This window comes from Zootoca vivipara, chromosome 10 (genome assembly GCF_963506605.1).
Source record: "Zootoca vivipara chromosome 10, rZooViv1.1, whole genome shotgun sequence".
Lineage (NCBI taxonomy): Eukaryota > Metazoa > Chordata > Lepidosauria > Squamata > Lacertidae > Zootoca > Zootoca vivipara.
Window position 1 is genome coordinate 9,336,894 of NC_083285.1, and position 144,179 is coordinate 9,481,072.

Genomic DNA, 144,179 nt, shown 5'->3' on the forward strand with positions numbered 1-144,179 from the left:
AGCCTCTCTGACTGGTTCCAGTGTCATCACGCTACCCTTTCTTGGATTTTGCCCCAATGGGAAAGAGGCTCTCAGTTTGCCTCGGTGGGTGAGAGGGTGATAGTCAAACAGCACCTGAGAGGCTACCATCTGTTTGGAAAGATTTGTTTTAAATACATCAGTAGAAACCAAATTAATACATTCCAGCTCATGAAAGATATGGAATCAAAGGGAAACCAATAGCATTTTATATGCAAATGAATGTTGGGAGGTGGAGAAATAAGGAACAGTGTGTGCAAGTAATAATTACACATAAGAACAAAATAGAATATGAATTTGCAACATAGCTAATTATAATGCACATACATAGTAAATTCCAACACAGCTGTGAAACAGGGACATCCTTAAGATATCATATCAAAATAGATAGAACTGTCATATATGGTTGTGCATTTCCTGATTTCTGAAGTGTTTTTATGAATGCTAGTTAAATTTTGCTCAGGCCTGAACTTTTATCAGATAGTTGATGACCCAGCTTCCTTTTCCAGACCCAAATTCCACAATCTTAAAAAGTAGTTTCATAGTAGAAAAGGATTTCCTTGTATTATTCTCTTCCCCATGCTTTTCAAAAAGCAAAACAGCCCTCCCTGATTTGTTGAATTAAATGATAAGAACATGTTCTCTTGGGGGAAAACAGGATGTGACTAAGGCTATTCCGTTAACAATGGGCAAATTGTGTGTGCCTGTCTTTTAATTTTAATTAAGCTGACTTTATGCCAACTCTGACAGCAAAATATATTACAGCAAAGCATGCTGCATGTATTTGCTACAAGTGATACTACCTGGCCATATTCAGGTCAGGCATGTATTTAAAGCACATGCCTTGTAGCAAAAGCTAGCAAGGAATTCCAGAGAGGTGAGTGAGCAGGGTGGCAGAGGAGAGGTGGAGTTTATCACCCTTCCTTGGTGCCAAGCATGCAAACCAAGTTGGCTAAAGGAGGGAAGCCCTTTCAACCATATGCTGCAGAAATATAATAGGAAAAGGAGAGTTCTCTGCCCTTCCTCTGCCAGTCCCTAGAAATCTACCAGTAGTATCACTTTCTGCAGACTAGCGATTTTGTGGCCTTGTTTGCAAAGATGTAATAACGTGTTGTAATAATGAAACGTTCTAAGTAATGTGCCAAGGGTCACCTACTCTACAGAGGATCAGGCTTTCTGAAAGCATCTGGAGCTGGAAGCACCTTTCTTTACACAGCCATTTCACTTTTGAACAACTTCCCCCTGTCCTAAAAATGCCATATCCAAGTAGGAGCAATCTGTTTTATATTCAACCTCGCTTAGAATTGCAGCATTCACAATAAAAGGGAGTAGACCTACCAAGCAAGAGCTGCTTTGCCAAGAAATTAACTGCAAAGCTGTGACTGCCCAGCGCTGGCCAAAAATTTAAGCAAAACCCGTTGTGCCTTAGGTTTCATTACCCAATAATGGGTATGGAGATCAGCCTGTACCTTCTCCTCTGAGAAAGCCGTCTGAGAGCCTTTTAAGCCAGCGATGAGAAGTTCCTGCTCTTTCCCCCCCAAAATCTTCCAACGCTTGCAGCTTTCATATTCTTACACGCCATCCCAATCTCCAGAAGCAGTGCGAGATTTCAGAGGTTGCAGGCGTACTTACTGGGATCTGTCTTCCCTTTGGGGGCAATGAGGCACAACAGAGACAGTGGTGCCTTTATGATATATGGTTTTATTTACACCGACATACGACCTGCCCCTAGATGGAGACATTGCAGAGTATTCACACCCTATGAGGCTCTGGCTCTTAGCATTGAACGGACTGCCAAAAGCCATCCTCTGTGTTTCTTGGTTCCAGCCTGCTCACATGGAGTTCTGCCCCTCTTTCTCATTCTTGCTGCTAACCGACGCCCCTCAGCCTTCCACATTCAAAGTTTATTTATTTATTTCATTTATTATTACATTCACACACCACTTTTCCTCCGAAGAGTTCACACACTTCTTCCTCTGCTCCATTTTTTTATCCTCTCAACAACCCGGCAAGGTAGGCAGGGGTTGGCAAAGTTTTTGTGGCTTGGACCGGTTCACGGTCCTGCAAATGCCGCGGTGGGCCGGAGTGTGCAAGTGCGTGTGCACACAAGCGCAAACGCTATTTCTGGCGCTCCTTCCGGCGTGGAGGTGTGTGCAGCTTCCCATTGGCTGCAGGAGCTTCCTGCAGCCAATGAGAACCTGGCTAGCATCATGGAAGGCGGTCCCCACTCTGCTCCGCCCTGGATTAGCACGGCGCACGGGAGCTGACCAAGGGGGTGGCGAGGGTCCCCGAGCAGGCGGCGGGGGGCCATGGAGGTAGGCTTAGGCCAGGCATCCCCAAACCTCGGCCCTCCAGATGTTTTGGACTACAATTCCCATCTTCCCTTACCACTGGTCCTGTTAGCTAGGGATCATGGGAGTTGTAGGCCAAAACATCTGGAGGGCCGCAGTTTGGGGATGCCTGGCTTAGGCTGAGAGTGAGTGACTCAAGGTCAACCAGTGAGCTTCATGGCAGAGTGGGGATTTGAACCCTGGTTTCCCAGGTCCTAGTCCACTGCTCTAACCACTGGCTCTCAAAAGTGAAACCCTTTGCCCACTAGCACCCAGCAATGAAGGGGGCCCACTCCCCCTTGCCTGTCAGTCTGCTCTCTGAGGGTTTCCTTGATGGGCCATCACTGGCATTTGTTCCCTAATGGCCCATCCAGCTAGCTCTGCTCAACTGACTTGGCTCTTTGCGTAACTAAATCCAGGTGGTTTACATGGATGTGGGCAGGGGGGCGGCAGCTGCCCCCCAATTCAAGTAAATAAATAAAAATACTTACAGTAACTGACCAATCGTGTCACAGATAACTCGGTTCTGCCCCCCCCCCAACATAAAGCATGCCCCTAACATAAATCATGGCTAGACCCATGTGGGTTTCCACATTTGACAAAGTTTGATCAAGCCTTCATTAAGCCTGACTTTTACTAAATCCAGGAATTATGGGGAGTCTGCTCCAAACCCTGCCCCAAATTCATAACATTATACCAGACTCTCCAAGTGTTCCTGTTTTCCAGGGTCAGTCCTGCATTTACAGATGTTTTTGTGGTTTCTGATTTGATCCCAGAATTCCCTGCTTTTCCTTAGGATGTCCCTCATTTCATCGGAGAAATGTTGGAGGGCACGGGAATAATATACCGGTAATAATAATTTATTATTTGTACCCCGCCCATCTGACTGGGTTGCCCCACTCTGGGCGTCTTCCATCCTATATAAAAACATAGTAAAACATCAAACCTTACAAAGCTTCCCTATACAATCAATCACACCCAAAACAAGAAAGAGGTTTAATAATAATAATAATAGTTTGGTTGATCTGATTTACATCCTATGCCCTTTTAAAATGTGGTTTTTTTGGGGGGGAAATTGGATTGTTGTTTTTATTTTCATTATGTATTTTGTGATTTTATATATTGATTTTATTCTGTAAACTGCCCTGATTCCCCCGGGTATAGGACGGTATATAAATTCAATAAACAAAAACAACAACACTAATAATAATAATAATATGAGCCAACTCTTTGGCTGATTAGCATCCTGTACCATTTTAATCTGATCAGAAGGTCGGCAGTTCGAATCCCCGCAACGGGGTGAGCTCCCGTTGCTTGGTCTCAGCTCCTGCCAACCTAGCAGTTCGAAAGCACGTCAAAATGCAAGTAGATAAATAGGAACCGCTATAGCGGGAAGGTAAACGGCGTTTCCATGTGCTGCTCTGGTTCGCCAGAAGCGCCTTTGTCATGCTGGCCACATGACCTGGAAGCTGTACGTCGGCTCCCTCGGCCAATAATGCGAGATGAGCGCCGCAACCCCAGAGTCGGTCACGACTGGACTAATGGTCAGGGGTCCCTTTACCTTTACCATTTTAATATGTCGGTAGGATTTATTGTTCTCTTCTTGTTTTTATTATGAGTTTTGTGATTTTATCTTGCCTTTTTATGCTGTGAACTGCTCCGAGATCTCCAGAGGAAGGGCGTCATACAAATACAAGAAATAACAAAACAATAATAATTTTTAAAATGCACGTTTAAGTAGCTCTTGGAAACCAGAGAAAAGAATCAAGGCATGAAGGAAGTGCATATCAGATGTTTGCGGGTGGCACAAGCCGAACCCTTTGAAACTTGACTATGTATAAGGGATGTTTTTGAGTCCTAGCGTCTAATTGACTCCAATTCATCATCGCTCAGCTGTAAAGACGCCAAGCGCCTCCAGGCAAATTATAGCCACTTCAGAGTAGGCGGGGTCAAGCGGCGCGAGGGAGTTCCTCGAGAGCCAATGAACAGCCGAGAAACAGCGAAGGCCATAACACTGGGGCTTCCATTGGCCAAAATTCCAGCTCCTCCTCAGATCTGATTCGAGGATTTTGATTGGGCAAAAACAAAAAAAACCCACACGCCGGGCAGTACGCTCACTCGCGACTGGGCGTAGTCGACAGCTGTTCCCCGGCAGCCAATGGGGAGAAGGGTTGTTGCAGGGTGCCAAGATGGCGGCGCGCTGCTCTCTGTCAGGGAGAAGAGGGGCAGGGATGGAGTGAGGGCCGCGGCGCTCGGCTTTGGGGGGAGGGGGCGATATAACGTTCGGGGCCCCCGGTCTGGCTCTGTGCGTACCTGCGCTCGAGGCCGCGGCGGCGGCGGCTCTCGCTTTCCGGGTGAAAAAAGGCTATGAGGTGACGGGAAGATGGCGAGCGACGCGGGTAGGAAGCAGTTCTGGAAGCGGAATGCGTCCCGGGTGCCGGGCAGGTGAGCGAGGGCGCGGGTGGAAAAGTTTCTCCCGGGTGGCGGGAGGCTTTTGCTGAGGCGGAAATCTCGAAATGTTATCAGCTTGCCCCTGTTTTCTTGGTTCTCGGTGGGGCTTTGCGCGAAGTAAACATGCCCGCCGGTGTGGCGCTCGCTGTGGGACGGCACAAATTCGCGGGGGGGAAACGGTTGGGGGTTGCTGCTAGTATTGATTGTGGTACAGAGCACGGGCAGGTTTTATGTTAGGAGTGGGGGCAGGCAGCCAGAATTTATGTCGGGGAGGTGGTCCAGGAGTCCCAGTGCCGGATTTACGTATAAGCTAAACAAGCTATAGCTTAGGGTCCCACTCTCTTGCCCCCCCCCCCCAAATTATGGGTCTTTGTAAATTGTGTTTCTAAAGGAACTTTTGTTATTGCCAAATGCCAATGTGTTTGCGTTACATTATTAAGCTGGTTATGTATAAAACATCAGTTTAAGTTAGAGCTTAATTATTATTTCCCTATCAATATACTTCTTCTTAATTGTATTTCACTATTAATATACTTCTTCTTAATTGTATCTCAGTTTAACAATTACAGTACTTTGATAAAATACATATTTTGTTATGTGCAAATGGCTTTAGATACCTATTAGGTCCTTAAATTACTATATAGCACATATCCAACACAAAATACAGTGACAATTTGTTGTTGACAAAGGACACTGGACATATAACGGGCCCATTACCTTCGATAGCTTAGGGCCTCATAAAACCTAAATCCGGCCCTGTCCAGGACACCTGCTTGTTCTCATCTTCTGTCAGGCAGATTAAGAATGAAATGCCTCAGGATTTTAATTTCACTTCTAGTGTATCAAACACCACGGGCAATATGGATTGATATAAAAGTTAAGAGAATGGAAGAATATGCAGTTGTAAATGTTCAAATTGGGACCCCATGGAGGGGGTGGGGGGAAGTCGCGAGATTTTGAGGAATCTCTGTATATGGATATATATTTGGATATTTATAACTTTGTATTTGTAAAACCAAATAAAAATGATTTCTAAAAGAAAAAGAAGGAATGCAATGTCCCTGCAACAGTTGTTTCAGCTTACTTTCTTTCAACCTCAAGGGTTCATTAAAGATCTGTCAGAATCTTTCGACAATTTCTACTCTGGCTTAAGTGTTTATTTACTTGATTCAGGTAGCTGCCCCCCACCCCGCAGCTACGCCCATGGTGCAGAGACAGGGTGGGAGGTGGACTAGCTGACCTCCAGGCGCCTTAGAATAAGGTTGCCAAGAACTCCTGACCCCCAATTAAGAGTGGGATATTAGCTTGGGACACAGGTGGTGCTGTGGTCTAAAACCACTGATCCTCTTGGGCTTGCCGATCCGAAGGTCAGTGGCTCCTGTTGCTCTGTCCCAGCTCCTTCCAACCTAGCAGTTCAAAAGCATGCCAGTGCAAGTAGGTACTGCTGCGGTGGGAAGGTAAGTGCCAGAAGTGGTTTAGTCATGCTGGTCACATGACCCGAGAAACTGTGGACAAACGCCGGCTCCCTCAGCCTGAAAGCGAGATGAGCACTGTACTCCATGGTCATCTTTTGACTGGAACTAACCATCCAGGGGTCCTTTACCATTACCATTACCATTACCTTATTAGCTTGGTGCAGCATTGGCCCAGTATACCTGAAGGAGTGTCTCGTCCCCCATTGTGGAGGCCAGACATTGAGGTTCAGCTCCGAGGGCCTTCTGCTGATTCCCTCACTGAGAGAAGTGAACTTGCACGGAACCAAGCAGAGGGCCTTCTCGGTAGTGGTGCCCACCCTGTGCAATGCTCTCATATCACATGTCAAGGAAATAAACAGCTATTTGACTTTTCAAAGACATCTGAAGGCAGCCCTGTTTAGGGAAGTTTTTTATGTTTGATGTTTTAGCGTGTTTTTAGTTTTGTTGGAAACTGCCCAGAGTGGCTGGGGAAATCCAACCAGATGGGCGAGGTATAAATACAATAAAATCATCATCAACAACAACATATCCCTGTACTTAGTAGCTGATCAGAGGCACCATGTCATTTTCCTTATGGCTCCAGTTAGTATCTTTCTTTTGAGGGGAGGGTCTCCTAAATTTATATCTGGCCTGGAATCATTTCTCACTGTTAGGAGAGATGCTGAAACAGATGGTTCTTGCTCAGATCTGCTCATATGGCCTCATGCATATGATCAGGTCACCCAAAGCCTGTGGAAGGAGAGGTAAATAGCAGTGTCCACTGAAGAACAAAGTATTTCACCCAATTTTGGTAGGGAAATATAATTTTATCTTTTTTGCTTAGAGTTACTTATAGCATTAAATGCTCGGGTCTCTCTTCTGATATGGTTCCTAGCTGGACGAGGTGAAACTCTTTACAATGGTTCGCCTTTATGCTAGTGAGAAGGAAACTGTATCTGTTGAGTTTGTGTGTGTCATGTAGCTGTTAAAGATATGTGGACTCTGCCATAAAAAAAAGTGTGAGTTCAACAATGGGAGTATGTTTATAACAAGAAAATCTGTTAAGGTGCCTATGTGCATTTCATTGACAGTGGAGAATGTGATGCCAGAATAGGACAACAAATACCCATTGGAGAAATTGAGGCGGTGAGTTTGCTTTGAACAATATGAATTACAGAATCAAGGCTGTTGAGTTGGTCTCTCTACCTCTTAAAAGTAGCATAGTTAGTAGAATGTCCACCATTTATGGAATCCCTTTCCTTCCAGGTCTTGGCGCTGGCTATTATCTTATTTCAGCTCAACCTTAAAACATGTTTATTTGCCCAGGCATTTGTGGGGTGCTATTTTTTCCAGCCTAAGGGATGTTTTATGGATATTTTATGATCCTACATATTGTAGACTGTTTCTCTGTGGTTTCATGAACTGTTTTGTTTGAACTTGTTTTATCTTTGTTGCAACCTGCCTTGGGATTGTTGAGATTGTTAGATGAAGGGTTGGCTAGAAACATTTCAAATAAACACATGTGTTATAGTGTTGCAGACAGCAGATGTTGATTACTACAACAGAAAACAATGTTCAGATTGCTAGGGTGGGGGAGCACATCTCATTACCTTTTGTGATGGCCTGTTGACAACTGCCTTCAGAAGGTCATGGGAGCCTTTATTTGGCTAAAATTGAGGAGACAGAGCTTGTGGATTTCATTAATAATTAATAATAATAATTTGAGTATCGAGAAAAAAACCCATAGCTACTGGAACTTTTGTTCCTACAGTGAAGCCCTCTGTACTTATCTAGAGCAGGGTGAGAATATTTGGCTGAGGTAGTTTCAAAGGCTAGGTTAAAATGGTGGGGATTTTTGAAGGGTTCGTGGGGTTCATGCTCCTTCTGAGGTAGTTTGTCCACTTTTGGTCCCCACCCTGCTCAGCTCTCATCTGTGACTCCTAGAAAAACAACTTTGACTGGTCCGCTAGGCTAAACCAGGTGAAGGTAGCCGATGGGTCACATACCATTGGTGAGTTAGGGACTTCCTTTGCATGCGAAGCCAGAGTCTGATGGATGGAGCAGACAAGACCAATAGTGGGTCCAACAGTCAAGAAGGCAGTTTCCGCATGTGCTGTCGAGGGAAGTGAGGAGCATGGAAGAATACCCCCCTAAATCAGGCATTTACTGGAGTGTAGAACTGTTCTTCAGGTCCTCTCCTGGGGCCAGTGCCTGGCCTCATCTTCAGATGAATAACCAATGAGGTTAATCTGAGACACGATTATTTACTAATAGGTGCTGCCAGGTAGTGTGATCCTGTCCCTCGGTAATCACATGGTGTCCTGTTTATGTAAGTAATGTTTGAAGGATTCTAGTGTTGGGCTAGGAACTTTGTGGATTCCTGACACATGGGATGCACTAGAATGTTTTTCACCAGCAGGCTGTGTCCATAGCATAGGAAGATGTCCATTTTCCTCAGCAGATAAAGAGTCACTTGTAACAGCACTTAATAGTCTACAGTTGTGACACCTCTGGCTTGGCTTCTCCACTCACATCTCCCAGTCATTGACTTTCTTGCACAACCTCTCCCTGGCATCATCTGCTGGATCAGGTTATGGTATTATGGTATAAGTGATATATTAAAATTCTCTATAGTTACTTACATAGTTTTTCTACAGCCAATCCTGAAGAATGTGGTATGGTGTGTGATATTAGAGAAGGAAATGTGGACAGTACCACATGTAGGAAGTTCTACACTACAATATATGCAATACTTGTAAAACTGTAGACTTATTTGTTTCACAATTAGCCTACTAATATGCAATTTCTTAGTACTGTAATGCACTAATCAAGATTATTGAGCGCTTATGACTTCTAAGATTGTATATCAGGCATAGGCAAACTTGTTCCTCCAGATGTTTTGGGACTTCAACTCCCATCATCCCTAGCTAACAGGACCAGTGGTCAGGGATGATGGGAACTGTAGTCTCAAAACATCTGGAGGGCTGAGTTTGCCTATGCCTGTTTTATATAAATCCAGCATTTAAAACTTGGATGAAAAGGGGTGTGATGGGGATAAGTCATTGAAGTAGTCTACATTAGTAAGTTGCTTTCAAGTATTTTGAGTTGAATGCTTTCTATTTAAGTTCTACTTTAAGCAAGGCACTTAAAACATCACAAAGATGAAACTAAGGCATATTGAAATTGACTTGTGTTTCTTTATATATATAATGGCCGTGCATGATTTTTCAGGAGAGTTCTTCTGGAAACATCACAGATGTGTAAAATGTACAGTGACCAAACGTGGCTTTTGACTATTATTAGGCTAGTTGGGTTTGTTTCACTTGGTCCTGGTCCACCTAGTTATTTAATAAAAACTAATCCATTGAATTTTGCAAGTAAAGCATTAGTGTGGTACATTGTGGAATATTCCCTATAGTTGAAAGAAATAAGTCCAAGTGAAGTGATGATTTGGGCTGGAGCGGTAGCAAATTTCAGTTTGGTAGGTCCTCGTCTTGTTAAACAATACTGTAATTTAAACAGCGTTCAAGCAGCAGTAGGTGAATCTCTACCTATTGTGGGATCATCAGCTCAAAGGTCTATCTAGTGCTTTTCAGTACAGAATAGTTTAACAAGCTTGTTGTTGCTGAAAGCATTTTAATGTGGAGAGGGCTGACATTGTTGTCTTGCTTATCTGATAATGTTAGGCTTTTGCCTGCAATCCGACACCTACTACACCACTTCTATTGGCCATGCTGACTGGGGCTGATTGGAGATGGAGTCTTAACAACCTATAAAGGGTCTTGGCTTCCCTGTCTCTGATGAGTGCTTGCAGGTGCTTTCAGTATAGCTATGATCCAAATCTTAAAATGATGTACAGAAGGTGACCATTTTACGCATGTCCAATTGACACTGTTCCCGTTTTGGCAAACGGAGGCAGGGGAAACTTATATGCGCACAAGGGCCAGGAATGGAAACTCTGCATGTAATGGTTGCCCCCTGTATGTTTATTGTCTTAAGCTGGATGGGCTCATCTGTTTATATAAAATACATTTTTGTTAAAGAGTGCAGCATATCCCTTCCTGCCAATGTATGGTTTAGTTTAACTGGAGTACTGTTTATAAATATTATAAATAAATAGTATAAGACTTCTTATAGTATAAGAAAAGTCTTGAGTTATTTTTGAAGCCTTCTAAACACACTTATTAGGGAGTCAGCTTCAATGAAATTCCATGTAAATAGGCGTTGGATTATGCTGTAATTGTACTAAACTTTCTTTCTTCCTTTTTAGTATTCAACATGTATACGGAGCTCAGCATCCTCCTTTTGATCCACTATTGCATGGAACGTAAGTTTTTTTAAAAAAGCAAATAAAGGACTTAAATCTTCTCAGTATCTAATCTTTTGTTGAAGTCAATGCTTTAGTCATCTTCTCTTTCTGCTTCTGACCATATTGCTCTCTTCATTCCTGTTTTCCACTGGCTTTTTGAATTTTATTGCTAAACATTATTTTGGCTTAGCTTGAAAGTCCCTTCACTTTATGGAATATGCTAATCAGTTTGTAATGCTGCATTAAGTAATTTTAATATAAGCAACTGTGTTTCTTTACTATTGACAACTGTTGCCAAAATTAGGGTAACTTATTTTCATGTTTCAAAGCATTTGACTCCGTTTCAGCTGGCTTGTATTACCATAATTAATTGTGTTCATATTACAGATTTGCAAACAATGTTTTAACATTTCTTGGGCCAAGGCCATATTATATTTGGGAGTGGTAATTATTTTTCCTTATGTCAAACTAATATTTTAAGCTTTGTGCTATGTCGATGTTTCATCAAGGGCTGCTCATTATTGATTTGTTTAATTTAAAAATATTTTTATAGTGCTTTTATATCCCAATTTAGCCTGGAAGGCTGTGCCCCCCCCCAAAAGCCCCACCCAGCTGACATCATATATGATGTAAGGTTTGAGGCAGGGAAATATGTGGATGCAAGGAAATGAGTAAGAGTTTAAAGTGTGCTCCTATTGTTGGCAAGTGAGCTGTGCTGTCAGCTCTGATCAGTGCTGACAGTGAGCCCCTTTGAAGGTGCTGGTTTACAGGTGTGGTTTGGATTCGAAACTGTGCTTGAAAACATACATCTCATATTTGTGGACTTGCTTTGCTAGTCGGCAAAGGAAAGCTATCCTTTTGCAGGCCTGGTTTGAATCCAAACTGTGGCTGCAAGTTGTCAAAGTGGGTTGTGTCAGCACCTTTGACGTTGTTATTTGACAGCTTAATGATGTCGGAGGACAGACAGATGAGTTGCCCCACACACCTGTCAAAATGGTTTAGGGAGGGTGGGTCAGTTCTTGATCCAGCCCTCAAGCTGAAAAAGGTTCCCTATCCCTCACTTAAACCAAGAAATGTCTTCTATATTGTGCATTCATTAACAATGAGCAAGCATAATGTTTCCCATTGTTGTATGGACCTATTAAAGAAGCTCTGGCCATTTGGGAGCGCGCTAGCTGTCTTCTCAGTTTCCTTTGCGCAAGGGTCTCTTGTACTACGAGTTCACTGGAAATACATGAAGCAATATAAATACAGATCCATCTGTATTTACATTGCAGTCTTAATTCCTACACAGCAGTTTCACTGTGACATATTGATTGGTGATGTTAATAGGAAATAGTTTTCCCCCCAGTCCTGCTTGCAAGAAATACCATGTATGGTCTCAACAGTGGTAGGAGACAGGTTTTTCCTCCTGTAGAGCTAATACAACAAAATAATTTTGTTTCAATGATAATGCTACTCAGCCTTGGATTGTCTACCAGATTTTTAAATTGGTCCATTTTGCTCCTCCGATCTTTCGTATCACTACGGCTTTCCTTCTTGCACAGGCAAACTAGCTTAAGCAGATATAAACTGAGAAATAGCAGGAGGTGAATTATTTGAGAGGCTTGCTTTCTGTCAGCTGGAGGAGAACCAATTTATGAGCTGGCAAAAAGATGCAAACTGTAAATGTCAAGTCTGGAGGAACTGAACTAGAGTATGGATTTTATCGCTCCCTGTTCATACTATTATTATTTCTGGAATTGGAGTAGTTTGGCAGTGCAGCTGTAATGTTGCTGATCTCTTAACCATTTTCAATACATTGGGATTAGTTCCTTTCCTCCCCGCCTCCCATGGTGTGAATTCTCCCTTTTTCCTCTGCCCAGTTTAACAGGAATCACTGTCACGTATATCTACACTTGCTATGGTTGATGGTTACCAAGCTTTGAGACCAGTTTGTACACCCTAGTTAGATAAATCATACTTGTGGACATACTGATGGTAAGTCATAGTTGAGACTGGGAAGGTTGGTGAAATCTCCCAAGGAGCTAAGAGAGTGGCAATATTATTTTGACACAACGTCAGGCAATCTCTTGAGACTACTCTGTGAATATAATACCGTTTATCAACCTTGCTGGGTAGTGACCTGGATGGTCAAGATTTTTACATGTTGCAGCAGGTCTGTGAGTGATCAAAAAATTGCAAGTATTATATTGGGTTTGTAAATGACCACTTGGCTAGTGATGAGGAAAACAAGCTTTATAAAAGTTCTTTTGAATTAGGTAACTTTCTGACAAAGTTCTGGTTACAGGTAGGTAGCCGTGTTGGTCTGGGTCGAAGTAAAATAAAAAAATTCATTCAGTAGCACCTTAAAGACCAACTAAGTTTTTATTTTGGTATAAGCTTTCGTGTGCATGCATCTGAAGAAGTGTGCATGCACACGAAAGCTTATACCAAAATAAAAACTTAGTTGGTCTTTAAGGTGCTACTGAAGGATTTTTTTAATTTTATTTCTGACAAAGGTATCTCTGGCAGGTTACCTAAAAAAATTTACAGACTTGTTTGTGGATCTGAAACACACCATCTTTAACCATTTGTGAAACGTGTAATGTGGTTCCTACCTCTTTATTTTAGTACTCTGTAATTAATAAGTTGTCATACAGGACAATGAAGAATCTGAACAAGCTAGGAATTGTATATTGTTGTATAAACTTGCTCTCTCCCCACTGTCATGATGCTACAATTTTACATTGTCTCCTTGATTCAGTGTCTGTAGTAAAAGCATATAAAAGGTGCATGGTAACCTCCTGTGTAACAATAGTTTGCACCTCATGGAAAGTCTTTCCTTCACTGGGTTATTTTCTTAAACAGATAAACTGTGGTTCTGCCTTCCCATACCCAAACGTCAGTGTGCCTTATACTACTTGAAGAAGAAAATGTTTCCTGGCAAACAGCAATAATAATTTGTATGTCTATCAAACATGACAACACAGTGTAAAAGAGAAATTATTCTTTAAACCCACTTGTTTCAGTGCTGCTTAAAATTTGTATTTTAAGGCAATTAAATTAAGCAGGTTCCCTAGACTTGACAGTGAAGTTTTCTTCAGCTTGATAAAAGCTAGGAAGATCTTGGAGGCTAAAATAGTCAGGACCATTGTGCACACTATATTCTGTATACAACCCCACATGGAATTGTAGCTAACCACAGCTTCCTCACAAGTGTCTTTATGATGTCTGCCATTCCCACTTTACTTGTTTAGACTTCTATTTACAGTACAGTTGTACCTTGGAAGTCAAACAGAATCCGTTCCGGAAGTCTGTTCGACTTCCAAAATGTTCGGAAACCAAAGTGCGGCTTCTGATTGGCTGCAGGAAGCTCCTGCAACCAATTGGAAGCCCCAGAAGCCCCATCAGACGTTCAGCTTTCAAAAATAGTTCGCAAACCGGAACAGTCACTTCCAGGTTTATGGTGCTCGGGAGCCAAAACGTTTGAGAACTAAGCTGTTCGAAAACCAAGGTACGACTGTATTGTGTATATGTATGCCAGAGTTGAAGTAGACCTCACTTATGACTCCTTCCCTTTGTGTAAAACAGCAGCTTTGCCCAGTGATTCCTATGACATGCAAACTGAAATCTGAAATAGTTGCCTTTAAAACATTACTTGCTAGGCTTTTTTTTTTTTAAAAGCATTGCTGCTATGCAGTAGATGACATGGCCCAAATGCACTTTGAATTCAAAAGGGAAGGAGGAATATGTTTACATGTCTGGAGAAAAATAATCCCTCTTTGTACTAAATCATTTTTTTAGCCTTGTGCTACTGTCATGTGCACATTTGGGACATGGTGAGGTTTACTTTGGAGAGAATATGTATGAAAATGGGCTGGTGAATAGTCTGGAATAAAATTCAACCAGTAGCTAAATTTTAACAGGATTGCACTTGGTTCTTTGTACTGAGCTAAAGGTGTTTCAAGATAAGCAAGCTAATTCTCTCCTGCAATCTCTGAGGTTCGGACAGTTTCTATGATATTTAAAGGGAATAGCTCATGAGGTCCTTTACCTATCAAAGTAAGCACACACAGTGCAAATATGTCACTTAGTGTTTAAGACAATGAAACAATATCTTTGACAGGCTGTATGAAACAATAGGTTTGTGAATGCAGAAGAAAATAAAGGAGTAACAAACACCTTTTGACCTACATACCTTTCTTGGTTTACTTCATAGAACCTGTCTCTCCCTCTTTTTTTATTAAACTAGCAAAACTTTGTCATTTATAAGCCTTAAACATAAAATTACAAATAACTCTGGGAAGCTTTCCTGTGCGAGTCCCATTGAAATGGACTTGCTCAGCTCAATTAAAATTAATGGGGCTTGCACAGAATTTACCAGAGGATTGTGCTTGAAATAAGCAGCAAGTAGCATAATGGGGAGAGGGAGGAGAACTGGATGGAAAAGAGGGACTGGAGCAACTCTGAGTTAATGTAGAAGATGATCCAGAAAATGAATCAAAATGGATTTCAGTCCTACTCTTGTGTGGCTAGCAGTACTGAGCAGTATTTTGCTCAATCCCTCTTGGATCTGTTGAGCTGTAATGACAGGCTATTCTGCCCACATTTACTGTCTGTGATTAGTGCAATAGAAAATTTTGGAGGTTTCATTAAAAGTTTGTTTTGCAGGAAAATATTCAGAAGCCCCTCAAGTTTTTTTTGGTGATAATTTTCTCATAAAAATTGTTCAAGTTAAATGAATTCTTTGGGAAGTGAAGAGTAGTTTATTTTGAGTATTTTTTTAGGCATGAAAGAATGTGGAGCAGGAAAGGTCCAGGGTTCGAAATTAGCATGGTGCCAGGCGCATTTTGCGCCTAAAGATTCTCCATTTGTGAGCACCTAAAAATATCTGGGTGTCATTTTTTGCACCTGGCTGATACTCAAGGATTACTGAAATGTATGTGCTTTAAAGCCTCAAAGTGTATGTTAAGGAAAGACAATGTGTTAAGACATTTAACAATAAAGAGTAGAATGTTTTGAAAACTGAAGTGGAGTACAGTACCAATATTTTTTATTGTAAACACCAAATTAAACATGTATTAACAATTTCTGCTAAAAATGTGATATAACAATGTGTCACTTATGTGAATTGCATATTAGATCATGCTTATCAAAATAATAAAAAGCGGTGCGCCCACAACCCAGGTTCCAGAAGCCATTTGGCTGCTAACTTTTCTATTCTACTTTCTAACCCTAGAGAGGGCAGTACCACAAATTAAAAGAAATGGATAAGTGAAGGGAGAAGCAGGCTGTGCTTGAAAGTAGCACTTAATTTGTGAAAGATGGAAAGTATTTTGTGCGAAGTATCTTCTTGAACAAGCTATTATTTATGAACTGGAAAAATACATACAGAGATCCCTTGTCCAAGACCCTTGTCCAAAATATGCCAGGCATTCTTCACAGTTTCACTGCTTCTGAGCACCAGCTTGAGACCAGCCTCTTCCATTGCTCTTCTAATTAAAATGCAGAAATATCCTTATAGTTGGAGCTGAAATGGGGTTGTAGCCAGCAAAATCATCCCCTTAGTGCAAGGACTTCATCTGCCTGAAAGCCCCTGGTGGTCCTCCAATCTGCTCTGGGGGGTTGGGGGAACCCCCAGAAGAGATTTGAGTGGGTGTAGGGCACATGAGGGAGAGGAAGCCATGTTGTGCTGATGGAGGGCCTTGCAGTAACATACAAACCACAGTAACTAGGTATGCCAAATGCTATGGAAAACTGAAAAAGCTGCACATCTAACTAATTTTTGGTTAGCTGCACATTGTTTGCTGATTAGCAGCTCACTTCTTACCAAGTCTTCTCAGAAATATGTCCCGTCCCGTTGAATTTGGGCCAGCCTTAGTGTAACTTTTTGCTTTAGTTGGAATGAACTATTTACTTTGTCAGGTAGTATAATAAGCACAAAAGTGCTTGTGTAAAGTGCTGTTTTTTTTCTTTTAAACAGCTTAAAACCTGGAGCCAAGCCACCAACAACTCCAGTGAAACTGAAGAAAATCAGCACGTTTCAAGAATTTGAAAGCAACACGAGCGATGCTTGGGATGTTGGGGATGACGACGACGAACTCCTAGCGATGGCTGCAGAAAGCCTTAACACAGATGTAGTCATGGAAACGGCTAACAGAGTAATTCAGAACCACAGCAAATTACAAGAACAGCACAAATTGCAGGAGGAACAGGTGGAAAAGGAGCAACCACAGCAGCTTTCAGAACTGCCCTCAGCTGCGTGTGGTGACAGCAGACTGGTTAAATCTGTCAGTGAAAGCAACACATCAAGTTCTGCAGGTATATTAAACCTCAAACTCCATTGCCATTCATTGTTTCTCTAGGTTGAAAGCTGTAGTGTATACCTTGTTCCAGGATTTCTTGAGGGCTTGGAAGCTTTCACTTCCCTCTTAAGCCAGACAGTAATTGAAAGGGTTGTGTTATCCATTCAAAAATCCATTCAAAAATAAAAAATAATGAGAAGTTGGGAAAATGTGCTAGTAGTTCTTGTAGTTTATACCCTAAATCTACCCCACTAATGTTTATGGGACTAATCCAAATAGTGGCATTTAAGGACCATAACTCAGAAGGGCCATTTAATTGAGGTCCCCTTTCCAGTCACCACATGTGATGTTCATTCGTAGGGGCTTCTCCATGATTATCTATATGTGTGGGCAAGTTGATGAAGGAGTAGGAGTTCAGACACCAAGCCATGTAGGGCCAAAGCTCAATGCTGCTACAAGTCAGTGTAGACAATGTCTTGGACAAATATCTTGCTGTGGTATAAGGCAGCTTCCTGCATATACTACTTTAAACTAAGCGCCAGCACTTGGTTTGGAGTTCACAATGCGACTAGAAATCAGTGGAGCTATCAAGCACTGATGACACGATGCAGTCCCAACGCCCAGTTCTCTTTCATAACCTCATAACTGTAATCTTCTTTTTCAAGGCTGTCTTCAAAGGTAGCCCCACAAAGAGCACATTGTGACAGTCCTAATTTTGAGGTTATATGACCATAGATAAGAAAGTGGACAAACTAAGCTTTTCTACTTTGAACTGCGAACAAGGCCCACTTGACACAAATACTTGGTAGCAGACTGCATGTCATGCAAAAAATGTCATGCATGACTATATTTATGGAGGCGTTTTTAGCATTTTCATGTAATCCTGAACAAATGAGTCCCAAGTTGTTTTTAAGACACACAAATCACTGTTTCCTCTTTGTCTTGGAAGGAAAAAATGGGAAACCCTGCTACATCACTGTGAAAGTGTTTAATAAAAGAAAATATTGTAGGAACCTTTTAAAACATTACTACTTGAAGTGTGTGTGTTTATGCCGTTCTATATGAATAACCCATCAGTTGTTCTCAGCTGTTTCTTCACAAACGTGAGATTCTTGGTATTGACATGATGACAGGGAGTTCTATTTTTATAACTGTTTTGAAGCCACAGTGGATATAACATTTTCTGTCTCTAGCCAAACAGCTGTTACAAATGCTTGTGTCCCAATATTTTTCTGTTTTAAATGAAAGTTTTACCTTTGCATTAAAAAAAAATGGATCACTTTATGTCTGTTTGCTCCTTTATATACTCTACAGATGGTGCTGATGAGGTTATTTCTGTGCCAAGATCTCAGTCCCTTCCGCAAGCCTCCATTCTGGTGGGTGGAGTGTCAGACCACAGTAGCTCAGGTATCCCTATGCTATCGGAAAGAGAGGCATCACGTTTAGATAAATTCAAGCAAATTCTGGCTGGCCCCAACACAAACCTTGGTGAGTACTCCTTAACCATTGGTCTTCAACTGGTGGGTTAGGGCAGAGTACTGGGTTGCGACTTGATCTGAGGTGGGCCACAACAGCAGTGCTGCCACCTTACAAATATATGGCAAAAAGTAGTGGGTTCTTCAATGCGTGTTTTAAGTTGAAGTTGGGTCTTTTGTAGCAAGGCTATCTCTGGCAGTTTGATCCCTGCTAAAATGTGATATGTACTTCTCTAGGGATTTAGTTATTTCGTAAGGAACAAAAGTTTTTAGCTTACCTATTTCAGACTTTCAAGGATTTTAAATTGTGATTCTGTTTTATGGCAGGTCTTAATTGGTGTTACAGGGAAATTCCCTTTTTACGTGTTTGGTACTGAACATTGATTTATTCTCTGGTTTCAACTGCACTATTCATGAATGTCCATTTTTATACCACTTCAGCATACATTGTTTTCCCCAAAGAATCCTGGGAACTGTAGTTTTTAAGGGTGCTGGGAATTGTTAGGATACTCCTTTCCTCCTCGCAGAACTACAGTTTACAGCAGGCATCCCCAAACTTCGGCCCTCCAGATGTGTGGACTACAATTCCCATCTTCCCCGACTACTGGTCCTGTTAGCTAGGGATCATGGGAGTTGTAGGCCAAAACATCTGGGGGCCGCAGTTTGGGGATGCCTGTTTTACAGAGTACTCTGAGAGAGAGGGATTGTTGTTAAAGTTAAAGTTTGTTTGAATTGTGTTTGATTTGAAATCAAATATTCTAGTTTTATAAAGTAGCACTTGATTTCATAACCTGATAAGGACTTTGTGCACGTAAATAAAGGTTTATATTGTACCATCTGTATATAAATTGTATAAACTACATAAACTTGTATGCATTGACTGTTTTGTATAACATCCGCTTCTGTTAGGCAAGGGGAGCAGCAGAGAACTGAAATGGCATTCCTTCCTATTCATTTTATATTTATTCTGGAAAGTGAAAATGTTCATTTTCTGAGTTGTTCTTTTTCACCCCCCCCTCACCCCCCCGGTCATTCCTTTGTTCTGTCACCTTCGATCCTTTTGAAAGCCTGGCAGCTTATCTGTTGGCAACAATTTGAAATCCATGTTCACTTTACAACATCAGTTTCATTTCAGCGTTTGATTCGGTTACCCACATTTTGTAGCAGCCCCTCTCAAATTCCCCAAGTGATGCCTAGTATTTCCCCCTGATTTCCTTCCCCAGCTCTTTATAGATCAAATGTAAAGCTGATCACCACTCATGAACATTTTTGAAAATGCAGAGCTGAAGGAAAAGAAAGCCAGTATTTGGCAGCACTAGGACCTTGGAGGAACTGGGATACACAGTGCTGCCCGAGCTCTAGGAACGGAAACTCTAGTTATCTAACAAAAGATATTTAAAAAGCCCTGAGGTCAGTTTGCTATAATAGAGCAAATGGTAAAGACTAGATGAGCTCCTGCTCTGATTTGGGACAGCATGATGGATGGCATCAAAAGCTGCAGAGGGGTGCAGGAGAACCAGTAGGATTGCAGTCTCCCATCAGTTCCCTAGAGCAAGTCATCCACCAGAGCAGGCATAGGCAACCTTGGCTCTCCAGATGTTTTGGAACTACAACTCCCACGATGCCTGACCACTGGCCCTGTTAGCTAGGGATCATGGGATCTGTAGTTCCAAAACATCTGGAGAGCCAATGTTGCCTATGCCTGCACCAAAGTGACTAAGGCTGTTTTCTGGCACAAATCCAGATAATCAGTATCTCTCCTGTGGAAATTGGACTGGAATTTCACCTCCCAGGACACACAGGCTTGGTGGAGGGGCAGAATCTTGTTTCACTTTCCAGATGCTTCTAAGAAGGCAAGAGGTGGATGCAATTCCTTGTACTTTATGCTGAATTCTGAAAGTTCCCCCTCCAAGAGGAGGAAAAGATGAAAATTACACGACAAAAAAGGAAGAGCAGCTTGCTGCCTTTCTCCATCCAATGTTTATCTCTCCCTAATGACTAGATCTTTTAGTGTCTGAGATTTCTGCTCTTTCTTGCTTTTTCTGTGCCTTGTTGGTCAGAGAACCATAAGTTTCAATAGCGTGTGCTCAGATGGTGAGTGTCAGGCTTGGTGGGCTGTCTCTAAAATGCAGCAGATACCATTAAGCCAGCTCTAATATGCTGTCACCTTTCCTACCTCACTCCTGAATGACAGATACTTTGTAAAGCCATTAGGCACCTTATGTACAAGAAGTGTGATCACGGGATTTGCAACAGTGAAATGTCTTTATACCTCTCAGTAATGGGACTTGATTGTTGAGAGATATGGCCAGGTTACAGACAAATTTGGAGCTTGCTTAATTTTTAGAATTAAATTATTATTTTTTCCAAGGATGTGGCATTAGGCTTTCCGGGCATTATGTATTTGTTGGGGACTTGTCTCATCAATTGAGTGAAAGCCAGATTTTTCAAATTTTGGCTAGCCCTGGTCACCAAACACAACTTTTTGGTTACTATGGGCTTACCTTTCCTGTTCCGTGCAACTGTGTGTATGTGGAAATTCAAGTCCTGCTATGTTCAGTTGGGTTACTCCCAGGATGGTATACAGTACATAGGATTAATGTCTTGGTTCCTGATGTGCTACAAATAATGGTTTGACTTCACCCCCAGAGGTGCACTCCATTGTCTCTCGAGACAGATGGATGCCAACCAACCAACATGAGGGCAATCATCTGATGTAGTCTCTTTTTAAGCTTCAGAACTTTGGAGCTGGGGGAGAGAAGGTGGGGTGTCATTTTGGCAGTGGTTAGCTGAGAAGCATCTTGGTTGGTTGCTTGCCTGCTGCCAAAACAGCTAGCACCCTCTTTCCTCTTTGGCAAGGGGGATGAGTAAAAACGTTAGTGAAAAACACTGCATTTTTAAAATACTCTGTATGAGCTGGTACTAAAGGAGCTATAAATGTTTCCAGAGGAAAAACCCTGTATAGGAAGGAAGTTTTATGAAGTACAATTGCTATGCAGATCAACACATATTTCTACAGCTCTCATTTGCCCTTTTGACCATCCACATTAAAATTCTCTCTTAATGATCTTCTAAACATTCTGTGCCTCCTTTCACTTAAGCTCTTATGCAGTTATTTTCTGTTTCTTTCACATCTCCACCTCATCTATTTCGCTATTAAATTTTCCAACTTTCTGCCCTAGTTAGCTAATCTAGCTTGCTTTTTTGTCTAGATTTCTTTCTGAACAGGTTAACTCCTTCAGCACACTTGTATTTGACTTATCAGTTTCTGTATGCATTCAACTGACACTTTTGCTTCATTGAAGATTAAGGGCTTTATTTGCTAGGATTTTTTTTTTAATGAAGCACCTAACAGAGCTATTACTCTAAAAAAAATGCTTGCAGTGGTTTCCATAGTGATATCAAGCCTTTTTAATAAAAGCCATTTTCTGTATGTGCTGTTTGACTTCCCAGATGCTGTTGGGGGAGCTGGAGTTCCATGAATCTATTGTCTTGGAAGAATATTCTAGTTCTTTATAGTTAAATTATGCTAGGATTCTTTTTAATAAGGATGTGAAGCTTATAAATCTAGTTTATCATGTCTATCATTTAATTGTTCATGCAAACCGTTACTTCATGTAGCGATTTACATTCATCTTGCTGAATTAACTGTTTGATGTCGCAGGATGGATAATGCATGTGCAGGAATTGTGGGTACCCTTAAAATTATGATTCTAGAAATATGATACTTAAAGGAAAGTGATAGAAGAATGGATATTGGTTTTGAACACAATACTGCATTGAGTTATGTGTGTGATTTCAAGGAGACCCATAATCTGGCAGTACTCATTAGTTTGAAGCTGGGTGGCCCTATAATTTATAATAGAGAGAGATGTTCTGCCATGTAACTGTGTGGTATAGTTCTATGAATCAAATTGCTGTTAGGTAATATGGTATTTGTTTCAACATAAATCTGCCACAGACTAAATGAGGATTGTGTTGTAGAAACACATAATTGACATATCTGGTTCAGCCATTTTTAGCAAGATATGCAAGCCCCAATGAATTCAGTTGAACTTCAGGAATGTGTAGGTTTATCCCCCTTTCCTGAAAATCTGTTGGAGCCTACCTAGTTAATCTATTAGCTCCGACTGTTGAATATTCCTACGGTCTGTTTCCTACAGCTCCCCCAATAAGGAGAGGTTGGAGAAGCTTAAAGTATTGACTGACTTGTCATCTTTCCTTGCCCTTCCAGGAAAAATAGGGATTCCTGTGTAAGAGGAGCAGGATTAGGTTCTTGGCTGGGAGAAGGAGTTAAACTATTTGCTTCCACAAGAGGTAGTGATGGCCACCAGCTTGGATTTCTTTAAAAGATGATTAGACAAATTCATGGAGGACAAGCCTAATGGCTATGCTGTACCGCCACTATTGGAGCAAGTATGCTTCTGAACCCAATTTGTTTGGAACTTCAGGTGTGGAGAATGCCGTTGTGGTCAGATTGTGTTTCTCATAGGCATTTGGTTGGTAACAGTGAGAACAGGATGCTGGACTAGATGGGACTTTGGGTTGATCCAGCAGGGCTCTTATGGCTTGCGTTGAGGCTTGTAGTGCTAGGGCAAAATTGACTGCCATATCTAATTACCGATTTTAGCAGGGCGACCTAAAATAGCCTATTGAGGACAGAAAAATGCTCAGTGGGCACTGAATGCTTGGCTGATGGTTGGTGGAAATTGGGGCAAGGGAAATTGAGTAGAGTATTCCTGGAAGAAGACATCGGTGGGTGGGTGGCAGCCTAAATGGGAACAGTTGCACAGCAACATTTATGTTTCGGGTCCAACTTGATGACTAATAGCCATTGTTATACAAACTCATAGAAGACATGTCTAAATGCCTCTTTGTAGCTATTCAAGGTAGTGGTCATCACAACATTGATTGTGTGAAGCTATTTTCCTGTGTGAATTTGCTTCATCTGTCAGCCACAAATCTCTTCCATCATCAGTTTTATGGAATGACCCTTAGTATTATGGGACAGAGTAAAATGTTTCTCTCCATCTGCTTTAGCAGCACTGTGCATTGCTTTTGTTAAAACACTTGGTTAAAGACATTTCAGTCTGATGGCTACATCAGGATAGAGATTCTTTGTGATACCTTAATGTTCCCCATCCCTACACTCAAAGTAATTTATCTTCCACCCCCTTGATGTTGCTTAGAGACCCTGGGCTCATTAAATTTGTTGGGTCTAAAGCAAAAAAAGGGAGAGGGGGAAAAGCATTGGTCACTGCTGTTGTCTTCCTTTTAAGAGGAAAAACAGAGTGTGGATGAAGTCTGGGCTTTTAGTTAAAACAACTGGAGTACTTCGCTCCCTGGCAGCTGGAAGAGGAGTTACTCCTACCAATGGAATTTTTCTCGCAAAAGAAAATGAGCTGCTACATACCAGTACCTCACAAGTGCCTTTATTGTCAGAGAACATCCCTGTAAGATTTCTTGACATTGTCCATCATCACTTTCATCATTATATATTTTTCTCCATTAGTTGTTGTTGTTGTTTTTTAAAAATGGTGCCTCTCAAACTAACATCCTAGCTGTCCTGTTACTTTTACGGCTATCACTTGGTTTTCTAGCTTTTCTGGTTTGTTTCTGTATGGTAAAATAAATCTACTTGGTTCGAGAATGGACCTGTAGGACAGCCCACTTCTGCAAAGACCAATTAAATCCCCATCACATAAAAGAGCCAGGGCTCTTTCATTTCAAGGTTGTGATGACATGGCTCAGAGAGCCCTCTGATTTTCAAGCTTTTTCGAAAAGGTTTGTTGTAGGAGAGATGGCAGACTGCTGTTGTATCCATGTGCATATTAGTCCCAGAACAAAGGACCAGGGCACTTATTGAGTGGCCAGCCATTTCCAACTGGAAAGTCTCTTGAATTTCTGTCCTTTTTAATAGACAATGTCTGGCTGGGAGAATGAATTCCACCTTTGGAATACAGGAAGCCTGTATTGGATCTCAATATGCAATGCAAGGCCAACTGGAGAAGATGACATATTATGGGGGTTTTCATTGCTCATTCAAAAGAGAGGAGTTTGAAACAAATGCTGAACGATTACAGTGGTACCTCGGTTTATGAACTTAATCCGTTCCGGAAGTCTGTTCTTAAACCAAAACTGTTCTTAAACCGAGGTACCACTGTTATTGGAACCTAAAGATTGGGGGCATGCCACTCCTTACACGACATAATAATAAGAATGAGGAAATCCTACTTAAAGTACATACAGAATGTTCAGAATTGACTTAACAACACTTAACAGGATGGGGGTGGGTAAGATTTGACATTTCTGCTGTTTAACACCATGCTGCTCAGCAAAGGAAATTGAATACTCAGATGTACCAGCCGCTAAACTGTTGAACTTTTTTGTGTGTGCCTTAGGAAACTTGAGTATTAAATGGATCATATTAAATGGATCAGATTCTAGACCAAGGGTTCTCAACCATTTGGGTTTTATGGACACATTGGGAATTTTGAGAGTGTTGTGGGTACCATCACAAAATGGGCAGTGGGGTGTGTGGCCTGTCCAAAAGTGGCTGCTGTGGGGTGTTGCCAGGCTATTTATTCTAAATATGAGAGCAAACTCACTCAACCAGTGGTTGAAACACATTTCCCCAGCCTTTTGTGATGCTTGATACATTTCAAAGAAGGCAAACTGGAGAGGATGAGGTTTTACTCCATTTCTTGGGCAGGTTACTTTGGAGTACAATGCAATATACCTTATCCACCCAGGTCACCCCAATTTAACTTCAAATAATTTGCACTGCATCCAAAATTAATATCCCACTGGCAGGCAGTTTTGGGAGGGGTGGTTGCTGAGCATCTTATGTGATCTGTGCCATTTGGCTGCCATCTTGGATCCTCCCCATTTGTAATGCAATCACTGTTGCCTGTCAGATTAGCACATCTGAGGGAATGGGTTGCCTTTCTGGAAGTGACCACAACCAGCATGCATTGGCAGGACCCACGTCCTCTTAACCATTAGGACGTGTGACAAAATGGATTTCTGAGGTAATGGGTGTCAGATTATTCGCTTTGAGCAATATCCTTTCTCATTTCATTTTCATTTTATAGGATCTTTCTAATTTTTTACCTCATTTAAAAACCCAGCATTTGAAATACTTGCAGCCAACCTGTTGCAGGGATAAATGATGTGTTGGATTTGCACCTGCTTATAGTCTTCTGTAGTATTGTGAAAGTAACCTTGCTGTGGCATAATCAAAGTAGTGGTGAACGAGGGGTTTGCAGTTGTTTACTAAGAAGCAACCAGCTTCTCTTTTTAAAATGTCTTGCCTATGATCAATGTAAACCTGTATAGACTTTTGCTATTTTAGTCATGGGAAGCTAGAAAAAGAGGGTCCGTATGATGCCATACAATATTAACCTTTTCCTAATTAAATCCTGTAGAACATTGGCTGTGAAATCAGCAGTATTGAGAGAGTAGTGAATGTAATTAGACTTTTTGGAAGTGTTTGTTTACAGTTGATTTCAGACAGAACTGTTTTTATATGCACAAAGCAGATGGTAATATTTGACACTAGATCCTTATTGGAATATGTTAAAGTCTCAATTTAAACCTTTTAAACACTTACTGTGAAATGCAGTCTTTGTCTTTTTCATTTAAAATGAGGGAGAGTAAAGTGCTTAATTTCTGGGATTGGGATTATACACACACATACCTCGCCCATCTGGCTGGGTTGTCAACAGTATGCAATCTGCACCCCCTGGGTTGCTTTTGACCCACTCCTAATCTTTTGTGGCTCACAACATACCACTAAGCAGGGAGAAGGAATAATCTTTTCTGCAGTCCATCTTCTTTTCAACTGTTCCCTTGTCACATGGATTGCGGAGAGAAGAGAATTTTAAACCTTTCTCCCTCTCCCTCCTAAAAAAAACCCACTCCTCTCACCATCCTGATGAAAATTGTCACCCTCTGTTGTTATTAAATTTAGGAAAAAACTTAGTAGTAACATGGCCAGTAGTAATTGGGGTTGTTGGGGAGGGAAGAGTGTGCCAGCTGAGGTAGGATTACCTAGCAGGAAAATCAAAGACGGATAAGAGAGGGAGTATAAAGTATTCCTGGTCCCATCTGCTGCCATTTCTGACCCTGCATATTGCTGACAGATTCCTTCCAAGAGAATTCAGCTTTTTCATGGGAAAAGGTTGTCCACTCCTAATCTCATTGATGTAGTCTTTTTAAAGGGGAAGGAAACCCACAACACCCTTCTCTGCATTTATGAAGGGATCAACTGCCAGGCAAACAGGTTTCTTTCACTTACGGCATCTGGTAATGATAGAGCTTGCATTAATTATCTCTTGGCTGAGACAAGGCTGTCAAGTAGCCAAACCTCAGGAGAAAATGGGTGATATCCAGTGATGTGTCTGCCTGCATGTGCAATGAAGATCCACTTGCACAGTGGGACTTATGATTTCTCTTCCCCCATCTGCATGCCTCCAAATTCTGCCCTAGATCATTCTTCAGTCATCTGGAGCATATTTGGGTTAGCAGGCCACACCAGGGGAACTGCAGGGTGCAAGGAGAAGCTTAATCTTGAGCTCCTTGTCCCTATATACAAATGGATTTCTTGCAAATCCAGTACCTTTTTCATTCTTGGGCTTGGCAAAATGCCAGTTCTGTGTGCTTATTGCCCACTATCCCTGTCTCTGGCTGTTTACCAATCTCGCCCAACTTTTTAAAAAATGAGTGGGACCGGTGAACTAAAAAAGGAAGAAAAATCCCGAATGCTAATGCAACCTTTTTTTACTGCATCTTTTGGATTACGGCCATGTGCATCCAGAAGTCACAAGTGGGCAGACTATGACTAGCCTTGCAGGGATGAGGGCATAGGTTCCTGGTCTTTCTAACAGATGGCTCCATGACACTTCTGAAAGGTGAACCTTTTTTCTAATTCAAATACAAGATGGCCTGCTGAGGAATTGGCTTGCTGCCTTACTGTTCAAGTATGTTTTGAGACTTGCTTCTATAGCTTTATTTTCTTGGCTTGTAACTATAGCTCTCTCAGCTATAGTTGACAGTGTGGATCTATGAGCCTTATTCAGGTTCCTCAGCACTGCTGGCCAGCCAGACACTTTTTAAGAATGTTTGAATGATCAGAAGCAGCCTGCATTTGTAGTGAGCAGTTATGTAGCTGCTGCTGTGTCATAAACTTCAATATTATCTACCTACCACGACTACTGGTGTTTGGGATAGTCTCAGGAATGTGTTGTGCCTAAGAAGATATAATTGAATTAATCTGCTGCTTGCTAAAATGATGTTTAAAATTGCAAGTAATGCTTAAATGCTTCTTGAAATGGATAAAATAAGGTGTAATTAACCAAATGTGCTGAAATATTTCTATTAATATATCTTGTGCTGTAGTAGGACTAGACAACTTGATTTTCGAATTGGGCTTTGAGGGAGAATTTAGAAAGTGACATTGAAGATAACTCCCTCTTTTATATTAAATGGCATTATACTAAATTATATTAAAATCTGTTTCTCTCCAAGTTGCCAAGTGTTACAACAGGGTGTGATCAAAGAGAGCCAGCCATTTGTGCTGGACTGGGAGTTGGGAGACCAGGGTTCAAATCCCCACTCAACCACGAAGGCCCATTGGGTGAGCTTGGGCCAGTCACTGTCTCTATCTAGCTTACTTCACAGGGTGGCCGTGAGGGTAAAATGGGTGAGGGGAGGAGTGTGTATGTCACCTTGAGCTGCTTAGAGAAAAAGGTGAGATATAAAATACTACTACTACTGTTGTTGTTGTTTAGTCGTTTAGTCGTGTCCGACTCTTCGTGATCCCATGGAGCAAACTACGCCAGGCACTCCTTTCTTCCACTGCCTCCTGCAGTTTGGTCAAACTCATGTTCGTAGCTTCGAGAACACTGCCCAACCATCTCGTCCTCTGTCATCCCCTTCTCCTTGTGCCCTCAATCTTTCCCAGAATCAGGGTCTTTTCCAGGGAGTCTTCTCTTCTCATGAGGTGGCCAAAGTATTGGAGCCTCAGCTTCAGGATCTGTCCTTCCAGTGAGCACTCAGGGCTGATTTCCTTCAGGATGGATAGGTTTGATCTTCTTGCAGTCCATGGGACTCTCAAGAGTCTCCTCCAGCACCATAATTCAAAAGCATCAATTCTTCAGCGATCAGCCTTCTTTATGGTCCAGCTCTCACTTCCATACATCATTTTGGGAAAACCATAGCTTTAATTATACGGACCTTTGTTGGCAGGGTGATGTCTCTGCTTTTTAAGATGTTGACTAGGTTTGTCATTGCTTTTCTCCCAATAAGCAAGCGTCTTTTAATTTCGTGACTGCTGTCACAATCTGCAGTGATCATGGAACCCAAGAAAGTAAAATCTCTCACTGCCTCCATTTCTTCCCCTTCTATTTGCCAGGAGGTGATGGGACCAGTGGCCATGATCTTGGTTTTTTTGATGTTGAGCTTCAGACCATATTTTGCTCTCTCCTCTTTCACCCTCATTAAAAGGTTCTTTAATTCCTCCTCACTTTCTGCCATCAAAGTTTGACTTCACTCTCCAGGATGTCTGGCTAAAGGTCAGCAACCACACTACCTGAGGTGTATGATACCTCCATATCTTTCTGGTATAATGCCTCTGTATTCTTGCCACCTCTTCTTGATGTCTTCTGCTTCTGTTAGGTCCTTTCCACTTTTGTCCTTTATTGTAATCTTTGTACGAAATGTTCCTTTCATATCTCCAATTTTCCTGAACAAATTTCTGGATTTCCCCATTCACCAACGTTTGCCCCATCCCCAGCTATAGAAAGATGGGTGGCAACCAGGCAGGTAAGCCCACCTACCCTGTGGTGGTGGGGGAGTGGAAATTTTTGGGATTCTGCAAGGGATTTTGGGATTTGTTTACATGAGTCTGCCTTGTGCTTTTGTTTACGTGAGTCTGCCCTGTGCCTTTGACTCAGGGGTTCAGGAGCTAATCAAGAAGGAAGCTGCGGTACAATAGGCTGAGATAAGACAAGTGAGCCTGACCGAGGCCCCCTTTGGAATCGGAGGCCCGGGCCAAATGGCCTATATGGCCCACCCTCTGTTTGGGCCTACCGATACTGGAGAGATGCCTTTCATCTGAATCTGCCATGGTTGGCCATTTTATTCTGCCTGTTCTGTGTACAGGATTTATATAGGTGGTGTTTTAAAACATTTTTTAATAATAATAATAATAATAATAATAATAATAATAATAATATGTAAGAAAGCTCAAACAACACCACAGCTGGCTCTTCAAGACAATCCACTTCAACTTGCTTCATGATAGGGTGCCTTTTATAAGTGCCACACAAGCTAAGAAATTCTCAGTTCCATTCCAGATTGTATAGTCTTCACTGGTCAGTTGTTAGCAAACTGAAAGAGACAGCATGGTTTCAGTAACAACAGTGAAATTCCTTATATTTCTTTCTGAGTTGCAACACCTGTATGATCTATGCTTTATGAAGGCAGCTTTATCTTGCAGGTGACTAGTGGATGCAATGTGCCATATAATTCCAGTCCAGATTGCATATGTGCCAGTAAATTGCAGTATGCGTGTTTTTATTTCCAAAGATAAAAGGATGTGACCAGCCCTGTGGCTTTGGAAGTAGCCCTGAAGTAGGTCTGGGGGAACCTGCCAATCTTGAAATGTTTTTTTAACTACTACTATGGCTCCCTGACTATTGGCTCTGCTGCCTAGGGTTGATGGGAGTTGTACTTCCACAGTGTCTGTAGGATGGCCACAGCCTTCCTTATTGCTGCGAAGTTTCCAAAGTGCAGTGCAACTGTACTGTGATACAGGTTTTTCTCCCTCTGCTGGGGTGCTGTAAGATCAAACTGTTAATTTCGTTGCAGACCACTGAAGCTCCTTATTCTTGTTCTTTAGGATTATGTGACACAAGATACATGTTATTATTTTTTTCTATTCGGTGATGATGTTTAGAGCCCAAAGTTGTGGTCAACTGTTCTTATGCTTCATGTACAGTGCCTTGTATGATATATACCGTATTTTTCCGTGTATAAGACTAGGTCCCCCCCCCAAATGTCAAAAATTAAGGGGCATCTTATACACGGGGCCATCTCGCCCCCCCCCCCAATTTTCTTATATCTGAATCCCCCAAAATAGGGGAATCGTATAGACAGAAAAATACGGCAACTTGTTAATGTTGTATAGCTTTATATGTAACTTGGTATTTTTCTATTCAAGTGACCTTAATTTGAATGCTTTTTGGTGCCGGTTTCTTACTGAAGTTTGCTCTTTCTTTTTTGTTGGGAGAGTAGAAGAATTACGGAAGTTGAGCTGGTCAGGAATCCCAAAAGCAGTTCGGCCAATTACATGGAAGCTCCTTTCAGTAAGTACTTCAGTATTTTGTGATGATAGTGTTATTTTTCTCGCCACATATAATTTTGCTTGAGTCATAGCTAATCAGTAGCGCTCCAAAATAGTGTGACAAAAAGGACGTTGTTCTGTTCTCAATTTCAAGCTTGGTTTGTCATAAGAGAATAGAGTAGTAAATCATGACAAGTGCTGTATTTTTCTTTGTTGCCCCACCCCCGCTCCTAAACGCCTTGTAGTGTTAAATAAAAAAATAGTTTCAGACAATAAAGTTAAGTATATTCCAACTATGTGCATATGTGTGTTTCTTACAGTATTGGTGTAAATTAGAAATTGGTGTTTATTGATACTGGTGTTAAGTAGAATTGTTTCCTTGCTTAGTGGCAAAATGTTTTGAGGAAGGTGTATATATCTATGGTATCTTGCACCCAAGTGAACATGAATGCTGCTTCATCAGCGAATATTCATGTTGGCTTTTTAACATTCCAAGTTACACATCCCACAGTTTAGCACTGTTGAATTTTTTAGAGAAGACTTAAAACAGTGTTCATTTTTACCCCCTTTTTTGAGGAAGATCAATCTGTGGGGAATGTGAAGTGTTCACTTCAGAAGAGGTCTGATTTCCAGTGTTTAAAAAGATTCTTTCTTGCTAATGAGTCTCAATAAATTTCCAGGCTTAGTGCTTTCTAATCCAAAATTCAGATGCAGCTCTTAACAGTGAATATTTAATAAGTAGTCTCTTGCAATTAAAATTAAGTACACAGAATGCATTAGCTGTTTTTTTCTCCTACCCCTGGTAAAGTATACCTTTAAAATGCTGACTCTTCATCCTGAAGTTCAAGCTGAGTTAGGCCATCTATTTGCCCTATGCTGCTGGCTTGATAGAAGAATGGGAAAAGCTATAAGCCATGTTGGCTGTAAGGTTATTACTTTGATTAGATTGGGAATTTTTAAAAAGAAGCATGGCAGAAATTGTATAATGTTCCACACTCCTTCCTTGTCCCTGCTTCCTTGAATCCATGCCTCCCACCCAAAGTCAGTGTCCCTAAGATGGATTTCTTATTGAGCACTTCTCTACCATTTGAAATGATGGTGTTTTGTCCCCTGGTCTCTGAATATTTGATATGGTAGTGATCTTATGTAGTAGAAGAAATGCTTTATTTCATGCTGTATTGAGATGTTTGTAACCTGCCCTGGGACTGCATGGTGAAGGGTGAGCTTTAAATATAAGTAAATAAGTGTTTTTTAAACAATTGGCAGTAAAAAGAAAACATATTAGAATTAGAAGAAAGAACAAAGGTTCTCTGAATAGCCATTAATTTGACATAAACATCCCCATTTTGTCTGAATGTCTTCTAATTTGTCCACATGCACAGATGAGCCCTTGAAGTATAATTTTAAATAAGGCTGTAAGATCTCCTAAAGCCAGAAGGAGAAGTAAATGATTTGAACTAGTGGCTAATGTGTGCTTTCTTAGCTGCAAAAATAAAACATGGCTTGCAAGGGAACAGGATATTGAACTTTTCTAACAGAGAGGGTGTGTTGATTAATCTTTGAAACTGATTAGCAGCAAATGTCTGTTCTAAGGAAAATATTGGTGTATTTAGTCATAAATTAAATTGCTTTCTAATGGGACAAATAATGTATTCTGAAGAGTACAGACTCCTGAAAAAGAAATGCAGTCTTGACATCTTAATATCCTAGCTCACTACTTTGCATAAGGTTAAATATTGAATTCTAGAGATTGCATCTGAAGCTGATACAATATATGGGAAACTTTGTCTTTCTCCAACTTACTGTTTCAACAGAAATATTTAGCTGCTGTCAGGGCTGGTCCAAGACATTTTGTAGTCTGAAGTAAACAAAAGGATGGCGCCACCTATTCAAAATGCAGAAGTTGTTTGGACTAGCTGTTGGGTCTGTTGTCAATAATGCCATGGAAACAGTGTCCTGTGCTACACTTGAGGGTAGCAGGCTAGCTAGGGATCACACAGCTATCTTCCGAAACCTCACTGCCACTTTCTGCCCCCAACATCTGGTTCTTGAGGCTGCTGCCTAATGGTTGGCTCTGATTGGTGCTGAAAATGAAATGCCCATAGAAACGTTCCAATAATGTATATTGGCATGGAAACTTTTATTCATGTCCTTGGCACCAGTGTAATAGATAAAAAGTTGGATCTCTGCGAGAGAGACATGAGCCCAGAGCCCAGATGAACCATGAAGCTTGCTGGCCGCCTTTGGACAAGTCACTGACCAAGTTCAGACATAGTGATCTTTCTAATTATGACTCCACCCCCCCCCCCTGCACACTAGCTCTTCCCTTTGGTTGTGTGCCATAATGCAAATCTTCCAGGTTTTGTTAAACCACAGCCACCCATTGAATTTGGATAGCAACACTGATATATTCTCTACTTACAAACCAGAATATGAAATTGATATGAAATCAGTTTCCTGATTTGGTTGTAATTGGAAGTTTAACAAACCCTGAAAGATTCCCCTTACAACAGATGAGATTCCATTTAAAACCCTTGTTTGAATAAACCTTGGTTTATTAGACCGAGTTGGTTACGTTTGAAATTAGCCATTGTCGCCAGGCCTATGACACCTGTGGATTCTTCCTTTTTAGGTCTGAGGTGTGACTTCTTCCTATTCTCAGACTGACATTATAGGGTGGCTTATGAAAGATAAAATGGGGCTGTTAAGTGCTTATCTGGATAATAAGTGTATCTTTTCTTTTTGACTTTGACTTCAGATGAAAGATTTGAGAAAGTGGTAGCTAACTGCTTGAGTCCATTCCTTGGCTGTATTTATGTGAAAGACTTAATAGAACAGGAAACATGAGGATCCAGTAAATTGAGGAAATAGCTATCTTTTGATTTAGCTTTTAAGATAAGCAGTTTTAACGTTGATAGCTTCATTTTCCCAGACTTTTTATAACTTGTGTGCAATGTTTATAAACTAGTTGAGTTCTCATACTACCAGCATAGTCTGTAACACTTTATACAAATGGCTTTACAGAAACACTTCCTGCATTGTATACACCAAGCACATAGGCTTGATTACTTAAATCCAGATGAGCTTATTGATTTGCATCAAAGCTTTTTATTACTTGTTGAATTGTTTTGTACACAACACTTCCCCTACTTCATAGACTGTAGCCTTGTTCTTTTGAAGGTTGTAAAAGTTTTTCAATACTGTAGATCCCTGAATCATTTCACTTAATAGTATTGGTACTTTGCCATGCATACACAAATACTTGCTTAATTTACATTAAGTTTCTTTTATCTTGTCTTCTGGGGTGTGATATATTAATCTTGTCCAAACTTTGTCAGAAGTGCTCTGGTGTGCAACATATGGTTTGATTGCTCTGAAGCTTTTCATTTTTCATCAACAGCTATTTCTCACTTTCATTTTCTTTTCAGAATGTTTTAAGCACTCAATCCAAAATCCAAAATGTTTAATCTACTGAGTAATAGGACTGCAGGGGGAAAAAACCCCTCTTCTACAAAGACAAATACATTCCCTTTTAAAAATACTGTTGATTCCCATAGGGATGTGATTGGAGAAAGCATTTTCTGGTTGCAAGCCATAACTGTGGGTCATAATTTTTTAGCTCCTCTCCCACCAACTCACCCATCACCCTAGCTGACATTTTCCTTTCATGGGAGGAGATGCATACATTTTAAAGACTGCTCTTTGTGTGTCTCCAAAGTGTTGGGGACAGACTAAATTTATTCTGGAGAAGCACCACTTCTTGATTCTGACCAAGTCTGAAGTGGCACACTTCACTTTGGACTGTGAAGCGAATGTGCACACAGTGACCCAGTATAATTCCTCAGTGCGATTTAGAAAATATAAGTACAGTAGCCACAGCTAGTTTGCTCAAGCTTCCCTACCTATGGTTTGGGTTACACATTCTTTTTGTTAGGCTGTATATGGTCTCTGTTGTAGCCTGTTATATGAAGTGGAGAAACTATTTACAGGCATCTTAGACTGGGAACTTTTTGGAGCTATCACCTCTTAGAGTAGGCAATATTGGGTTAGATGAGGGTTTCTTAAACTTGGGTCTCCAGCTGTTTTTGGACTACAATCCCCCTCATCCCTGACCCACTGGCCCAGCTGGCTAGGGATTATGGGAGTTGTAGTCCAACAACAGCTGGGGACCCAAGTTTGGGGAACCCTAGTCTCGATAAACCAGTGGAACGACTTTGAATAATACACCACATAAATGGAAGAGAGATGCAATCCTATATTGAAGTGAATGCTTTCTTTAAATGAGGAACAAAATGGATGGGGTTTTTTCATTGAATGCAAGGCCCGCTTTGAACGTACACCCCTGGTTCATAAAATATGGATTATGAACTCCAAAAAGAGTTGGAGGTCAAGTGATCTGTGCAAGTGGGAGAGGTTCTGGTTTGTTTTAAGTCAGAGATCCCCAGTTTGGATGTAATGAGGAACCTTGGCTTAAAACCAGGATACCTGCCCCAAGGCCAGTGCAAGATGAAAGATGTAGCCATGGTTTGTGAAACTCTTAATTTGCACCGTAAATGGGCCATAGAACCATTTTCAAGGGAAGGAGAGTTTTTAATGAACAATTGGTAAACAAGTTTTCTACAATTTCAAATGTGTGTCACTTTTTAGGGTTACCTGCCTGCAAATATAGATCGGAGAGAAGGCACTTTACAAAGGAAGCGGAAAGAGTATTTTGCTTTTGTGGAACAATATTATGATTCAAGAAATGAAGAAACTCATCAGGATACATACAGACAGGTGAAGGAACTGAAAAATGTCTCCAGTTAAACGAAATTTCACATGCATTCCAATGCCTTTTTCAATATTACATCACATTATTTCTGAGAGTGCTCCTGGCTTTCTGAGAGAGCTTCTCATTGGCAGGAACACCCTTCCAGGCACACAAAGAGCAATGGAACCAGGCTGTCCAGATTTTCCTTTCTGTGGCTAACTTCCTTTTTCGTTCATTTTCTTAATTTATAGTTAACCTTGGATACAGAGATGGCCTTTGCATGTTTAGCGCACTGGTTTCCAAATCTTCTGTCTTCATAGAATACTTTGCTCATTGACTTTGGGAATAGGGTTGCCAGACTCAATATAGGACAGGACTTCTGTGCCTTTAATTGCCCTGCTCTCTCTTGAGTCTAGAAACCTTAAAGAGAAACCGGCAGACCCTTTGTTTAATTTCCAAGCAAAGGGTCTGTTGGTTTCTCTTTAAGGTTTCCAGACTCAAAAGAGAGCAGGGCAATCAAAGTCACAGAAGTCCTGTCCTCTATTGAGTCTGGCAACCCTATTTGGGAACGCCTGGGCAGTTGCCAGTGTGAATTTTGCACATTTAAAATACTGGCGCAGCCTTTCGTAGAGGTCAATTTGCACGGAGCACTCACTGGCTAAGGCAGCTGGGCTTCTCCATTGCCACACCTGAATAGAGTCTGCATCTTGGAATGCACCTGACATTCTACTGCATCTTAACCTTGTTTAGAAAGTGTAGTGAGGAAACTGTCTTTCAGGGAAGTCTGTTGGCCATTATTGGTATTCTCCCTGTGAAATCCCTGATAGGTGTCCAAGATATTCTAAGATTCCTAGGAACAAAGTTTAAAAACCATGAAAGCAATGGAAGGGAAGGGATAACCCAGACCTTCAGGAAGCCTTTCTTGAGGGGCTAATAGAAGGAACACTGGAGAGCTAATGCAACTTGTAAAATATTACAAAATCGATCCTCTCAGCCAGATGTTTCCCTGTAGCCTTGTACCATTTACCTTGTGGATATGTCTTTAATATTTGTGTTGTGCTTTGTCTGCATTTTGAAGGAGTTTGTGCAGGCAGCAACTTTTATTCCTTGTACACTAATAGTTTTGTTTTTAAAGCAGCTTGAAAGCGTTATTCTCTTTCTTCAGTTCTTGGGGAGTGAGAACAAACCACCGTTCATGAATTGTAAAAAGCAGCACTAGATAAATAGTGGCTCCATAGCTTTGTTTCTGCCTGTGCAGTACTTTCCTGCATAAAAAGGATGAAACATGTACAAAAGGGAAATGTTAACCTATGTACTCCCCATATTCAGAATTACCATTGAATTCCCCCCCTTTATGTGTTAATTCACTGTCTATCAAATCCTCAAATTACTGAGTCCTGTGTAATGCATATGCACTTCAAATCCTTTTTAAAGGCTAACAGGGAAGGCCTGTAAAGAATAAGGAAAATTGAAAACCTGCGTTCCTTCACTAGCCTTTTTTTTAATAACCAAGTTCAACAGTAGCATTATAAACTTAGTTATCATTTTAAGGTTTCTGAAAATTAAAAGATTTCTTTTTCAGATTCATATAGATATTCCTCGTATGAGTCCGGAAGCTTTAATTCTTCAACCCAAAGCAACAGAGGCAAGTAATACTGCAAGATAATAAATCCAACTGGCCCATCTGTGTGATTTGCTTGTTTGTGTATTGTCGGAGTACACATTTCACTTTCTCTGGAGATGCCATACTGAAAAGTTCTTCTTCTTGGCAAGCAATCTTACACCCATACAAGACAGCCATTTCTGCATTCTTGAGGAAATTCCCTGGGATATTTAATGCCCTCAACAAGGGCTGAACAATGCTTATTGTCCTTCAGGAGCCCTAATGTTGACAACTGAAGTTCAGTTGGGGCAAGCAGGGGAAGGCAAATGAGGCAGAAGATGAAAACTGGTGGACTCAAGCCACAGTTCATAGCCTACTGGAAAGAGGGATACACTCTCCTAAAGCTTGCATTACCCACATCTAATTTTCTCCCCCAATTTCTGATGCTGCAAACTTTTAGGGGCTTTGACCCTTATGATGTGGAAATAATTTGGGGGGCATTTATTAGGATAAGAGTAAATATCCCCTTAAAATTATAATTAATCACTCAACCCATGAACTCTCTTAATTAGTCTTGAAATGGCAATAAAAGTAAGTTGGGGAGGCATATTTTCCATGAGGTATCCATCAGTTTAGTTGAACTTGCCCATACAGCACTGTGCTATAAAGCAATTGTACTATAGTGCTGAGGCTCAGGGTTAGTTGAGCAAGAAGCTAATCTTCCAGACCCAGATCTTGTCACTGCTGGGGAGATAAGTTTCCCACTTGTCTTTTTTACTGGCTCTCATTTTTTTGCAAGTCACAGTCTACTTGATTTCAGTTCTTTGACTTTACAGCAGCGAGAGTTACAAATGTCAACCATAAATAGAAGTGATGCTTCTAATGATTGGTGATCTTATTCTATGATCTCCTGTATTATCATGACAATATAGCTTCGTAGATGCATCCCCCTCCAGTGTAATGTCTGTGGTGTTTAGGATATATATGTAGAATAGAGGTATTTTTTTGGAAGTATGCATAACTCTTCATTGTAGAAAATCAGCTTTCTACAACATGGGAGGAGGTGAAAGAGTATCCAAGGTCCTAAAGGGCTCGAGTAGCATTCTTGGCCCACTTCCAAATGGCAAACTGCTTTTGAAGCTGATAGGTGTTTCAAAATATGTTTGTTATGGTGTGAGAGGCTGCTTTAAAAGAGAAATAGTCCGAAAGCCGCCTGGGCGTGTGCAGGACTCTCAATGCATCTAAAGAAGCTCTTTGAATTTTGGCTATGAAATGTAGGAAGGAGAACAAACCTTGTTAAAAATGGTACATTTGTAACAATTTAAATTTTCTATAAAGGCTTAATTTTTACATAGTGCTAGAAATCTTTAAACGTTTTCCTTGAATAATCAAGAAACTGAATTTATGCTAATTATGTATGCTGATACTCACTTGCATTTTATTATGCCTACATTTTGTGCCTTCTGATTTCATTGCTTTACAGCTCTTTACATTTCTTCCCCAGATCTTTGAAAGAATTTTGTTTATCTGGGCAATACGTCATCCAGCCAGTGGATACGTTCAGGGCATAAATGATCTGGTTACTCCTTTTTTTGTTGTCTTCACATGTGAATATACTGGTAAGAAAAGTTACATCAACATTGTATATTCTTGTAATCTGAAATTTTAAGAGTGTCAGTGTATAGTATCTTTGTAGAGTTTTAGGGGTTAAGTTATTAAAAATGTGCTTATGTATGCAGAATTGCCTGTCAGTTAAATTTTTATTTGAATTTGTTTCAAAATATTACACCCCCCCCCCCAATGAAAGCCATGCATTTCAAGAATAGTTTTTGTGGATTCTTACGGCCGTGGTCATACAGACATAATTTTATTTGTATGCCACCCTTCAGTAGTTAAACCATGCTAAGGTGGCTTAAAACGTGAAGAAAAATGCATAATTCCAAAACTAACAAAAGTTGTTGGCATCCATCTTTCTCAAGAGACAATGGAGTGCCAGGGGTGAAGTCAAACGGCCCAGGGTGCAAAAGCCTGGGCAGTGTGTATGGAGGTCCTGGGCCGTCCAGATGACAAGACCCTTCTCTTGGCCTCACTGATGTGGTCCAAAGGAAAGCAGAGCAATATGTTTGGCACCACCGCTGTTGCAGGAGTTGCCAGAAGGAGGCAAATAAATCACAATACATTCTAAAATAAAGATACTAAAATTTGTATCAATAACAGCAACAACCTCCCCGCCCCCAAATACTCCAGTCCAAGAGTCTGTTCAGTAGCCTCAGCTTTTGTAGTTGGAGTCAGTCAGGACCCCGCCCTCCCACGCCAGGTGGAAAAAGGCCTGCAAGGCAGGGATCAGGTCTTCCAGGACTCAGCCAAGATGGTCAATGTTCCATCCCCCTTCTCTCCCTCCATCCCTTCCCAGTTGGTTGTGCTTCACACGCCTCATCAATATAATAAACTAGATTGATTTTGTTTTTAATAGAGGGCAGATTACCCTTGAAGAGTTGAACGGCTGTCCACTTATTTGACAGGAAGGCTTCTCTTTTGCTGTGCTTCAGTTCATAGGAAGTCCTTTCCCCCCATACTGAGCAGTTAATGAGAATTGCTGTAGCTTGCTCCCCTAATAATCTATTAAGTAGAGTAGGGGGCTACTCTAGAGAGTGTTTACAGTTTCTGCCTCTTACTCCCTCATTTGACAGATAATGAAAATGTTCCTAATGAGCCTAGAACAGTAGGATCTGTGCTGGTATACTTTAGAGTTGTTAATTGAAATAAGTTTAAATGAGATGTGATTAGAGGATTGATATTCCATGTTAAATAGACCATTTAATTAATATAGTAAAAACGTTTGTCTTAAGTACTTTACCATCAGTTTACATTTCAAGTATATTGACTGTGTTTTTTTCTGAAATTTGCTATCAACAGACCAGGGTCTGTCTAATGGCCATTTGTGGTAATTGGGGACAATGCCATTGAAACATGGTTGCTGAACTACCCTTGGCATTAAACTTATTGCTGTGTTTGACTGGTAGAAAAGTGTATATCAGGGCACAAGTGTGTATACTGTAACTATAATCCCTGCTCCTAGAACACCTGCCCAGCTGTGGACCACTGGTGCTCTGAGTGCTCTGAGCACTTTTTTGGCAGCACTTTTGTGTAAAGGGAGGAGACATTACCTCTGACCAGCAACACCTGAGCCAGTTCTGGGCACCTTTAAATAAAAAGAGTGGAAGTATTATTGGTTCTCTAGTATTGGGTGGATGTACATGACATCTGCTTTTGAGAGGGAGATTGCTGGGCTACAGATCTCTGTAAATATGCAGTCCTAGTTGGCAAGTTCAATCTGCACAAGAGTATTTGTATTCTGTTGCTATCATAAATCTTCAATGTCGAGGTGGTGCAGTTTAGGGAATCTCCAGAATAATGACAGTTTTAGCAATGCCTTCTCCTGTAGTCATGAGAAAACAGTATGCAAACAGCGGACTGTTGTAAAAAGCCAATCTTTAGCTTGATTTAAAAAATATTTATATAAAAATTGTAATAGCAGCTTATGAGGATCTGCAAGAGCCTCTTTGGGATAAAAGAGATTAACTTTTGAATGACTGAAACATTGCAGTAAGGAGAGACATTCAGCTCATTCAGAAGAACAGCAAAATAGAGAGAGGAAGCTCAGCTAAGAACCAAGCAGTCTGTTGTCACATTGACTGCATTCAAACAATAATTCAAACCTTCATGAAATGAACCGTGGACAGACACTGTGCTGTGTGCTTGTCCCTCACCCTTCCTATCATGTACCAGCTTCATCACAAAGATCCTAGCTTGCACTGATTCACAGCTCCCCATTGTGCATACAGTACAGGGGAATTTTGGCTTGATGGTGGTTACCAAATCAGGGAAATAAAACACAATCTCATCCTGCTTTGGTCACTGACATTAAACTAGAATTTCACAGTTTGTATACAGTGGCCTGGCTTGCATGTCACAGAAAGCCAAAACAAACTATGGCTTACTGGGACCATCCCAATGTACTGGCTCCCAGAGAGGAACTCGCGCTTGCGGTCCTCCCTGACAGCTAAGCCAAGGTTTGACTTAGCATATTGTCTGAACCTAGGATCATAGTTAAGGCCTCTTCTCTGATAACCACAAATTGTAACCGTAGGACACACCTTACTACAGATTGTGATTAAGGAGGAGAAACCTGAATCAGGATCCCAGGTTGGAACAACATGCAAAGGCTTTGCTGCTGCATTGTGCTATGAGGCCTGGGGAGGAAGAAAGTAGGTGTGAGTTCCTCTGTTTGTGTAGCCTGGGTAAGCCAAAGTTTGGTTTACTGTGACATGCAAACAAAACCAATGAGGAACGCAGTTTAAAGCAAGCCAGGATATTCACATGGAAGTCTAGGACCTGGGGAAAGACAAGGGAGGAGTGCAGCCACGTGGTTTATAAACCATATAGTTTCATGAAGTATAACTTATTAAACTTGGCTCATTGTGCAAATGAGGCCATAGTCCTGTTCTAATGAACTTTCAGATTCCCTCATTTAAATGGCAACTCCAGTGTATGTTTCAGAACAGAGCCCATGAAGGCTCAATTGTTAACAATTACTCTGTTAATAATAATTAGAGTATCCTTGTGACAAGATAAGTAGATTTACACTGGCCCATAGGGATGTAGCAAGGCACTAATGCACAGAATTTGCCATAAGATGCATTTCAGTGATATAGGCATTTTTTCACATATTCCAATTATGAATTAAAATTGGATGACATTTACGGGAAGAAAAGCTATCATAGTTACGATGTTGATACAATAGATTATTATGAAGCTGACCTTGTAACTATTTGCATTTAATTTGCATTTGATTGCATTCCATTTCATGTGTCAAGTTGACTGGTCTGCTAAACCCTTATAGAATTTTTCATAATTGTTTGATTTCATAATTTCTGAAGCCAAGTGTTTAAGGTGTTTGTCTAGTTAAACAACATAAACCATCCTAAACTTAGATTTCATAGGTTTGGAAACTTTATAACATGTGAATTGGACATTGGACGCGAAAGGGTTTTAACAACGTTTTTGAGAGCAAGATCAATGCAGCACAACTTAAAAACGTTCATTGATGTGATAAATTAGCTTTCAGTGTTGAGAATACTTAATTGTAGCATGTTATGTGTTATGTTGTGTCCTGCTACTTTATCCATGGGTTATACCGTATTAAATTTAAGGATTCTTGTTATGATGATACATGGTACATGATCATGGGTGCAATGACGGCGAAGAAAAAGGAGCATATTGTTTTTCTGCTGAGAAAAGCAGTTACATCTGTCTAGGTTTGCTGTCTAGGTTTGCTGTGTCTTTATATTTAGTTTGAAGCATCCAGAAATTTGTTGTTCCACTGGATGATCTTTCAGGGCATCAAAACTTTAATGAGTGTATAATTCTCATACATATAACAGGCAATGTGTCCACATTTTTAAAAATCCAACACATCTTCTGGCAAGACCCTGCTTCCTGAGGGTACAGGGAATTGAGCCTTGGCAGTAGTTGCTCCCATCTAGTCCTTTAGAGCCAATCCTTTCCCAGTCAACACAAGGAGTTTTAATCAGTTTGTTTGGTCTTCTGTTGTAAGACTAAACTTTAAATTTCGTATTTTGAAATATATAACACGAAACTCGCAACATCAAATAACCCAACTCCCCACCACATGTAACCAGTCACCAGCACTTCATTTTGTTGTTGTTGTTACTTATTCATTTTGTTTTGTTTTAGTTGTTGTTAACATTCTTATGAAATCATGGACCTCTTTGAGTCTCAGAGTCTAAAATCTACATACCTTCCAATATTTGCTGGTACTTTTTCTATTGGTATAATTAACTCTTGTTACTGATAGTAGCTTTTACTGTAGGTGTCCTTACGTAATAGTCTCAGTGATCAAGTAACAACCAGGATGGCTTCTTAATGGGATGCTTTAAATCCATGTTCATTTTCCCAGGGCAGTAATAGAAAAAGTAGACTCGTATCTCATTCTCTGATACAACCCTATCTGCTAGCAAAGGGCTTAACCCATTTGCTAATGTTCCATTAGACGCTGAAGCCAATAGATGACTGATGAGACTTTAGCCTACCACGTTAATAGCTACTTCAAAAGGCTGCACTTGGCTGAGTGCAGGTTATATTTATAGCTTGGTAAGTTGTTGCTGTTCAGCACTGTGTCCTCCTGCGTTGCTCTGTTTGCTTAGCCTTGCTGGTGTAGTTGTCCTGTCGGTCTTTCCAGATGTGTAGTGACCATAGTTTCAGTTTATTTAACCTTCTCAGCCTCATCTGTAGGGATATATTCATGTAGTTACTATGTGACTTGACCTGTTCTGTGGACACAGGTTTAATTTTCTACACCTTCAGGAGTCTGGGAATAGAAATTTGCAGTAAGAATTTCCTTTTGTTTTCCACGGTCATGGTGACATGCTTTCCCCATGGCTGTAGCTTGTGTGACACGGGCCTTTCATGAACACATTCTCCCATTCTGCATCCTTGGTGATGGCAGAGCTGCATCACGTGAGGAAAGTTTCTAAAACATCTGAACCAGCCCATAGAGTTGGCGGCAGAAATCCAAGGAGCCAAAATAGCTGGTTTATGTTCTGAAACAATGCACTCCAAGGTGCAGTGTCCAAATTGGGTTTCTGCTGCCAATGGGAGTCATTTCCAAAGCTGCAGCAACATGTTTTGCTTTCCAGTGGCTCTGATCTATAGCATGCAGGAGGCTTGCTGCAGAACATAGCTCTTTTGGGGAAGCAGCTTTTTTTCTGTGGCAGTTCTATCAGCCGCATGAAAATGTTGAGGGATAATTTGAACTGGGAGCACGTCCATTGTCACCCAGAAGAGAAACCTGGACCCAGAGTTTACCGAACTTAGCTGATGCATTGTGTTTAAATGATTTGAATACACAACTATACTAAACTGTTCCATCTGAACTCTGGCTTTATAATTACCTTTGCTGAAATATCACAATGTGGCTTTTGCAAATGCAGTTGCTTCCAAATGCCACTCTTTATCAGTCAGCCTCCTTATGTTTGATGTATTCTTCTCATGCTTTCATTGAAATGGTGTTTGATAGGCCTATTGTGAGCATGATGCATGAGAGGTTATGGAAGGACAGTGCATTGTTGCTAATAAAAAAGATGCTGACAAAAGGGATCTAGCATAGCTGCCGTCTTTAAAGGATGGTTTATTGCACTGGTGTCAAAATGGAGAAGTGAGAGAGCACTTGGAGTAACTCCTTTGTCATCTTTAAAATAGATTTCATGAGCGTGGTAGGCTTAGTAAGCATCTCCAAGGGAATTGTGGATGTGAATAACAGAAGTTCTTCAAGTGCTCTCACTTCATTTTAGTGCCTAGTTTGTTTGCGCCCTGGGTGAAGCTCCATGGCAGCTGTATGCAAAGAGGAGCCCCATTACAACTTGCTCATGTATAATGGCTTGAAAAGCAAAGTGCATTGGAAACCTCTACAGACAGACAGAGCTGATGAAAGCTTTAGTTTCTAAAAATAGAATTTTTACACATTGTAGGATTCTGACGTTGGCTACTTCTTTTTTTAATGAAGTCAAGGTTTGGGAAGATAATTAGTTAGGTCTTTTTGATATGGTTATTGTGGTTGCCTACAACTCTAGACATTTGTTTTCCATTCTTGCAGTCAATCAAATGTCATAGTTATTACCTAATATGTGTAATTAGTGCTCCGTGCTAATCATAAGTTAAAATAAGGCTTAGTTTTGGAGTTTCCTGTAGGTTTACTCTCCATATTTCATAGTAAAGCACAGAGGATTTAAGTTATGGATAGTTTTATATTAGAAAGCATTTTTTCATGATTATAGAAGGCATCTTCTTTTTTTTTACCTTGAACTCTTATACTATATAGGGTACATTTGAGACAACAACTAAAAATCTTGTGTGGCGATGGGAGAACCATACCTCTGTACAATTTCTCACTACTGTTGTTCTTGAAATGGCCAGAGTCCACAAATGTGCTCCCTAGGTTACCATATTATCTAACCAGTGCCAGCTGGGCTTAAGAAGTACTTGAAAGCAGTAGGACACTTTGCATCTTAACAATATCTCTTAAGTTGCGTGCATGGTAGAGATGAGCCTCTGTTTTCTTTGGAGCCTGGAATTCAAAGATGAAGCAAGACTTCCTCTCCCCAAGGTGCGGGAGGAACAGATAGTACCGTAATTACCGTACAACAACTTCCTGACATTTAGAAAACACCTAAAGGCAGCCCTGTTTAGGGAAGTTTTTAATCTGTGATATTTTAATGTATTTTGTTACTTGTTGGAAGCCACCCAGAGTGGCCGGGGAAACCCAGCCAGATGGGCGGGGTATAAATAATAAATAATAATAACTTTAAGGTAGTTAGCACCACCACAATAAAGACATATTAGCAGAGAAGGAAGCAGCTGGGAAGGAAATGACGGGATTGGCCACTGGAGAGCAGTCAGAAGGACGGCCCTTTCCCCCAACGCCTGAATTGAGGTGCATGGCACCCCGTAGAGCGAGAGGGAGGCGCATTGGGATTCCCAAGCTGTTACGTTGGGTGCGAAACAGGAAGAAGCCATTGCGAGGTTCTGACTCAGACTAAGCAGGCATGTTTTCCAGACTCTTTGCACTGTAAATAATATGCACAATAAAAACACCTTAAAGACAAGGAGGTGTGGAGCGTTATTACTCAAGAGTAGCCACAATAACCTCCGACAAGTACCTTTTCTTCAATTCAAAGCCTATCCAGGAGTACATTTTTGAGCAGCATATATATATATATATATGTGTGTGTGTGTGTGTGTGTGTGTGTGTGTGTGTTTTCTTTCCGTTCAGGGGCAATTGCCGACTGCTATGTCAGTGTAATATGGGATTGCTAATTAAGTTGGTCTCGAAGAACTCTGAATTGTCCAAAATCATATAAACAAATTACTTATTTGCCTATATTCTGCTGATTGTATATTCCAGTGCTACTAGAGATGGTTTATATTGTATGTCTGCAGCATCTTAATCAGTGCTAGAAACATCTCATTGATGAAAAATCAGACGTGTCTTTATTGCAGCAATATCATTTTCCTTATTACTGCCAAAATCTCCTCCTCTTCAGGAAATCCAATTAACAAAATTATGATAAATTGGGCTGTTGCTACTCATGTCTGTGGGTTTGTTTACTGCTTTTTTGCACATTATGTACAATGATGCCATTGCACTGTGTGCTTGGATACTATTCATTATACACTATCTCAGTCCATTTACCCAGTCCAAAGATGCTTGCTCCTCTTTTTAAAGAACTATTTTCCAGGCTTCTCCAAGCTTTCACAAGCCATGGCTGAAACAAACTAAATGGCCTTGGCCCAATGTACCTGAAGGAGCCTCTCCACCCCCATCGTTCAGCCCGGACACTGAGGTCCAGCTCTGAGGGCCTTCCGGCGGTTCCCTCACCTCGAGAAGTGAAGTTACAGAGAACCAGGCAGAGGGCCTTTCTTGGTAGTGGTGTCCGCCCTGTGGAACGCCCTCCCATCAGATGTCAAAGAAATAAACAACTATCTGACTTTTAGAAGACATCTGAAGGCAGCCCTGTTTAGGGAAGTTTTTAATGACTGATGTTTTAATGTATTTTCAATCTTTTGTTGGAAGCCGCCCAGAGTGGCTGGGGAAACCCAGCTAGATGGACGGGGTATTATTATTATTATTATTATTATTATTATTGGTGTTAAATTTCAACGTATCTACTAGTGGCAACTGAAGGCCAGAAGATTGTTGCCTTACTGATCGCCACAAACAAGCACTGAATTCTGCTTAGCATGAATACTGACTGCAAGCTGCCGGGGGGGGGGGCTTGTTTTGAAAGACGACATGTAAATTCTTCAAGTAAAGTAAATACTTTGTATTAGTTCCTCTGAGGATTCACTAGCTTAGATCATTGCCTTCTACTGCAAATTATCAGCAAACTTATATAGTTTTAAATTCGTATTTAATTGTGGTAGAGCCAGTAGTTTTTGCAGCATTGGGAATTTGTACATATGCTATTGATGCTTCAAAGTAGTATGTTTTGCGTAATTGATTTGTAGACGGTGTAGATACACCATAACATTGATTAGTTATGGTTGAAAGTATAGTGCTGCTAGTTTACTGCACGGTGCAATCCTGTGCAGGTTTTCTCAGATGTCCTATTCAGTTGAATGGGACTTATTCCCAAGTAGGTTATTCCCAATTTCAGTAGAAATGGATATTTCTTTTCTTTTTACAGTTGCTTAATTCTGAAGGCTGTCAGCCATTTTACTTCAATAAGTAAACTAGACTTACATCAATTAAAGTGAAATAAATATATGTATGACAAAACCTCAGTTAAGACACCTTTTGCGAGATCCTGAAGAGATGAGAAGAAACTGTAATGCAAAATTACTATTTTAACAATCACTCACAGGCTGGAGAAATGGCCGTCTTTGGTAGTGCTTCATCCCTTTTGGGATTAGGGTATGTGCTGCTTTAAATGGCTTTCAACATAAGCAAGATCATTTCAGGATGACTGGGAAACATCCAGTTTAAATGACACATCGACTTCAGCTGTAGACAATATAATTTTGCTGCCATTCTTTCCATTAGAAGGAATGCTAATGGATGGTGGAAGTTGTAATCCAAAACATCTAGAGGGCACCAGACTGGGGAGGCCTGTTCTAGCCTGATACAACTTATTCTTCTCTCTAACAGCTATCTTAACTCCTAGCCCCTTTACTAGACCTCCTCTCTCTCCTCTAACTCCTGTTGGAAGACAAGTTTTTATTTTCAATTCATATTTTTTTTACTGAAATAATATTCATTTAAAAAAATAAAGCATTAAAATTGGATGGAATTGTGGCTTTTGGAAACACTTTATGTTTAACTGCTGTGCATTTGAAACTAAAGAGGCCATTTGGTTGGGAGTAGTTCCCTCCAATTGGTACCACTTCATTTCACACATGCAGTAAAAATAGTAATTTTTGTGCTGTTTGACCTACTTACTTAAACAGAGCAGCTTCATGCGATATAATTATTTGAGTGAGGTTTATTCATTCTAAAAGCCATATTGACTGTGGAAGTCTCAGTGCTCTGTTGCACTCTCTAGCTGTCGTTCGATATCTTGTCAACCCCGGCAGCTTCTTTTGCATATCTATTTATGCAACACTTCCCTTCTGCATATGATAGTTCTTGATATTTAGGTGTGTTGGAAAGTTTTTAGCAAACCTTTTGGTATAAATCTCACTTAAATTTTTTTTTTTTGAGACTGATGTGATTTCCCGGTCTCATTTTCAAATAAAGTTGCTGGAGCAATGTGCCTGAACATTGAGCACATTGAGTGCCTGGAGCCATGAGAACGAGATGTTTTACACTTGTTTACAAACCAAAAGTTTGGATAGTGACATTATTTGAAAAAGTCATAGACCTAGTCATAAATGCTTGTTATGCACTGTAGAGAGAAGAAAGCTTTAGGCTGCAAGCACAGAAATGGAGAACTTCCCAGATTTTGATCCTTGGATTAACAGCCATAATCGCTCAAGAGAGCTGCAGACCCGCTTAGTCATATTTAGATTCCAGCTGTTTTATAAGCAGTTGAATCTGCACTACCCAACATATTGTTTCAGCTTTTTGTTGTGTGCATCTGCTGCAGATGATCATTACTTTTGCTCTAAACCAGGCACCCCCAAACTTCAGCCCTCCAGATGTTTTGGACTTCAATTCCCATCTTCCCCGACCACTGGTCCTATTAGCTAGGGATCATGGGAGTTGTAGGCCAAAACATCTGGAGGACCGCAGTTTGGGGATGCCTTTTCTCTTGGCTTGTCAAAACTGTGCGGTTATCAAATGCAAAATAAAATAAAGAATGGAATGATAAATTATTTTTATTACCGAAATCTATATCTGACCTTTCTGTAAAATAAATGAGGTGGCACGTATATTAAAAGTGCACCATCATTGAAGAAAGGAATCAGTTCTGACAGATTCAATATATTAAGTCACAATAATTCGGCACTGCAGTCCCATGCTTAACTAGTAAGCCCCACTGAGTTCACTTGCACCTATTCCCAGGAAAGTGTGTAGAGGATTGCAATCTAGTTCTCCCAAATCATGCTTGTAATGTTGCACCACTCCTGAGAGGTATTCCTTCTTCTCTGAGCTTCAGCGTTTTTGTCATTCGGAAAGCTCTAACTCAGGGGTCAGCAACCTTTTTCAGCCATGGGCCGGTCCACTGTCCCTCAGACCTTGTGGTGGGCCGGACTATATTTTGAAAAAAATAATAATGAACGAATTCCTATGCCCCACAAATAACCCAGAGATGCATTTTAAATAAAAGGACACATTTTACTCATGTAAAAACATGCTGATTCCTGGACTGCCTTTGAGAAGGCAAATGGGCCGCATCCGGCCCCTGGGCCTTAGGTTTCCTACCCCTGCTCTAACTCCTACATCTTCCTTACTCTGTAAATGTTTTGTGATTGGCTTTCCAAATTCCTTAGATATTTTTAACAGTACAGCCTTCCAAAGAGAGATGAATTGCAGGTGGTTACTTGCCCACTTTTCCAAATTCCCTGTTTGATTCTAAGTTGCAGATGCATCCTGAATGAGGATGTTGGAATTAAACACATCTGCTCCACAAAACAGCTTTCGGACCACTACCGGCCTTCTCTGAGGGCGCTGAGGTAAGACGTGCTTATTGGTGCTCTTCGGACCTTTTTTAATCTTTTACATTTTTAACTTAATTGACCCTCTGGATGCCAACTCTACCTCCTGGAAACAACTTTAAAGATTTCAAAGACTTTGAAGCACTTTACATTTACTGCCGGTTCCCTGCTATAACAACGCTCTGAGAGCTTTGGCCCAGCTCCAGCCTGCTCCCTGTCTCGCTCTTATCAGCCGGCCGGCCAAGGTTGCCAGAGAGGGGAGAATGCTGCTGCTCTAATCGGGGAGAGGTGAGAGCAAAAGCTGGAGAAAAGGCTTGGCAGGAGGACGTTCTGTGGGTTTGTTTAAAGCCTGGATAAGACATTCCCTGTGCCTAACCCCAGCAAGATCCCCCTTCGTTACTACCTCATTTTATGGTGAGCTGGCGTGCCGAACAGAGTTGTTGGAGCTGCAAGACTGCGACCTGCCGGTAAGCAAGTCTATGCGGAGGTGAGGAGGAGAAGCTGCGGTGGTTGCAGCAAAGTTTGCTCCCTTTCTCTGAGCCCCCGTCACCCCCCTGGTTTTTTTTTTTAAATGAACTTATTTTAAATTTGAATTTTAATAAACTCATTTTAAATTTGGGTCGATCATGGGCTGCAGCAAGCGTTTGAGGGAGAAGGAAGAGCCTTTGCCCCTCCCTAAGCCAAAGTTAAAGAGAACAGACCTGCAAAGGGGCAAAGGAGGGAGTGGCCAGGCAAATTCTCAGGCTGAAGTAGAAACCTACAACCGCTTTCTCCCTCTGGAAGACCTTGAAACATCCCATACCCTGAAGGCACAGTGCTCTTTCTCTCAATCAAGAGTCCAAATGAGTACACCAAAAATCAAGCAGACCCTTTTGGCCGAGGAAGCAATGCCAGACCCAGCGGAATGCCTCAGAAGTGAGCAGTTGCATTTGATTATCAGGACTCTTCATTGTATTTTTTAAAAAATGGATGAAATATCCTTACAAGTATCTAACCTCATGCAGAAAGTTGGGAACCCTGAACCCAATCCATTACAAAGTCTACCCTATGAAAGAAAGCCTCCAGTTGACCAACCCCCCAAAGTTGAAAACAGGAGGAAGCATAAATATTGTTCAAATAACCAATTAAATAAACAAGTGTTAGTCCTGCATCCAAAGAAAATCTGCCTTTCAATTTGGAATGGAACAAGAAAATGGCTAAATTTAGAAGGGGCAAAGGATTGTTTAAGCAAAATTTTAAAGATCAAGCACCAACAAATTGACCTACATGCGGTGCTTCCTCTCTTACAGCGAGATGGCCTCCTTAAAGTGATACTAGCCTTTCATTCCTCAGAGATTCCTTTTGAAATAGTGCGTCGGAAAAAGACTTTAGCTACAATTAACATCATCCCTACGAGGGTGTTTGTGGACAACACGATTAAACCTCTATTATGCAGAGTTGCCGGAAATACTCCTCCAAGAGCAGAATGCCCTATCATATCAAGAAATGAGATTGACACCCAATCTTCCCAGTCAAATCTACCCCCTCTCCGAACATCTGAGGGGCCTGATCCTGATAATCTGCAAACATCCCTGGATGAAAATGCACTTATCATCTCCTTTGGTGACCTCCCGCTGAAAGAGCAAGCAGAAACAATACAGAGACTTGATATGCTCAAATCACAATTTCTGCAAGTACATAATAAAATTAAGAACCAAAATAATCTGGTTGCAACGTGTCTGTTGGAAACAGATGACCTCCTTCAATTTAGCCCAATACCTAAATCTATGGTTGCTCGGCAAGCTCCAGTGATGAAGGCGATGCCTGAAATGAACACTGTCCTGCGAGAGGCTTCTCCACCACCCTTACAAATAAATCTTGACCCACTTTCTCTGGAGATCCCAGTGATGGAGGATGTCCCTACCCACCGACATGATCCAAATTATCCTTCGACGCATTCTTCTATGCCGGATCTTGAACCTTCTTCTACATCAGATAAAATAACATCTAACCTACAAATGAACATTCAAAGGAGCTCTCTTTCAATATCTGGCCCACCAAGGGGAACTCGGTCACCCCAACAAACACGGGATGATCCTACTACTATATTACAAGACTTTAGGGAGGATTTGATTGAAGATCCGATGGGCCATATAAATAAAATTATCCAACCTCCAAAGGAAATTCCAGTTAGTGGTACTACCTCTGCTGACCCTTTCTTCACTCCCCTGAGTAATGCCCCTTTACATCTATCAACTTTTTCTGAAAAGCTGATTATTCCAGGCCAAGGAGTTACCTCTAGTGGAACGAGCGTACCAACCTCGCAGCTAAATCATCCCAACAAATCTATTCTGCTAGGATGTTCTGCTCGGTCGCTACCCTCCCAAAGAAAAATTACAGATTTTTTGGGGGCTGAAATTCCCCTCAACTCAGAGCCCCTTCCCCACCTGAATTGACTATCAAATAACCAACCTAAATACCCCCCTATGCTATTTTTATGTTGGAACATCGCAGGATGGAGAGGGAAGAAATTCGATCCTGACTTCTTGAAATTTATAAACTCATTTCAGATAATCCTCCTACAAGAAACCTGGGAAGAGGAGGCGATTGAGATAAATGGTTACGATCTTATTTCACTTCCAGCATGCCCCTCTCCCAAAGGTGGACGTTCTAGAGGGGGCCTGACGATAGCCATCTCCCTCAAACTACAGGCAAAACTCACGCTTGTAAAATCATTTCCTCCCTACGCTATCACAGGCTTGATTTCAGGAGGAAAATTTGAGTTACTGATTACAAATGTTTACTTCCCCCCTGGGGGCCAACTGTCAGATCTCCATCTTAAATGGGAAACCCTCGAGGATCATTTATCTTCCTGTTACACCAAGTACCCGAACGTCCCCTCAGTATTGGGTGGTGACTTTAATGCTCGTACAGGTGCAAATTGGGAGGCTCTAACCAAGGACAAGTGGTGGGTTCCCTCTGGCCACCAAAACCTGGACCTATTTCCACTTGCACAGAGACTATCGAAAGATGATAGAGTGAACAAAGCGGGTGTTCTTCTGTATCAACTAATAATCCGTCTAAACCTAATTATTTTAAATGGTAATTGTCCCCCTGATATTCCTGGCGAATTCACCCATTTGAGTACAATCTCAAACAGTGTTCTCGATTACTTAATAGTCTCTAGGGATTTATTCTCAAATTTTCTTTATTTTAAAATAGAAAATGTTCAGCTAAGCGACCACCTCCCCTTGGTTGCCAAACTCTCCTTGGATTGGCAGCCGGTCGAGACTATGCATCCCACACATTTGGGAATAAATGCTGTCGCCCAAGTGAGAGGAATAAAATGGTCCGTAGTCCAGGCCCAAAAATATATGGAATTCTTCCAAAAAGAAATAGTTCAAATTGATATCGTTCCCACGTTAGACTCATCTGAATATAACAATACTTTGAATTTATTTTCCTCATTCATGGAAGATTTTACGTCCTTTTTTACAGTACCAGCACATCGGGTAAATCGGATTCATTTTAAGGCTGGTGCTCCTTGGTTTAATCTACAATGTAAGCAGGCTAGATCTTACCTTTGTGCCATTTATAATGATTACAAGTCATCTGGTGCTTTAGTATTGCCTCCGAATTATCAGCAAGCAAAAACTGCATATAAGCAGGTACAGAAAATTGCCAAATATGAGTGGCAAAAAAATCGATGGCAGGCGCTAATTGCTGCCTCCCGATCTCAAAGTTCACGGGAATTCTGGCATCTGGTTAATAGAAGATCAAAGAAGTACCCTTTGACAGTTATCCCTGCCCCGGTTTGGGAATTATTTCTAAAGAAATATTTTTCGTTGACAGAACCTTCTACTCATTCTTCTGATGATTTAATCAAGCACCTACCCATCTGGCCAAATACTGAACCGGATGAAATTTTAGACTTAATCTCCAAATTCCTTACCATGGTTCAAGAGTAAGCTGCCTTTTTTTGTATACAGTGGTACCTCACAAGACGAATTTAATTCGTTCCGCGAGTCAATTCGTTTTGCGAAAAATTCATCTTGCAAATCGCGGTTTCCCATAGGAATGCATTGAAATTTCTTTTTTGCCCATAGGAATGCATTAATTAAATTTCAATGCATTCCTATGGGAAACCGCGATTTGCAAGATGAATTTTTCGCAAAACAAATTCGTCTTGCAAGTCACCATCAGATTGCAAGACTCATTCGTCTTGCGAAAAATTCGTCTTGCAGGGCATTCGTCTTGCGAGGTACCATTGCATCCTGGTTACAACATTAATGCAACTGTCAGAATGTGCTCCTGAAACTTGTTGGTTGAATTATCCCCTCATGAAAATATTTTGTACGTTTCCAGCTGTTGCATATAACTGTCTCTTCCTTCATGTGGAACATTGTATTCACATTATATCGTGTATTGCAAAGCAGAAAGTCCAGTTCTCTCGCAGGCAAGTAGGTAATAATGCACAAATCATTTTAGCGGATTCTCTGGCAACATTCCTAGCATCATTGACTAATAATTGTTAGCAAATAGTGAGGCAAACGTCATAGGCCTAGCGATCTGCTCCACTTAAAGTGTACAGTTTTGATGTATCAGCATAGCAAACCATATTTGTGCAGCCATAGAACTTCTTGGTATATGTAACCATAAAATTGTAAACAGTTCTTTCATTTGAATGAAACCAGGCCATTTTGAGAAACAACAAATATGAATTAATTGGAACCATGGAAGGGTTAGCTTTGTAGTGTTTCATTGAATCCACAGTAACTTTCTGTGTTCGGTAGTAATTAGCACAGATTGATTACAAAAGTTTAATAGTTGAGGGTTGTGGCAAAATGTAATTCTTGACTGATTCCCCCCCCCCAAAAATTTTGTAAACATATTTATAATCCCAGTAACAGTATTAACAGTGACTTGTGGAATAATGAGTTGCTCTGTAATTAGGTTATGCTAATGAAACAGTCTGTTGCATGCTGTGTATTTCCTTATGAAAAATTAAAATACAAATTATGAGTCTTTGATTCATTGTTCATACTAAAGGAGCTTTCTGAATTCACTTTCACTTATCCAAAGGTGCTTTTAATTAGCTAAGTATTGGCAATTTAATATATCTGAATATATCAAGGCAGAGCAGTGGTCAAGGGCATTTAGTAAATGGCATCTAAAAATAAAATTCCTTTCATTGTTTACTTGCTCTTCCACACCATGAAGCCCTTTTTGTGATTTAGTATCACTGAAACAGAAGTGGCATTTTATTCAGTATTCTTTGTGAATCTGAACATGTTTTATAGCTTGTTTATAACATGAGTTTGGTGAATTGATTCAAAGCAGCACATAAATCAGATGTTCTTACTGTGAGTCATGGCACTAGTGGGCCCCACTAGTGGGTCTCTCTTTATTTCCAGGGTTCCCCCACCCCACCCCAATACAACAACATGCCATTACTGCTCTGTAGCCCTTTTAAGAGAGTGGCTCTGTATATGTCATGCTTGAATTCTATGTACACATCTAATAACATTAAAAAATAAATAAAAATAAGATACGTATTCTTGCATTTTTATTTATTTTTGTTTTAAAGGGGGGGAGTAGAGCTCAAAAGGTACCGAGTTTCGTTTACAAGTGAGTCCCACAAAGTTGTGTACAGGTGGATCCTACTTCAAAACCTTTGAGAAGTGCAGATATAAATTATTTTTGAAATATCATTCCTTTTCAGGCTCAAAATAGTCATTAATGAAGAACACGCAGCTACTATGGGAAAAGTTGACATGATGTGTTGTAAGCTGCTCAGCCTTAACAGGTTGTGTGTAGGGTCAGAGAAACTCAAAACAGTGTTGCATCATGCATTGTGAGGTAGCAGTAGGCAGTTCTCCTTGAAGGAAGTGCTTATTTAATGGCATCAGTAAACTACTGCGGCCCAGACACCAGAACAGCAGCATGTCTCTTTCTCAGATCTGTAGCTTGCTATGAAAGCAAAGCTTGTATGTTTTCGGACTTCATAAATCTGTAAAAATTCATCTCTGGCACCTGTTAGTGATGGTGACCATCCTGGATTATAGGTGGTAGTCTCTTCAATCCAGGCAGCAACCCAACAATTTGATTGTACATTCTGGTGCTTTTGAACCACCAAAAGACCATCACTGGGCTTGCTCTCAATTTCACCATTCAATAATGCATCTTGAGATGTTGCAAACTGTAATTAATTCACTTTTCATTGTGTTGCTTTGCTGCTTCCTGTGGAGAAGGCGTCTTGTTAAAGCCCTTCTAAATGAATTACTCTTTTTTTTTTTTGCTCAGAGGAGATTTTCACAAGAATAGGATAATATTCTGTGAAGGAGTAAACAGCAGCTAACAGCAGTGCTTGCAGCAACCGTAGCACTTGGATCAGCATGTCACAGCAGTTTTTCTTTAGGCAGCTATTTTGCTATCTTCCACACTTACACAGACAGCGTGATGAGAATCGCCGCAGGAAGCTGAAGAAAATGAGAGACATTGCTGTGAGACATTATAATTGGGATTTTTTGTACAGTGATATCTTCCTATCCACCCAGATATTGACAAAGATGCATGTTGTCCTGCTACTTAGAAAAGAAAAGAAAATCTACATACTATTTAATTCTTATGCTGCAGCGTTTGTGGATTAAACTTGTTGATAGCCCTAAAAGACATCTTAACTCTGCTTCTAAAAGGATTACATTATTCATGCAGTTCCATTCTCAGCATTAGCTCTGCTTTTCTCAAATGGTCCCTTATTCTGTATTCTTAATGAGTCTGTATGGATTGCTCATCATATTCTACACACTCTCCCTCCCTCTGTGCTCTGCAGATCTGCTAGTGAATTTACAGTTGACAGCTTTTTCTCCGGTAGCATTCCTGTGCCATCTAGTAGGATATAATGGCCAGAAACCAGCAGATGAAGCCTTTCCTCCTCAATTGAGTCTTTGTGGCTGAAGATGAAAGAGTTCCACCTGCTCATTCTTGCCTGATAAGAACCAGTTAAATATACAGGCCCAGCCAGCAGAACGCTGACAGTCTTAGCTGAAATTTGAGGTAGAAGACAAAATGGGGCAAATAACTAACCACTCTGATTGAACACCCCCCAGAGTTTACTTTCTGATTGCACTGTGGAGCTAGGTAGTTCTTAAGATTTTGAAACCTTTTTTTAAGGCCAGAGGAGTAACATTTGCACACTTTGGACATTCTTTTTGTTTGAATGCTAGATGGATCATCAGGCTAAGAGGTATCTGCAAACACAGCCTCTCAGAATTATTTCTCTTCCCTTTTCCACAGGAATGGGGAACCCTCTTGAGCTTGAGAGGTTCATTCCCTACTGGGCAGCTTTCTCAGGGCTGTAGTGGCAGTGAGGACCGGAGGCAAAAGTGAGCAGAGCAATTAATGTAGATTTTCCCTTTGCATAGTAAGATAGTTTCTGTACATACCCACACTCCTTTCTGTTTGCCAACCGGACAAACAAAATGCATTATTGGGAGCATTCCAGCCAGGCAAAAATGTCTGGTATGAATCAGGTCATAGAATAGAATCATAGAATTGCAGAATTGGAAGGCACTCCAAGGGTCATCTAGTTCAGCCCCCTGCAATGCAGGAATCTCAGCTAAAGCTTCCATGGGAGATGGCCATCCAGCCTTTGCTTTAAAACCTCCAGGGAAGGAGAGTCCACAACCTCCTGAGGTTCCACTGTTGAACAGCTCTTCCTGTCAGAAGGCTTTTCCTGATGTTTAGTCAGAATCTCCTTTATTGTAACCTGAAGCCATTGGTTCAAGTCCTACCCTCCAGAGCAGGAGATAATAAGCTTGTTTCCTCCTCCATGTGAGAATCCTTTCGATATCTGAAGATGGCTATCATATATTCTCTGTCTCCTCTTTCTCAGGCTAAACATACTCAGCTCCGTCAACTGTTCCTTATAAGGCATGGTTTCCAAGCCTTGATCATCTTGGTTGCCCTCCTCTTTCTAGACCATTCACTTTTTAGCATTGGCTAGCCAATATAGACCTTGCTCCTGCCAAGCCTGCTGAACATAAAGCAGAACTATAGGTCTGGTTTTGTCCTGACTTGGGGCTCACCTCACTGACTGTGCAGCAGCTGTTCTAAAATGCACCATTACTCTGTGACATAAGAAAAATTACTTTATTATTACCATGGTTTCGCATATGGAAATTGAGGTATGTTGCTATTTGGCAGGAAAACAGATCTTGGGGTCACAGACTCATTCAGATTCAGGCACACTTGGGTTTGCTTAGCCTGGATTGAATTGTAAATTTAGTCTAGAGTCTCAAGTACGTCATTGGTCAAAACAGCTATCAAGATTGGTTTTGATATCTTTTCTTTGCCATCACTAGTAAAAGTAAATCTAAGCTAAGCAACAACTGCCACTTAACAAACATTTCATTATTTTTCCAGAGGGTGGGGTTGGACACCTGTAGATTGCAGATGTGGGAGGAATGTAACTTTATATCAATTAATTTTGCAGCAATTACAGTTCTGATAAACTTATTCATTGCTGATATCTATTCACACTTGTTTGCTGTTCTGTTAGGGCTTGGAGCAGAAAACATAACTGGAACTTGTCCTTCAGTGTAGGGTCTCTGTGTATACTGCAGCAAATATGTGTCCCCAAGTGCTAGAGGTGTGATATTTCTCTTGACACTTCTGCATCTCTCTGTGGCCTTGAAATCCTAACTCAACACACGTAATCTTAAGAGGGTGATCTTGGTTGGCCCTTGGAAGTTGTGATGTGAAATGGACTGGAATTAGTTGTGGATAGATTTCATGCATTTTCAGATTTTTATGGTGGGTGTGCCATAGTCCTTTAAGTTTCCACAGTGGATTTGATTTGATTTGATTTTTTTTAAGCTCCTGTGCATTTCTAATATCAGGGGTGAATGATTGTTCAAAACCACCAGGTTTAGCTGAATAGTGCTTTTAGTCCTTAGTAAAGGTCATACGGTTTAATGTTTATAGATAAGGTTAGTGATTGCTCTATCTTGTATATGTGTGTAAAGCTTTTGTTTATTCCGTGCACTTCATTTGTGTATCTTTTTTCCCCTCTCCCTTTTACCAAACAGAAGAAGAAGTGGAAAATTTTGATGTTTCCAGTCTGCCCGCCGAAGTGCTGCAGAACATTGAAGCTGACAGTTTCTGGTGCATGAGTAAACTGCTTGATGGCATTCAGGTAAAATTGATTTCCCCTTCTCTAACCATTGGGATAACTGATTAGCATTGTGACCAATAACAGCATTAAGGGTGTTGAAAAAGAATAGGGCAGTAGATGCCACTGTATTTAAAAAAATGTGAAATGTAAACAGGACATTGCTATTTATGAGGTACATTTTGAAATTGGTTCTCCTTCCCGATGTGCGCCAGTACAACCTTTCTTGAGCTTGATTGAAAACATATTGTTTTTCCACATGTTGGTGAACAGTTTTCTTTTCTTAAAAGTAGATTATTCTGATAAGATTGCTATTTTATTGTGAGCGTTTCTGGTCAGAGATGAGGCCAAACAGTCTTCATAACTTGCTTCTCATCTGTGGAGTCTTGTGTTAATTGGCAGGTTTCTTTTTGGCAGGAATAAACTCCCTGCAGCTGCTCATTCTGTTGCTTAGGAGTGTGGGGGGGGAAACATTTTCAGCTGGAGGGTCTTATTCCCTTCTTGGCAGGTTGCCTATGCTTTATATGTTAACACAAGCGCACCATACAGTTCTTTCAAGATTGGTGTTACACGCTTCTGGTAGGTTGTCATATAACAGCTTAGCCACTGCATTTTGCACAAACTGCAGCTTCTGAAACATCCTCAAGGGCAGCCCCACATAGAGAGCATATTGCAGTAATCTATCCTTGAAGTCAACAGCGCATGGTCACTGCAGTCAAGCTTTCCAAGTCCAGGAACAGTTGTAAGTAGCAAACCAGTGTGATCTGGGATAAGGTTATTGATGGCAACTAGTCATGATGCCTATGCACTTTCTCCAGGATCAGACACAAAGCAGTTCTGAATGCCAACTGTTGGGAAGCAACACAGAGGGCTATTTCCTCATATCCTGCTTGTAGGCTTCCCCAGAGTCATTTGATTTGTCAGTGGAGGGAAAAGGATGTTGGACTATAGATACCAGCAAGTCTTTGGTCACATTCAGCAGGGCTGTTATACAGTTTTGTCCAGGAAGCATGCTGGGAAGAAGAAGAAATAATCCTGGTCTGTATGGCAGTCCGTTACACATGGTTGGCTTACCTTGTGAAAAGGATTCTTTCATTGCCTTCACTGATGCTCATGAAAATGCACAGGTCCAAAGACGAATGGCCAATAACTTAGAAGTGCTCCAAAAACCAAGAGCCAAGTTTCAGTTTCTGCACAGAGCACCACCTACTTCATAATGAATCAGGGATTCATTTGTGAATACATTTTGGGACCCTGTGGGGGCAGAGGGAGATTGTGGCTGCTTTACGCTTCACTGCCAGTTTTATTAAGCTATTGACAGGTGTACCTTACTGCCTTTGCTAACTGCAAGTCGTCGCTGACCGCATTGAAACACTCCCTTTGTTTTTGTTGCCATTCCTTTCTGAAGTTTCCTCATTTGCAGAAAATGTGCCTTCCTGTCGAAAGGTTGGTTTGTAAAACATGTGAGGATTTAAGATGGGGAATTAGGCTTGGTAAGTGGTTAGCGGAGTGGAAGCTTTAATGTGGCTCAAATATTATTCTGTTCTGAAGCACTGAAAAAAGAAACTGGATCTTGCAGAGTTACCTGGGAGCAGGGTACAATTATTTTCACCACTTACGATCAGAGCTTCCAATTTCTTTGTGGCCATTATTCCCTTTCAGAGCACAAAAACTGTTTTGCTCCGCTCCGATTGTAAATAGTGTTGTGCAGAATGTTTAAGCTTGTTATACATAACAAGTTATCAAGAAAACAGATGTGTTGTCAAGAATATGTGATACTTTGAAGAAAAGGCCATTTCTTGCACCTTTCTTATTTAAGGACTGCTTCTGCATTATGCCACGTAGGGCATATGAAGCTTCAAACTCTTGGGGAAATAATTTTAGGAAAATGGGAAAATCTAACCCTTTTTTGGCCTGAGGACAGTGTTCCAATTTACCAGCTCCTTTAGGCTCATCATACCTGTGGTACGTGGGCAACTGCTACTGAGCTCAATTTTGGGGGTGAATATCTCTATGGTGAAGATGAGCACACTAGAAACTGTGCAGTGGAATGGAAGATAAACTGGTCAACTGGCTCATGAGTGAAGCAGGCCTGAATACATACCGTATACTCCGGCGTATAAGACGACCCCCAACTTTTCCAGTTAAAATATAGAGTTTAGGATATACTCGCCATATAAGAAATACGACCCAGTGTATAAGACAACCCCCGACTTTTGAGAAGATTTTCCTGGGTTAAAAAGTAGTCTTATACGCAGGAATATACAGTACCTTAAGAGTTGCTTCCCCACCTCTTTTTGGAATGTGAGAAGCACAAATTCTGACAAGGCCTTAGTTGAGGTAAGATAATGCACCAGTGTGAAGAAGTTACTCCTTGCAGATAGCCATGCTGGGTGACTTTTGTGAGTCTTCCTGTCCCTCGATAAGACTTAGGACTGCATCAACCCAAGAAACAATGGAAAAGTGTTTCTGAAGGTGTTTGTTCCATTTCCTGCCATTAACCAACTGAACTGCATCCGGGTGAGAAAAAATGAGTTGAGAGAAAAAGACAAATCACAATGCTGACAAGTTTGGGTTTCAGCAGGGACCAAAAAGAGATTCTATTCAGTGCTAGAGCTCACTCCTTTTTCTTTTTTTAATTGTATTTTTGCCTAGACTCAAGTTTTTCTAATAGATTTTTGCATATTCTGAAGCCTTTGGAGACCAGTTCACTTTTTTGCTCTCTCTGAGAGAGAAGTTTTGTTTTTTGTTTTTTCCTTGTAGCAAATCCCTAGCTTAGGTTTGGAAGCGGCTTGTCACCATTTTCTCTGAATTCACCATCAGGGGCTTGACTTTTTGGCTGATGAACAGTTTTGAATAGATGCAGTTTTCATAGGTTTTGATTTTCAGTTCGTTTTCTGTTTATTCCCTTGTGTGGCACACACTTCACTGTTCCGATTAAAAATGTTTTCCTTTTATTTATTTTTTTGCCTGTGTTTAGTTTCCATTTGTACTTTGCTTGATCCTATACACTAGATTAGGCATCCCCAAACTTCGGCCCTCCAGATGTTTTGGACTACAATTCCCATCTTCCCTGACCAGTGGTCCTGTTAGCTAGGGATCATGGGAGTTGTAGGCCAAAACATCTGGAGGGCCGCAGTTTGGGGATGCCTGCACTACGGTAGATCCTGGACTCAGCTTTCTCAACTTCCCCCTGATAGCACAGAAGCTAGTTTTATGGATCCCTGCTTGAATTTGTAGCTATAACCCCTCCCCTCCCTTAATCTGTAGGTTAAACTGCTATAAGGCTAGGAATTTAGTAAGCTTTTAACAAGTTTGGACTGGTGGAAGTTTTATGGCTTATTAATATACATGCTGTTTGAATACATATTATTGTTTGCCTATTTAATACTGTTTTCCATTTATGAATTGCTTTCTTATATTTTATTCATACATTTTATTATATTTGAGTTTTTGCCAAGTTTGTATATTTTCTTCATTTTTGTTTACTGATGGAAATAATTTTCTCCATTTTATTTTATTTTTGGTCTGATCTGATCCCTTTCTGATTACTACCAATAACTCAATGGAGCAAAATTTAAGAACCTATTTGTAGATACCTACAGCTGGCATATGCATATGCTGCAGACATGTTGCACACACATGCATGCACACACAACATGCTCACATGAGGATGTGCACTTTTTATGGGATGTGAATTGCTCCTTCCCCTGCTGACCTGGCAAGTGACCTGTATCCTGATGTAGGACTGGGATGGAGAGCTTGGCGGTCTGCTGCCTGTCTCAGCTCCTCAGTGGAGATGAGAGATCTTGTGAGCTGGGAGAAGAAGCAATCTGTATCCCAATCCCACCCAGATGTAAGCCAGTGAGAGCTTTTGAATTTGCCCCCTCCCAATTATTCCAGGGAGCTTCAAAAGCAGGGAATCAAAGGGCAATCTAGTACCCTGTTTCACCGAAAATAAGACATAGACATAAAATAAGCCATAGCAGGATTTTTAAGCATTCGAGGAATATAAGCCATACCCCGAAAATAAGACATAGTGATAGGCAGTTTAACCTTGTAGGTTAAAGTGTACCATACTTAATTAAAAAAAATAAGACATCCCCTGAAAATAAGCCATAGTGGGGTTTTTTTTGGGGGGGGGAAATAAATATAAGACGGTGTCTTATTTTCGGAGAAACACGGTAGATTAGATTAGGGGACCGGGGGTGGTGGTGGTGGTGGTGTGGTCGGCCTAATATGGCCTGCAGGTTTGCTACCCATGGTGAAAAGTTATGCTATGGAATTTATCAACCGGGGAGTTTCCAGATTTTTAAAATACATAAGAGTGGGTTACCTGTGGCCCGCCAGTTGTTGGACTCCTCATATAACCTTAACCAGGATTACCAAAGGTTGGGGTGATGGGAGTTGTAGTCAGCAATACTCGGGATGCTACATTCTTGGGAATGTCTGATGTTCTTGGGTAGTTTATCATGTCTCTCCCCACAGCCACTGAAAGGAAACTGAACTGTGGCCATCTTTGCATGATAATTCCAAAAGACATGTTTTACTTAAGCAAGCTGGACAGAGCCTCTGTTGAGATACCTACTGTGTTTTGAATGGTAATCTTACCCACTCTCAGCTAGTCATTCTGCAAGGTTGAAGTCAGCTGCCAGCAAGACATTCATTCAGCTGGTTCTTTTTTTTAAGCAACTGTGTTCATGACAAAGATGTCAACTTGCTTGCTTTATGATCTTGTCTCCTTAGGATAACTACACCTTTGCTCAGCCTGGTATTCAGAAGAAAGTGAAAATGCTGGAAGAACTGGTTAGCCGAATTGACGGTACGTCTTGAAAGCTAAGCAAGACTGGACGTGGCTTGGTTGAAAGTGTTTAGTTAGAAGGCTTTGCTAGCTGCCTGGGCAATACCAGCGCAGTGATCCATCTCTACCATAATGTGGCCTTTCTCAGGCGAGGTGTCACCCTTAATCAACTTGTGGCATAGTGGCCTTTTGCAAACTTACTGCACTGTATCACTTAAAGGAAAGTCACCAGAGCATGAGCCACTCTCATTACTTTTTATTAAGGCAATGTAATCAAAATCCAATGCCAATCTTTTTTGCTGCAGACTAATGGCTACATACAAAAGCCAGCCAGCATTCATTTTACATTAAGCTCAATGATTGTAGTAATTCGGGAGAGTCGCAGTGGTTGTTTATAGTTGTCCTTTGGCACTATGTTTTGTGCCTTTGTGTATCGTTTTGCTATCAGGAATGTCTGAATAATTTCTCTGTGGAATCCAATTAATTACCAACTTTGGAAATAACATCTTTAATATTGGAGATAAATTACAGCGGGTACGAGGGTAATTTTAGATTATGCTTTCATGTTTTTCGCAGGACTACTTTGAAACATTTTCTACCTTCATCCTTAAAACAATTCCCATCATGAAATGCTGACTGTCATAATGCTGGAGCAGAGTTTAATTAAATGAAATTTGAGAGATAGTGCTTGCCCATTCTAAGCATATTCTCTTGATAGTTCGTTAAATTAATGAGCACAGCGATGCTGAGCAGAACTAAGCATATATTTGTGACACTGCCTGTCAGTTGTGTGTGTGTGTGTGTGTGTGTGTGTGTGTGTGTGTGTGTGTGTGTGTGTCAAAAAATGCTGTTACGCAAGTAACTCAACAGTGGCTAAACTTATTAGGAAGATGATTTCTATTGTTTCATTATGCACAGTGTAAGCTTTGTTGCAGCAGCATTTACTGCTACAATTTATATATTTGCTTGCTTGTATTTTAACAATCTAGATCGTTGATAGTGACATTGGCTGTGCTTAGAGGTGAACAGTCACATACCTGATGGTGATGAAATGCATGAGTTGCCAGCAAAGAAAGCTATTTAATATGCCTAGTTGCAAATAACTTGCTAGTTAGCAGCTGTTGTCTGCAAAAAGCATTGGTGCGATCTTTCCTCACACGAATGACACCCTTGTTATAAATGTATTGCATGGGAAGCGCCATTTTTCAGCAGTAGATCATAGGCTTTTCTTGCAAAAGTCTCTCTGTGGCATCTCCAAATAGGACTGAAAGGCTCTTGTCTTGTTTCCTTGGAGTGCCTCTCCCAGTCAGTGATGACAATACTGAGTTGTATAGTCCAATTATGTGGCAAGGTGTGCTGCTATCTCTTAAGTTGCAAAAGGGAGGCAGTTTGCTTCCTGGCTCTTCATTTAGCCCTTGTACTCCAACCCAGAGATCTGGTTGGAAGTTTACCCATGCTTGAAATTAAATACGGCTCTAGCTCTGGGTTAAAGGAATGGGTGGAATATTCAGAAGTATCCTGGTTTCCTGCTCTTGCAGCCGTAGTACAAACTCTAGAAGACGGATTTTTATTTTTATTTAGCTTTCTCTGTGTGTATGTGCCTGTTGGTAGGAATCTTGCCTTATGTACTTGCCCAAACCATTGGCAAGCTTATTTGTACATAAGGAACAATCACTGCACGTCTTAACATAACTGGTTAATGAAGATAGCAAGGCTTGAATTAAGAAGAACAGGAGGTTGATACGTGGTGACAAATATGCTCCGCTAGAACAATCTAAGATGGAAAGAGGGTGTAAGTGGGGGGCGGGAATGTTAGATGGAAAAGTGCTTTAATGAAAAAGTGGAATGATAAATGAATATTTATGTTAATCATCCCTGATGTTTGCCTAAAATATGTGAGGTTGGAAATATTTATGGCTTGGTTATTAGATGTAGCCAGCCAACTGGAAAATATGGCTTTATTCTCAAAGGATAAGATCTTTCCTCCACATGCTACTTAGCTTCCCTGCAACTTCTGCACCTGTCACAAAGTTAAGCTGATGATAACCAGCAGCCAGAAAAGCCTGTTGGCAGAATGGAAAGGTGACTGATCTGTGGTTTTAATAAGTTTATTTATTTAGCAGTCTTTACATCCCACCTAGTGATTGAAATTCTCAAAGCGGTTTGCAATGTATTTGCAGCATGATGAAACAGACAGTGAAACAACCATCACTGCAGCATGGCACAAGTCACACACACACACAAACAAACACACCAGTTATCTGATGGTCCGATGAATGCCATTTTGTGGCAGAGTCTCTGTTGACACAGCTAGATCTGTCACAGGCCAGGACTTTCTCACTGGCTGGTGGCTGGTGGTGCTGTCTCTCAGAAACCCAGCCCTAGTGGCAGACGCAGGGGGTGATGGGGGAATATAGATGCCTCCCTTCCAGTTCTCAAATGCTGCAATCAGTTAAAGTTAAAATCTCAAGCTGTGCCTAATGGGAAGAGAAGGCAAAGCAAAATGCAGTGAAATCAGAGCTTGATCCATTAGTCCCCAGTTCTCTGTTGTCAGAAAAGCAGGGCTGGGGGCTTAGGTTGTTTTACATTGAGGACTGAACATGCTCAGTGGGCATGAAATGCCAGCTGACTAGTTTTTTTGGGGAGGGAGGCAGGAGGGAGGAAACACAGGGTGGATGGGAACTGGCTGGAACCCTATCCAGAAGCATTCCAGCGTGCAACATTTGGTTACAGTGTCCTACTTGTATATTCATGCCTCGACAGGCAAAAGTACAGTGTCCATGCATGAAAGAAGAGGTATCAGTAGACTTGGAGTAACTCAAGACGTTTGCAGAGCATATAAAAAAATGGGAAAAACCCTCCAAGCAGACCCATAGTAACTCAATGGCATTGAGTATCCGAAAAAAGGGGGGGGGACATTGGCAACTGGGTGGAAGGTTGAGGGGGAATGGAATAGAATGGAATGGCTGGAACAGGACACACAAACACATGCACATATATGTTAGAAAGAACGGTCTCGTCGTTCATTCAGTCATTTTCATAGGTTCCTGGTTCATACTGGGAAGCTGCTTTCCCAAAGAATGGAAGTGACAGGTGCCCCTAGGCAAAAATGCAGCACTCCCAAGATTTTCATGTAGCTGAGATTTTAGGTACAGTATTCAGCCACCCAACTTTCTCTTTTCCTCAAAAAAATCAAAACAACAAAAAACAACAACACCATTCTGAATAAGCATACATTACTTTGAATTGGATCCAATGGGCTCTTTGCATTCTTGGGACTGCTGGATTATATAACCCTCCTGGAGACTGAAAAGGGGAATGATTTTTTGCCAATCCTCCCGCATCTTTCACCTGCTGAATCTGCTTTAGAGGGTTGGGGACCTGAGTCCAGAACAACATCACAGGTGGTGCAGGGGGAAGGAGAAATTGCCTTTTTCATTTTGCCCTGCAGATGCTGAATGGAAGCTAATTCTTTGGATTGAGCCCTTTATTTCTATTAATGTCAATACATACAGTTTAATAGAAAGTTCTATAAACAGTTTCCCATACAGGTTTAAGTGCCTTTTCTTTCCTAACCCCTTTCTCCCTCTGGTGTTTTCTATTAAAAGACCTCTCTTTTAAGGACCATGATCTGGGAAGTTCTGAAAGGGTTACTTAACATTGTTGGATGTCTCAGAGTTTCTGCATTCTTGATTTCCAAGTGAGGACAGAATTTTATCCATAACCTTGTTGGAATAAATCCTTGCTCTGGGCATTTGTTTTTTCAGTCATATACAGTATTGTGAGGACCACATATGTATTATAATAAATGTAGGATCTTCAGAATAACCTGTTCTTCTCATCTTCTAAGGGAATTGTTTTCCAACTCTGTGGATTAAGCTTTCAATTTCAAAGGATTTGTTATTTTACAATATTTATAAGAAATGTGATTACAGTAATTCAGTAAAGCTGTTTTAAATCGCATGCCAAGCATTACAGGAAAAACAATTTTAATTACTTTTCTAAGGTGTTTTAAAGTTGGATGATTTAGAGGCTCAGTTTTACAGCCCTAGAACTAAATTCAGCGTCTTGTATGAAATAGCAAGCCCTTTCCCCAACCTTAGGCTGTGAGATATTTCTGCATGTTTTATGGAACTCAGTGGTTCAGTATCTTACAAGAAGATTTTACTGCCTCATTAAACAATTGTATCGATTGAAAATAACTTTGTCTTTTGGGGAAGTTCAACACGGACAAAACTTATTTGAGGTTGAACTGGAATGACTTTTTTCTTTTCTTTTTTTGTCTAGTAGTACCATATTTTAAGTCATAATGGACTTTTGGAGAAAGGTTAAGCTAGGAAATCTTGTTTTTCAGAGGTGATGACCAAGAAGGGCTTTTTGGAGTGCCAGGGGTAAACAAGCAGGACTGTCTCATGATTGTAGATCTTTGTAATGAGAGGAAGACAAAGACTATCAATAGGAGGGTTCCCTAGCACAATTCAGAGTGTTGATGCTGACCTTTAAAGCTCTAAACTGCCTTGGTCCAGTATGCTTGAAGGAGTGTCTCCACCTCCATCATTCAGCCTGCAGACTGAGGTCCACCTCCAAGGGTCTTCTGTTGGTTCCCTCACTGTGAGAAGCGAAATTACAGGGAACCAGGCAGAAGACCTTCTTGGCAGTGGTGCTCTGTGGAATGCCCTCCCGTCAGATGTCAAGGAGATGAAGAACTACACAACTTTCAGAAGACATCTGAAAGCAGCCTTATATTAGGAAGCTTTATTTTTTATTTTTTATTATACTTCATCTTTATTGTTTTAAAATAAATACATTTATAAAACGGAAACCAACCAACCAACCAACCAACAAGCGTACAAACAAACAAGCAAACAAACAAACAGTAGAAGAAGCAAACATATAGCAAACTAGTTGACCCTCCCACGCGTTGCTGTGGGTTATCCCTGTGGCTGCCCCCACTGTGATGATCCTTGACGCATTGCTGTGCCTGACTCAGCATCATAGCTGTCAAGTGCTCCCCTTTTTAAAGGGAAATTCCCTTTTGCTGAATAGGCTTCCTCGCGAGAAAACTGAAAACTTGACAGCTATGCTCAGGGTCAATGTTTCCCAGGAAAGGGGGAGGATGTGTCCATTTCCCCTTGACTATGTGTTTTTCCTCCCCCCTCCCCCCGGTTGTGTCTCATCCCTATGTTTACTCTCATCCTGTAGCGACCCATGAGATGGGAATTTAGGGAAGCATCTGATGTAATGAAAGAAACTTACTTAGCATCTGGAAGCAGGGTGTCATTTTTAGCAAACACTATTTCGTGATATTCTACTTAAGAATGGAGTATGTAATGATTATGCTTCTTGGTACCAACACACAGTGCATTTTGCATAAACATGTTGTTTAATAAGCCTGAACACACATAAATCCATGGTATAAAATATGCATGTGTAACATTTTTAAAAAATGGAAAGACCTGTATCAGCACATTTTCAATAGGTTAGTATAAGTTTTTTTTTAAGTGCTGAGAAGACTGTTAAACAAATTCACCCCTTATTTCTTTTGATACAAGAACTATTATTTCTTGAAGATTTAGCATAATTTTATTATTGCAAACTGCTGCATCAGTATTTTATGAAAAAATACTTTTAAGTCTGAAAGATGGCAATAATTACATCTGCCGAGTCATTCATTACATCTGCATGCTTACTATCAGTGAAATGGAAAATTTAAATTTGGAATTATTGCCAGACAAATTACCTTTATCGGTGAAATAACATCTGTTCACAATTACTTATAAGAAAGGAGAAATGAATCTTTTCAGCCTGTGCATTTTCGTTTTGTCTCTGAATAGATTGTAAAATAAATTGCAAATAAAGCTTTGCACTTAGTGGTCCATTTTTCAACATGTTAGGGAGAAATAGAGGCAAGCCCACAGAAAATTCAGTATGCTTAAATTTGTATTTTTTAAAAAATGAGTTGAAATATGTTTCCCCAGTTTGGAGCTTTTCATTATTTTCAAAGGCTTTCCAATAATCCGAAGTAAATATGCAGCAGCTATGGAATCTACTATTTATGAGTAGCTGCTGCATTTACCCCTGAGTAAATGCTTCAATTAGCTTGAAATAACTTCTAAATCTAACGCGATACAGCAAATTTGTCAACCTACGGTATTTGTGCCTGCCTATGACACATTCTTAAGCAAGTTAAATGCTCCATCGTATCTCACTGCTTTACATTTCCTACTATATTTGCTAAGGGCAAATGTAGGCTTTTTCTAATTCTTAGCTTTGAGCAGCAGTTGTTGCTTGGATGGTGGCCTTTCTGAGACAAGTGCAGCTCCATCAGTTTTGGCAGGTACACATTCAAGACTTGCTGCATATATGCTTGTGCTCTGTAACATGCAGGAGTGTCAACTTGGCCTTGTAACCGTGGGTGCCCAGAGCCGTGGGTGCTATGCAGCGTGCATAGCCATGGCACCAAAAGTTGTGGGTTCCTGGCCCCTTCATGGGGAATTTTGTGAGCGCTCAGGCACCCAGGGAGTTGGCACCTATGATAACACATAAGGGTTGCATGTGGGGGGAAAGGGTAGTGGTGCTTCTCTCTCACCGCTATACAATTTCTTTGTAGAGAAGGTGCTGTGCATGTTAGAAATTTAAGATAAAATCCCAGGCTTCTATGCTTCGTATAGAATGTGGGAAACCCCTGCTTAGTGTGTGTGTTATTTATGTCTTGCCTTTCTTCTTAGAAGTGTTGGCACACCAGGGGTAAGGGGGGCTCTTTCTCTGCTTCCCCTAGTGGTCCACTTGGATGGGAGGGACTGCAAAGTGGACTTTGCAGCCATTGCTAATCATCTCATTGGCACTGTCCGCAAAACCCAGTTCCATCAGGGACCAGCTACACTTGGAAGCTCTGATAGGGAATTGATTCTCACGAGACTTGCATCTGGAGCCCCGTTTAAGAGGTGTCAAATGCAAGCCCTGCTTGCCAAGAAACCATCAAGAATGCTCTGCAAGGTTCCCAATGCTTTCTGTGCAGCTGGGTCTCGACTAACCTCATATCTGACATCAGGTTTGTGGCAGGTGGGTGTACCTTGGGGGAAACGGCCTCACAGGCCAAATTAGAAACCCTGCCAAACCTAAATGGGCATGCAGTTTGGAGGTTACCCACTGCTGTCTTAAAAACTTAGGAGAGGATGGGGAACCCCATTGAGAAGCAATGTAGGGATAAATTGTAGTACCGATTCTTCAGAGGCCAAATCTCTTTGGGCCTCACCACCATTCCATCGCAGATCTACCAGAAATTTTGGTTGTTGGGTTGCTTGTTTATATGTATTTATTTATTTACTTGGAGTATTTATTTTAAGGAGGATACTCAATGCTGCTTTAATTTTAAAACACACATGTTCACATGAATCATAAGTAACTCTCAACTCCCCGTAGCTTGTTTTTAGTGGTGTGTATGCAGTGAAAAGAAAAATAAATTCTGCCTTTTAATGAGAAACTTTTTTTAAAAAAAGATAATGTATTCATGGCTTGGTTTTTAAGCTACAATTCCATCCTGTGTTCATGCAGCTGATACATTCTCAAATGACAAGTTAACAATGTCACATTTTATTTTTTATTTAAAAGCACTAGGACAAACTTGGGACTAAATCAGTGTGCCAGAAACAAGTAGCTGTATTAAAACTCTGCACATGCAGCACGATTTTCATCCAGTTATTTAAATATATGGAAAATATTCATCACTGAACCTGTCAATAGATCCTTTTGAACGCCATCTACAATGCTGGCGTAAAATTTACTTGCTGTTTCTATTAGGGCCTCTTTGGAGGAAATTGCTTGGTTATATAATGTTGAATTTGGTGTGTGTGTGTGTGTTTTAAACTGCTTGTGATTAATGCTGCATAGAGCCCTCTTGGTAAACTTATTTCAATTTTTCTCTTTCAGAGCAAGTGCACAGACACTTAGAGCAACACGAGGTGAAATACCTTCAGTTTGCTTTCCGCTGGATGAATAACTTGTTGATGAGAGAAGTTCCCCTGCGGTGCACCATAAGGCTTTGGGACACGTACCAGGTGAACCGCTGCTTTGAGCCCCCCTTATGGAGCACAGTGCTGTTTGAAGCCCCATGCCTCTCATTTATAGACTTGCTTTAAGAAACGGAGCCAGCCAATTTCTGTTGAGCTTCCGAGTATTTGACATTCTTGATGTGCAGCAGCCTTAGATATTTGAAACTAAAGTTGATGAGCATGTTTGCTTATGGTTATCTGTATTTAGCGGAGGGAATAAGAGTCTCTTTCAAGATTACCGCACACCCAAATGATTTTACCCTGATCGTGGTTGAGCAAGTCCTTGGAGATGTCACCTCCATGTGCTGCAGCTACCAAGATGGCAAACAGAGGGTTTAGAGCAGCACAGAAAATGCCTCTAACAATATCCAGTGATTCATTCTTTAACAACAAGCCCCTTTTGAGGTCTGGAGCTTTTGGCCTTAACACCTAATCCTAAACTTAAATGAAGCCTAAATTTCTCAAGTACACTTCCTTGTATCTCCCTCGTTTACTCTGGCCTTCCCTTCCCTTACTTTCAAAATTTAGATTGCAAACTGTACTGGTTTATATTACTCTGTAAAGTGCCATGTATGTTGTTAACACTACATTTCAAAAAACAAAAACAGCCTCAGTTCTCAAAATCGATGTACTATTAATTGCTTGGCACTTGCCAGTTGATGACAGAAATATATCTCGGCAACAGATAGCCTGGGCTTAGGGTTGCCATGTACCCTCTTTTTTCAGGTCACGTCTTCTTTCTAGGGTAAAATTTCTGTCTGGGTGGATTTTAAAAATTTGCCAAAGTGTCTCTGGCTAAACTTTCAGGATGAGACAAAGACATATGGTAACTGGTTGTTGAAGACTTGCTTTCCTCTTCTCTTCTCCTGGCCCCCTTAGTAATATATCACAGCTTCTGTAGTCTACATATAGTAGGAGTATTTAAAATGAGAGTTGTCATAGCATCCTCTTTTTTTCTCTTCAAAATATGGCAACCCTATATATACCCCAAATATATTATGAGTACACTATTAAAAATGAGCTCTCTTTCATGGCTGCATATAGGAGAGCTATATATTCCAAAGAAGGTTCACAAAAAATCTTGTGTCATTGACATTTCATTTTATTTGAAATTTCTGAACCACCATACTTTTCAATGCAGCTAAGCGATATGCTAAACAACACATATAAAACAATCAAAATATACAAAAGGCAGTAAACGATATGCCTAAACAATAAATCTGTATCAGCAATAAAAAATAATTAAGTATGGAAATGTTAATTATTGGTTTTGTCCTCAAATAAAGGTCTTAAGCTTGTCATCTGAAACCTAAAGTGTTTTGGCTCTAACGAGCCTTCTTCGGGGGTCTATCCCATTTGTTTCTTTATCAGTGGCTCAAAAGCCTGAGATTCCATAGGAGCTTTGCCCTGGAAGGTCATTAAAACATAAGAAACAAGTGAGATAAACCCATGAAGACAACTCGTTGGAGCTGAAAAGTGTTGGGCTAATATAGCAATAAGCTACCATTCTTTCCAGCATCTCTGAGAAACATTCTCCCTTTTTTGTTCACATTTTGGGATGCCTCCATTTCCGTGTGTTTCTGTGTGAAACCTAGCAATGTGGCAACCATGCAAGTGCCTGTTTCTTTGTCTGCTCCCCACCCCCCTTTCAGAAAAGAATCTCACTATCTTTGCACCATTACAGTCAAGGCTCCATCCTCTGCATCCATTCGGCTCATATCTGGGAATAGGGAAGTAGGATACAAAATAGGACCTCCAGAAATAGCCCAAGTGCATAGGCAGATTAATATGGGAGAAGGTAGGTTTTCTGTTGATTAACTCTGAACTAATCTTTCACTAAACAACTCCATTTCTGCCATTTCCCATGCTTTCTTGCATACCCCAGCATTAGACTGAAGATTCCTACTAATTGGCCAGACTGGTCTGTTCATGAGACGAGTTATATTAGCCTCCTCTTAAGGCTTTCTATTGAAAGTGAGAGCTCCTGATTATTTCCAAAAAGAAGACTGGCAATTATTATTTCAAATACAATATTAATTAAAATAATGCAGTCTCCAGGAAGTAAACTATTCAGATTCTGTACAGATTAAATCTTCATACTTGCAGCAAGTATTCTGCTTTTCTGGTGGTGGTCAGTGGTTCACTAGGAAACAAAACATGGCCGTGGGGAGATGTATTGCATTTCCAAGAATCTGAAGATTTCTGAGAGATGGCATGTAGGACAAATCTGAACTGTTAGTCTTGTTTGTTACAACCTAATATGTGGTTATTAAATATCCAACTGTCTTGCCCAATTAGCCAAATAGACTCGGGCATTCTCAACTAGCTTATTATTTTAATCTGTCTAAATTTTATTTCATATAATTTGTTAGAGGCATAGTAAGTGTTGATTAGTCTAATATTGGGTTACATGCATTTTCCCAATTAAGAGAGCTGAACATTGTTTAATGGGGTAAGTCTGTAAGTAGCTGTAAAGGTGAGCACTGGAATAAAAATCTCACTCGTAAACGGAAAGTTAAAACATTCAGCAGCTAATGTCATGGAAAATGTAGTATATAAATCTGAGTATAACTATATACAGGTACACAAGCATGCTTGGTTGTGCTCCTAAATAACCACATTAATCTGGGGGGAAATATCCCAAACAAATCCCCCCCTCCAATAGAGATGTCTTTGTATGTCTCCACATTTAAACTTTTAATAAAAGGCAAAGTATGAGCATATATACACAAACTGCCTCTCTGTTAAGGTCTGAAATTGATCCGAGCCTTATTGCCCAATAAGCAATGTCTTGCTCCTGCTCCTGAGAGACGCAGTGTCTTCTCTTCTGCCTTATCCCCGTAGTCTTGCTAACCCTGAGCCCTTGTCCAGGTGGCTCAGAGCAAGAGTGGGAGTGAAACAGGAAATCCCAAGTGGCTGGAGAGAGCAACTAATTTCATGTCTTCTGGGTTGGTGGCTGGAATAACCAGGCATGCAATGTTACTTCCTCCTCCCTCCCTCCTTGCCTGCCTCCTCTTTGAACTATGGGGGTATTGAGTTTTTTTTATGCAATCAAGCGTGGTCCTTATATGGTGTCACTGAGGCTGGAGCAAGGCAAGAGAGTTGTAGGTGGCAGGTTGAGCAGAAGGCAGATAACATGGAAAAGAAACTAATACATATCTACTTACCCAGATTTGCTTCCTCAGCAGCAAGGTACCATTACTCTGCTGTACGCAAGGATCTCTTTGATCCCCTCCTGAACAGATAGGTGGTGCTGGATTGCAGTGGGAGGTTGCATAAAGTCAAGTAAGTTTAGAAGAGGGGCCAAAATGTTGGCAGTAATGTTCCTAAACGGCCATTATTGTGCATTATTTTAAAAGCTAACATTGGGAGAATTTTTGCTGAAAGAAAGGATATTGTAATGGGGTTTGTTGCCAAAATTAAGTGTGGAATAGAAAGCTTCTAAACACAATCTTGTAACAAAAAGATTCCATGTACATTATTGGTTTTTTTTTGAGGCAGTGATCCTAAATACTCATGAATCCCATCCTTTTACTCCATATCCTGGTTCTGTTTTATAGCAACTTACAATTTTGCTCGGCATAAGCCTCTTGGCACAGCAGGAAGAATGTGAAGCTAATTTGATTTTGGGCTTGCATTTCATCAGTGGAATAACAAGTCTGGGGTTTAGAGTTATCCTCTCCCTTCTCAAGTATTCTTGTGATTTTGATTGTATTGTTCAAAGCTTCATTCCATCTTGTCTGTCTGACATTTTCTCCCTAGATGACTCTTGGCAGCTTCAATTTAAAGGAGTGAAAGTACTCGAGATTCTTCCTACCACTGTCTCTTCCCTCTCCCCCTTCTATAATTTATAAAAGCAGAACAGCCCTTTCTGTGGCTGAAGTTCATAATCCGGGGGATCATCTTGACTGTTGCATCACATATGCTATCGCATCCAAGTTTTTTCTTAGTGCTGCTGTTTCTTTGTCACATCACACTGTTGTGTAGATTTGGAGGGGGGATGTTTCCTTGATATAGAATAGCTTCATATGAATATCTTTCTTTTTGTTAATAGAGAAGCCTTAGTTTTGTTACACACTAATCAGGTAGTACTTCCAGTTGCACAGTAGCTTCTAAGCATGTTCAGCCTAATTCAGTTTGTGTCATTTTCCCCATATGCGCTGTAGATAATTAATGATACACAAAAGCTTTTACCTGGGAGCTGTAGGTGCCGACAGCTGCTTCTATGTCTTTCCTATGGTAGATAATTCCTGGTTACCAATCTGGCCTTGTTGATCCGTGTTTTCACTCTTTCGGGTGAGTAATTGTAGTCTAAGGAATGCCAGATGTCAATATTTTTTGGTTGTCAGTCTCTGTCCAAGCCTAATATGGTTTCATCTTAGATCTTTGCTATGGTCCAGTGGATTTTGTGGTGTGTTTGGGGCAGAAGCATGTAAATATGCTTAGCAGTCAGTGGGCTTCGTGTATAAGGCGGTACTCATATATCTATGTACCTGCAGAGTAGTGTACAGAAAATGAGCTCTTGGTTGGACTCTTCTGTGGTAAGGTTGAGCTTGGTGAAGTCCTGATAGAATAGCACAGATGCTTTCTGTCCATGATGTCCATGATTCTGGATGATTCAATGTCATGTATTTATCTCTGATGGAGGAGCTGCTCTGGAAGAAGCTGAGAAAGTGGTTTTCTGAGTCAGCCTTGAAGATGTTGGCCTACTGTGGAACCATGTGGGTGCTCATGGCAGTGGCACTGATCTGGACATGCATTATTTAATTATTTATTATTCATTTTATCGTTCAAGAACGAAAAGTTACAGTTGTAAAATTGTACAGTTGCATATTAACAAATTCAAACTCTGTGTTTATCAAATTAATTGAAACTGTACTATATACCTATGTGGCTTCCTCCCACCTCAGCTCGACACCCTTTAATCTTTAATATCTTCTGTATCATACATTGTGTCTTTATACTAAACCCTATCTGGTCACTGTTGATTTTACTTTATATTGAATCATCTTTACATACTTAATCTAGGCATAACAACATATTGTCCTTGGAACAGTGTTTTTTCATATACAGTGGTACCTCTACTTACGAATGTTTCTACTTACGAATGGAGCACCGTCCGCCATCTTGGATGCTGTTTAGATAGGATTTTTTATACTTACGAATTTTTAGATAGGGTTGCTTCGACTTACGAATTTTTTCTCCCAATGCATTCCTGTGGGATTCGACTTACAATTTTTTTCGACTTACGAATGTGCGTTCGGAACGCATTAAATTCGTAAGTAGAGGTACCACTGTAATCCTCAAAACATTGCCATTCCTTCCTCAAATTCTGGTTAGATTGATTCCTTATGGCTGCCATACACAACTACAGGTCAGGGGAGCACTACCCGTGCCTGTTGAAATGCACAGTGGTCTACAAAAGCTCATGCCGCAATACATTTGCTAGGCTTTATGGTGTCACAAGGCACTTTCCATAATGTTGATATGTAGCAGGGCAATTCCACAAAGCAGCAAATGATGTTCCTGCCTCTGAAGAAGTATCTCAGTGGGTACCAGTACTTCCGCATTGTTTGTGAAAAATACCTTAGCGATTCAGGGTACAGTTTCTGAAATGTTATGATTTATATAGTACAAGCAGGCTTTTTTCCCCTCGAGAGAGAGAGAGAGAGAGAGAGAGAGAGAGAGAGAGAGAGAGAGAGAAGGGTATGGGTGCAATTGCCTATAAGATACATCCGAGGGACTAAAAAATAACTTTAGGATAGCACCTAATAAGGTCCCATTTTTTTGTAAATGTGTCCCAGATTGTGGTCAGGGCCATCCACTTTTAAAGTAGCCTGTGACACTGGGGGAGTTCTATTTCTGGCCTATCAGTGAAATCCATTTCACCACCCCTATGTCACGGGGTTGCAGAATAGATGTGCAAGATCTCCTTTATTCTAACCCAGGGGTCAGCAAACTTTTTCAGCAGGGGGCCGGTCCACTGTCCCTCAGACCTTGTAGGGGGCCGGACTATATTTTTTTGGGGGGGGGGGGGAAATGAACGAATTCCTATGCCCCACAAATAACCCAGAGATGCATTTTAAATAAAAGGACACATTCTACTCAGGTAGAAACACCAGGCAGGCCCCACAAATAACCCAGAGATGCATTTTAAATAAAAGGACATTCTACTCATGTAAAAACATGCTGATTCCCGGACCGTCTGCGGGCCAGATTTAGAAGGTGATTGGGCCGCATCTGGCCCCCGGGCCTTAGGTTGGGAACCCCTGTTCTAACCCATGGCATTTTCAGTATTCAGGAGACCACACAATCAGATTAAAAACATGCTTGCATTCCATACCCATGTACATTGTCTGGATTGCTAAAAGCTCTGTACTGCAATAATATGCAAATATAATATTAAAGGAACTCCACCTAGCATATGTCTAGCAACATGCTGAAGTGGGAAAAAATTACTGCAATGTTATTTCTAAATTGGCAGGGTACATTGTTGGTACTTTTTTCTTCTTTTTAGGCAATTCAGAGATCTTTAAGAAGTAGAAAATTTAGTTTTGAAGCCTGCTTCCACAGAAACATTAAAAATGCAACTTCTGTCAAATACGCATATATGTGCTAATTCAAAATAAAAATAAAATAAAGCTACAATCCAGCTCCACTAAGTGGGAATTGGACCACTTAAATGGGATATTGACAGCACCTTTGTTCCATCAGGTCCATTTGGAGTTGTATGACCTTCATTTCAGGAAGTTAAGATGAAAAGGCATGATGATGCCACTATTAATTTTAATTCATCTGTGGATGCTGCTGTCAGTCTTTCCCATGGCAACAAATGGTGCCAAAACTGATTTGCGTTAATTTAATCGTGCTGCTATAGGAATCTCTCCTGCAAAGCCCCCACATTCAGATATCCACCAGGGATTGGAGGTGGTATAAGAGTATTTTTGTGCTTTTCCCAATGCAAAAAGCAAGGATGCATTCCTGTCACAGTGAAATGGGTTTCAGAAGAAGCAATCGTTACAAAGGTTTAACTAGCAAGTGGATGAAAAGTTTTTTTGGAAAGGACCAGGAAGAAAACCCCTGTTGTTTAATGTCTATGTAGCAGTGTAAAAATGTAATGATTAATATTCATTTGCTCTCAGGGAGCTCTTCAGAGGTGATTCACTGGTACAAAAGGGGGGAAATGTGTGGCAATTTTTGATCTGATTTGTAGAGACATAGTTCTTTGGAAAAAGTATAATAACATTTACTAAAATAAATCAACTGTTAAAACCTATCCCACACTGCCTAATCAGCTCATCAGCTCTAGGCTTCCTCCATTGAAGAGCAATTGCTAAGAAGGTTTGCCTGCAGGCTGTTGTGGTCTTAAATTGTTTCACAGATGATGCACTTAAGAAGTTCTTCTGATTGATATTATTTATTGATTTCTTACATTTTTGTGCTGCCTTTCATCCCTCATGGAACTCAGGGGTTCCACCCAGGCACTGGCCAGACCAGAAGATAGTGCCAGATACTGGAGATGGTGATGTGAAATAAGTGGGGACTCCTCCAGATATATCGGAACTGAGCCATTTAAGGATGTTAAAATTTCATCCAGCACCTTAAACTGAATCTGAAACATAGCATAGGAGCCTTCTCTTTGGGCTGACCAGATGTTTTGAACTACAGTTCCTATCATCCATGACTATTGGCTGTGCTGGCTGAGGCTGATGGGAATTGTAGTTCGAAACACCATGTTGTGAGAAGACTCCAGTACAGAGTCTATGCAGAAGGGGCAGTAGTGGAGTAATGTTTATTGATCAGGAATCAAGCTTCTGCTTTGTATGAAATCTAAATCTTTCAAATTGAGAATGTTCCACTAGTCCAGGCATCCCCAAACTTTGGCCCTCCAGATCCCATCTTCCCTGACCACTGGTCCTGTTAGCTAGGGATCATGGGAGTTGTAGGCCAAAACATCTGGAGGGCAACAGTTGGGGGATGCCTGCGACTAGTCCAAAGGTATGAATGAAAGTTGCTCAGTCTGGCAAGTGGTTTCCTTGGCTGCCTGCTCAGTGCTTCCAAATCACCTCCCTAGCTCTCCCCCTTGTCATTGATGTTTGGTTTCTGGTCAGATATATGGATGAACTGTGGCTGTTGGGTAAGCAAGGAAGTTCATGGCTTGTCTTAAATGTGCAAGGTCAATCTTGTCCACATCAGTTTTGGCTGTTTCTAGTTAGGACCAGTTTTTAAACGTTTTAACCCAGCAGAACAAGTCATTTTTTTGTGCATAGCTATAAATGGAATAGTAATGTTGCCTCTATAAGGCTTGCTGTCCTTGATTTATCATGTTTTTTTCTAAGGGTAATAGCAGATGCACAGAATCATGCTACATTGTATGTAATCTTATGTTTCAGACACATGACTCTTCCTCCCGGTCTTCAACTGGATTGCTTTAGAAACAGTTATATTTCTAGTTTTTTTAACCTGCTGGTCACTGACTCTTATCTCCCTGCTCTTAACCTGGCTTGTTTTTTTTTAATAAATAATAATTCTATCTTGCTTTTATAATTTTGCATTTTAGCTATTTTTAAACTGCTGGTCTATGGCCGTAATAAACCGATTGAGTGATTGCATAGCTATAAGTGCTGGAAGGAAATGAGAATTCAGACACCTACAGTACTACCCCAAGTTCCTTATCTCCGTTATCTTCAATGTAGAAACCATGAAGGCTCCCTTCCCCCCCAAAAGCATAAAAGTGTTTAATAGTTTAGGAAGTATGATCTCTGGTTGAAATTCAGAGCATCTTATTGTTAATAGAATGGGTTCCAGGATTTTTCCTCTGTACTTTCTCAATTGCAAAATAAAGCCTGTCAGTTTTATCTCTGTTATGATGCTACATCAGTTTATATCCTCTCCAGACCCTTCTCTTTAAACAGTGACATTCTCTACTTTATATTTTATTTATATTTTGTATATCTTCCTCAGCATCTGCACCTGAGAATTTTTATTTTTTATTTATTTTTTGTCATTCATGCATTCATTCTGCAAAAGCGAGGGAGTGTGAAAGGGATGCCTTCAATTGAGTCTACTTATTACTATTCCAACTGTGTGACTCTGCTTCCTTAGCAGGACTATTGAATCCTTGGCATTCATTCCCTCATGCGGATGTGATAACAGAATAAAGAAGCTTTACAGCTGGTTGCAGTCAAGTAGCAAGGCCATTGTAAAAGCTCACAAGAAAATCACTGATGAATGCCATTACCGTTGGTAGCAGGTTTAACAATTGGGAATACCTATATTTTTCCCTAGAGGGATGATCAGTTACAGCAGATGTGTCTTTCTGATATTCTTAAATGGTTTATAAATTACAGGATGTTTGTTGCAGAGGAATCTGCAAATAACAATTTAATGTGTTTTAAGAAGGGAGGAAATATTATATAAACTTGTCATTTCTCCCCTAACGCTAAATGAAATGTCAAGTTGTCAACCTTTGTTTATTCTAAAAGGGGGTAAAAAAGAAAAGAATTGAGGATACTGTACTTGCATTCTTAGCCAACCATATTATCTGACAATCTCAAGTTTAGCATATTGCTATATTCCAAAGTAGAAAATGGACTTCATTCCAGGAACATCAGACCTTTTATGTTTATGAGTCTAGAAATGTTCTTTTCCAGTTGAAACAATCTTGGTTGGTGAGTGAGCTTTGTTGAAGGGCTTTCCGAGGCAATTTCCATTAAATTGTTCCTCTAAGTACAAGTGGAAATATAAGGATTTAAGAATGTGTTTGTTTGTTTTAAACATCGTATTGTTTGATTTTTTAAACTAGATCTGTAAACTGCTTTGTGACTATACATGGTGAAAAGTAGCCTAATAATAATAATAATAATAATAATAATAATAATAATAATAATAATAATAATAGTAGAAGTCCCTTTCCCATAAATGTTCACTTACCCCCCCCCCAAGCTAACCTCACATCAGGGGTCAACTGAGCAGAAAAGTGCCTGGTAACTTGGACCCAGCAAATTAGGATTCAAATCTCCACTCAGCCATGAAGATCATTGGTTGACCTTGACCTAGTTACTGTCTCTCAGACTAATGCAATGTTTCCCAACCTTTTTCTGACCATGGCCCCCTTCTGGCCTTTTTTCCTCTCTGTGCCCCCCATGAGCATAGCCCCCATAAGTAAAAAAATCAATACAAATCTGAGGTTCTGCCCCCCCTAACAAAAGCCTGCCCCCCAAAATAATCCTTGCTACGACCATGCCCCATCCCGTCCTACCAGTGGTACCTTGGTTTGTAACCGTTTTGGATTACAACCACGTTGAAACTGGAAGTGGTTTTTTTGGGGGGGGATTATGGTTGTAAACAAAGGTGCCACTGTATTTAAATGTTTTGTTTGTAAATAGAACAGGTTTTATTTATAATTTTTATAATTTATACAAAAAACCAATTACATAAAATGATAGGAGCATAATGAAATATTGTTGAAGCAGGAAAAAACCAACATAGAATCGTGGAGCTGGAAGGGGCCCCCAGGGGCATTTTTCTAGGGCAGCCCCCGGCAATGTAGGAAATTCAACTAAAGCATCCATTACAAATGGCCATCCAAACTCTGTTTAGAAACCTCCAAGGAAAGAGAGTCCAAAACCTCCCGAGGGAGATCCATCTTCCATGCATTATAACAACACTTATTTGACCCCAGTTATTTGACACAGAGGAGGAAACCTGTAGATACAGTCCAAAAGGTACACAGGGAGTTCTGTAAATATGGAAGAATTTTAAAAAGCAAGTGGTCCTTACTGACCTGGTGCAAAAAGATCTTGTCATATGGAGGAGCCCTGGCTGCCTAGATTAAGCACTGTAGCCCCCCCCACACCCTTACCTGGGAGTACGTCCTACTGAACTCAGTGCGGCTTTCCTCAGAGTAGACAGTTATTTACTAGATGCAAGTCAGCAGCACCAGACGACCCAGCTCGGCTAGGCGCTGGGGTGTGTTTCACCCCTTGCCTTGCAGAGCTGGGCTGACACTGCAACAACCGAAGGCCCTGATCCACTAGACCAGGCACCCCCAAACTGTGGCCCTCCAGATGTTTTGGCCTACAACTCCCATGATCCCTAGCTAACAGGACCACTGGTCAGGGAAGATGGGAATTGTAGTCCAAAACATCTGGAGGGCCAAAGTTTGGGGGTGCCTGCACTAGACGCTGGGGTGGATAGCACTCCGCACTTTGCAGAGTCAGGTCCAGGCTGCCATTGAGCCCAGCACTGGCAGCAGCAACAAGCAGCTCTGGCTCACACAGCCCTAGCCATTGCCACCCACCACCACACTTATCTGACCTGGGGGTTCTGGATTGTGAGCTGTACTGGTCTAAACGGGAGCCTCGGCGATCACCCTCTCCTGCTGAAAACAAACCAAGAAAAACTCATATGGCAGAAAGGAGCACTAGGCCCTGACGGGCCGCCCCCTTACCCGCTTGTTATTGACCAAGTGGATAGCCAGCCAATCAGGTTTTAAAAAATAAAATAAAAATTCCTGTCACTTCTCACTTCCCTCTGTAGCCTCCTAGCCTCGTGCGGTCGTCTCCCTCCCCCCCCCCCATTTATGTATTTAAAACCTGTGGCTCCCTTGGAATATCCCGGGGGGGGGCGCTGTTGGGAAACACTGTACTAACCTAGGCTTTAAATGTAATGATTAATAAGTCATGGCTGCGGGTGTATTTAGTACACCTTTGAGGCCATTTTGCTGTTTGCATCAAATACTCAAGTCCCCTCTTTCAACATGATGGGAGCCGATCATGTGAAAACATATATCTGCTGCTGTTAGATTTATCTGAGCCTGAAATTAACTGAAATTATTTCCCCCGAAAGTTTTCTACCTTTTAGAGGGTAGGAATTTTTGATGACATAAAGTTGTTCAGGGTTCGTATTGTCTTAAATATTTAACTTCTACAGTGTGGTACTTAAAAAAAAACCCCACTTGAAAGAATACTGTTAATATTTGATACCTTTAAGATTCATATTGCAGGTCTAAAATGTTACAACTTAAAAAGTTATTAGAAATAATATTAAAACGATGTTAGGTTTATAGCCCTTCCAAGGCTAAGAATTGACTCTTTAAACCAGGTTGGTCCAGCGTGTGGCCCTTGTTGCCTTTTCAGAGGACCTTGGCAACATTTGACACCCCTCCCAGCCCTTGCACTGCTTTCCCAAGGCTGCGAAAGCAAGGCACTGGGCTTTGGGAAGGAGGCTCTGATATGGTCCTAGAGTCTTCCTGCCTCCTCTTCAAAGCCTAGTTAGCACTTTCCCATCTAGGACCCTGCCAGAGCCTCACACCTCCTTCCCAAAGCTCAGTACTTAGCTTACAGCTTTGGGAAGACAGCATGAGGGCTGGGGCATCAAATTTTAACTTTGCTCCCCCCCCCACATGGCAGTGTGCAGCCCACAATTTCCGTGGCAAAATACATTTGCAGTCCACTCAGTCTGAGAGGTTGAACAACCCTGCTTTAAATTTTTTGGTTTAAATATCTCCTAGTACAGGGGTCAGCGAACTTTTTCAGCAGGGGGCCGGTCCACTGTCTCTCAGACCTTGTGGGGGGCCGGACTGTATTTTTTTTTTAAAAAAGAACGAATACCTAGAGATGCATTTTAAATAAAAGGACACATTCTACTCATGTAGAAACACCAGGCAGGCCCCACAAATAACTCAGAGATGCATTTTAAATAAAAGGACACATTCTATTCATGTAAAAACATGCTGATTCCTGGACCTTCCGCGGGCCGGATTGAGAAGGCGATTAGGCCGCATCTGGCCCCCGGGCCTTAGTTTGGGGACCCCTGTCCTAGTACAACAGGGTGGGAAAGTTTCAGTGTAATTATAAGCTGATACACCAATTAAGCAGTATTCTATAGATAAAAACAATTTCTTTTTCAACTGTTGGGGCACATTGTTACCACGAACATGTTCTGTTTTACTTCTTTAACTTTCCCACCGGTCTACGTCCACCCCCTGATTAATTCATGAGATTTTCGTGGGCAAAGTCGGAAATAATGGCTTCGATTTCATCCACAGAAGCGATAAACTTTTTGCAAGGCAATGTAATATTTGTGATGCTAACCTTCTAAATGATTTTTATTGATGGTGACAGATGCCTCTGTGGTGATGCGCTCTGAGTCATGCCTAATATGTTCAGAATAAGTCTTCTGGAAGGCTGTACATCTGTCTTTAAGATCTTTTGCTAAAATATTTAAATCAAGGTCATTGTTTATATTTGATATTTTTTATTTTTTATATAAAAAAAATAGCTATTAGCTATTGGCCCGCTGTTTCATACATTTAAAGATGAAACCGGTCATAACTTCAAGGGCTGCAAATGGAAAGTTATAATAGGTAGCAGGTGTTAGGAAAGGCAATTATGCATTAGGTGCTTTGCTCAATTTCCAAAACTGTCCAAGACTATCCATTTGAAATACTTTGTAGCCTAGTTTTATCTCTGAACCATGATGAATTCTTAAACCTAAAGGGAATATGCATTTTTCCTTTAATGAATTGAATACTTAAGCCCATTTGATTTGATTTAAAAGAGCCCAGGAAAATAGCATTGGAACGCAATGTGGAAAAGCAAAATATCAAGAGCAAATGGCATGGTTTACAATTATTTTGAAAGAGCCTTTGGATGTAGCTTGTATAACAGCAGTGCTCACTTTTTGTAAAGATTCTGATGAACTTTGTGCTCAGTTCCTTCTATGGCTTTGGTCCTTCTTGGACCTAGACTGAAAACTGCTTATATTTTTTCCCCCCAACCTCCATTTGAGAACATTCGAATCAGAAGTAGGTCAGAAGTCCACAGTGAAGTCCACAAATGGGGCTTGAAGAGCAATAGCACTCTTCTGCTATTAATTCTCCAGCAATTGGGATTCAGTGACATATTAATAATAGTCCCCAATTGCAATTCTCCCTTTTCATAGCAGTTTTAATTGAACTATCAACCATGACCTCCAGATTTTCTTGCTTAGTCTCCATCTGTTCAGACATCACCAGTGAATGTGAAGTCAGGGTATTCCATGTTTCTCAGTTTAAATGCCAGCATTTCACTGCTCATCCCAAACTCCTCATTATTTATGAACACTCTAAATACCATTGGGAATCTCACCGCTTACTTCTATTGTGAGTACTGTCTGTTTGCTTCTACCCCCTATTTCCTGTTTATCTAGAAATAATCCATAGGAGCACCCAACCTCCTATCCTGTGTCTGCTAATTTTACTCAAACCTTTGATGGAGGGACTTTGTCGAAAGCATTGTGAAAGTCTAAGTACATCATGACATACTCAAAGATGTCAAATACTTGTGACAGAGGATTTAACTTTGCAGAAGCAATGCTGATTCTTCCTCAGCAAGACTTTTTCTTCTATATGCTTAATAATGTGTTACCTGTAATAATAGTTTCCACCAATTTACCTGGAAAAAATTCTAGGGCAACTGGCTTGTAATTACCTGGATTTCTCATGGTATAACAGTATTGTATTGAGGACATTCGACTTCAGAAACTCTAATGATCTCAGCTTCATGTTGATGTTAAATAGTTTGGGAAATAAGATTTATCTCTGTGGTATCCCACAAGCTGGGTCCCAAGGGCAAGCCCTTTCTTCCTTTCTGACAGGTAGGAATGGAAGCATCACAGTGTGATGTTCATATTCTCAGTTTTGGCAGGCAGTGTACAATGCTACTATGCTAAATGGTGACAAAGACAATCAAGAAGTCAAGGAGAATAAACAGGATTAAAACCCCACCGTCTTTTCCTCTCAACAAAAGATGGTTCACTGGCACAATTAAGGCAGTTTTCAAAACAAAGACTGACACCAGAAATCTTTACTTGATGCTTACTGCAAAGCTTAATTGATATAGCATGTCTTTTATATACATAATTGGATAGAGTACTCTGAAATAGTGTTGGTTCCTGGTGAGCAATTCCCCACCTGCAATAAAGATAAAATTATTTGGGATCTGATTTTGGAGTTTGATTTAATAATTCAATCATAAAAATCAGCAACAATTTTACCTCCTGGAGATAATTAACTTTGGAGTAACTAGAAAAATGACAGAATATCATAATGAATAAACTGCAGTTATTGTCTGGTTATACTTAAATTCTCTTTCTCTCTTTCTCAGTCTGAACCAGAGGGATTTTCTCACTTCCATTTATATGTGTGTGCTGCCTTCCTTGTCAGGTGGAAGAAGGAGATCTTAGAGGAAAAAGACTTTCAAGTAAGTGAAGTAGCCTTTGTCTTCAGGAAAAGAAATAAGCAGACGTCTTCCTTGAAACTGTTTCAGATGAAACTATTTTACTTATTGAATTTATAGATTGCTTTTCACCACAAATGTGGTTTACAGCAGGAATAAAAAACAAAACAAAACAGCACACAGAAACAATTCAGATGGTAAAACTAGTAGCGCTAGAATAATACATAGTATACTATGCAGAGCAGACTCAGCCAGCTCCTACAAAAGCTTGGAGAAGAGATGAGTTCTTAGTAGGCAATGTGGCCACCTGTGCTTCCAAGGAGAGAGAATTGCACAGCTGAAATAAAGTACTGAAACCTGATTGAAATGGATCCACGCAATTGGCTCCATCCAAGTCCACTTGAAGCTGTGGTCACCACCATAGCTGCCAAGTTATCCCTTTTTAAAAGGGATTTTCCCTTATGCTGAATAGGCTTCCTCGCGAGAAAAGGGAAAACTTGGCAGCTATGGCCACCACCCTCTCAAACACCTTGCCCAGGAATTGGAATATTGGCAATTTGATGGTAGCTGTTTAAAACCTCAGGTTCCAGGGAGGACTTCTTAAGAACCACTTCCTCTTTCAAGGAAGCTGGGACTATTTCCTCCAGCAAAGAGAAATTCACCTCTGCGATGAGGGACAGTAATTGAGGGAGTATGCATTTTACATGGTTTATGTGACAGTGTTGCTGGCAGGCTTGTTTCATTGTCAGAGTACCGACTCGGCTTATTCCAGGTGAAAAGGCAACGGAAGGAAAAAGCAACGGCCACTTTGCTATCTGATACAAAGCTGGCTCATCTGGCTCACTGGAGTTTTGCAGAAAGATAAGAGGGATATGCCCTCTCTCATATATGAGCAGGGCCTGCCGGGTTACCTTCACTGTCATAAATCTTGCCTGCATAGGTTGTACATACAGAGGTAATTTGGAGTAGCTCCTGTTCGCATGGAACTTCCGACACATGCTATGTTTCAGCCAGCTGGTCATATGGTCACTTTAATTTCTCTGCCCCCCCCCAATTGAAAATTATTTCTGGGACATAGACACCTCAACTTTAGGGGGACCCATCTTTAGATCTAAACTGATCTATCAAAATGCCCTGAGTTTTCTGCTGCAATAAAATATGCTCATGAACTTAACCACTTAGTGAAGCAGTAGCCAACATAAAGCTGCTATTATAACTTAAGCTGAGGCCAGAAAGAGCCATATATCACTCACATTAATAAAGGTAAGTCTAGGCATATGTTAGTGTGGTTCAGAAACCACACTTCCTTCAATTTCAGCCATTATACTGTTCTACATAGAATTAATATGTCGAGTCGTTTGTTCTCATTGTATTTTAATGTTGAATAAGTTAAATTTCATGCACAATTATTTTATCTCCTGGCACTTTCAAGCGTTTGCATCTATTTTTCTTCAGTCCTGTGAAAACCCCAAATGTCCCACCTTTAGCTAAAGAAATGAACAATAAGTCAACGTCAAAGTCATGGGGGTGAATATGTAGGGAGTCATCATTTAGCACTGTGATCAATTAAGCATAGACAATGTAAATTAATGAATTTTACATCTTGCACACAAATCATGAGACAGGTTGTACTGCACTTAGAAATGTTCTACATTTATCTACATTAAATCTACCTTTTCAGAAACATAAATAGAATTGACACAAATGTTCAGTAGTGAAGGAGGGGAATATTCTGATTTAAACGTCCTGTCTATTTAACCCACTATAGCCATTACTGTACATGCCATTCCCATGACAATCTCCAGCTAAGATGAGATCATGGGATGGGATTGCCTAAGACATCTTGACCCTAGGATAGTGGCTACAATTAGCAGAATCACTTTTCTTACAGCCTACTATGATGCCAAACTTTAGTTTAGGCTCCAATATAGCAATACCTTTGCAAATTTACTGGCGTGATCACTTTAGGAGATGGCATGGCAGGTACTGTAAATTCAGAATTCAGGCATCAGTTGAACTGGCATTAGATATGAAAAAGCTGCCTAGATTTTAGCTACCCAGGTTGTGTGTGCGCGTGTTATGTACTGTCACATGTATTTTGTTGAGATTGAGCTTCACTAACTGCTGACCCCAGATTTCATACTGTGTGTGTGTGTGTGTGTGTGTGTGTGAGAGAGAGAGAGAGAGAGAGAGAGAGAGAGAGAGAGAGAGAGAGAGAGAGAGAGAGAGAGAGATGGTGGTCTTATCAATCTACCTCAAGAAAGAAATGATAGTGATAAGGAGAGATCCTAGTTTTTTTCTGATCTGGATGTGGTTGGGGTCCTAGAAAAATCGGGAATGTAGTTCAGGGGTGTGTCTGGAACTGGAGAGAGTCCTAGAACTACTTATGGTGTCTTTTTTCAAGAATGTGCCTTTTACCAATTTTTATGCTCTCCGACCTCTAGGAAATGACCATCTGGCTTGTGAGTTGTTGTGCATTCAAACAGCTTTTTATTTTCTGCTTCTGATATATTACCGCACATGTATACGGCATTACATTTCTGTTGATCCTATTTATTTTATTTTGTAAGTCATTGTGAAGCTCTGAATCAATGTTTACTAGGATATACATCTTAATTTGTTTAAAAACTTTGCAGAATGTTCTATGCAGACTCTGCTCATTCATTAACCTTACAATCACTTTATTTGAAGTAAGTTTAACCTGCAACTTCTAGAAAATGTTTTGATTGTTGCACTAGCAGAGTTGCCCTCTTTCTTCTCCTTTTGTACCTCTATGTTTGCTTTCAGAGAAGATGCAAAAACAGCATTAAATGTTTTATTATATTAGCTTCTATTTTATCAACACTTTCAGAGAGTGGAACTTGCTTTCCAGACCAATTAAATGGGCTCACTTAAAAGATTGTCTTATGTATCAGCATTTACGGTATACAAGTCCTATATGGAGCTGCCCAAGCATAAAGTTGAATGGTTATTCTCTAAGCCAGTATATATAAAAACTGGTATAAAGGCCTGCCAAGAACTGATTGGATGTATTTTATCGATTTGTTTAAATGCTGCCATTATTATTCACTTCAGGCAGGTACCTAATTAGATAATCACTGTAACATAGCAACCTAAGAAGCATATCAGCAACATATCACTTCACTTTGCCTCTGAAGGGCTGCAATTATAGCAGTTTCAGGGTCCAAAGGTGGCCTGAAAGAAAACAAAGGATTGAAAAGGACAAAGTTGTATAGGCTAATCTGCACCTAAGGGCTTTGAAGATCATTCCACTAACACTAGCTTATGCAACATTTCATTTTCGAGCCCACTCTGTTCTACGGAGTCTCTGATCCTAACATTTTAATCCCATAAAGCAGAAGTTTAGTGTGTAATGCCATCTTTCTGCACTGTTCAGCAGTTTAATAAAATGCAGATTCCAATAGACTCTCTTTGAAACTTGAATATTTCTAATATGATTAGGTCGGGGCTATTAACCTTGTAATGTCATTGGTCAGCTCTTGGTATCTGCCCCAGGAATGCTTTTTGAATTTTTGAAATAGCGAAACGCATAATGAAGTGCATACTATCCAAAGGGTTTTGTCTCCATTAATGATTTTATTTTAATTGAGGCAGCATGTTTAATATGGGTTAATGTCCCTTATGTGATTGTATTTGCCCAAGGATTTCCTTGTGGTATTTGAAAGAACTGATGCAGGATAAAAAAGTCTAGGCACTGACAATAAAAAGTGAATACCAAAACAAAGTCTTGGATGAAAGTGTGAGGAGACAAAGAATATGGTTGGTTTTGGTCTTAGCTCTAGAAGTAATTTTTTTATAAAAAAAACAAACAAACCAATTTCTCAGTTACTGTCGTTAGGCTGTTTCCAAGAGATGGCAGCATTCAGGCCATTTAGTGCCCAGCTGTTAAACATTTTGCTCAATTGAACACTGATAACTCTTCGCTCAAGGAAAGAAAATTCCATGCACTTGTATTTTGAATCTGTCACTAAAAAAGCACACACACAACTCTATGTTGATTGGTTCTGCTGTGTTGTGAAATGCTAAACAGTTTTGTAGCAGTAAACCCTGTAAGGATATGGATCCTCCGAAAAGAAGGTTTTTTTTACACCAAGAACTCTGGCCAGAAATTTCATTTCCACAAACTCAGGCATGATATTTGAAAAACATAGAAATCTATTTCACAAGTCAACATGACCTCATAAATTAGCTGACGAAGACGTCCACATCGAAACAGGGCCCTGTCCTGGGTTCTTTTACTGAATCGACTCAGCATTCCGGCTCTATATAAAACGACCCTTTTGAAATCGGACTTATATTTACAGATATTATTAGTTGATATATTTTGTGTCTTACATGGTAACGTGCTATTATTTTCTAAGTTGTAACATTTATTTCAAACTACATATACTCTAGTGAACTTGAAGCTCATTTCTTGTTTGTATTCATTTGTTCTGATCAAGACTGTTAGTTTTACCAGAATACATACTTTATTTGACTGTAACTCGCGAGTAGGATTTATTCCTAACATTGAAATTTCTGGCCAGAGTTCTTGGTGTAAAAAAACCTCCTTTTAGGATATGGATCCTAGGAGATCAGAGTCCTAATAATTTGACAGTTCCAACTGTTACCAGTCTTGATCAGTTCCCTGTTAAATACAAATATGTGATTCTTAGTTTTCAGGCAAATTACTATCTCTTGTTGGATAACTTGTGGGTCAGATTACGTTTTAACAGCAACAGTTAAGGACAAATAAGGAGCATTCTTGAAATCCCTATTTATACAGGCTTTTTAGGGGGATTGTAGTCTAGCACAGTCACCTGCTTCTAGGGAAGAATGGTAATAGCCTCCTCCCCGCTTTCCCCATGCTGTGTGATGACTGGGTGCCTCTTCCATTCAGTAGAGAGAGAGTTTCTGCCTCCTCTTGCTGGAAGATCCAACAGCCTGAATATCTGTTTCAGTGGCACCTCCACTGTTTGAAATCAATACTTTAAATAGAAGTTTCAAAGTTCAAGAATGTCATATGAATGCCTAGAAAATTCTGTCTGCAAAAACCCAAGCTAGGAAGCAGTTAAATAAACTTGACCAAAATGACCAATTTCTGGCTACAAAATCCTCTTGAGAGTTCTGTGCTGTTGACTGAATGTAATGAGTTTGGACTTTTGGGGTGGGAACTACCCTGTTTCTCCTATTTTAAGACATACCCATAAAATAAGTCATAGCAGGATTTTTAAGCATTCAAGGAATATAAGCCATACCCCGAAAATAAGACATAGTGATAGGCGCAGCAGCAATGCTGGCCGCGGCAGGAGGAGGAGGAAAAAAATAAGACACCCCCTGAAAATAAGCCATAGTGTGTTTTTTTGAGAAAAAAATAAATATAAGATGGTGTCTTATTTTTGGAGAAACACGGTAAGTAGAGCCTCATGACACTTGGGTTTGAGACATGGACCAGAAGGTTGCTCTTGGTTGATGGTAAAGATTGAAATGAAACACAGCAGTTCAGAGGTATCCAGTAAGCAGTGTTGGTTCAAAAAACGCAAGCACACACTCATCGAAATCTCGACTCTGTGTCTATTTAAAATGTATGATGATTGGAAAACATTATTTCATTTGAAGACATTGATGCTACTTCAGACAAACGAAGATGATAAAGCTTGTCTAAACACGATGCTACAAAGCTCACGGAAGCAAAACAAAACATTACGTTGAACTATTATGTTTAGCGTATTTTGAAACGTGTAAGTTCTGAATTGTTCAACAAAGGTAGAATATTAATTAGTCATTTTAAGAACTGGATTTTTTCTGATATTGGTATATCTCCACTGATAGAAGTCTCTGAGAGGATGCTGTTAGCAGAAAGCACGAGAAACGGTTTTCACTACTTCCCCCTTCCCTCTGCAGCCACTTGTGCACCACCCCCCCAAAAAAAAATCTGCTCAAGAGTGTTTGGGGACCTTTGGAATAGCATTGTACACACTTCTCCTTCCTCCTGTGCCTAGTCCTTTGAACTCTCTCCTGCCTCCATTTCTATCATGATATTTGCTACTTTTGTTACAGGGCCATTTCCCATTCCTAATTTGGTCACATTCCCAAGGTAAAGCTGAGAGGTACTGGCTGGCCTGAGATCACCTAGTGAGCTTCATGTCTGACTGTGGTTTTTAGCCCTGATCTTCTAGGTCCTAGTGCAACCTTCGAGGCCTGCTGCTTTCACACAGTATTTCCACAGCTCCTAGCCAAATTTAGTTGAGGCAGTTGATCTTTTACTGTGTATAAAACACTTCAAATGTGATTTTTCCACATTTGTATGTTGTTGTTAGATTTAAGCTTTTTCAAAAGGAATATAGTGTCTTCCTAAAACTATTTTTCTTGGTACCGTATTTCTTTTAAGGTCCTGCTTTCCTCATTTGTCCTGTTGGTATTCCCTGTGTCGCTTGCCTAACTTCCAATAAAATAATCGGATTATTCCCCATTAAATCTGCATGATTTGCTTGCATTGGGATAGACTGTATCCTGAACATGTTTACATTCATAGTTGAGCGCTGGTACATGCTACTTACAAAGGACATTGCATAGCCTTCACTGAAATATGTTAGGCTATGCTCATCTTAGACCAAGGATAGGGAGCCTGTGCCCTTCCCAGGTGGCCTTGGTGACTTGGGCTGTTGGGAGTTGGAGTCCATTAGCATCTCAGTTCCCCGCCTCATCTTATGCCGCCTCCTTGCTTCATATGCATGGGAATTTGAGATATTATATATATATAATCACACACACACACACACACACACACACACACACACACACAATTCATATGTAAATTGTAATTTTGATCAGTATTCCATATTGATTCTCTTTACAAATGTAAAAAGAGAAGGAAGTTTGATCATTTAATGTGTTTATAGAAGCCAGAGCATAAAAACAAATTGAGGCTCACAGCAACTAATAAAACAACAATCCTATTACAGAGAAAGCCAAGGTGTTCTAAAATGTGCAAATTTCAGAAGGAGTTTGTAAAACCTAAATAGGAAGGTGTGTACTGTACCTCCCTATTTGCTGCGGTAATAGTCATTTGTGCCAGCATACTGAGGGGAAATTAGTACTACTATAAACATGGGTCTAATTTAGAGAAGGACCCCAGTGACCTGAAAATATTTAATTTGGCCAACTTCATGAATTTAAAGTAGTTCATTTAATAAATTGGGAGCAATTGCAGTGATTAAAAAGCATGAATTCAGCAAGGAATTACTTATTATTGTACAGTGGGATATATTTTTGCCCACACTGAATTATTGCAGTATTTCAGCTACAAAATGGAAACTTGCTTTTTACATCAAGGTTTGTGCGTGTGATAATGTATATAAAATCTGTGATCACTTCCCCCATGGCCATGACCCCATGTTGTAGCCGTAACAGTATATGGCAGGCTTCCTCAACATTGGCCCTCCAGATGTTTCTGGCCTACAACTTCCATGATGCCTAGCTAGCAGGACCAGTGGTCAGGGATGATGGAAATTGTAGTCTCAAAACATCTGGAGGGCTGAGGTTGAGGAAGCCTGGTATATGGTCATTCTCCACAGCAATAGCAATCTCTTCTGCGTGTCTATAGGCCAAACTACACAGGTGTACATTGTCTAAATTTGGCAGCCCCAGACACAAGAGGAGCAGGAGCAGATGACAGAGTGGAAAGCAGTCACTCAGGGATGGCGATCCTCCCCTTGTGACTCTAAATGTCAGAGAGGAGGCAGATCTGCCATTTGTGGGATATGTCAGTCAAATCCAACATTCTAAGAGAGGACTAACTGCCTCTATGTGACAGTCAGTTGGTCTGCTGATGATAGGAGTGTTAAGTAGTAAATGCTCTGATGGAGTCTTTTTAGGGCTCATTAATATCTAGTATGAGGGACCTGGGTGGCGCTGTGGTTTAAACCACAGAGCCTAGGGCTTGCCGATCAGAAGGTTGGCGGTTCAAATCCCCGCGACGGGGTGAGCTCCCATTGCTCGTTCCCAGCTCTTGCCAACCTAGCAGTTCGAAAGCATGTCAAAGTGCAAGTAGATAAATAGGTACCGCTACAGCGGGAAGGTAAATGGCGTTTCCGTGTGCTGCTCTGGTTTGCCAGAAGCGGCTTTGTCATGCTGGCCACATGACCTGGAAACTGTACACAGGCTCCCTCAGCCAATAACGCGAGATGAACGCCGCAACCCCAGAGTGGGTCATGACTGGACCTAATGGTCAGGGGTCCCTTTACCTTAATATCTAGTATATAGTTTATATGTTATGTAACCTAAGTATGTACTCAGTGAATCTGAGTAGTTTATGTTATTATCATTCAGATTCATGTGTATTTTTCTTTAAGAGGGACAAAAGGGATTATCAACCAGGAAGGCAAGAAGGCAGGAAGGTAGAAGGCATAATTATTAAAAGGACTCAAACGAGTTAGCAATCTGCTTGCTGCTGTGTGAACTCAAACAAGGAGTTGTTTAACTCTGCTATATTATATAAATGTTCCTATACCAGTTCTCTCCATCATCCCTCCTGCAGAGTGCACAGTCTGGTCAGGGAGGGAGGAAGGACTTTGACCAGCCAAAGAAGAGGTGTCAGAACTGGAGGCTGGTGGGTAGGAAACAGTCTTGTTGCTGAGGACCATATGCCACATTTGTAGGTGGGATCAGATGCACTTTCCATGAGAGAGAGTGGGTGTACGCATCCACAGCAGGCTGACAGAGTTAGGGTCCTAGGTGTGAGCCCACCCTGGCCCTTCTTTAAAAGCTTGGCGGGAGTATCCTCTGTTGACCTTCTCAACTGGCATGAAGAGTTGAGTGAGCTTTGGCCTATTGATAACTATAATAAATGCTGGGTCCCTAAATCTGGATGCTGGACTTCTTTGGTTCTGTGGTTTATTCAAAAGGTGGTTGTTCCTCCACCTGGGTAATGAACAAGGTGCTGTAGGGGTGAATTCTTACCACAGTTATGAACCTCTTGCCTTGCTCATGTGCCTTGAAAGCATGACTTCTGGGCTTTGGCGCTTGCTGTTGAGCTGGTACCACTGTTAGCCCAAATAACGATCTCTTCCTTACTTGCGAGTAGAAGTCACTGTTGTTGCATATTGTGACAAGAGCTGGACAGCAAGTTAAAATGCAGGAGTGTGTTTAATGCATCTCGTGTGCTTCCCTAAACACTCAACACAGGCCCCAGTTATGACTCGGTTAGAGAAGGAACCTTCCACTGGTGCCATTTTGATGTCTGCTTTTCTGCATAATACCTGCATCTTCTGCAAAAAAAGAAAACCATATCCAAAAGCAGCATGGAAACTGCTTATCAGCCTTCTGAGGCTGCTATCAGCGATGTTGAATGTGTTGCGGTTATCAAAGCATTCGTTCAGGTTCATGTTATCATGTTTCTTTTTAGACGTTCCCATGCCAGCATGCTGTTTGCTGCATATGTGATAAATTTCAGTAAGTGAAGTCACTGTTTTGTGGCTGCTATTTATTTAATTCAGTATCTTGAAGTGCTTTCACAGTAGAAACCTCAACAATAAAAACAACTACCATATTTACTTGAGTCGAATCTAATGTGCATCCTAATTTTTGCAATGTAATTTGGCCAAAAAAGGTGCACATTAGATATCCCCCAACCCTACTGACCACCTCAAACTATCTTGTCTTATGGGAGGGGCTGCCTCCTTTTTTACAGTCTCTGCCACCCCTCTGACCCACAGGCTCCTTCACCGCCTGGGCACACTGAGGACTAGCCATGTGGCTGGCATGCTCATGCTGCCTGAGCTCGGGTGTCCACCCCAAATGCAGCCCAACAGCCTCCTGGCACCCCTCACCCGGATTCACCAGTTGCGCAGCCCTCAGCTCCGACTAGTCTGGCCGGGCAGCAGCTGTGTGCAAGGTGGTGAGGCACATGAACTGAGCAGTACAGTGGTGCTGCTGCCCGGCCAGAGGAGCAGAACGGAGCAGCGTGCCCCTCCCCTGGCCCAGTGGCGGCCGGCTGGGAGGGTGCACCTGGCCCCGCACAGCCAATTTGCAACCAGGGTACCCTATGTATTCAAATGTAATGCACCATCGCATCTAATGCACACCTTAATGTTCGCAACATAATTTGACAAAAAAGATGTGCATTAGACTCGAGTAAATACGGTAAAAACCATTTCATTTTTTTTTTGAAAAAAACAACAGAAAAGCAGTTCTTGAATAAAAGCCATTTCAAATCCAAGACAGAAACAGGCTGGGATAAAATTGTGCACCCTTGTTGAAAAAGGACGGTGCTGAAAAGACACCAGAGGTGGCACCAGTCTGGCATGTGATGGGGATGCTTGCACGTGCACTAGACTATGGCTGCACAGTCTTCCACCAGCCTCTTCCACTGTGTCGGATGGCCTGTTTTTAATGTTCTCATCAACCTTTCTTCTGTGACAAGATCTGTCCAGAATCTGTCAATCCGGTGGATGGAGTGAAGACTGTTTGATATGGATTGATTACGAAGCCAGTCATGGATTGAATGGAACAGCTGCATCACTTGCAAGTACATAGCTGGCGCACTGAGCACATCCAGTAACTGCAAAATAGTTAAGCGTGTGACTTCAGTTACATGTAGGTTCCAGTTACCAATACATTTAGCATCAGTGTGCTTCTGCTATCTCAATGCTAAATCTATAGACAAACAGCTTTAGTCTTTAGCTTATACCAGTCTTTGCATTTCCATAGTTTTGGCAGAACATGGTTTAGTGTTTTCTCCCTCTCTTTCAAAATACATGCAAATGGGGATTGTAGGGTCCTAATGCGTTGTTGTTCTGCATTTGCAGTAAGTAGGTCAGATTATACCTTAGTCTTTGGGTGCTCGCATTATGTCTCATCTGCTATGCAGTCTTCCCTGAAATTGATCAAGGCTTCTTTCAGTCTCTGCTTGGCTGTGGAAATGCGGCCGAGTTGTCGCTGCAGATTCTTCTCAAAGCTGCCACTCTAGCTCTGTCTTACCTTCCCTCTTCTCTCATTTGTTTCACAGCTGCAACACCTCCTCTAGGACAAAAATGAAAAATAAAATAAAATTGCAATCTGCTCCTTCAGGAGAAAAGTGCAGTTGAATCCCTGCAGTTGTCACAAATAAAATGAATGATTCACAGACATGGCAGGGAGGAAGTTAGGAAACTACCGTAAGGGTGGAAGGAGGAGTTTATGGCACCCAGAAAGGGTGCCATAAAGAAATGGGTGTGCAGCTGATTGTATCGAGGAAGTAAAAAGGAGGTATAAAGAAAAAGGTGGGAGTCACTTTCTGATACCATGTCTGGCGGAAGGGAAGGGATCTGGACTTGATTAGTATACTTGTTGCCATTCAGTTGAAAGATGATTTCTGCATGCTGTACTACCAGAACAATAGCAGAAGCTAAGATATGACTACACTCTGCAAAACTAAAGGTTCTACAAAAACAAGGCTTATATACCTTCATGAAAGCTAAAGTTGGTATGTACAGCATATCCAAAATTTGCTTCTTACATGTCATGTATTTTTGTGTTTTTATATTGTAAATCGCCCTGTGATTGTCAGATGAAGGGCAGTATGAGAATTTAATTAATAGAAACAAACAAAATTTAACATTCTGTGGCAACTGAGCATGCGCAGATTCCCCACTCCCCAGATTCTGTTATTAATTTATTTTTTATTCTGCCAACCTTGGAGTTCCTCCAAGCACACCAAGCAAAAATTCACCCCCATTTCTGTCAGCTCTCATCACCTGAGTTTACCTCTAGAGGAAGTTGTGGTTTTAAGGGTGGTGGTCCCCCCTCACCCAGTTTGCACAAGCACGGAGTCCAGCATATCAAAGCAAGGTTTCACAGCTCTCAGTTGTGGCATAATATAAAAACAACAAGAAGAAAATGGCTGTGCCGGTTCCCTGATTTTTTACACGGACATCTAAGGCTGGAGCTAGGTTAAATTAAAGTTCAGCCATTTCAGGGCATTTGATCACATTTAACTGGCTCATCCTTTCAAGCAGTAAAGGTCAGCTTCTGTTTGTGCTCTAACTGTCTGATAATTTGTGAAAACCACTTTTGTGTGCATTTATTGTTCAGTAACCGCATAAGGCAAGTTGCCATGTAACAGAGTTCTTGGCATTTGTGACAAATATATGAAGTTTGGGCATGGCCCTGAGCAATGGGCTCTTGTTTCAATATGTTTGAACTCTGCAAACGTTAAGTTTAAAGTTAACATTAAAGTTACGGTGTTAGTCGTGTGGCTTGCGGGGAGAGGGGGTGTAGGAAAGGGTTAGCACACATCTCTGCGGCATCCACTCATTCACACAATGGGGGCCACCATATGCTGTGAAATCTACACGTTTTGAGTTTCCGGGTGAATCGGATTAGGGTCTTCTGAGAGTTAAAATATTGTACTCTCAGGGAGAAATCCTGAACTCGTATGGCACAGTGAGAATTTAGAGCAGGCATCCCCAAACTGCGGCCCTCCAGATGTTTTGGCCTACAATTCCCATGATCCCTAGCTAACAGGACCAGTGGTCAGGGATGATGGGAATTGTAGTCCAAAGCATCTGGAGGGCCGAAGTTTGGGGATGCCTGATTTAGAGTGTGTGAATCTTCTGGCCATCCTCTGCAAACTTTGAATAGCTGTAGCACACTTCTAAACGTAAAAGTATACGGTATATAATTCCTAGGTGCCAGTCAAAAACTTTCCTCTACACCCATGCCTTTGGCTTTAACTATCTGTAGCCTTTTTAGAAGTGGGTGGGATTTTTTTTGGTATTTGGTTGTAAATAGCTTTGGGTTGCCTTGGGCAGGATAAGGCAACAAACACAATTAAAAAACAACCATTTGGAGGTACTCCCCCCCCAGGTTTACCTGTAGAATATGTAAGGTTCAAAGTTAGAATGAGGTGCATGGGGAGGGGGGTCAGTAATTGCTGTTAGCCATGGAAGGAAAGCTTCCATTCTCAAGAAGCTCATAGAGAACCTTTTTTTAGGGAGAGGGGTTTAGTCCTTTCCCCCCCCAGTGAGGGCACAATAGTGTTATCACCCCTCCTCATCCATCACAGTCTCCTTCCTCCTCCTCCCCCTACAACTGCTATTCAGTTGTTTATTTTTTAAGCCATGTATCATTAACTGAGAATTGTAATTGCACAAGTACAAATAACATCACATCTAACATAGCCCTATGAGCTACCTGAGTTTAGAGCAGCACTTTTCAGCTGCTGATATTTGTACCACTGCTTGAAAAGCATTGGCATAGAGAGGCACTTGCCTCCTGCATTTCTCCACAAGTCTCAGGTGCCTCGTGACTCCTGAAAGTGGCAAGAGCATGACTTGTACAGTGATGCAGTGGGGAGTTCTCTCTGAAGGCAGGAATTTTGTCTGTTGGGAACGCTTAACTGATTCTGTTACACCCAACGCAGAGAAACAAGAAGTTTGTATTGTATTTGAAGGAGATAAAACCAGAAAAGGCACACATGCTGGGTGGGGTACAGTAGACCAGCGTTTCTCAACCGGTGTTCCGCGGCACACTACTGTGCCGCGAAACACTGGCTGGTGTGCCGCGACGAGAAGGGCGATTTGCACTGTCACGTCACTGACCCGCCGGAAAGGAAGCCGGCCGGGTCACGACGCGAGGCGAGCGCCCGCGTCGTGACCCGGCCGGCTTCCTTTCCGACGGGTCAGTGCAGTGTATTGGCGGCCGCCAGGCACGTGACAATGCAAATCGCCCTCCTGGGGAGGAGGAGGCAAGGAAGGCTGCGCAGGGCTTCCCTTCGCCGGGCCAGAGCGGCGGCGGCGGCTGCCTGGGGCGGCTGGGAGGGAGGCGGCGGCAGCTGCGCGCCCGTGTCTGCCCGCCTGGGGTCTGTCCCCGCTCGCTCCGCAGGCTCTGCGCCTGGTGGGTCCGCCTGGCTACCGCGCAGCAGTTCTTCAGCGGCATGCTTTACCGGTACGTTTCCCCTCCAAACTAAACTTAATATAGGGCGGCACAGAGTTGGTGTGCCGCGGGATTTTTTTTCATAGAAAAGTTTGCCGTTGCCCAAAAAACTTTGAGAAACACTGCAGTAGACAGCCTCTTCTGTGAGGAGAGAATACTTTGTGTTCACAAGTGAGCTGGGCAACAAAATGGGCAGTGTGGAGTTAACACAGCCAGCTAATAATTCTCTTTCTCAGGTCATTTCGTTATTCCCCACCCTGCCCAAAGAAAGAAGCAATCCAAACATTCCCCTTAGGATTCCACCCCCTTTTGAAAAACAAACAAACAACTGTGACATTCTCCTAAGCATTGTGTTAGCATCCCTTCTTGTCGTTGGTAGCCTTTTAGCTACATAAACACCTTAACTCAAAAGCCAAGTTCATATATTTGATCATGCAGTAAATAATTTAGCCTTAAGTTTTCATCGGTGGCACCTACAATGTGTGATGCTCTTCCTGGTGAAATAAGAGAGGTCCCATCAGTATTGGCATTCCACCAGCTCTTGAAGACACACCTGTTTAGGCATGCATCCCCCTGAACTCCCAACTTTATAATTTGTTTTAATAGTTTTTAACTGTCTTGCTTTATTATATATTTTAAGTATGGATGTTTTTAATGCTGTGATTCAACTGGTTTATTGTGTATTTTAATTATTGATTTTATAGTTGATTGTAAACCACTTAGGAGCCATTTTCTCATTTAGGCAGTATATAAATATGTAGAACAGAAGGAACAAACCATAGTAGTATTACTAAATATAATTTTACTTGCCTATCATAGTCAGCACTTTTTTACCATGTATTTTGAATCTAGCTCTTCACAGTTTCCTGCTGTGTTTGTTTGAAGCCTCTTCACTGGAGCTCATGTTCTACCACTGAGCTCAAGGCCCAGTTTCTCCCAGGATCTACTTTTAGTTGCAATAATAAAAATTAGTAAGCATTCCAGATTTCCAGGAATTATTTCAAAAACTCACTTGCATTCTTGCTGTGTAAAATGGATGAAAAGCTGCTGCAAAGCCGGGGGAAAAATTAGAAAAAACAGTTTTCCCATAAGGCCTGCAAACACAACTTTATGTAGCTGCTTTTTGGCTAGGAAACGATTTCTATAAAGTCTGTCTCAACATTAATGCCCCATTCCTGTACCTATTATTCTCACTAAGGCCTATGAAGCTCTTGTATAATCCTTGAGAGATTTGTTAAACTTGAATCGGCTCTAGCTGAAATCTCAAATAAGAATACCGAGAGGCAAGTGTTGTTTGTCCAGACACGTAGTTTATCTTCTACATTTCTGCACTTGATTTGACCGTGATGAAAGCCTCATCACAAAGTAATGCAGTAACGGCATCAGTGTGGCAGAATAGCAGCATGAGTTACCAGCACGACGCAGCAGGCGTACAACAATTGGGCTTGCCAACTCCCTACTGCAACCAGCCTACCTCCGCAGCACGTACAGAAATAAATGAGGTGGTGGTATGTTTGGAGTGGCTCCAGCTCTTCAAAATGGGCCGAATTCATGCTCCACTGATGATTCAGGCATGTTGCCTTGTCTCTTTCATGTCTTGCTCAATATGTGCCACCATTTCCCCTGAGCATGGCTGTTTCTTCGCCAGTAAGTGATGCATCACCGCTGATCGCTAAATGAACTGTGCGGTTAAAAGAATCTAGCACTTTTCTTCTTCGTTATTTTCATTTTGTTTCCAGAGATTCCCTTCAGAGATGGTGCACTTTGCCAATGATTTTGAGTGCTCCCCCCTTGCTTGAGCCTTAGCAAGTGTGCACACAAACACATTTTTAAATGCACAGAGGTGTCCCTTTGGCAAAAAAGGAGAAAGCTTTTAAAGGGGGTGGGAAGCAAACTAGAAAATGCTGTATGTAAAATTCATCCTGGTAGTTTTTTAAAAATAATAATAATAATAATGACTTTCCATATTTTTTAAGCAGAAAATTACTGGCTTACATGTCTTTTCAAAACTAAATTGAACAGTTCTGTTCCCAGTTACTTGGAAATCAGCCTGTGTTGGATTCTAATGGCAAGAATAATTGGTTCAGTGTTCAGACTTGGATGTCTGTATACACAAGACACTCTTTAGATCACACTTTTCTGCATTGTTCTGTCTAGCAGCTGCATATCTCACAGTAAGGCAACAGTAGGTTCATTTTCACTAGTGTTAAAGCAATCTAGGCTAAGTGCATGAGACAGTTATATGCAATATCGTTTGTACTTCTTTTATAATTGGTCTCTTGCCAGGCACAGGGGCAGGACCATAAAACCAATGCTGCAGAACTCAGTGACAAATTGTTTAAGCTTACAAAGACATCATTTTTCAGATGAAAATAGAGACTGTCTATTTCAGGGGTCCCCAAACTTACCCGGCTTCGGGCTGGTTCCTCTGGCGCCGATCGCGCCAGACTCACTTTTTCTAGCGTGGGGCACCGCCAAAAATGGCTTCTGCACATGCACAGAATTTCTGGCACCGTGCCAACCCAGAGATGGGCAACCACACTGTGGTGCGCCGGTAAGAGCGGGTCGTACAATTGGCTCACGCGGGCCGCATCCGGCCCCCAGGCCTTAGTTGGGGGACCCTGGTCTATTTGATGATGATGATGATTATGATGATGATAATAATATAAATGTAAAAAGGGCATGTGGGTTTGTGTCCCCTTTTCCCCGAAACTGCTTCACCAAATCTGTTCAAATTTGAACACAACGTCCAAAGCGAATGTCCGAAGGCTCTTATAAGGTTTTCAAAGACAGATGCCACACCTCCGCCAGGTGAAACCCCAAAAAAACCCTGTTCCAGAACGCACCACTCAGCTGAAAGTGCATGCTGGGGAAAGAACCAGGTTGTGGCTGCTACACTGGTACTACACCTATAGAACCTTCCCTCTCAACAGCATCTCAGCTGCCATTTACATACTAGGCCGAAGCCTTTACAGACTAGGACAAATGGAGGTACTGACTCGCCTGGGTGGGGAGGTGGGGGAGGAGGGGACGGGATAGGTCAGGACACGGTGGGGCCAGTCACAGGGATGACCCGGGGTGTGGTGAAGAGGGGCCGTGATATGTCATGGGACGGGACAGGTTTTGGGGAATCACAGGGAAAACCCGCGGTTGGGGGGGAGGGGGCGGGATACATCATGGACTGACACAGGGTGGTGGCAGTCACAGAGATTAGCCACAGCATCGCATGGCAGGGCCAGCCAGTAATAATAATAATTTATTTATACCCCACCCGTCTGATTGGGCTGCCCCAGCCACTCTGGGTGGCTTCCAACATATATAAGAACATCATAATGTATTTTAAAGTTTGTATAGTTATCTCCTTGGCTCAGTGTGTGTGTGTGTGTGTGTGTCTGTCTGTCTGTCTGTCTGTCTGTCTGTCTGTCACATAACTCCATGTCCTCCAATATTTCTCCAATGAAAATAAGGGATGTCTAAAAGAAAAGTGGGACATTCCAGGATCACATCCGAAACTGGGATGACTTCTGTAAATCAGGGCTCTGAGCAAAGGACTATTGATAGGGCTGGGTGATACCTGGTTTTCAACATTGTGATATATCACCAGCTAAACATCACAATATTCTGATATATTGCAGTGTCTGAAATAAGGGTGAATCTATGTAGAGGCATCGGCTGGCTTCATGGTTTTTCCTGAATCATGATTTTTACATAGTGCGCATGCACACACACACACACACACACACACACACACACCCACCCCACAGGATCTGTGAAATATTGCCAGGTCAAAAATGATGAAATTGCTATCATGATATGCACTTCAAACCAGTTTTGGATGATATATTGATATATCACCCAGCCCTATTGATAGCAGGTAGGAACAAATGAGTTTTGCTTGGAATTAATGGGGAAAGAGCTTGACAGTCTTCACTCTGCTCACTGGAATCTTTCTGAGATTCACTCTTTTTTTAAAAAAAAATTTTTTTATTGAATTTTACATAGAGAAAAAAGAAAAAGGAAAAAAAGAAAAATTTAAAAAAGAAATACAAAGATACAAAAACAAAAATAACAATATTATCACACCTTATCTCTTCAGACTTCTTCACTTCCCCTTCTTACAGTCCTTGTTGATAATTAATTCTTACCATTTCCAAATATTAGCTAAACATCATAGAATTACGTCCTATCTCCCAATTCATGGCCTTATTCTTAAATAAGATTCACTCTTTTCAAAACCCTTCATATGTACATTTTAATCCTATTTGAGCACCTCTCTCTAACTTGAAGGTTATGACCTTTAATATGTAATGAACCTGTAACCTCAAGGGGGATGTTTAGCTCCCTCCTTTTCTCTACTTTTCCATTTGGCTTTTTATGATAACAGAGAGAGTTCTATGCCCCAGTTTACACTATCACTGTTGTTACATTGCGGTTTATAGTGAATTTTATTATTGTCATTTCATTGTTTGCATTTTAATGGTATGGTTGTCACCATGGTGTCTTTTGACCAAAAAGCAGAATAAAGAATAACCTCTCTAAAAACAGCATACTGAAAAGTGGGTTTTGAAAGGTATGGCCAATCAGTGTTTGTACCATGTTACCATTTCATACAGTGTGACAGAGTTCCTAAATGCTTCTGGGAGAGAAAACACACACTCAGGGTCCTGGGTTCAAGCCCCATGCTGGGCAAAAAGATTCCTGCATTGCAGAGGTTGAATGAGATTACTCTCGTGGTCCCTTCCAACTCGGTCCATTCTATGATGCTAGGATACTATTACCACACATTTGAAGCTTATGTAGGCAGGAGGGAGATTATTTGGCAGCTCAGGAATTTGAAAGTTTCCAAGTAATTCCTGTCAAATCAGCAGCAGGGATAGGATGAGATTCAGGTGGCTTTGGAAATAAGCCAGACCATTTCCCAAAGATCCATAAGTGATTCAGGTCATCTCCAAGCCACTATGATGCTCTGCTCATGCCCCTCTCTAACATGTGCTTTTTCACTTCCAGAGTATAACTCATGGTTGGGAGTATGGAGATTTCCACTGCACACTGAAGTATAGGATTGCAATCTTCTCTTCATTCATCTCTGAAAATTCTAAATGCTTTTATAAACCCAAATCGTATCTGTTTTACAAGACAGTCAGATGAAATTGCTGACCTATAACTTTCTATCAGGGCAGCTTACTTAGTTTCGGAACATCTTTCCCCCTAACATTGTGGTGAGTGCATTCATTTTTGTAAGTGCTGCAAAAGAACCACCTGGTGCATTTCCCTCAATTTCAATATAAAAAGCCCCTTTAGGAAAGGCAGGGGATAAACTAAATAGTGCTGTGTGAACAATTTAGTTGACCTGCCCGACTTAAATAGCCAAGCAATCGTTTTGTTTAGTTGGTAATTCAAGGCTGTCACTGGAGATGCCTCACTTGAAATAAAATTGTTTTCTTTTTTTGTTTCTTTCTTGGGTAGAAACTGAATAACAATGTCAATTATTGTCTTTATCAGTATGAAGCCCCCAGAGAAAATGAAAATCACAGGAGCCCTGTATACTTAGCTACACAATTCAATCAAAGCTGTTGATAAGAGGGGCAAATAGAAACAAAACAAAGAAAAAAAGCTTTTGGAGTATGAAATGGATAATATGCAATGAGGTGATGGATGCCTTTCTTTGCAGACAAGCTGATGGAAGAGGAACTATTTTCTTTTATTTCTTTTTTGCATCCAGCCCCTTATGGCCGGCTAAGTGCTGGTGCATTTAGATTTTGCTGTCTTACAACAAAACTGTCAGACTGCTACAGCTAGATTGAAAATAAGCAGAATTATGAATGTGTGTTGCTTTGTCATTGGGTTGTAAACAAATTAGATTTCGAATTCCTTCCAGAAATGGAGTTTTTAACGGATTGTCTATTGTTGTAAGCTCTGGTTGACTCTTGCAGGTGTAACAAAACGGAATGATCTTTCCACAGAATAGCTAATTACTTAATGTCTCTGGGCACATGGGTAAAAGAGGCCCATGCATTTTCGCAGAAATCCACTCCCTACTACCTGTCAATAATAATAATAATAATAATAATAATAATAATAATAATAATAATAATATATTTATACCCCGCCTATCTGGCTGGGTTTCCCCAGCCACTCTCGGCAGCTTCCAGCAGAATATTAAAATACAATGATTCACCCGGTATTAAAAGCTTCCCTAAACAGGGTTGCCTTCAGATGTCTTCTAAAAGTCCGATAGTTGTTTATTTCCTTGACATCTTATGGGAGGGTGTTCCACAGGGCAGGCGCCACCACCAAGAAGGCCCTCTGCCTGGTTCCCTGTAACCTCACTTCTCGCGGGGAGGGAACCACCAGAAGGCCCTTGGAGCTGGACCTCAGTGTCCGGGCTGAATGATGGGGGTGGAGATGCTCCTTCAAGTATACTGGGCCAAGGCCATTTAGGGCTTTAAAGGTCAGCACCAACACTTTGAATTGTGCTTGGAAACATACTGGGAGCCAATGTAGGTCTTTCAGGACCGGTGTTATGTGGTCTTGGCGGCCGCTCCCAATCACCAGTCTAGTTGCCACATTGGAGGACTGCGTTAGGCATAGGGAATATGTTCTTGGCGGCATAAACTTTCTTTTTCTGCCTTCTGCCGTGGTCAATACAATCATGATGTATATTCTGCCTGTCACCACTAGAACCATTGAAGCCTTAGAGATGTCATCAGGATGGTTGGTGTACCGATCAGCTGTTCAATGTGATGCATACAGTCCATTTTCTTTCCAGCTCACTGAGACTGCGTTCAGCATTTAATGAGCCTTTGATCAGCATGGGGGGTGGGCTTGTTAATTTGGGGATTTTTGTGGCTTGTTGTGGCAACCTCCTTTGGGTTCCGTTGACCTCTTCAAAATATGCTGGATTCATTTCAGTTACCCTGTCTAGCACTCATTCCACAGTTGTAAGAAATCAATCCTTTAATGTGGTCAAACCATTACCCCCCAGCTTCACCCTAAATTACAATACATAATCTCTTACATCCCTCTGTGCAGTTTTACTGAAACCTAAACCAAGATTGTGTGTCCCAAAGGATGCCTAATCACGTTTCCATGCTGTTTGTGGTTGCTATGCTATCGTTGTTACATTAAATGACCTGTATGGGTATATTGGATTCTTTATTTCTCAGTAACCGAAATATATATTTCACCCTTACTCGGCACCATGTTTAGTTGAAAGCTACTCCTTTTTAAATGTTACTAGTCCTGATCTGTTCAAAACGAAGAGAGTTGAAAAGAGAGCTGTTGGCAGGCCAGCTACTGTGTTAGAGAAAGAGACTAAGACAGAAATACAAGAATGATCTAGCATAAATGTAGGTCCCTGAAATGGTGTATGGATCTTCATTTGGGGCTGTGAAGTTTCCTGGTCAGGACCTGAATACCTCCCTATACCCGCAGGTGTCAGGGCATTTACAACATAAAATCACAATATATAAAGGGACCACAAGCAGGAATCTTTTGCCCAACATAGGGCTTCAACCCATGACCCAGTGATTAAGAGTCTCATGCTCCATATTCCATCTTCCATCTAAAGAGCTCAAAGTGGCATACATATTTCTCCTCCCCATTTTATTCTTACCACGACCTTGTGAGGCAGATGTGGCTGAGACACAGTGTGTTGCCCCAAGGCCACCCAGTGAGCTTCATGACCGAGTGGAGATTTGAACTCTGAGCTCCCAGGTTATACTCCAGCGCTCTAACCACTCCTCCACACTGGCTTTCTATAATGGTAGAGAATCTTGTTGGTTTCCTATGCTGTTAGGTAACAAGAAACCTATTAGTCCTCTGTGTAATTTCATGAACCCAATACTACCTTATGCTTTCAAAGATGTACAAACAAACATTCTTTATTTCAGTCCAAAGACCCACAAAAACAGTTTTGAAAGCAAAATACAGCAGGAATACTGAGAAAACATTCCCTATGAGAAACATTCCCTATGAGAAAACAGTCACTATGTTTTATCCAGAGCATGTTGATTTCTAATTCTTACTACCTCCGAAAGAAATTTTGTCACGGCCAGGGTAATGTCATTTGACTTGTCTTTGAGAATGTACATTTCCCCCATGTGACTTGACTAGACTTTTCTGGCAATGCTCTTGCAAGACTTTTGCTAAGAATGGGAAGTGAAGATAAAAAAAACAATATTATGCAGATGGATTCCTATTAGATAAAATGGAGATCCATCTAAGATTATTTTTCAAAATACATTGCATAGTGCCCTGAAAATATGCGGCTTTGTATGTGATTTGACGTATAAAAAGGGAGAAGAAGAAAAAGCCACCACCTGTCCAATTGTTAGCTTATTTTCTGCATCCTTTCATGAAACTGCTTCCCCTGGAAAATATGAAATTAATCACATGGAAAATATATCTCCCTATGTTATCAAAAGATTAATGGAAGATTGTTCTGTCAAAGTGTCACCTTTTCAGTTTCATCTTGTTGAAAACTGTCAGCCCTAGTTGACCAATTTTAAATGCTGACAGTGGAGTCCAATATAACTATCACTTATTTTCTATTTTTAGAGGCTGGTTCTTCCAGAATTTGACAAGGTTTTCCCCCACCCCCACCCCCAGACTAATAACAGAATTGTCAAAGAAATCAGCTATAAAAGACAACATTTGCTGGTTCGTTCAGGGTTGAAGCATGGTATGTTTCTGGATCCACATCTGTGAGATCAGAGATAATTTCGAGGGAGATGAATAAAAGAAGTCAGACCACACTGTTCCAGCTTTGAATATTGAAATGTTCTCAGGGTAGTGACATTTTAAAAGGCATTGCAGGTGTGCTACATAAAAACAGGAAAAATAGTTTTGTGTGTGTATTGCCATTCAATCTGATGCAATGGCTTAGAAAATTTGCTTTTTATGATGTGTTCTGCATGTGTGTTTGTGTCACATATCTGCTTTAAGATCTAGCTATTCTCACTGGTGTGTGGGCTGACCTTTTTGTCTAAACACAGTTTAATCTTTTCTATGAATCATGCTTGTGTTCTGTTTGATCTATTGGTTGAAAGGTCAGGGAATGTGAAAGAAAGGTTAAAAATAAGATAAGAATGTTCCTTTTCTAGGCAATTGGCTTGCAAGAAACCTGCACTCCATTGAAGGCTCTAAAAATATAGGGAGGAAAAATAATCCCTGAATTTTTGGTCTTTCTAGTTGTCACCAAGAAAAGTAAGAAAGTTCAGCATTAAATCAGACTACCAAGATTTAATAAGCTGGATCTTGAGTCATTCAGCATATATTGATTGTTTTCTTGTAAGCAGTAAATGGAGAGAGGAATTAGAACTGTTAAACGACCAGGTGGAGTTTATAAGTGACACTGATTTATGGCATATCTAGAATATGTGGCTCCAGATTCACCTAATAACTTATCATTGGCATTTTGAAGTATTTCATGAATATACATTGGATTTCCACTGAAAGCTTTTTACACACACATTTATAGAGCTATACTCATTGTTACTGCTAGTATCCTATAGTGTTAAAGAGCCCAGCAACAACATTTTAATATTAAATTATATGTGCAGTGTGTATAATATTTACCATAGTGCTGATGTATCCGATGTCCTAAATAACGTGTACATTCCTGTTATTTCCAAAAGCCGTGAAGCTTTAAGCTTTCCATAGCTCATGAGATTACTAGCTGGTTCCTATTCCAGTTGCCGTTGAACTCCAATAGAGCATAAGTTGTGTGTTTTGAGCAACTAATGCAGAATCAAAGTTGTGAAGAAATTCCAAACTGTTAATAATTTTAACAACAGAACGATAGATTTGTTTATTCAAAGGCATGGGAAGACAAAGGTAAATAGAGCCCATACTCTCACTTCCACCAACATGTAATATGAACATTTGTGCATATTTCATGCTGTTCTATTGAGCTGAAAGGATAATAGGAATTTGGTCTATGGCTGTCAGGGACTGGACTGAGGAGGAATGGTGGAAACTGCCACCCCTTCCTCAACCTTCCAGGAAGACAGTATAGATTTACAACAGTGTTTGCAGAAGGTCATGGCTTTGACAGAAGAGGGGCAAAGCTGGGAGCTAATGGGAGAAGAAAAACAGAACCAGAGCAGCCGGCTGACACGCTATCACTAGAAAGCATTCTCCCAGAACCCAGTGAGCAGTGAAAGTAGGAGAGCAAAGAGTTAAGAGGCAAATGGCCTTAAGCAGCCACCGTAAGGGGGGGGGATGTTGTTGAGGATTGAGAAGGGAAGGGGCGGTGGAGCTTACTTGGAGAGGCACCATTTCTAAGCCTCTCTCTGTGAATATTGCATTAAAAGACTTGGTAAGAGTTTCTTGTCTATTGGTTACTGGCAGCCTGTTGTGGGGAGGGAGGACCGGATTCCTGGAAGCCAGGCAACGACTGCATTGTGAAATGTATACTACATGGTTGAAATTAGGGATGGATAAACAAGTTTTTCCCCCGACCTGCCTTCTTTTCATAGGTGTTCACTTATAAATCCATTGCTGTCTGCTTTCACATGAATTGTGCGTTCTTTAATGAGACATGGACATTGTATTTAAATATATGTATTTGAATTTGTTTAGCTTGAAAGCATTTTGAAACACATTTTGATGCATTTTTGAAGCAAGAAAGGTGTTGGAAAATTCAGATAAGTGTGAAATCCAATGGCTGTCTTTCCAATCCAAATATTAGTGCAGGATCTCTGGATCAGGTCTGTTCATATTGGAATTTCCAATGCTCAAACATGCCTGTGGTTTTTCTGGCTCTTGAGTTGTAGCAATCATAGAATCATAGAATTTTAAAGTTGGAAGGGACCCTGAAGATCATCTAGGCTAACCCCCTGCAATGCAGGGATATGCAGCTGTCCCATATGGGGATTGAACCTGCAACCACTTGGTGTTATCAGCACCATGCTCTAACCAACTAAACTATCCATTAAAGGACCCATCCATTATCTGTTATTTTCAAGCTTTTTGGATGTGAAATGGTTGAGAAAACAAGCTCTGGGAATAGAAACACAATTAAAATTGAGATAAAGTATCTTTTACCTCTTAATTATCTCGACCTTTGCCCCATCTGCACTATAAATTTAAAGCAGTATCATTCACTTTAAACAACCCCAAAGAATCCTGGGAACTGTAATCGTTACTTGAACTCATTACAGTGGTGCCTCGCTAGACAAATTTAATTTGTTCCAGGACTCAATTCGTCCTACGAAAAATTCATCTAGCGAGTCGCGGTTTCCCATAGGAATGCATTGAAACTTAATCAATGCATTCCTATGGGCTCCGGGGAACTGGCGGCGGCATGGGACAGAGACCTCCGAAGCCGCGTCCCGTGCCGGCTGTGCGCAGCGAGGCAGCAGGGGGGAGAAGCTCTTCTCCCTGCCGCCGTCTCCCGCCTGCCTTCCCCCACCCCGCCTGTCACACAGCGGGGATCGGACAGGCAGCGGGGGGGGGAAGCGGAGGAAGGAACGGATCCATTCCTCTGCTTCTGCCCCCTTCTTCCTGCGCTAGTGTTCCTCTGGTCTCTGCCAGTTGCCGCTCGCGGCAACCGGCAGAGACCAGCAGAACACAAAGGGGAACCAGCTGTAGCAAGGGAAGAAGGCAAAGGAAGATCAACTGTCAGTGCCTCTCAGCTGATCTTCCTTTGCCTTCTTTCCGCACTGCAGCTGGTTTCCCTTTATGTTCTGCTGGCCTCTGCCGGTTGCCGCGAGCAGTGAGGCGCAACCGGCAGAGACCAGCGGAACACTAGCGCGGGAAGAAGGGAAGAAAAAAGACAAATGCCTTTTGCAAATAGGTTTTGTGATCAGAGGTTTTTATGGCCACGCTTCGCAAGACGAAGCAGCGGCCATAGAAAACCTCGTCATCTTGCGAGGCAACCTCCGATCGCAAAACCTATTCGTATAGCGAAAAATTCGTCTAACAGGGCATCCGTCTAGCGAGGCACCACTGTACTTGAATATTCCTATTTTGTAGCAGCTATGCACATTGAAGGGTTAATATGATGACTATGTGTTTGCCAAAGGTATGCCATTGCTTCTTTCTTGCAGCAATGTGGATTGCAATGTATGCAAGCATTTTTTTAAAAACAGACTGAAGGGTTCCCTGTCTTAGATGGTTGAAGCCATGACTGATGCAAGATTAAAGGCGTATATTCACTTTGTTGTACTCCGTAGCTGCCTTAGAAAACACCTTTCCAATAAATATCATTCACCTGTACTGGAGAAAATGAGAGATGGGATCTGCAATAAAGATACTTAGATTAAACCTAGGTATTCATGAAATGAACAAATAACAAGAAAGGTGTATGCACAGATCTAGATAAGAAAATTCCAGATGAGAAAGATGTAACAAATAATTTTTTAGAGTTGTCTTCTCCTCTCTTTTACCATTCCCACATCTATTAACAGCTGGATGAGTTTCCATCCTTACCAATTATGGTTAGCTAATTTATTTGGATTTTTGTGCTAAAAATCGTCACATGTAGGCTTCCGAAAAGCAAGTTTTATTTTACCTGTGTGCATGCAGATGTTCAAGATCAAGCCATTTTAGAAATGGTCACAAGTAACATTGGAGTTCAGTCGCACAAAAAACAACAACCCACCCCAAACAACAACTGACGTTTACTGAAATAGTTGTGTAATAACCTATTCTGCTGTCTTTTTCTTCTTTTCCCAAGGAACTGCTCATCTTTCTGCAGAACTTGCCCACGGTGCACTGGGGAGACGAAGATATCAGTGTCCTCCTCGCAGAAGCCTACAGACTGAAGTTTGCATTTGCAGATGCCCCCAATCATTACAAGAGATGAAAGCACCAGAAACCATATACAGTACAGCCAATCTGTCTGCTATGGCATGGGATCATTTTCATTATTCTGGTTGTGCAGACACAATTACTCGCTCCTGATTTCATACGAAGCGTCCCAAAATAGTTCAGCAAAAAAATGTGGTTGGTGGATTACCAAAGAAATCGGCAAGCCAGGTCATTGAGAAGATTGTGATTGACTTAACGTTCATGCTGAGTGGCTACAAAAAAAATTGAGTCTGCTTTTGCTTTTATTCTCCCTTTTTCTTTTTATAGTTACTATATGAATGAAGAAAGTGTTTTTTGTTCATTGGTATCTAATGACTTATTGTCTTGTCTCCATGAGCCTTGTTCCTAGTTGATTGTATTCATTATTTTGATGGAAGTATTATTAGTCTCTGGGGTACTTGTGAGCTAATAGGAATGATCTGTCTTGAACGGAAAATGAGGGCAGATGTGTATCAGGCAGTAAGGTCATCTAAGGGCCATATGGACTTGCTTTTGATTTTGGTTTGAAATTTTTAAAAAATTCCTTTTAATGTTATCTTTGTTTACAGCGTGAAATCTAGGAACACAGATTTTAATGGAAAGCAACATCTAGAATTTGAAAAGAATGTCACTTAACTTGGGTGCTATACCCTGTGGTGTGGAGATAGTTTTGTATAAATTATTTCACTTTCAAGTGTCTGAACTGTACTAACTAAAAAAGAAAAAAAATAGATTTATTCTGCTGTAATAATGTATACATAATTTAATGCTTTAAAACTATCAAATATTTTTTCAGCACATAGACTTTTAGCTTCAATGCTTTTTTTTCCTAGTAAGATTTTTACTTCACAGTGAATATATTTTAATACGTTATTGCCTTACCTGGAATTTCTAGCATGGTAGGAATACTTGACGGAAAAGTCATGTATGCATTTTTAGGCCTTCCATCCTTGACATAGACTGGCTTGAGCATGGAAAAGAAGCACAGATGGATAAAATTACCTGATGACTAACAACCAAGATGCTGTCCCACCTCCAGAATAAACTATGGATTTTGCACTGTGTAAGGGAAGGTGACTGGTGAAGACTTGATTCCAGTCTGCCCTCTTTCTTATCAATCAGGCTGGCTGATTGGTTAACATGCCAGCCTGTGTGTGTGTGTGTGTGTGTGTGTGTGTGTGTGTGTGTAGATATATAAAAAAAACAGAACGTGTCAAGTCAATTTATCTGGAGGAAGTCACCTGCATACAATTGACATGCACTTAAGGATTTTGCACAAACTGATCGGGAAGCTTATCTCACTTGAAAAGCAGCTAACAAAATTCTTCCGTTATTTTTGTGACCAAGTTCTTAAGTTGTGACTAAGTGGCAGTACATTATAGAAGGCTCCATCAAAAGTTGACACTCCATTCACTTTTTCTCCAAATAGCAGGGATGGGTAGTAAAGTTTTTTCCTGTGCTGTATCACTTTAGAACAGGCACCCCCAAACTGCGGCCCTCCAGATGTTTTGGCCTACAACTCCCATGATCCCTAGCTAACAGGACCAGTGGTCGGGGAAGATGGGAATTGTAGTCCAAAACATCTGGAGGGCCAAAGTTTGGGGATGCCTGCTTTAGAATAATGGTATGGCATTGCATATACACATACAAATTCATTGAACATGGAAATCTGGAAGGCTAGTATGAATAATTTTTTTCTCCCTGATATGCTAGATTTCTGTGTGCAAGTAGGTTTGTTGGAGGAGCATTCTAGAATGTGCCTGCTGTCTGAAGTGTGATTGATTCTTGTTGATCAAGTAAGTTTGCATACTATCAATCCCAAATTAATTTATACTGTAAATGGAACAACTTCTTTTCAGGAGTTTTTTCAAGTGTGCCTTTAAGTCATTTTTGGTTTGGGGGAATTTTTTTTGCCTTTCAGTTTGGCTGCATATGTTACCTTACTGCTTGCCATATGTATAGATGCCTGAACAGAGAAGAACCATAGGCAAGATTGGCCTAAAAATGTGGAAGATGCTTATTCTAAGAGGCTATAAAGATTTCTTGGGATTAATTTCCTTAAGGTATGATTTACAGATTAAGTTCAAGTGTCTTAGTATTGAGTTGTGCATTTAGATTGCTTGGGGACATTTGACTGTGAAACACAGTCCCGTCCAATACATCATTTGTTTAATAAGCAAGATTGCGCTCTTACTTTCGCAGTAGAGAGGTGTGGCCTTTTTCACGGCGCTAAAATTGTTGTGATGTTCCAGGACAACAATAAGAATAATTTGGTGGCGTTGCATTACCTGGGAGATCTTACTGCACCGTTACTTAGGAGTAGCAGCAGTAGATATGCTCCCTTTTATCTTCCATGCAGGGATTTGCTATGCATGAGAATACAGAACTCTTGCAGCCTTACTGGGCATTGCTTTAGGTTATTACACACTAATACTGCAAATAGAGATAAAATTCTGTGGCATGGTTTAGCATGTCTACAGGTCTTAAGATGTGTCTTCCCCAAGCATCAGGATAACTTCTAATTCTGTGTTCAGTATAAGATTTCTCTTTTAAGTTTCTCTTCTTTAAGTTTACAGTGTCATTGTGCCTAACAAAGTATCTGCCAAGAACAGAACACCCAAAGCAAAAGGTAGAATACAGGAAAGTCTGTTGATAACAGCGAACATTTTATTTAATAGCAAAAGGAAGAATGGGCTGCAGCATGCATTAATGATGGGGCTTTTTAAATATGTCATTATTTATATAGGAATTTGAATGCTGAGGCAGGGGTGCAGACAAGTTTACTGTGTTAGATGCAAGTATACAATAAAATGTGTATATCTTAAAAACACACACCTTTCCTCTGTAAAGATCCATTGAGTTACCATCTCAACTTCCAGGCTCCTTTAGGATCTCTTAAGTGTTTCTCATTTAAGAACCGAATGCTATCATGCCGCAAAAGGGATTTACATTTGTAAGAGACAAATCTTGAGCACATTGGTAGATGAGGGTAGAGACTTCTCTAAATGCATAACTTTTCATTCTTGTTTTATATAAAAAGGGGGTATTATACAGACAACTAAATTCATGCATACTCTCCCCTATATACTATTCTATATATTCCCTATATACCTTTTTCTTAAAGGAGAATTATGCTTGGCTTTTGATAATTTTGTATCTCAGGTAAATGCCATCCCAACCAAATGTTATATGGAAGAAAGGTTTTCCTCATTTTTATACTCAGTTATTAAAAGTATAAAAGTAAAAAAAAACCCACAAATAGGTATCTAATAGATATTTTTATGTTGATATTTTTTCAGCATAGAAAGAAATCAGGACACCTCATTAATTTAGCCTGATTTGTAATTTAATAGAGTTCATACAGGAGGCACTCTGTCATAAACGCAATATTAGCTAACAGCTGTAACAAAAGAACCGTACAGCACAGATAACCAATTTATTTCTATAGTATATGCTTAGAAATGTAAATAGTAAGCAATATATTGAATTATGTAAATACAATACAAGGAAGAATATAACTATCTTGCATTCATCTGTACATCTTAAATATAACAAACTAGTTGCACTAGTCTTTAATTTCTTATGGAAAAACTCATAGATTTGTATTTAACTTGAAAACTCTACAATAAAATGTAAGTACCCAAGACTCACTCTCTCACTCTCTCTCATATATATTTATATTTCTGAATGAATATAGTATCTGGTTTAAAATGAATAATCCAACTCTTTGTATCACATTAACGAGGTGTAACTGAAGAATGGGTAAGGCTCAAAAGGTGTCATTTGATACCTGCAATACTATGTCCAGTTCTGGGCACCACAATTTAAGAAGGATGTTGACAAGCTGGAACGTGTGCAGAGGAGGGCAACCAAGATGACCAAGGGTTGGAAACCATGCCTTATGAGAAACAGTTGAAGGAGCTGGGTATGCTTAGCCTGAGAAAGAAGAGACAGAGAGAATATATGAGAGCCATCTTCATCTATCTAAAGGATTATCACATGGAAGAGGGAACAAGCTTGTTTTCTCCTGCTCTGGAGGGTAGGACTCGAAACAATGGCTTCAAGTTACAAGAAAGGAGATTCTGACATACGGAAAAACTCTCTGACGGCAAGAGTTGTTCAGCAGTGGAACAGTCTTTCTCAAGAGGTTGTCTACTCTCCTTCCCTGGAGGTTTTTAAGCAGAGTTTGGATGACCATCTCCCATGGATGCTTTAGTTGAGATTCCTGCATCACAGGAGGTTGGACTAGATGACCCTTGGGGTCCCTTTTTTAACTCTACAGTTCTATGATTCTATGAAGTTATTGGTCTTAAAGAAGCCATGTAATAAAGACCAAAGAAGAATTTGCGTGCTAACAAATATTTAAGTATAGCTAGAAGCAAACAAAGGGTGGAACCCGACCAAGTTGTTGTGCTGGCGGAAAGACTTCGGCTTGTACAATGAAACTTTAAGAACTATTCTGCTATAGCTCTAGGGAGAAATGGTATGGGGTTGAATGCAGCAAGCAGGAGAAACTGTGTTTGGGTTATCCAAATTAAGTTGCTTGGTACTAATATTATTCGGGACAGCCTCCAAGAATTACACTTTGTGCTCTCTGTGGGTGAACACGATCACTTCCTCTGGTTTTAGTTTGTAAGCTAAGCTGTCTCTTAAGTTTCCACTAGATTCCAGAAATCTCTTGAGCAATATTCCTCTTCAGGCCTTTGGTTGATCATTCTACAGCCTTCTCGTTGTGTCTGTGGGAAGGGGGTGTTATTGTTTTGCTGCCTTTTACTTGTTTTTCTACTGTATTTTATTCTGTGAACCGCCCTGAGATCTATTGATAAAGGGTGGTATATATTTCTAATAAATAGAATAAAATAAAATATACATTTCAGCTCAGAAGTAAGCCCCATTCATAGAATTATAGAGTTGGAAGGGACTACGAGGGCCATCTAGTCTGACCCCCTGCAATGCAGGAATATTTTGCCTAATGTGGGGCTCAGACCCATGACCCTGAGATTAAGGGTCTCATGCTCTCCTGACTGAGCTATCACACAGGATTGCAGCCTCAAACTCTTCCTCCCCCCCAAAAGAAAAACACAAATCCCTAGCGATAATACTCTTGCTACTTGCTGTGACAGGAATGGGAGAGGAGTGTGGCACTAAGATGCCACGTGTGTGAATTGTACAAGGGCTTCTCTTTATTGGTAAGCTACATCATGGAGTCGGAATAATGCCTGGGGTCACACACAGCCCCCGGGGTGAGACAAACCTCTCTGGCATCTTCCTGATGAAGCGCAGCCCGGGACGTCCATAAATCCCCAATCCTGGCACGCTCCCAGCGAAACATATCAGAAGACTCTGTGCATGCTCTTTTCAGCAGTTCAGCAGAGTAGCAGAAGCAAAGCGGAGCGTTGTGTGTGCATTCTAAGTACAGTATTTATTAAGCAATATATACAGCACAAAGCAATCATGGCATCTCTCCTCCTTCTCCAAGAGATGGAGAAAGTACAACAGTACAATCACAAACGGAAGAGAGATAATTCAGGCTTCCATTCTCACACTTTCCAAGCCTGGAAAGTAAACACAGACGTGTGATATAACAATCGCATATCCAGCAACGGAGGCGTGAAATGCTAACATCCTCCCCCTTTTCAGGTAACCGTTGCTGCATCTGCTAGCCTAGCCGTTACACTATTAAACATACAGTTGTCATACACATAACAGACTCCTGTAGTACCTGTTCCATCTGTGGGACCATCTGCAACTGGTCTGGCCTTGTGCCTGACCATCTTGCCCTTCATGGCTGTTAGCCATGGCTCAGCATCCTTGTGAGGACACACCCTGTACCTCTTGGAAGTTTCTAGGTTCAAAAACCTAGAAGAGGCAAAGGCTCAATAAAATACATTTGTGGGTGTATGTTCAGCTATGGAGATGGGAATAGATTGTGTTGTCTGTATTTCAAAGTCTATGTTAAAACACACACGCAAGAAACTGGAAGAGAAATAGGTGTGCCAGCAAAATGTGTGCATGGAAAATTAGCCTGCTCTCTTATGGATCTTGAGCTGAACGTGTAAGCCTCACTACCTAATTTTGTTCACTCATTTGAAATTCCTGGTGCATGCCTAGAGTAAGGAAAGGTTTTCATCACAGAGAATCCAAAGCTGGATTTTGTCCCTCCTCTCTAAAAGTCTATTTTATGGAAAGCATAAATTAATCCAACTTTGGTTGGAGCCCTGCTGAGAGGAATCAAAGGAGATATATAGGTTTATCAAACGCTAAGGAGAAAATAATAACATTAATCATTTATTTGTGTCTCATGCATATGTTGATTTATTATTTCACTCTATAAACCTTGTTTGTTAGCAATTGGTGTACAGATAGCAAAAGTCTCGGTGTCTAAGATAATGACAGTAGTCTTTCAATTTCAAATTATCTCATACCCATTAACCAGCAGGGTCACATCAAGGAAATCCAAAGGAAACACAGATTTATTAAGGAGGATTATTCGGGTGGGGGGGGGGGAGAGACACTTTTTTGTTTTCAACAACAAAGAAATCTCTGAAGAATCTACTCATTTGTTTCATCTAGGTGTTTATTTGTATTTGCAATTTATATTTGCTGGAAGTGGGGATCATTCTATTGGGACACAACAAAGGGAGCGGGTTAGATTTAAAGCAAGACAATCCAACACAAATAATAAAGTAGTCGCTGGTGGCAACATAAATAATAAAGTAGGACGTGGGTGGCACTGTGGGTTAAACCACAGAGCCTAGGGCTTGCCAATCAGAAGGTCGGCAGTTCGAATCCCTGCGACGGGGTGAGCTCCCGTTGCTCGGTCCCAGCTCCTGCCAACCTAGCAGTTCGAAAGCACGTCAAAGTGCAAGTAGATAAATAGGTACTGCTCTGGCGGGAAGGTAAGCGGCGTTTCCGTGTGCTGCTCTGGTTCGCCAGAAGCAGCTTAGTCATGCTGGCCACATGACCTGGAAGCTGTACGCCGGTTCCCTCGGCCAATAACGTGAGATGAGCGCCGCAACCCCAGAGTCGGTCATGACTGGACCTAATGGTCAGGGGTACCTTTACCTTTAGTTGCTGGGCAATCTGGCAATCAACTTAATTTTGCCTCACACCTTGCATGCACAAGCATCCACAAGGCTCTTTCCAGGTTTGACCCCCACCCCCACCCAAAAAAACAAGCTAGAGAGAAGCAATCTGTTGTTGCAAATATAGTGTTGAGGTGTCTGCTTGGTTGTGGTGCGTGTGGTGCCCATGGCAGTTTCAACAGCTGGGAAATGTGTCCACAGGAGTAAAAAGGTTGGTGACTCTGTTTCTATTGTTGCCTCATGCCGCTAAATCTTCCACAACAGTTGGAATGGGAGTAGCTGGGAAAATTAGCCACAAGGCCCCTCCATCTTTAATTATAGTAGAGCAGGCCTCTCGATCTACCAGTCGATCGTGGGGTGTCCCTGGTCGATCCTTGTTGATTGCGGGATCCTGATCCCCCCCCTAAAGCAAAACAAAACAGCTCAACAGCTTCAGCTCATCCTCCCCCCAAAAAGCTCAACTACTCTGGTCAATCCAATGGGTAGATCACCGTCACTTGAAAGTTGGACAGCCCTGTAGTAGAGGAATGCTGAAGAAACAGAGCTGACGGTTTTCTATGTGCAAAATATAGCCGGTAGGTTTTCTTATTTTGAGGAACTATCCAAACCTAACCTCATAAACACCTACTGTGATTGGCAAATTGGCTAATCCTGGATTAGTAAATTTGAACTGCAGCTCAAATCCATGGTTCCCAACATGGGGCACACACCCAACAGGGGAGGCAATTTGATTTATAAGGGGGGCAATTCGAGAATGAGTTAGACCAAGTTAATGGCCTTTTAGGCTTTCTCCACATGAATAGGAGTTCACTTTTTGAATAATAAGAATTCTATGTCATGGGAGGGGGGCAATTAGGATTTTAGAGATGCTTAGGTGGGGCATGGACAAAAAAAGGTTGGGAACCACTGCAATGAATTTTGTATCTAATATTGTCATACTTTCACCATACGTAGAGCCAATTCACTCCCAAGGTTGTTTCCATCGCTGTGTTCATTTTTCAATACTTGGTGTTAGCTGGGTATGGGAACAGACTGTATGAAAAACGTAGAAATTGATGCACCACCGAAAATTTCTACTTGGGGTCTTAAATCTTCGAGAGCACATTCAAGTTATTAGAGCTTCCCTTGATACTGTCCTGCTTCAAATAATCAACCCTAATGGTGCTTTCAGGCAGTCCAATTTTCATTCTCGATAAGCGGAAGTCATGGAAACTGCTCCTTCCCCTGTATTTTCTTGGGCCACATTGTGCCCACAAAATACCTCAACAATGCTCGCGTCCATTTGTAGTCCATCAAATTGAGTCCATCAGTGGCAATGAATGAAAATGGACCAGCTCAATTATAGCTTCATTGTCTCTTAGAGGAGCTTGATGTTCCTATGCTCCCATTTGTCAACACATATCCAAAACTGCACATTGGGTTGTATCCAGCACTAGTCATACTCAGGGTAGATTCAGTGAAATGAATAGGCGTGACAAAATGAATAGCCATTCATTTCATTGCATAGAACATAGCTGGATAAAATTGATTGCGTTTCAGGCATCAATTTAACTTTTTTGCTGCAATGTTGAAATTTTAATCAATGTTAATCCTGCCCCGGTTTTTTCTGTAGGCAATGTTTCTGCTTGGTTCTCAGTTAAAGCATCTCTTTTGCCCTCTGCTCGTTTATTTGCAAAGCTTTCTAGTTCAGAAAAGCAGAGCGCAAGACCGTATTAGCAAGCGGCTTCGCTGGACTTCGTAATAATCCCAGCTGGCATCTCTCCATTTTTCTTAAGCTTCGGTCATTGCATTATTATTTCCTAGGCAGCTGTATTGGAGCCAGGCACACATTTAGTGCCACTTGTCGTGGTGTGATCAAAACGTGAGAGGGGTTGCCAAGGCAAGAGGGAAATTATCCCTTGCATGGTCCATAGGGTCACCCTTAGGATTCTGGTAATGAGCTTCGCTTACAATAGAACAGTCTTTTGCTACTTGGCAAAGTTCAGCTCTCTAGACAGCAATCCTGAGTTCCTAATTGTCAAGCTCAGGAAAATGTGCCAAAGTATCATGTGTGCCTGCTACACGGAATAATTACAATAGCTTCATTTGAACTAGAAAGCTCTGCAACTTCTGTTTCTTATTTTCTAGCTTTGAGATTTCACATTAGGAGGTTTCACTAGGCAGAAAAGCGGTCTCCGCTCATCTTCGAATCCATTTGTGTTCACGGATACATTTAAAGAACTTTTAAAAAGCCAAATGATGGTTAATGCATTGGCTCTCAATCAAAATAAATCTGTAGGGTTCCTCAAAGATTGATCTGAGCAGCAGTTGTAGATAACTACATTGTGTATTCTCCTGGGAAGATGACATGGTGTGTCTAATTTGAGATGCTTCTCTTTAAGATATTCTTTTGTTTTTGGTTCAGTGCGAAGATTGCTGTATTTGATGTTATCTCTGGAAGAAAATCAAGAGGAAGGCTTTGCTAGTGTTCTTCTGTAACAAGTGAAAGTGGAATTTGCATTACACGATGAAAGTGCTCTGATATTATTTGGGGGAACATTGCAGACTTCTCTTCTGCCTCCCCACCCCTCCAGTTTTTTCATGCATTAGATCATGGGTTACATAGGCAGCAGCTGGGAATTTGTCCTTAATAAAGCAGAAGATATTGGGTGAAGCTCACACCAGCTGTGTCATCCAAAAGGTCTTGTTGGGAGATCAAACTAGATCTTGTAGCTGAATGGTGGCGGCAGCAATTTAAACTACCCAAGGAAGGATAAAAAGTCCCACACAGTCTGTGTATGTTGGCATATTTAAAGGAAAGCCTTTCCAGGGACCTTCTGAAATGAGCTTGGTTAACACTTGGAAACTGAAAGAGGAGGCATATTATTTTTTCCAAAGCACACAAAGCCTTTTGTAACTCCCACAATATTACAACCCTGAGGGCATTCTGGTTTGTGATGTTGCTCAGTATCATTGGAAGCATAACTGAACTCCACCTTAGCGAAAGCACGAGCAAGGAGCCATAAATAAAATGAGAGGCATCGCTGTGGGTTTTTTCCTCTAATTGTCAAATTAATCCTGATAGTGTTTCAGCAGGCAATAACTCTGTAAGCCTGGTTCAGATGTAACCAGCACTTTTTTTCTGAGGGGGCGTAGGGGTACGCATACCCTAAACATTTTGTGAATCTAAGTTTGGCCTCATTGCAGGGCAATATTTCAACATTTATACATCACTTGGGAAGTCAGGCGAACTAATGCCGGTGTACGGGAAGAAGCAAAGATCACCAGTGTTGAAGCAATGATTCTTCAACATCAACTTTGTTGGACTGGTCATGTTGTGCGGATGCCTGATGATCGTCTTCCAAAGCAACTACTCTATTCCAAACATAAAAATGGAAAGCGTAATGCTGGTGGTCAACAAAAGAGGTTTAAAGACTCTCTCAAGGCAAATCTTAAACAAATGTAGTATAAACACCACCAACTGGGAAGCAATGGGCTGTGAGCGCTCCAGTTGGAGAACAGCCTTTACCAAAGGTGTCATGGGCTTTGAAGACACTCGAACTCAGAACGCAAGGGAGAGACGTGCTAAGAGGAAGGCACGTTTGGCAAATCCACACCGTGATCAACTCCCACCTGGAAACCAATGTCCCCACTGTGGAAGGACGTGTGGATCCAGAATTGGCCTCCACAGTCACTTACGGACTCATTGTTAAAACAGTGTTTATGGAAGGCAATCTTACTCAGCTACGAGTGATCGCCAAAGAAGAAGGCAATATGAGTAGGAAAATGAGATTACCCCTATACATTTTTTTTTCGAAAAAAGAAAAAAGCACTGGGTTCTTTTCCTCAGACCCGGATGAATATTTCGTTCTTATTACATTAGCATGCTCACTCATAGTGTCTTCCTATTTAAAATCACAGTTTTAAGGAAGCCTGCTTGGCACTCATTTAATCAGCAACCAAAGACACCATCAATCCATCAATCTGACTGTCGTTTTCCACAGAGGTTTGACCATGGTGGCTCACTACAAATCAAAATAGAGTGCTAAACAATTCATTTTTAAAGACAGTAACATCAGCAGCAAGGCATCAAACACTTCATTAAACAATTAACGATAATAGGAATGCTTCTCATAGGGACCATGCATGGGCAGGGATGAAACTCGGCCCACATACCTGCACCACAGCTACTAATCTGAATACATACATGCAAAATAAATTATATGTTTAACATGACATGTAGCTTTTATTTGGTTTTGGCAAACCACACTTCTTTCAGTTATAATCTCTGCCAGTTAACACACCTTGTTAGTAGAGACTGCATATATTGAGTTCTTGGGCATTGTCCCCCAAAACAGTTAATGTGTGTTAATGTCAGAAAGGCTATTGCAACTTTCTCTCCATATTTATTGCAGTTTCCTTATGCTCCTCAGGTTTATTTAATCCAGCAACATAAATCACAATTTCCTCAACACTTCTTTTCTATTGAACAACAGACTAATTCCATATTTTCTACGTGTTAGTCGTACTTTGAATAACTCACAGAAATCAGTGGGACTTAAGCTAGTCATGACAGAAGGTTGCATCCCATTAGCATATAACAACAAGAACAACAACAACAACAATAATAATGAATAATTTATTTGCACTCCGTCCATCCGGATGAGTTTCCCCAGCCACTCTGGGCGGCTCACAACAGAATATTAAAAATACGATAAAACATCAAACATTAAAAACTTCCCTAAACAGGGCTGCCTTCAGATGTCTTCTAAAAGTCAGATAGTTGTTTATTTCTTTGACATCTGATGGGAGGGCGTTCCACAGGCCGGGCACCACTACCAAGAAGGCCCTGTAACCTCACTTCCCGCAGTGAGGGAACCACCAGAAGGCCCTCGGCTCGGAAACATACAACAGGACTTCCTCCCTGTCGCCTCTCTCTGTGTGCCCCTATCCCTCCTCGCACCCCAGTCTCTGGAGAGTTGAGAGGAAACCCAGAACAATTGGGGAGGGTCATGGATAGGGAGAGGAACTCCTGTTGCAAGCACACACGCTGAACTTCGTCTGTGGAGCCTACCCCCCCCCCCAAAGAATGAGACCAGAAACCAATGTATGGGTTCAAATTGGCCACACCTTTATTTTACTTCAGAATGTGGGTAACTTGGCATAGGCCCGTCCGGGACTGAGGCATAGCTTCCAAGTTATCCCTTTTTTTAAGGGATTTCCCCTTATGCTGAATAGGCTTCCTCGCGAGAAAAGGGAAAACTTGGCAGCTATGGACTGAGGATGCGCAGGGCCATGAGGTGCAGTGGGAGGGGACTGTAAGGCACACACTTACACAGCGTGCCCTCCCACCTTACCTCAGCCAGGAGTTTGACCTACATGCCGCCGCTCTAGGGCCAGAGACTCCCGCAATCAACCCTTTAACGGGCCCTGCAAATGCCGCTGCGTGGGGGTGCATGAAATGCCTGCCCCCAACTTGAAGATAGACTAAAGGATACCTCGCCAAGGTCTAAAAACTGCCAAAGTTGTGACGAAATGCTACGGGGAAGGCGAAACCTGCTAATGCAGGGGAAATTCCTTCCTGGTTCTGAATACAGCAACCATCTTACGACCATAGCAGCGCCCGCTGACCTGGAACGCAAAATATTAGGCTGCAAGAAAATATCATTAATTTGGGAGGGATGGTTGGGTTAACTTGGAAGAGAAGAAACAAAGTGAGGTTTGGCCGAAGGGGTCGGCCTCTTTCACCTGGCCCTCGCCTCACCCCGCCCCCCACTGGCTGTCCATTATCCTCCTAGGCCGGGGTGGGACAATAGCCACCCTGACCCAGGTGGGAGACACTGGATCAGGTAACCCCGCTGGGTGTTTCAAACCCTGCCCACCTGTTGGGAAGGGAGGGCGGAAATTGTGGGAGGACTTAGTTGGAAGCAACCTTACATGGAATCCAGTGGGCCTACTCCAAGCATATCTACATCTGGATCCAGTCCGTATCAAAATGAGTGTGGGAATGTTCAGGAATGTGGATGAGGAGATATTGTTAGATATATCCTATCCCCGCTGGCGCTAGCAAGCACCAAACTTTAGCAAAGTAAAAACATTCCCCTTTTGCAAAATGCACAGCAGAAAAGCGTTTGCGCAGGCTTGATTCTAGCCTGTAAAATAAAGTGTATTTTCCTGGTATTTCCCCTTTGTCCCTCTTAAAAGAAAAGACACGACACAATGCTCTTAAAAGTATAAAAGATGTTTACTTACAATCTTCCTGAGATACAGCATACTCAAGAGGTAGACTTGCTTAGGAGAAAAGTAATATATACATTGTGAAGTTCACTTATAAGAAGTGAGACTCCATCTCATCTCTCTCTGTTGGCTGGAAGCCTAGAGAGAGAAAGTAACTGCAATCCAAGAATGTGAGAGAGTAAGAGAGGGAAATGGTTGCTTGCTTCAGAATTTATCTACCGCCTTTCCCATCTAATTAGCATGTGGAGGAACAAGAAACTAGGCTTAGTCATGTGTTCCTCCTCAGTCCTCCAAGCATAGCTGCCAAGTTATCCCTTTTTTACAGGGATTTTCCCTTATGCTGAATAGGCTTCCTCGCGAGAAAAGCGAAAACTTGGCAGCTATGCCTCCAAGTGGACTATCTAGGGATTGTTGTGACTTTTTGCATCCCACAATGAGCACATATATCCCATCCCACATGTAATGATTACTTCCCTTGTGCCATGTTTCTCACTAGAGCTCCCCCCCCCACTCCCCAGTTCTTCCAAATCGATTTCTGATTCACGGCTTCCTTCCACCTTGCTGCTCCTTTTCTCCTTTCAGTTCTCTCTCAAAATCCCAGCCCTTGTTCAGTATTCATGATAGTAAATCATTTTATAAATATATCTGAAGGTCATTTTAAATGGCATGGTCCTTCTATATTCTGTGCAATTTAATTCTAACCTGTTAAGAATTTCAGGTTTCTGCATCCCCCACGCCTTCCAGTGGTAAATCTGCCAGAGAATTGATTTCTGATCAACCATGGGTAGTTGGGTTGCCAAAGCATCATTTTCTATTCCTTGAATGAAAAAAAAACAAAACTAACCAAAACAACGGCATCTCCTTTTTGAGTACAGTACCATCACCAACTACTAATGGCAAAAGTAAATTAAAAATACTATAATTTAGGTGAGAACCAACAAATTCCATCAATCTTCCATAGTTAAGAGGTAGCAATGCTTCACAATACCTGTTGCTGCAAGCCACAGGAGGGGAGAGGGCTCTTGGGTTCAACCCCCTCTTGCAGGTTTCCTAGAAGTATCTGGTTGGACACTGTGCCGATGGGTCTAATCCTGCAAGACTCTTATGTTCTTATGACCACAGGTTTGCCATTTCTACTATAGGAAATACAACTCAGCAGCTGTATCCAATTTACGAGCTGGAGCAAAACTGAAAGTTCACATGTTGTGTTGGCATTTCAATGAGGAGTAATTAAAAGGGGGGGAATGTTAAAATAAATCTGAATTCAATATTACACACGTTGCTCATTCACAATGATCCGTCAAAGCATCTCAGGCTTCACTTCCACAAAGATTTCAACTTTTGTGCTTCTCACACTAAATTGTGTTCAGAGCCTTTGTTTTTGATGTTCTGCCTCAAACGATTTTCCATTCCATTGGGAAATGAATAGTTTAAAATGTATTTAAATAAATGGCTCCTTGGGTTATACTGTATCGGAATATTAATTTTTAATTTAAACCACCATATTATCTTGAAATGGTGTTTTTTTTCTTTGCTTTTCTTGTTAGCCTCGGGGTGTTTTAAATCTGTCTATCCAGCAATCTGTTCATAACAAGTTGTTAACTTCAGAATTAATCTGAAAAGCTTTTCTTCAAATGCTATTGGAATATCCATAGAACTCTGCTGATGTGCACAAACTCCTGTTGTATAGTTGGAAAACCATCTAGAGCATTTGAACCGGTGACCACTGCTGTCGCCCCCACCCAGTCAGTGTGTACTTACGCCATGTACACACCATACATTTAAACCGCAAAGCTTCCCCCAAAAAACCTGGGAACTGTAGTTTGTTCCTCACAATTCCAAACACACTTAATGAACTACAGTTCCCAGGATTCACTGAGTTCCTGTGACCTGCCCCTCATCCCTCCCGTCCTTTTAGATTCTGGATTTGGAACTTCTCGTGTGTTTTGTTTAAACCATGGTATCCTTTTGCATCTAATTTTGGGAAACTGTGGTTTAATCTTGTACTAACCAGAATATGAACTCAGGATCTGAACCTCCTTTGATGCTGTGTTTAATATCCTGCCAGTTTCTTCTAACGAACAACTACAGGCCGGTATCTAAATGCCAAGAGAATGCTTTCACAAAGCTACAATTTTCGAGAATTCTGGGGGCAAACCATGACAAATGTGGTTTACATCTGTGAAGTAGGTGGTGTTTTAAAAGAAGGCAGCATTCTGAAAGAAGATGTATCACACCCTCGTGGTGTTGCTTTTAATAAAATTCAGCATGAACCCCCCCCACTGGTACCAGCAACTTTGCTAGCCATCATTGTCCTAATGGTTGGAGTGGATTTATATAGTTTCCCCTCGAGGGGACTGGCACTTCAGTCGAGAGAGCTGTTTGTGGCAGGGATAGCCCATTTTAAAGATGGCCCCCTGTCGTGTTAGTGCCATTTTAAATAATGCTCAAAACGGTTTTGCTAATTTTGGGTTTTGCTGTGCTCAACTTGTTCCCACTTTGGCGAACAGCTGTCTTTATTTCCGTCAGCTTTTCTGTTTGGAGTCTGTTTGCCAACTCCTCCATTTCCCACTTGCTTTATTTCAACAGAACAAAGCAAATTCAGCGTCGTGAGCAGAGAACAGAGCTTGTTAACAGAGCCTGATGGGGTGAGGATTTTGAGACTCTTTAGAGGGGAGAAGCCTACGGCCTTGGTTTTTGCTATCAAGGATATCGCTCCTCTGTCATCTTCTCTCTCTCTTTCTGTCTCGCTCCTTTTTTTTTTTAGTGGCAATATGAGAGAGATGACCTCTAATGAAGGCACTGGGGGCTTCCTAAACAGAAGCCGCTGAAGCAGCAAAATGGGGGCTATTCAGTTTTTCCTTGACTGAAGATTTTCCATCTTGATTTCCATACGGAAGAATCTGGCTATCTTTGGGGCTCTTGAATAACCTGGGTCCTGATTCTATAACTAGAGTGGCATCTAAAATTAAATTCCAGTTCAGATAATATAAACGCTTCCCTATATTCCTGGTGCTCTCTTCTTTACAAGATAATGGCTGACTTTTATGGTTTTGAAAGAGAAAAGGCTGCTGCCATTTTAATCTTTGGAGTAAACTGTGACCATTGACACTGGGTACAAATAGCAACTGTCAATTTTGGTTATACTGATGCTACTTTTTCCTTATGGAACCTATGAGGCTGGAATAGTTAACTCATCCTTCAGTTCACAAATGTATATTTTCCCTTGCTACTTCTCCCCGAGAGAGAGAGAGAACACAGCAGGTCACCAAAGGATGTATGAATGGATAAATGGGCAACATGCCTGTTTATACACAATGACAAGACTCAGGAAGATATCACCTTCAGTCTACTTTAGACTTTCCTTTTAAAATTGAAGATAGAATAAGTTGGCATCATCAGGTTGCTTCGCATGCTGGCTATTTTAATGACAAAATTGGTTGGACATCCCATCAGCGTACTTAAAACATTGGCTATCCCAGTTTAGGTTACAAGAGGATTGGAACAGATGATCTGTTTAGTTCTTTGCAACTTTGGTTTGGATATACAACCCATATCAGGTTTGTGATTTCTATCACAACACCAGTCTTGAAAGACCTACATTGGCTCCCAGTATGTTTCCGAGCACAATTCAAAGTGTTGGTGCTGACCTTGAAAGCCCTAAACGGCCTCGGCCCAGTATACCTGAAGGAGTGTCTCCACCCCCATCGTTCTGCCCGGACACTGAGGTCCAGCGCCGAGGGCCTTCTGGCGGTTCCCTCACTGTGAGAAGCAAAGTTACAGGGAACCAGGCAGAGCAGTATATGCATACTGTAAGGGGAAGAGAATATAGGGATCCTCCTCCCCTCATCAGAAGCAGCTCCTCCACAAGCAGCGATAACAGCGGGGACGCTCAGGAGTCCAGTCAGGAAGTGGAGAGAGAGGGACAGGGCTCTGGCAGCATGGGAGAGCCCCTATGACACAGGAGAGAGGAAGAGAGAGGGGGGGAAGGGGGGAGAAGGAAAACATGGAGCGTAGACCCTTTTTTCCTCCGGTTCCGGAATTATGCAGGAGAAGGAGGGGAAAGAGATTTGCTGTCCCGAGACTCTTATGTTGGAGGAGGTCCAGGGGCGGTCCAGTGCCGGATTCTGCATCGGTCTGAGCAGACATGTTTTACACACCAATTCAACTGTAAATAGACTGCACCAATAAAAACTGTTTAAAGACAAGCATGCGGAGCGTCGTTACTCTAGAGTAGTCACAAGAACCCCCTGACACATACCAAGCAAGCACTTTAATCCGCCACTTGGAAGCCCTCAAGAAGTGGCAGAGTGACTCCCCAGGTAGCTTAAGTTTGCATGGCCCTGCAGCCAATCAGTCCATGCATGAGATTCAAAGAAAACGCTGTTCAAAACCATCTGATTTATAGCTAGCTAGCCTGAGTGGCTTGCCCAACTGGCTATGTGCAGACCATTAATAAGCCTCACTTTCTCCAAACGATTTCCAACATCAAAGAAGGTGCCCAGCACAATCACTTCCTTCCAACAGACGAGGACATTACAGGCTGCTCTCAGCCATCAAAGAACTTAACAAGAGATAGGGAAGGGGAATGAAGAGGAGGCAGGAAGGGTAACCATGTCAAATCACTAACTCCTCAATATACAATTATCTTCTGGATAGATTGCCCATACCCCATTGGACAAAGTTGACCTCCTGGCAGGCCAAGATTTCGCTATGAGCTGAAGGTTCTCCCCACCCCTGGTTTACACTAACTAGCAGGACGTCATCCAGGGTTTCTGCCTGGTGTCATTTCTAGTCCTGGCTGGAGATGCTGGTGATTGAGCCTTCTACATGCCAAACAGATGTACTTACCATTGCATCATGTCCCTTCTTCATTTTGCATCCTGTCTACTAGACCGTCAGGTTTTCCAGTAAGGATCTGTCTACAGTGGACCCTCTGGATACGAATGTAATTCCTTCCAGGGGTCCATACGTACCACGCAAAATCTGCAAGTAGAGGCACTGCTGCGCATGTGCGAGGCACGCAGTGTGCTTCTGTGCATGCGCATGTGGCGAAACCTGGAAGAATACACTTCTGGGTTTGCCGCGTTTGCAACCCAGAATTTACATTGGACATAACCCGAGGGTCCACTGTATTTTGCTTTAAGCTCATTGCTCTGTTTAATTTTAAATACTTAACAATAATATTTTTTTCTCTCAGGTGTTGCTTTAGTTTGTGCAGATAAACTTATGGGACCTTCAAAGATGGCTCCTTTTGATTCCAGATCTGACCAAGATCTGGGAAGCTTAAATGTATGATAATAGTTTGCAAGGCGTTCTGACGCTGGGAGAAGAACTCTCACGAAAATGTATCTCAGCAGTAGTGGTTTTACAAATCAAAGGAGGTACGCACTTCGCAAAAGGATTTTAAAACACGTTTGTACAGGGATAATGGTGGGAGCAAATAGAATGAAAGTTGGAGGTGGATCAAGAGAGAAATTGCTTTTATTCACCAACAGAACAACTTCAGTCAGATCTTGAACAAAATGGGAGAAAAAGAAAAGGTGACGAGGGGAGGGGAGGGGAATTGAGGACAAAGCGGAGGAAAGCTGTGAGATGAATCTTGAGCAGATCTCAAGAAGTTGCAGTTTTAGAAATGGTAATGTGGGGAGCTTAAAATCTTTCTTTTTTAATTCATTGATGGTGGTAATAACATTGTGTTCCTGGTTTTGATCATTGAAATAAAATCCCAGGGGAGGAAGCAGCCTCTGTTTAGCCTCTGCAACCGCAGAAACTGTATAGGCACCCCCCCCCCAAAAAAAAACAGTAAGCAGAACATCTGTTAAAGTTTTGGGGAAGAATTGAATTTGGGCTGGATAGTGTGGTTTGTCCTTCCTAAATCCTGATCCAAAGATATCTGTTGGGAGTGTGAAATCAACCAGAGCCCTCTTCAACCATGCTTTAGAGGAGTGGTGAGGGCTGAGCCCTTTTGCCCCCCCCCAATATTTTTGGGGTGGGAGCTGGCCCTCCCGATATCCAGAAAGTGTGGGGTCAAGCACAGCACAGCTCCAGTGGCTGACTCTTCCTCCTCCTGCTGCTATGGAGGGCAAGGAGGGTCAAAGCCAACTCCCAGCTGGTGGTGATGCCAGGAGGAGGCAGAGGAAGAACCGCTGGCCATTGAAGCCTTGTGGCCACTGTGTTCGGCTCCTCCCCACATCCTGACGCCACGCATGTGACGTTGGCCCCCATAATTGCCCTCACAAGCTGGTGCCTCAGATGCAAGCCCCTCCACTTCCCTTCCCATGATAGTCGAATGATAAACTTCTGCAGCAGGAAGCCTTCACAGTTTAGGAGAGTTCCCATGTGTTTTAGGACCCTGATTATAGGAAGGGTAAAGGTACGTGGGTGGCGCTGTGGTCTAAACCACTGAGCCTCTTGCGCTTGCCGATCAGAAGGTCGGCAGCTCGAATCCTGTAAACTCCTGTTGCTCTGTCCCAGCTCCTGCCAACCTGGCAGTTCAAAAGCATATCAGCGTGAGTACATAAATAGGTAAATGGGCAGGAAGGTAAATGGCATTTCTGTGTGCTCTGGTTTACGTCACGGTGTTCTGTTGCACCAGAAGCGGTTTAGTCATGCTGGCCACATGACCCGGAAACCTGTCTGTGGACAAACGCCGGCTCCCTTGGCCTGAAAGTGAGATGAGCGCCCTAACCCCATAGTCACCTTTGACTGGACTTAACCATCCAGGGGTCCTTTACCTTTTTACCTTTTACCTATAGCAGGCATCCCCAAACTCGGCCCTCCAGATGTTTTGGGACTACAATTCCCATAATCCCTGACCACTGGTCCTGTTAGCTAGGTATGATGGGTGTTGTAGTCCCAAAACATCTGGAGGGATGAGTTTGGGGGTGCCTGACCTGTAGGAAGGGGCAGGGATGAGAATCCTCTAGACCTCTCAAACCACACCCCTCCTCCTAGGCCACTCCCCTCTAGGCCACACCCCTCACCTCTCTACTCTGCACCTGGCTGGAAAGAATCTGTGATGCTCTCTCTTGCTTGCCTGCATGGGAAATGGAGAAATATGGTTGTAGGAACCTCTGCCTTCTGCATGGATGGAATGTGAGCTACTGAGCAAAGGTAAGCCCCACCCACTTTATGCCTCTGGTCCCCCACACCACTGGTATGTGGCCCCTGGAACCAAAAAGGTTGGGATGTGGCCCCTTGAACTAAAAAGCTCCCCCAATCCTGCAGTAGAGGGAGTGAGGCTTGGCAGCATGCTGGCACGCTCCCTCATTGTGGGGAAAAAGAGAAGGCTTAAAGAGATGACCCATATATTTTGCTTAAATGAAGAAGCAATATATATTTGCACAGGATTTCAACTTTCAGTACCCATCCACCTGCATTCTCATGAAGCATGATGAGAGGGCTCTCATTTTCTCACCCCTTGCTTTTTCCTGTAAGACAAATTGCAGTCGTTAACAGTCATCAATGAGTTTCCACGCCTATCAGTCAAACACCCATTCCCACCACCCTTCTGAGAATACCCCTCCCCACCCTCTCACTATATATAAAGGTCTGGAGACTTCTGTTTCAGTGTATCTGAAGAAGTGTGCGTGCATGCACACGAAAGCTCATACCAATGACTAACTTAGTTGGTCTTTAAGGTGCTACTGGAAGAAGAATTTTTTTTATTTTGTTTCGACTGCGCCAGACCAACACGGCTACCTACCTGTAACTTATTTTCATTGTTAGTTGCTTGTTATTTGGATAAGGACTGCCTTGTTCTCTGGGCATCTCACCTGCATAAAATGGTAACGTACAATACAATAAAACAATACCGTAAAACAACACACAGTCTGAACTTTTCCAGGAGGGAGAAGAATAAAACCAGGCGAGTAAAATGTTCATAATACGCAAGCAGTGGTTTGGGTTTTCTAAAAAAGTTAAAAAATAAAATCACAGATCTTTTCAAAAAGGTTTCACCTGGTGTTAGAATGTCTGTAGAAGGTTTCGCTTTCTCCCAGTCTGCATCTGATTCTGAATTGGACGAGCAATTGTGTGCATATGGAATTGTTTTTCATGCTTTTTACTGTTGACGGTTTTCCCTCGCAGCAAAACCACTTTGCGATACCTTATGGGAAGAGATTCATAAAGGGACTCAAATAAATAATCCCCCCCTCTTCCCTGTAGCTCCTAGTCTCCTCCTGGCAAATATCAGCTGCTGAAAGTTAGGGAACGTTTCAGAACAAAGGGGAAGGCTGAGGTGATGGTTAGGGCAAAGGAGCAAAAGATCGCCTCGCCACCTCTTCTGCCAGATCAAAAGCCCTTCCATAACTAGAACACTTTCTACTCAAAGTGTGAATTGGCCCATAATTCTTATTTTCACACACACACACACCCATCACTTTTTAAATGTTGTGATAGCGGTGTTCATTTTTCCTGTGTGGTTCTGTTAGTTGAATTTCTGCCACGGCGAGTCGTACCTCTTATAACCACCCCTAGAGAAGAAAATCAACACTTATGAGCATAATAATCTTCTCTCCCCAACCAATCCTTGCAGAAGAATACCGTAATTGCATCGCCTTGGCAGAACCTTTGGGGTTGGGTCTTGTCAGTAGCAATAGGGACTGAAACTCTATCATTTTGCTTTGGGTGAGCAATATGATGATGATGATGATGAAGAAGGTATTCTCATTCCACGTAGCAGCTTAATGATTTTGTTTACTCTTTGGCAGGCTCATTTCCAAACAAGGACTGATCTCTTCCTTTTCGGAAATTATGGTTCAGTAATGATTTTTGAAGCCCAGCAGGAGAGATCGCCCTTCCATGGGATTGCTAATATTGATGGGCCTTTTAAGTTCAACGTTTATGAGGAGAAAATTCAGACAAAAGTTGTTGGTTAATAGCTCTTATCAAAATGCAGCTTCCAGACAAGAGAGGACAAAGGAACTATCTCCTTATGGGATAGAATCCATGTGTATATATTTTATAATTTAAGTCTGCCATATGTGAACAGAATGTGTGAGTAAACTATTTTATACTTTTTATACAAGACTGTGTCATGTCTATTCTTTTTAGGAGGGAATAAAGGGAAATTACCAGGATACTTATTTTAGAGGCTTAAGCAAGCCTGACAACAAGTTATCCGCTGTGTAAGTTTAAAAAGGGAATGTTACTCTGCTAAATTATAGAACTTGCTAACACAAGTTGAGAAGGGTATTATTAAACAATATATCCTCTCCTGCCTCCCTGAACATTCCCACATTTACACTTCCAGCAATTATTAGGAACCTGCACTTCATAATTTTGGCAGGTGTGGAGTGGAGCTTACCTTATTGCTGTGAGGTGGCTGCCAGTGGAATGTGATATTTTCTTTCTGTCAAATATTTCCGCAGCAGTTTTAAGCACCACTGGGTTCCTGGGCTTCTTGATATGAAACGGCCCCATTGGAGGGTAGCTGCACCATGAAATCTTCCCCTCGGCTTTATCTGAAGACCTGGACTTGGACAGGGGAGGACTTCGGTAACCTTTTGCAATATGGCGCCCTGTGCGAGGCCAACATTTGACACCCCCAAGTGGATCTTCTCAGTTTGAAGCCCATTCTTTCCATCACAGAGTTCTGGGAACCGTCATTTGCCCTTCCTAGCAACCCCTCGCAAGCTGGAGTGACCTGAATTAAAGAGATGGTATGTACGCAAGCCCTAGTTGAGGAAGTAAAACCTGTTTGATTGTTGTTGTGCTGTTTTCAGAACCTGCTTCATCAGATACATCTCCAGGTACTAAACCTCGAGGTGGATAGTTGTCTCCTTTTTAAAAGAGTGTTTCTTGAATGTGGTAGCAAGGAATTGGAGGGAAGGAGGCAAGTTCCAAGCTGACTAGTAAAAGACAGTAGCTTAAGGGCTGATTCTTCTTTCCCCCTTATTCAAAGTTAGTTTCTTCTTCAGTGTGATTCAGAAGAGGCTCTTTTTACTTGAGAATTCTGACAATAGCTTTCCCCAAATGGATAATGCCTTTCCTGTCAAAGGAAAAAGAAAAGAAAAAAGAAGTTCTTATTAGGGAATACAGTGGTACCTCTGTTTAAGAACTTCATTCCGGAGGTCCGTTCTTAACCTGAAACTGTTCTTAACCTGAAGCACCACATTAGCTAATGGGGCCTCCTGCTGCCGCCGCGCTGCCGGAACACGATTTCTGTTCTCATCCTGAAGCAAAGTTCTTAACCCGAGGTACTATTTCTGGGTTAGCGGAGTCTGCAACCTGAAGCATTTGTAACCCGAGGTACCACTGTAATGTCCTGGGTTTTCCTCACCCTCTGCTCAGGAGTAATAATGAAGCAACAGAACTGGTGGATGCAAATACAGTTTTCAGTCACGAAAATATGCTTAGTATTTTTGGATGAACTACTAGATATCCCATGATGTATTGTGTATTTTACTTGGAAATCTGCATTGCTGGGCTTCTTTTCCCCCTTCTGCTTTTTATTTTCATGTCTGTGGTGTTGTTGAAGGAAGTGGTTAGTTTTTTGTTTTTCCAAAGCAGTGCGTCACTCATGAGTGTGGTGTAGTGGTTAAGAGTGGCAGACTCGTAATCTGGGAAACCGGGTTCGCATCTCCGCTCCTCCACATGCAGCTGCTGGGTGACCTTGGGCTAGTCACACTTCTCTGAAGTCTCTCAGCCCCACTCACCTCACAGAGTGTTTGTTGTGGGGGAGGAAGGGAAAGGAGAATGTTAGCCACTTTGAGACTCCTTAGGGTAGTGATAAAGCGGGATATCAAATCCAAACTCTTCTTCTTCTTCAAATGTGGGGCGCAACCAGAGCTGGATTTCGGTTTGATGAGGCCCTAAGATACTGGAGGCAATGGGGCCCTTTATATGTCCAGCTGTCCTTTGTCAACAACAAATTGTCACTGTTTTTTGTGTTGAATATATGCTATATGGTAATTTATGGACCCATTACTTACATCATAGGAGCCTACACAACACCAAACACTGTTGCTCTATGTAGGTTTTATTTTATTTGTTTTTTATCTTATATTTTGGAAATATACACCCAGTGTTTTCTTCCTTTATTTTTTTTGGGCCCCCCAAGAGAGTGGGGCTCTAAGCTATAGCTTGTTTAGCTTATACGTAAATCCGGAACTGGGCACAACCATGCCTCTTGTCCTGCAAGACCACTGCTTACTCCAAAGTGTGTGGGAACAGGCTTGGTTGGGGGAAGCAAGTGGTAAGTGGTATATAATACCAGCCTTTCCCAACCTGGTGGTCTCCAACTCCCCTCATCTCTGACCACTCTGGCTTTGTCTAATGGGCATTGTAGTCCCAAACATCAGGAGGGCACCAGGTTGGGGAAGTCTGTTGTAGACACTCTGTGTATGTTCAGATGGCCTTTCTTAATGTTTCTGTTCAGCCCTGGTAAAACATTTGGCACAAAGTACAACAACAACAACAACAACAACAACAACAACAACAACAACAACAACCACACTTTATTACAGACATAGACCAGCATAAGGAGGCAGGGGTACAATCATTTAAAATCTTTAAAAAACCAACCCCCACTAAAAGGAGTTAAAACAGAAAATATATATAAAAGTCCATGAGAATCCAAAAGAAGCTAAGAAAGTTTAAAAGAAGGGTTAGGAACATCAGACAAGAGTGAAAGAGCACAGCTATCAGTCTACAAAGCACTCCAATACGAGTGCTCATTATATCTAGTTTGTGGCACAGGTTGGCACAAAGTAAACGCAACATCACAAAACTGGAATAAGGCTACATACGTCCAGAGTTTCCCAGACATAGCCAGCAATTAGCCATTGCAAACAGTGTCCAGGTGGAAATCGCTTAAACGTCTGACATGGCAACCCATGTTGGCAGTGCCGTTTTAGTGAATTTCCCTTAAGAGTAGCTCAGAAACTTCAAATTTGTTCGAGATTTTGCTCAACAACTTTGCCCAAGAAAGCTCAACAACTTTTCTGTCCGGATTTTCACTTTTTGAGATATGGCAACCCTACCAAACCTTTAAAGCCATTCATACCACTTTGGCTTTCCCGAAAGAACCTAGAGTCCTGGGAACTCCCATTCGTTCAGGGCAATGGGACTTGTAGCTCTGTGAGGGGTCTCCTAACAGCTTTCAGCACCCTTAACAAAAAGCAAGGTGTGGATGTGACCTAACAGTTTCCTACTACAGTGGTACCTCGGTTTATGAACACAATTGGTTCCGGAAGTCTGTTCATAAACTGAAGCGTTCATAAACTGAAGCGAACTTTCCCATTGAAAGTAATGGAAAGTGAATTAATCCGTTCCAGACGGTCCGCGGAGTAAGCGTTCATAAACTGAAGCAAACTTTCCCATTGAAAGTAATGGAAAGTGGATTAATCCGTTCCAGACGGGTCCGCGGAGTACTTAAACTGAAGCGTTCATAAACTGAAGCATGGGTGTAATTGGTTCCGGAAGTCTGTTCATAAACTGAAGCGTTCATAAACTGAAGCAAACTTTCCCATTGAAAGTAATGGAAAATGAATTAATCCGTTCCAGATGGGTCCGCGGCGTTCATAAACCGAAAATTCATAAACCGAGGTGTTCATAAACTGAGGTTCCACTGTATAGTCGTACCTTGGAAGTCTGTTCCGGAAGTCCATGTTTGGAAACCAAAGCACGGCTTCTGATTGGCTGCAGGAAGCTCCTGCAGCCAATCGGAAGCCCCGTTGGACGTTCAGTTTCCAAAGAACGTTCGCAAAGTGGAACACTCACTTCTGGGTTTGTGGCGTTCGGGAGCCAAAATGTTTGACTCGCAAGGTGTTTGGGATCCAAGGTATGACTGTACTCTCTGTTCACCTTGTCATCATCATCATTTTATTATTTATACCTCACCCATCTGGCTGGGTTGCCCCAGCCACTCTGGGCAGCTTGCAACACTTATAAAAAAACATAATATATCACCCAACATTAAAACTTTCCCAATGCAGGCCTGCCTTCATGTGAATGAGCTCTCTCTACTTCCTTGAGTTAGTTACAGCAGAATGCTATGTATGTTTTCTCAAAAAGTCCTGTTCATATCAATGGTGCTTACTTTCCAGGAACTTTGTAGGACTGCGTACTTAGGTGAATTCTGAAGCCGTCACATTCATCCCCTAAACATAATATCCAAGCTTTTCAGCAGTACACAGCACTGGCTGTTATCTCTTTACAGGCATAATAGAATTTTTCTGCTCTTCATTCTCACTGTGAGGCTTTTTTAATGCACCGATACCCTCAGGCTCTCTCAGCAATACACAAGAGAGCTACTTTCCCCTCCAATTTATTTCTATGAGTCTTGACAGCTTTCATTTACACAAGTAGATGGTGTTTTAAACATTACCTGTGCTGCTCCTCTCCTACCATCCGGACCTCTGGAGTAAGTTTCCGTAATTCCATTCCATTGACGGGCAGCAAAGGCATTGCAAACTTCAGGCGCCATATGTTGCCTTATATCAAAACCTTGTTTATTGCGGAGACATCCAGCGAGACCAGCTGCAGACAACTAACCTTATAAGACAAATTGGTTTATTCCAACCAGCTGGTCCATTTCTGCAGGTCCATCCCCCTCTGGAAATGTTCCTTTGATTCTGAAAAGAAAGTCACTCAACTTTTAGGGTGGTAGATAATATTTATGGCTCTTATACACACTGCTTTTCAGATAGACCTCGGAAAATAGTTTTCATAAGATGATTACGATAAGGTTTTTTAAAACTGAAAGTTACAACAGAATGGAAAAGATGGCTATTTGTTTAGACAGAATCCATTCTGGAAGTCCGTTCGACTTCCAAAACATTTGAAAACCAAAGCATGGCTTCTGATTGGCTGCAGGAAGCTCCTGCAGCCAATCGGAAGCCGCAGAAACCCGGTCGGACATTCGGCTTCTAAAAATGGTTCACAAACCGGAACTATTTTGGTGTTCGGGAGCCAAAACGTTCGAGAACGAAGCTGTTTGAAAACCAAGGCACGACTGTATTTCTAGATGGGTGAGCTGTACCCCATATGTTAAGATCTCTGAAAGAAAAGGTGTTCTGTATATGTTAAAGACAGAAACCAACAATTGGGAGGCTCATGGGGGGATGAGCTCATTTTATGGGGCTTCTGTGTGTGTGTGCTTGCCTCCTGCTGGCCTATCTCAGGGCAAGATGATAACCATGGGATGAGGGAGAGGCCTCTATTGGATAGTGGTAGCTTGTCAGGTCTTTTTCTTTCTTCCCCACTTTTCTCAGGGCAAAATGAGAGGGAGAGGTCTGATTTTTTTTTTGTTGGCTAATGGGAACGGGAGGGGGGATCTGTGTGTGGTGTTTTCAGTCAGTCTCATTGGTGGGAAATTTGACCTTTGCAAATTCCAATGCGCGCTGACCTGTGAAGCAGAGTTGAGAATCCACCGGCTTTTGCACTTCCTAAACATTCCACTGCTCACTGCTCTACTTTATAAACATTAACCCAAACACACATCCCAGAATAAACCCCCCTTTTTAAAAACATGGTGAGTTTTGGGAGGAAGTATGTATAGAAATGCATATTTTGAAAGAAAATGTTAAAATGCGTATTCCAATTAGGGTTTTTATCTTTTTTTAAAAATCACAAATTTAAGGAGTCAGGATGGCCTTAGGTATGAGCTCGTCTGAAAATGACACGGGCTGGAAAGAAACTGATTTGCAGCTTGTTAGGAATGCTCCTCCGTATCTTATTGAGTAGGAAGAACATTTTGCAACATTGCTATTGGCCTACAGACCCCGTTGCAGGGGGGGGAGGGGTTATAAAGGCCACTCTTGGATATATGCAGATTCCCTCCCCGTTTTCTCACTTTTAAAGAACTGTTTATATTTTACCATGGTTGCACTAATATACAACAAAAGTGTTTGTGTCTGCACACAATCTCTCTCTCTCTCTCTCTCCCCCTTAGGAAACAAGGAACCAAGGAAAAGCAAATTCTCCCTCTGGTCATAAAACCCAATTGTAGCGTTAACCTTCATTTTTATGGATTTTTATTTATTTATTTAAAATGATCTATCTCGCCATTTCTGGCCCAAACGGGACCCCAGGTAGCTCACAGCATAACAAAAGAACATTGACAGCCATAAAAACCAATAAAAACCAATAAAATAAATAAAAATACAATATAGAGTAGAAAGAACTGTGGAGCCAGCTTAGCCCTCATTTCCTTTCTCCCCAAGCCCTGGAGAAGAAAAAGATTTCGCTTCTTTCTCAAAAGATTTTCCCTTCTTTATCTGCAGTGTGCATTCCTTTGGGCGGGGAAATTCCCTCCTGACTTGATTGCCATATTTAAAACATTTGCATACCACCACTCACTCATTAAAAGTCCATGGTATATAAAAATGTAACTACAGTCCAGTAAGTTTGGTAGCAATGAGCAGCAAATACCCGAGGGAGCAAGTGTGATTTTTGCAAGCACCGAAAACACATTGATGTTGTATATCAGGAGGGAGGTGATTCAACAAAGGGGAGCCTGTGACAGAATAGACCCTCCCCTTGGGTACAGGAATGGGAAACCTGTAGGCCTTCAGATGTTAGATATATCCCACCAACCATATTGGTTGGAGTTGAATGGGAGTTTGGAGTCCATTCATATTTTGACTGGCCGTCCTTGTGACATTTTTGGTCCTCGCTGAATGGAGGCTGGGATACTGTTATTGCTATCGAAGTTCTGTTTTGTTTATTTTTTAATCAATCTTTATTTTATTATTGGTTTTTAGTAACCTTGACTTTTTATACAGGCAATTACCGGTATGATTGTTGTAAAGGTAAAAAAAAAAAAGGTAAAGGACCCCTCGATGGTTAAATCCAGTCAAAGGCGACTATTGGGTGCAGTGCTCATCTCGCTTTCAGGCTGAGGGAGCCAGTGTTTGCCCACAGACAGCTTTCCGGGCCATGTGGCCAGCATGACTTACCCGCTCCTGGCACAACGGGACACCGTGACAGAAACCAGAGCACACAGAAACACTGTTTACCTTCCCGCCGCAGTGGTACCTACGGATTTATCTGCAGTGGTACCTCTACTTACGAATAACTCTACTTACGAATGTTTCTACTTACGAATGGAGCTCCGTCCGCCATCTTGGATGCAGTTGGGATAGGATTTTTTCTACTTACGAATTTTTAGATAGGGTTGCTTCGACTTACGAATTTTTTCTCCTAATGCATTCCTATGGGATTCGACTTACAAATTTTTTCTACTTACAAATGTGCGTTCGGAACGCATTAAATTTGTAAGTAGAGGTACCACTGTACTTGCTTTCGAACTGCTAGGTTGGCAGGAGCTGGGACAGAGCAATGGGAGCTCACCCTGTCGCATGGATTTGAACCGCCAGCCTTCCAATTAGCAAGCCCAAGAGGCTCAGTGCTTTAGACCACAGCACCACCCACACCCCTTATTATTGATGTACGTTACTTTCGATGGGTTACGTCCCTGTGAAGATGGCAGTATTGACCTTGTGGCTCATGTGCTTCTGGCTTGCACTCTCTATAAAGATAGGAGGACTGAGGTTATAACCCTCTATTATTGTCTACGCTGGGTCGCTCAACCATTGCTACTGTGTCCTTTCTTTTACCAGATCAAGATGATCAGGTGACAGCAAAAACTGCAAGGTTTTTTAGCAGGGGCAATTAGAATAAGATCTATTATTTGATTATTGATGTAAACCCCTCTGCCAAAATAACCTCACTCCCAGATCCACCTTCCCCTTCATGAGTGTATAAATCTATCCCGCCATGGGCGTATTTATTTATCCCACCGCTGCCACCATTTTTGTGGCGTTCACACAGAGCCCCAGGTCGTTCCACGGACTATTGACCCTGTGCCACCACATCTATTCTCCAACCAGGTTTCCCCGGTAATATATTCAGACTCAGTTACGTTGTAACGTATTAACAAAGATTCCAGTTTCTTGTGAACGCAAACAAGTTTTAAATACTTTGAAACATTATAATCCAATTCACTCTCTCTGTCTCCCCTCTGTCTCTAACCCACTCTGACTCCTATGCCTCCCGCCCACAAGAAACCAACCAAGCAAACTGTCTATTTCCAACTGTCTTCCCAACTGTCTAAACCTCTGGCTAAGCCTTTTAAGAGCAGGTAGGCTCCACCTCTGGGCTTTTCTATTGGTCTATCTATTAACCCTTTCTCTCCCCCTGTATAGATGTTTCCAAAAGAATGGGCAAACGCCACACGCCCAAATAGTTAAGTTTTTACCTCTGTCTTCAGTACATTTTATTTTATTGCTATGGTTAGTG

General features: G+C 41.4%; 1 protein-coding gene and 1 long non-coding RNA gene across 4 annotated transcripts; one reads left to right on the top strand and one right to left on the bottom strand.

The window, feature by feature from the left end:
- The first annotated feature begins 4,518 nt into the window (after nucleotides 1-4,518).
- Nucleotides 4,519-120,529, top strand: TBC1D22A (TBC1 domain family member 22A). 3 transcript variants are annotated; one of them, XM_035128570.2, is made up of 14 exons: nucleotides 4,520-4,793; nucleotides 7,345-7,399; nucleotides 10,524-10,580; nucleotides 16,528-16,865; nucleotides 18,164-18,337; nucleotides 30,622-30,692; nucleotides 35,318-35,446; nucleotides 37,003-37,065; nucleotides 38,528-38,642; nucleotides 58,767-58,873; nucleotides 63,596-63,671; nucleotides 71,580-71,707; nucleotides 86,851-86,946; nucleotides 113,519-120,529. In XM_035128570.2, exons 4-14 carry the CDS (start codon nucleotides 16,655-16,657, stop codon nucleotides 113,645-113,647), a joined length of 1,299 nt encoding a protein of 432 aa, XP_034984461.1. In that variant the 5' UTR covers nucleotides 4,520-4,793; nucleotides 7,345-7,399; nucleotides 10,524-10,580; nucleotides 16,528-16,654; the 3' UTR covers nucleotides 113,648-120,529. The 3 variants fall into 3 exon arrangements, with proteins under 3 accessions (XP_034984460.1, XP_034984461.1, XP_034984459.1); XM_035128568.2 differs by lacking the exon at nucleotides 7,345-7,399; XM_035128569.2 differs by lacking the exons at nucleotides 7,345-7,399; nucleotides 10,524-10,580 and having other exon boundaries at nucleotides 4,519-4,793.
- On the bottom strand, nucleotides 97,027-98,010 carry LOC132592746 (uncharacterized). The gene is made up of 2 exons (XR_009558250.1): nucleotides 97,750-98,010; nucleotides 97,027-97,483 (listed from the first exon to the last, which is right to left on the bottom strand). It is a non-coding gene; the product is annotated as an uncharacterized LOC132592746 (long non-coding RNA).
- Nucleotides 120,530-144,179: the final 23,650 nt, after the last annotated feature.

Coding starts and splice junctions, on each gene's coding strand:
- TBC1D22A (XM_035128568.2), top strand. CDS start 4,732: ATGGCGAGCGACGCGGGTAGGAAGCAGTTCTGGAAGCGGAATGCGTCC. Junction 10,581..16,527: donor GATCCACTATTGCATGGAAC/GTAAGTTTTTTT, acceptor TCTTTTAAACAG/CTTAAAACCTGGAGCCAAGC. Junction 37,066..38,527: donor TTCAACCCAAAGCAACAGAG/GCAAGTAATACT, acceptor TTTCTTCCCCAG/ATCTTTGAAAGAATTTTGTT.